General features: G+C 39.1%; 4 protein-coding genes across 12 annotated transcripts in view; 3 read left to right on the forward strand and 1 right to left on the reverse strand.

Annotated features, from left to right (window-relative positions):
• The first annotated feature begins 2,451 nt into the window (after positions 1–2,451).
• LOC131197514 (parathyroid hormone/parathyroid hormone-related peptide receptor-like) lies at positions 2,452–33,921 on the forward strand. Its single transcript, XM_058181669.1, has 13 exons — positions 2,452–2,796; positions 13,529–13,634; positions 14,689–14,799; positions 21,505–21,629; positions 25,842–25,936; positions 26,379–26,568; positions 28,043–28,196; positions 28,807–28,867; positions 29,348–29,414; positions 30,186–30,280; positions 31,387–31,528; positions 31,613–31,654; positions 33,121–33,921. The coding sequence occupies exons 1-13, from the start codon at positions 2,719–2,721 to the stop codon at positions 33,505–33,507; spliced, it is 1,653 nt and encodes a 550-aa protein (XP_058037652.1). The 5' UTR covers positions 2,452–2,718; the 3' UTR covers positions 33,508–33,921.
• A 946-nt stretch (positions 33,922–34,867) lies between these two features.
• Positions 34,868–71,187, reverse strand: DDX42 (DEAD-box helicase 42). Of its 2 annotated transcripts, XM_058180039.1 has the most exons (20): positions 71,082–71,187; positions 69,580–69,829; positions 69,361–69,407; positions 67,982–68,215; positions 67,488–67,638; positions 65,081–65,142; positions 64,607–64,643; positions 62,064–62,213; positions 61,398–61,502; positions 60,236–60,355; positions 59,065–59,241; positions 54,503–54,631; positions 53,658–53,757; positions 42,431–42,478; positions 41,146–41,243; positions 40,723–40,999; positions 39,833–40,059; positions 38,438–38,548; positions 38,245–38,343; positions 34,868–37,040 (listed from the first exon to the last, which is right to left on the reverse strand). In XM_058180039.1, exons 4-20 carry the CDS (start codon positions 68,197–68,199, stop codon positions 36,366–36,368), a joined length of 2,784 nt encoding a protein of 927 aa, XP_058036022.1. In that variant the 5' UTR covers positions 68,200–68,215; positions 69,361–69,407; positions 69,580–69,829; positions 71,082–71,187; the 3' UTR covers positions 34,868–36,365. The 2 variants fall into 2 exon arrangements, with proteins under 2 accessions (XP_058036022.1, XP_058036023.1); XM_058180040.1 differs by lacking the exons at positions 64,607–64,643; positions 67,982–68,215; positions 69,361–69,407; positions 69,580–69,829; positions 71,082–71,187 and having other exon boundaries at positions 67,488–67,564.
• Positions 71,188–71,296: 109 nt separating this feature from the next.
• CCDC47 (coiled-coil domain containing 47) lies at positions 71,297–105,322 on the forward strand. 4 transcript variants are annotated; one of them, XM_058180043.1, is made up of 13 exons: positions 71,297–71,340; positions 76,381–76,634; positions 80,063–80,170; positions 81,082–81,256; positions 83,793–83,914; positions 85,142–85,207; positions 86,332–86,433; positions 94,103–94,213; positions 95,613–95,698; positions 96,831–96,889; positions 97,549–97,658; positions 100,880–101,047; positions 103,226–105,322. In XM_058180043.1, the coding sequence occupies exons 2-13, from the start codon at positions 76,386–76,388 to the stop codon at positions 103,304–103,306; spliced, it is 1,437 nt and encodes a 478-aa protein (XP_058036026.1). In that variant the 5' UTR covers positions 71,297–71,340; positions 76,381–76,385; the 3' UTR covers positions 103,307–105,322. The 4 variants fall into 4 exon arrangements, with proteins under 4 accessions (XP_058036026.1, XP_058036025.1, XP_058036027.1 ...); XM_058180042.1 differs by having other exon boundaries at positions 71,322–71,440; XM_058180044.1 differs by lacking the exon at positions 71,297–71,340 and adding an exon at positions 71,932–72,049.
• Positions 105,323–114,932: 9,610 nt separating this feature from the next.
• Positions 114,933–144,179, forward strand: part of HDAC5 (histone deacetylase 5) — a 178,967-nt gene continuing 149,720 nt past the window's right edge. For 3 of the 5 annotated variants that reach the window (XM_058184075.1, XM_058184071.1, XM_058184074.1), the window contains exons 1-2: positions 114,933–115,214; positions 122,103–122,290. Coding sequence is in view for 3 of the 5 variants with exons in the window: in XM_058184071.1 (XP_058040054.1) it covers positions 122,269–122,290 (22 nt within the window). In the remaining 2 variants the exon portion in view is untranslated. Of the gene's footprint in view, positions 115,215–121,712; positions 121,781–122,102; positions 122,291–134,728; positions 134,769–144,179 lie in introns of those variants that run through there. The other 2 variants (XM_058184072.1, XM_058184079.1) reach the window with 2 other exon arrangements.

Consider the following 144,179-nt stretch of genomic DNA (forward strand, 5'->3'; position numbering starts at 1 on the left):
TCACCCATTCCTGTCCATTTTAATTCATTGATTCCTAAGATGTCGATGTTCAGTCTTATCATCTCTTGTTTGACCATGTCCAGCTTGCCTTGATTCAAGGATCTTACATTCTAGGTTCCTATGGAGGATAGATCTTTACAGCATCGGACTTCCCTTTCACCACCAGATACATCCACAGCTGAGTGTCCTTTTGGCTTTGGCCCAGTCACTTCACTCTTTCTGGCACTACTAATACTAGCCCTTTGCTCTTCCCCAATAGCATATTGGACACCCTCCGACCTGAGGGGCTCATCTTCCAGCATCGTATCTTTTTGCCTTTTGGTGCTGTCCATTGGGTTTTCATGGCAAAGATACTGGAGTGGATTGCCATTTCCTTCTCCAGTGGATCACGTTTTGTCAGAGCTCTCTGCTATGACCTGTCTGTCTTGGGTGGCCCTGCACAGCGTAGCTCATAGCTTCATTGGGCTATGCAAGCCCCTTCGCCATGACAAGGCACTAATCAATGAAGGGGGAAATCATTCTAGATATGATCAAGGGAACACATAAAACAAAAATGTAAAATATGAGATTAAAAGACTGCATATGTGTTTTTTTTTTGTGGTGTTGGATAAAGGAGTTTCTGCAGGAGGCACTTTTCAAATCTTTAAAATCAGGCAGGTTCATAACAGGATAAATGGATCCTTAGATGGACAAGGGCTAATCTGTTCATCACTAGTGATCCATAGGGAACACATTGAACATATTTACTGCTACTTTTCAACAGTAGCAGTAAAAAGGCAGAAAAGATGGGTGTTTTCCATTGTCCATTTTTCAAACCAGGAAGATTGGACTGAGTGACATCAAGAATGATAGAAAGAGATTAGACATTTCTGGGGTCAAGATAGTAGGTGTGACTGAGGTTGTATTCACACAACACACTGAAATATGACCAGATTTATTTCAGACTTAGCATACAATATGGTCCAACTAATTGTAACTTATTCAAACAATATTTATGAATATGCCCACAATAGGCATACAATATTAAACTGTTCAAAATAATATAACAGTTAAAGAAGAATGGTAAATGTTCTGGTAGAGTAGTAAAACATAATCTGAACAGAAAAAAATTGTATAAGATGCCCACCACACACACTAGCCAAGAGCCCATTTAAACAAGGTCAATGTACAGACTGCATTGATCTATGGGTCGATATTATTCTGGGGGAAGGCACTGCAAAAGAGAAGGTGCCATTCCTGTGTTCCTTCAGATGACTTCATTCAAACTGTATAGGATGGGTAGAAGTGATAGAAGGCAGCTGTCTATCAGATAGCCAGGCCCACACCATAACAAACTTTATAGCTAATAATCGGGATCCTGAATTGTATCTAGAAACCAGATGCTAACCAGTGGAGCTCAATGAAACAGAGGCATATTATGGCATGCCCATAATTGTGGTTTTGCAATAGTTCACATGTGTGAGTGACTGTCAGGACATGAATAACCAAAGGACCTCAGTTAACATTTAAACAGACCAGGGGTGAGTTCTATTTACCTCTACTATTGTTTCGCAATGGGAGTGCACCCCTTGATGACATTGGGTGGGTGGGCGGAGCCTCCCGCCATTTTACTACCGGTTCTGTAGAACTAGACAGAACCGGGAGCAACCTACCACTGAAACAAACCATAGCTTCATAATGCTAAAGTTATACTATATTTAACATTGCCTTTTCTAAACTTGAGCATTTATTGGACTACATCTATTATTGCTGTATTCTCTCTGGGACGCCTGGAGAGATAGATTTCTGGAATTTGGAAAGGGTGAAGTACACCCCAAAAGTACTTTTTCCAATAGCAATTGGACTTCCTTGGTTTTTTTCACTGAAAATATTTCACCTCTCATCCAAGAAGTTTCTTTGTTTTCTGGAGCTGAAGAAGCTTCTTGGATGAGAAGCAAAACATTTTCAAAGAAAAATCCAAGAAAGTCCAACTGCTTTTGAAAAAAGCTCTTTTGGGATAACCATGACCTGGATGATTGAGAATCCTCCAAAGACATTTTGGCTGAAGCACACCTCCATCGCATTTCACATATCAACAGAAAGAAACCTCTTCCTCTAATTCTAAACCAGGAAACCCCACATAGCAATTCATTTTTCTTCCCTCTCTGCTTATTTGGGGTGTATTTATGACTTCTCCTGTCAGCCACTCCTTTTCTGTATGAGAAAGAGACAGAGAGTAAGTAAAAAGCTTCATCGGATTGGAAAGGGAAAAGCTGGCTAGCCAGCCAAACACTTGCAAAGGCTAAGAAACAGAACCTAAGATTCAGCTTGCCTGGGTGGTTTTCTCTTTCCAAACTCTTTACCTACTCTCTGTCTCTTTCTCATACAGAAAAGGAGTGGCTGACAGGAGAAGTCATAAATACACCCCAAATAAGCAGAGAGGGCAGGCTAAATCACCAAGCAGAGGGAACACTGAACATAATTAAGCAGCAGCCTCAGTATCATCTATCAGTTAAATGAATGCTGGTGTCCCAGAAATTTGGAGATCAGACTGGGTTTTTTTGCTGAAGAAGTTTAATCTGCGGATGAAGAAATGAACTTGCATGCCAATATTGCTAGATCCACAGGACTTCAGTTTCGATTTACGTACTGAAAATACTTTCCCCTTCCTTCAAGAAAGTATCGGAAAATCAAAAATATCTTTTCCCCACTTTGGATGGCACCAGGATTCTGAGAAGGATGGAGGAATTGACCCAGTTAAGCAGCTTCCTAAGAGTTGCTTTTTGTTTCTCCTTTCTGAATGTGGTTTGCGCTTTGGTAAGCCCTTTTTCTCTCTTCCTTTCTTGTGTTGCAAGCAATAGGCACAGACAGATGATTGGGATGTTTAGCATATCAGGCAGAAACAATTCCACTGAAATGGGGTTTGGGCACAAGTCCTGTTATCTTGATTCAACTTTACTTTTGGATTATACTCCCATTTATTTCAGGGGAATTTATACGTTGCTAATTGATTTTGTCTCTTATCTTACTCTGGAGCAGAAGCAGGTTATTTGAATTAAATGCCTGAACACTTGGCTAATAAAGCATGTAAAATTTTCCCTTCTCTTGCTTGGACAAATTATTTTCTTTTGCCTTCCTCCAGAATTTTGACACAGATTTGGTGAAATGGGCATAGAAAACATGAATACATTTTTGGGGATAAAGCCAGTGGAGATTTTACTTTTGAGTTATCCTGCCTCAGTTATGAAAAGTTTCAGGGAATCTAGCTCAGCTTTACCCAACTTGGGGTTCTCCAACTATATGAGACATTAACTCCCATCACCCAGCTAGTAGGGTTTGTGTCTGGAAAATATGAACATTATATTACCAAGTCAGCTAAATGGTGCTCTTTTGAAGAGCCCAAATCATTGTTTTTCATATAGTAGCTCTTCTGTGTCTCCCTTCATCTTTTGCAATGTTTATTTTCTTACACCACTAAATCCATTATGGAGGGTTATAGAATATCTTTCCATGTATGTCATCCCAATCATGGTCATGATTATTTTAGTCCAGGCTGTCTGTGCTGTTTTATTGTTTTTATTATTTTTCAAAATGTTGCAGGCTACCTAGCATATGCTGGAAAGGACAGCCTTAGCAAACAAATGAAGAAATAACCACCATAAATCATAGTTATGTCTTACTATACACAAATCCATCCATTCTAGTCTGTTCAGTAAAGCACAGTTAAGTAAACTTATGTGGTATGACATAACTATGATATTTATCTAGCTACTGGCTGCTTTACAGTGTGGCTAAGCCATAACGTTCTTTGCTTACTGTGTTGTATAACCCAGGAATTGTACTTTGAAAACCAAATTTTAGGCTTCCTGTTTTGAGTGAACCAATAATGCAGGATGATTAACAAATTCTAGCTTATTCATATATAGACATCATCAGGAAACAAGCGACACTGTTTTAAATGAATAATTAAATAATAGAATCTATTCTTTTATCCCCCAAACAAGGCTCTAAAAATTAATCTGCAATTAATAATTTATGCTGGTATGGTTTGTATGGTCTTCAAAGTCTGCTGCATACATATTGTGCATATTTGGAAAATTTCAGAACTATTGTAAGAATTACTTCTATGCTGCCACAGTTTGCATTATCAGAAAGATTTTACTGTGATTTGAAAAAAATATTTTGTGTTCCCTGAGGCAAAAATATATGATTAGATATTAGATGAGGATTAGGAAGTTCCAAGTTTAAATCTTTGTTCTATCATATTCGGCGTTCAGATTCATAGATTTTGAACTTTTTAATCATGGTTTGTTCTATAAATTGCAAAAAATTATATGATACAATGGTCCCAAATTTTAAAAATCACATTGTTCATTAGAGTCACAATTGGCCAAAGTTGTTGAAAACTGGTGACATAGTTTGCTATCATTTTTGAGATACTCAGAAAGCCTAACAATGTTTTGTTTTTTTTAAAGAATACCTCCCAATGCCCCCCTAAATCCAGAAAATCCTAATCTTACCCCTCGTTGCCTCTATACTCAGCTGATCCCACTCTGGCCATTTAAAGGTGTCTACCTATGAATACTGTATGACACCAATCATCTGGTAAATGAATGAGTTTGATTCCATCATGATACCTCAGTATAACATAGCACACAAGATAGTTGTGTTGTGAGGAATCAGTTTGGAGGAAGAGGTACAATTTTAGGGAGGTGTCCCCTCACTTTTCAGGGTGTGGTGAAATTCTCCCTTATTTTTTGCACTCTGAATAATTTGGGGATTCTTATCAAAAAATAACCCACACAAATATGTCCCAATTAGTTGTGAAGTCTGTCTGTCTGTACATACTGATACAAGGAGTTTTCTATCAAGATTATTTTCCAAGGTGCATCTAGTCAATTTTTAGTTTTATAATCTTAATATTTGTTTTATATAGGAAAGTAGTTGAACCTGCCTAAAGAGCCAATAGCCCATCCAGTTCAGACCATAAACATGGAGAGGATACACTAATGCTTCTTGGAATTCTAGAGATCATAAACAACCATCAGAATAGCTGGGTGACAGCAAAATCAGATTTGGCATGTGGGTGGCTACTCAGAAAATTTCTGGACTTAAAGCTAGAATGAGAAAATGAAAAGATTCCTAAAAGAAGACAAACTTCAAGGGATATAACTTTGGAATTATCAGCTCGAATGCAAGGAGACCACAGTTTACTTTATTTACAATTATAAATTTGTATTATTGCCATACCACATTTACATAATGTTGTGAAGAAAACTATATGGCTATATCCATGAAATTATTTATCAGGAGTTAAGCCTGACTTGAAAGAGACATCAAGCAGTTACCGCTACTAGCTATTTATAACTTTCCTCCATAAATCTGCCCACTTTATTAATACAATGACCTAAATTGATGGCCATGATTTGGTTGGTTGGGCATATCTGATTGCACTGAATTCAGTAGTAGGTTTCAATTTCGATTGCTACTGGTTTGCTCGCGGGTGCATGCACAGAGACGTCCAGGTGGGTGGGCAGAGCCTCCCACCGCCACCACCGCCAGATCATTTGATCCGGGGCGAACCAGTAGCAACCTACCACTGACTGAATTCCAGTAAATAATGAAACAAAATCCATGTGCCCCATCCTTAGTTTCTTGAATAAATAAAATTATTGTAATAAATATGTTTTCTATACTTCTATATGTATGTTCATCCTGCTGCCCTGATCTCTGGAACAAGGTTTATTTATTTTTATTTTTATTTATTTATTTTGTCACAACAGTATATAAAAGAATAAGCATGAAAATAACTATATAATATATAAGCATATACAGTATATAAGCATAAGTATGTAATAACTATATTAATTGGATATAATGAAAGGAAACAATAGGACAGGAACGGTAGGCACGTTTGTGCTCTTATGCATGCCTCTTACAGACCTCTTAGGAATGGGGTGAGGTCAATGGTAGACAGTTTTTGGTTAAAACTTTGGGGATTTTGGGAAGAGACCACAGAATCAGGTAGTGTGTTCCAACTCTGTTACAAAAGTCATATTTTCTGCAATCAAGATTGAGAAGTTTGGCAGTAAATGTCAATTCCTCCAATCTTACATGTATCAAAATCAAATAAAACTAAACATTTTATTCAAGAATAAGGCCATACAATCTAAAAAATGTGAATATAAATACATATGTATGTCGATTTACAAGCAGTAAGTATGCATATACCATCATTTGACGGCCGTCTCCAGGAGGGCCTTCCACCAGGTTCGCCTGGTTCGGCAGTTGCGCCCCTTCCTTGATCGGGATGCCTTGTGCACAGTCACTCATGCGCTCGTTACCTCTCGCTTGGATTATTGTAATGCTCTCTACATGGGGCTCCCCTTGAGGTGCACTCGGAGGCTTCAGTTAGTCCAGAATGCAGCTGCGCGGGTGATAGAGGGAGCTTCGCGTAGCTCCCGCGTAACACCGCTCCTGCGCAGACTGCACTGGCTACCTGGGGCCTTTCGGGTGCACTTTAAGGTTTTGGTCACTACCTTTAAAGCGCTCCATGGCTTAGGGCCTGGGTACTTACGGGACCGCCTGCTGTTACCGCATGCCTCCCACCGACCCGTATGCTCTCACAGAGAGGGACTTCTCAGGGTGCCGTCCGCCAAGCAATGTTGGCTGGCGGCCCCCAGGGGAAGGTCCTTCTCTGTGGGGGCTCCCACACTCTGGAAAGAGCTTCCCCTGGGTTTACGCCAAATACCTGACCTTCGGACCTTCCGCCGCGAACTGAAGACACATCTTTTCATTCGCGCGGGGCTGGCTTAAATTTTATTGATTTTAAATTTTCTATTATTAATTTTAAGGGGTTTTAGTTTTATATATTTTAAAGTTTTTTAGGCCAATTATAAAATAAGTTTTTTAATTTGTATTTTAATTGTATATTGTATTATTTGTTTTTACTTTTGGCTGTACACCGCCCTGAGTCCTTCGGGAGAAGGGCGGTATAAAAATCGAATAAATAATAATAATAATAATAATAATAACAAAGGCACAAGAATGAAATATACAATATAAAAGTACAGGGATAGAAGTACAGTTGTAATATAACAAAATGATATAAAATGCAAGTAAGTAAATGAATCACTCTTCAACCACAAGTAAGGTGAATAGCATATAATGAAGCACAAAACTGGGGAACTTGGCTGGATACCTTTGGGTCCTTATCAGATAAGAGGAGTGACAAAATATTGTGGAAATTATGCTCTCTGCCTCAAAATGTCTATGGAAGGAGGTGGAGGAGAATCATTATTGGGTCCCTGTGAGGGGAACAACAGAAAAAAATATGGCTCTAAGACTCTATTTAGTCATTATCTGTGTCACAAAGGTTGCTAGGTTCAGATTTAGCTGAAATCTCTCAGAAAAATGACCCATTTTATGGATATAGATAGAAGAATCTTTATGCAAACGACAATAAGGCTCCAGTGGAAAGCTCATTTTCTTTCAAGACCACAAGGGGGCATTTCCTTTCTTAGATTCACAATAATTTAAAGTTGCTTCTTCTTTCCACTTCGCTCATGTTGCAATAAACTCTGCTGCTTGTTTGGTTGTTGACATAATTGACATCTCTGCCCTGAGAACTGTTACCATTTGGCTTGTCTCTCATTCACATAAATACTTCAGCGTTCTTATAAGCCACCACAGCAGTTGATCCTGGGATTTCCTAAATGCGAGGCATCTGTTATCTTTAAGTTTCCTGCTCCTTGAAAAAATTAAAATCCAATCCACATAAGTGATATCTACAAAAATGATAAACAGACAAGTATGTTGCAAGAATTTTATTTATTGATGTATTTGAAATTTGTGTTAATCCCACTTGGGTTTATTTACAGGCATTATTAGTTCCTGTTTACATTTGTCCCACAAGAAAAAGGGATTGAGAGGGGAAGGGGAGAAGAGAGGAAAGAACAAACAAAAGCCGTTCCAGTTGTTAAAGTTACAATTCTTGTGATGACTAACTAGGCTGATGGAATAGCTGTTGACTAAGGAATTAAAACAGCAAGGTCCTGTAAAGCACTATTTTTCAAATGTGGCAACTTTAAGATATGTGGAATTCAACTCCCAGAATTCCCCAGCCAACATTCTGGGAGTTGAAGCCTACACATCTTATGTAGCCAAGTTTGAAAAACCCTAGGACAAGGCAATAATCCTGGTACCTCTCCCTTCCTTGCGGATTTCCAGAGGATAAAGGAAAGGTATAATCATCCATTTCTGATTTCTGGTATAACACATACATTTTCAATCGCCTCAATTTCCCCTCTCTGTTTGTCTCTGGATTGCTTGTTAACTTTAGTATGGAGTTGTTAAAAGCTACACTGTACAAGAGGTGCCTTGTTCTCCATTGGCTCAGCCGCTATGCATCCCTGTGTGATCTGAGGGAGCAATTGGAGAATGACTGTGTGTTAAGAGGGTGAGAGGTGTAACATGGCAATGTAGGAATCGCAGAGTCTGCAGAAGAAGAATTTCAGAAGCTAGCTGTGAATCTTTGCTATCTTTGCCAACTGATGGAGGTCACCTTAAACCTTAAATTGCTATCCATCTATCCACCCAACCAATTGGACGTCACGATTGCAATAAATACAGAAATTTTAATATCATAATTACAGACAGTCCTTGATTTATGACCACAACTGAGCCCAAAGTTTCTGTTACTAAGCAAGACATTTGACAAGTGACTTTTGCCTCATTTTATGAATTTCTTTGTGACAGTTATTAAGTGAATCATTGCAGTTGTTAAGTTAGTAAAATGGTCATTAAAGTGAATCTGGCTTCCCCATTGACTTTGCTTGTCAGAAGATCGCAAAAGGTGGTCATATGACTCCAGGACACTGCTATTGTCATAAATATGGTTCATTTGGCAAGCTTCTGAATTTTGATCATATAGCCATAAGAACGCTGCAATGGTCATAACTATAAAAAATGGTCATAAATCACTTTTTTCACTGCTGTTATAACTTTGAACTGTCACTAACCGTTCAAAGTTACAACAAGCTGTTGTAAGTTGAAGACTATCTGTACTGTTGCTGCATTTTTATTTAATATATGCTTGTATTTTTATTTATTTGTATCTCATCTTTATTATTTTTGCAAATAACTCAACATATCTAGCACACTTCTCTTCTATTTTCCCTGCAACAACAACCCTGTGAGGTGAGTTGGCCTGAGAGAGAGGGACTGGCCCAAGATCACCCAGCTGGCTTTCATGGATAAAGCAGCACTTGAACTCATGGTCTCCTTCTTACTAGGCTAGTGCCTTAACCATTGTTGCTGATGGGCTTGAAGCAATAGCAACCGCAACAGCAATAGTGCTTAGACTTATATATCACTTCTACAGAGGAATTATTGAGTCTGTCATTTGCACCTCTATAACTGTCTGGTTCGGTTCTGCAACCCAACAAGAAAAACACAGACTTCAGAGGATAATTAGAACTGCAGAAAAAATAATTGCTACCAACTTGCCTTCCATTGAGGACTTGTATACTGCACGAATCAAGAAGAGGGCCGTGAAAATATTTGCAGATCCCTCGCATCCTGGACATAAACTGTTTCAACTCCTACCCTCAAAACGACGCTATAGAGCACTGCACACCAGAACAACTAGACACAAGAACAGTTTTTTCCCGAAGGCCATCACTCTGCTAAATAAATAATTCCCTCAACACTGTCAGACTATTTACTGAATCTGCACTACTATTAATCGTTTCATAGTTCCCATCACCAATCTCTTTCCACTTATGACTGTATGACTATAACTTGTTGCTGGCAATCCTTATGATTTATATTGATATATTGATCATCAATTGTGTTGTAAATGTTGTACCTTGATGAACGTATCTTTTCTTTTATGTACACTGAGAGCATATGCACCAAGACAAATTCCTTGTGTGTCCAATCACACTTGGCCAATAAAATTCTATTCTATTCTATTCTTCATAGTGCTTTTACAGCCCTTTCTAAGCGGTTTACAAAGCCAGCATATTGCCTCCAACAATCTGGGTCCTCAAGCAAGGTTCATCCATGGTCCAGTCTTCTCCAACTTGATGCCCTCCATAAGTGTTGGGTGTCAGCTGGCTGGAATGCTGGGAAATGAAGCATTTGTACATCTACAAGGTAGTTGATTGGGAAAGAGCGCACTAAGCTTTAATCATGTTTTGCTAAACTAATAACAATTAGATGGATGCACACAGCTGTAAACCTTATTTTACAGGTTGTAATGGAAGTAAATAATACACCAAGAAAACTAAATTAAAATGTAGCTTAGTAAGAATATGCAAAGCCAATGTATTTCAATAATTTATAATAATCAGAATGTTACCCCACACTCAACCAAAAAAACAAACAAACCCAAAACCCAGGCAATTATGGAACCCATAGATTTTATTATATTGCATGGATGATTTCCAAGATATGAACCTGCTAATACCTCCCCCTCTCTCTGTCTGCTTTTTATTTTATGACTCACATTTTGTTCATGTCCAATCTGAAAAGCTTGCCTTTTATTCCTAGTGGTAAACAGTTGGCAACATTGTCCCTGATGAATCTCCTCATTAGCAGCTGGGGCTTCATCAGGGCCCTACTGCAGCTTCCTCATACATATACACACACTCCAGCGGCTACCACAGACACAATGGAAATTTCATTAATGTGAAAGTCTTTATCAAGATTTGCAGATGAGCAACTTAATTACAACTGTCATCACTGGGGCCCACTTGAGTAATCTTTAGTGCTGCCTTGCTTTATCTTACTGAACTCTCCCATTTCCTGACAATTTTTCACAGGAAATGAGTCAGTCCTTGACAAACACAATACAATCTCAAAGTCATGGTCTGAACATAGCTTTTCATACATCTGATGCCACCAAAAAACTTGGCTTCCCTGGAGCATCTCCTACGGCTCATAATTAAGGGATCATTTTTCAGGAGCCATTCTCAGATTGCTTAAGCTGTTGTATATTTCTTTCAGTCCATCCCTGTCTATTTATCCATCCATCAATCGAATATCTAGACTAATCTCTCTTTCTCTAGCCTATATGCCCCCAAATTTGCTGGAGTTCAGGTTCCCCAAAGCCTCAGCCAGCATACTCCTCCAAACAAGTCAGAAAAATAATAGATAGATCAAATATAGCCTTACTGATATCCATATCAATACACAATGATTTGTATTATTCGCCACAGCCTTAGAGTGCAATCAAAATAATTAATAGAACACAATCATGATATGCCTTCAGAAGCAAAATTTTAATTTCTATACAGGTAGTCCTTGACTTACAACAATTTGTTTAGTGACTGATCAAAGTTACAACAGCATTGAAAAAAGTGACTTTTGATCATTTTTCACGCTTAAAACCATTGCAGCATCCCCATGGTCATATGATCAAAATTCAGGCACTTGGCAATTGGCATGTATTTATGACGGTTGCACTGCTCTGGCGTCATGTGATCACCATTTGTAATCTTCCCAGACAGCTTCCTATAAAATCAATGGGGGAAGTCAGATTCACTTAATGACCACATGATTCACTTAACAGCCGAAATGATTCTATTAACAACTGTGGCATAAAAGATCATAACCAAGTCCCACCAGGCCCAAGGTTGACTCAGCCTTCCATCCTTTATAAGGTAGGTAAAATGAGGACCCAGATTGTTGGGGGCAATAAAAGTTGACTTTGTATATAATATACAAATGGATGAAGACTATTGCTTAACATAGTGTAAGCCGCCCTGAGTCTTCAGAGAAGGGCGGGATATAAATTCAAATTTAAAAAAAAATAATGTAAGGTGCAGCTCATTTAACAATGGCGTCACTTAGCAACATAAATTTTGGGCTCAATTATGGTCATAAGTTGAGGACTACCTGTATTTGCTTTTAATCTTATCACAAACCTCCTAGAGTCTTGGAAGATTGATTGTACATGAATTAATGTAAACAATTCAATAAATGTGATATTTAAAAGGGGGGGGAGATGATGAGGAATAATGCTTGACTCCTGGTGACTTGATACATATCCTTGTAGTTTTGTGGGAAGCAAAACTATTGTTCTTCCAGAATATTTTTATATTTTCCCTGCTTAGCATTAAGTCTTAGTTTCCCCAAGGTCCCCCATCCAAGTACCAATCAGGCCTAGTACTGCTGAATAGAATAGAATAGAATAGAATAGAATAGAATAGAATAGAATAGAATAGAATAGAATAGAATAGAATAGAATTTATTGGCCAAGTGTCATTGGACACACAAGGAATTTATTTTGGTGCATATGTTCTCAGTGTACATAAAAGAAAAAGAAAAAAATACCTTCATCAAAGGTATTTCTGAAATTTCTGAAAAGTAATTTCTGAAAAGTAATTTCTGAAAGATCAGGAGAGAGGTGATAGGTTTAATCTGCTGAAGCTATTGGACACTACTTTACTCTCTTCTTCTTCTAACATGATTTTGTTATGATTTTAAGAAGCAGAGACTACAGGAATAACAAATGTAGCCCTAAATTATATAGGCATAGTCATGTTCAGCGTATCAGTGAATAAATGACTGGAAATTGTATGAATAGACTAAAGTAAATCTCAGAGTATCTTCTCAGGCAATTCCTAAATGTGTGAATAACAAAAACACAGGAACTAGATACACATCAAGGCCAGGAAAGAGACTGAAGCTGTATAAACTAGCAATAATTAGGCTATTGTGAAAAATTGGTGCTAAGTGAAAGCACAGCTTGTGAAGAGGTTTGTAAGGTTCCAAAAATGACTTGTTCCAGATATTATATTACATGTATAAGATCTGTCATGTATGTATCAGACTCTCAACAAGATCAACACCAGGTTTCAGAAAAACTGCTGCTCAAGTTTTGGAACCAATCATAAAATGTTCATGCACGCAGGGTGATTTTTCTTGCCAGTGAGCTAAAATACAATGACATTTTCTTAATTGCGTAAAAGAGTCTTAAATGTGTAAAAGAGTCACAGAACTTCAGTATTTGGGAACTAGCCAATGAGAAAAAACTCCTGGCAGCTGAATACTGTACAGCAGAAGTTCTCCCTTTTACTTTCCTTAGAAATATTATCTTCAGGTGATTCTATCTGCAATTTTCAGACTCCTTGAGTGCCAATCCATTTTCTCTATCCTATTTCACTTTTACTTTCGACTAGGCATCCAAAATGTGGTGATGAATCAGTGAATGAATGAAGACTCATCATTGATTAGGATTGAATTATATTTGTTTGTATACTTCTTTGTCTGACTAATTTATCTCCCCTCTCCTATAACAATTAAAGTACTATATTTGGTGTCAGTTTGATAGCTGATATGGCACAATATCCTCAGAAGGTCTTGCAGAATAGACTTGATCACCCTATTTTGTTTTGGAAATAAAATTCAAATAAAGTTGCATTTCTCTTTCCCAGTTTGGTGGATTGATATTTCATGAACCCAGTTTTGGGAAAGAAGGAGCCAGATGCAAATGGATGGAGCAGCCCCCTGTGTCTTACCTCTCTCTCCTTATGTTTGGCAGGTGGACACTGATGATGTTCTAACCAAAGAAGAACAAATTTATTTGCTGAATGAAGCAAAATCAACATGTCACAATCAGATAAATGGCCAGAAGGAGCAAATCCCAGGTACCAGTTTTGATTTTATATTGTTCTAAAAACATTGGCTATGTGTTCTAATGGAAATCCAAGATTTGCTGCCATTATGGGAAAACTATGGATGGGTGGCAGTTGTGCTTCAAATTAGATTCAGACCATTCTACCTTGTTGATAATTCTTAATTTACAACTATTTGAAGTTATGACCGATCTCCGTGGGACACCTAAAACCCAGTTCTGATAGCCGCTCCATCTCCAAGGTCATAAGACCGCATTTACTTTTGGATTTTGGCAAAACTGGATCACAGTGAACCATTGCTTTGCTTAACAATCATCACAAAAAAAGTCATAAAACTAGGCCTGATTCACTTAACAATCACATCACTTAGTAACAGAGGTTCTGGTCCCAATTGTGGACATAAGTCAAGGACTACCTGTAAACTCTTCAAGAACTCATAGAATTATGAGTTAAACTCATGTTTAACTCATAGAATATTGCAATGTCCTTCCTGTTAAAGACTACTTCAGCTTCAATCACAACAATACAAGAGCAAACAATAGATTTAAACTTAATGTTAACCGCATCAATCTTGATTGCAGAAAATATGACTTCAGTAACAGAGTTGTTAATGCTTGGAACACACTACCTGACTCTGTGGTCTCTTCCCAAAATCCCCAAAGCTTTAACCAAAAACTGTCTACTATTGACCTCACCCCATTCCTAAGAGGTCCGTAAGGGGCCTGCATAAGAGCACAAACGTGCCTACCGTTCCTGTCCTATTGTTTTCTTTCATTATATCCAATTAATATAGTTATTGCATGCTTATGCTTATATATATATGCTTATATATTATATAGTTACTTTTATGCTTATGCTTATATATACTGTTGTGACAAAATAAATAAATAAAATAAAAATAAACTATAATGCAAGCTATCCATTCAGTTTAAGCACAGCACTAAAATAAGAGGCATATTGGCTATTGTCTGCTAATTTTAAAATCTCTATTTACCCCTCTGTTCATGATTGTTTCTTTCTTTCCCACATCTCTTTCCCTTGACTTGTGAAACAATAACCTTATTAGATGGTCATTGTTTACCTGAATGGGATGGAATCATTTGTTGGCCAGCAAGTCTCCCAGGTAAAAAAGTAGTGGTTCTTTGTCCAGACTACATCTATGACTTCAATCATCATGGTAAGTTTGTTATCATAGTTTCCCTCGAAAGTATATAAGATCTTTTGGCTACTTGAGGATTATGATTGCATCTTTAAATTTATCACCCAAATTTTTTAAAAGTGGGTCTGACACTGAAATTATTGAAGGCAGGGAATAAGATTTTGAATATTTTTCTGTTTATGATCCTAAAGAAAATGGCATTTCCTGATAACGTTTTTGGAACAATTTTTTTTAATGCAAAGAGAATATTATACTATGGGTAAGGCGTTGGACTAGGGCTGGGGAAGCCCAGCTTCAGGTCCATCTTGGTTTGGTTTAGTTTGGGGTCAGCCCAACTCATACAGTTATTACTATAGAGAGAACGTAGCTAAATATAAATACATAATAAGCTTCTGGAATAAAGGCAGACTATAAAGATAATAAATTATTCCGGTTGGTTTCAGATACTGGAAGAAATTCAATCTACATAACGGAGTCAAAGGACACTCAAAAAGTTAAGATGGCATTAACATCATGTAATGAGTTTCCTGCCCCTTTTTATGTCTCTTATATCAGGGGTCTCCAATCCCTGGGCTGTGGGCCACTGCCAGGCCATGGCCTATTTGCAAATAGGCTGCGCAAACTGGCCTGGCGTGTTCATATGAACACCGCTCAACTTGTGCAAGTCAACCTGTGCTTCCATGCGCATGCATGCCAGCCTGCTACTTGCGTGGCCTGGTTTCCCCCCCCTCCACTGGGCCACCAAGCCACAAAGATTGAGGACCATTGTCTTATACGACACAGGTAAAAAGAATAGAATAGAATAGAATTTTTATTGGCCAAGCGTGATTGGACACACAAGGAATTTGTCTTGGTGCATATGCTCTCAGTGTACATAGTGTACATAAAAGAAAAGATACGTTCATCAAGGTACAACATTTACAACACAATTGATGGTCAATATATCAATATAAATCATAAGGATTGCCAGCAACAAGTTATAGTCATACAGTCACCATATATATATATATATATACATATATATGTTTTCTGAGGTTTTTTCTACATATATATATATATGTAGGTCTTTGGTTATTCGGGTTTTCTCCCGCGTAAAATTGGAAGTGTCTTGGCGACGTTTCGACAAAGTCTCATTTGTCATGTTCAGGCTTCAGCTTCGGGCTTCTGGAAGCAATGTGGGATTACAGCTGTTTCTTCCTTTTTAACTGCTAGTGGGGGTTTGAACTGATTGGGTGGGAGCTTGGCTGTGCTCTGATTGGATGGGGTTTTTTGTGCTCTGATTGGCTGGGGGTGTGTCCTGTTTGGGTGGGGGCTTGGTTGTGCTCAGATTAGTCTGAGTTGCAGGGGGATTTGAGCTGGTGAGCTGCATTGCTGTTGTTTGGCTTCGTGTTTGTGGTCGTGCTACATCTTCATAGTGGGTGTCTGTCTGCTGCCTGTATGGATTGGAGGGGTTTGAAATGGCTAATGTTGCAGCTGCGGTCTGGCTTCTGGTCCTTGGTCGTGCTTCATGATCAGTGTGGGTTTGGGCCTGCTTTCTGGGTGGATGTGTGGTGGTGACATCCTGTGTGGACCTCGTGAGTGTGGGTCTGGTGTCATTCCTCGTGTTAGGGACTCGTTTGTCAATAAGGGTGGGTTTCCAAATGGCTGGTAGGCAGGAGATATAATCTCATTTGTTCATGCTGTGTGGGCGTTTTTCTATTTCGATGGCTTCTCTGATTATTCTGTTGTTGAAGTGTTCAGTTTTGACGATAGTTCTGGTCTTTTTAAAGTCAATATCGTGTCCTTTGGCTTTAAGGTGTTGGACCAGGGAAAAAGTTGGTTCCTCTTTTTTGACTGAGTTCTTGTGTTCTTCAATGCGTGCACTTATTCTTCTGTTGGTTTGTCCAATGTATGTTGTGGGGCAGGCGGTGCATGGGATTTCATATACTCCTTGATTTTCTAACTCAATTTTGTCTTTGGGGTTTCTTAGGATGGTGGATATTTTTCTTAGGATGGTGGATATTGTGCAGAATGCTCAGAATGCTGTCTGAGCACAACCAAGCCCCCACCCAAACAGGACACACCCCCAGCCAATCAGAGCACAAAAAACCCCCATCCAATCAGAGCACAGCCAAGCTCCCACCCAATCCAGTTCAAACCCCCACTAGCAGTTAAAAAAGGAAGAAACAGCTGCAATCCCACATTGCTTCCAGAAGCACGAAGCTGAAGCCTGAAGAAAACAAATGAGACTTCGTCGAAACGTCAAGACACTTCCAATTTTACACGGAGAAAACCGAATAACCAAAGACCTACATACAAACACCCAAAACCTCAGAATATATATACATATATACATATACATATATACATATATATATATATATATATATATATATATATATATATATATATATATATATATATTTGTAGGTCTTTGGTTATTCGGGTTTTCTCCCGCGTAAAATTGGAAGTGTCTTGGCGACGTTTCGACAAAGTCTCATTCGTCATGTTCAGGCTTCAGCTTCGGGCTTCTGGAAGCAATGTGGGATTACAGCTGTTTCTTCCTTTTTAACTGCTAGTGGGGGTTTGAACTGATTGGGTGGGAGCTTGGCTGTGCTCTGGTTGGATGGGGTTTTTTTGTGCTCTGGGTGGCTGAGGGTGTGTCCTGTTGGGGGGGGGGCTTGGTTGTGCTCAGATTAGTCTGAGTTGCAGGGGGATTTGAGCTGGTGAGCTGCATTGCTGTTGTTTGGCTTCGTGTTTGTGGTCGTGCTACATCTTCATAGTGGGTGTCTGTCTGCTGCCTGTATGGATTGAAGGGGTTTGAAATGGCTAATGTTGCAGCTGCGGTCTGGCTTCTGGTCCTTGGTCGTGCTTCATGATCAGTGTGGGTTTGGGCCTGCTTTCTGGGTGGATGTGTGGTGGTGACATCCTGTGTGGACCTCGTGAGTGTGGGTCTGGTGTCATTCCTCGTGTTAGGGACTCGTTTGTCAATAAGGGCGGGTTTCCAAATGGCTGGTAGGCAGGAGATATAATCTCATTTGTTCATGCTGTGTGGGCGTTTTTCTATTTCGATGGCTTCTCTGATTATTCTGTTGTTGAAGTGTTCAGTTTTGACGATAGTTCTGGTCTTTTTAAAGTCAATATCGTGTCCTTTGGCTTTAAGGTGTTGGACCAGGGAAAAAGTTGGTTCCTCTTTTTTGACTGAGTTCTTGTGTTCTTCAATGCGTGCACTTATTCTTCTGTTGGTTTGTCCAATGTATGTGGTGGGGCAGGCGGTGCATGGGATTTCATATACTCCTTGATTTTCTAACTCAATTTTGTCTTTGGGGTTTCTTAGGATGGTGGATATTTTTCTTAGGATGGTGGATATTGTGCAGAATGCTCAGAATGCTGTCTGAGCACAACCAAGCCCCCACCCAAACAGGACACACCCCCAGCCAATCAGAGCACAAAAAAACCCCATCCAATCAGAGCACAGCCAAGCTCCCACCCAATCCAGTTCAAACCCCCACTAGCAGTTAAAAAGGAAGAAACAGCTGCAATCCCACATTGCTTCCAGAAGCACGAAGCTGAAGCCTGAAGAAAACGAATGAGACTTCGTCGAAACGTCGCCAAGACACTTCCAATTTTACGCGGGAGAAAACCCGAATAACCAAAGACCTACATACAAACACCCACGAAAACCTCAGAATATATATATATATATATATATATATATATATATATATATATATATATATATATATATATATATATATATATATATATATATATATATATATAGGTCTTTGGTTATTCGGGTTTTCTCCGTAAAATTGGAAGTGTCTTGGCGACGTTTCGACGAAGTCTCATTCGTCATCTGCATGCACTCTCACACCACCACCCAGCACAGATCAACTCCGTAGCCAAGACACTCATCTCTAGAACAAAATGCTTAGCTGACGAACAACACCTAAAAACCGAACTACACACTCTCACAAACCTACTAACATCCAATGGATTCCAGAGAAATAAGATTACCAAACTAATCCAAAAAGAACCCCCCACTAAAACCCAAGACAGAGAGCAAGAAAATGGCACAGCCCTCCTCCCATATATAAAAGGCACCACAGACAGAATCAGCAAGATCCTCCACAAACATAACATCAAGACAGCATTCTGCACAAACCAAAAAATATCCACCATCCTAAGAAACCCCAAAGACAAAATTGAGTTAGAAAATCAAGGAGTATATGAAATCCCATGCACCGCCTGCCCCACCACATACATTGGACAAACCAACAGAAGAATAAGTGCACGATTGAAGAACACAAGAACTCATTCAAAAAGAGGAACTAACTTCTTCCCTGGTCCAACACTTTAAAGTCACAGGACACGATATTGACTTTAAAAGACCAGAACTATCGCCAAAACTGAACACTTTAACAACAGAATAATCAGAGAAGCCATCGAGATAGAAAACGCCCACACAGCATGAACAAACGAGATGATACCTCCGCCTACCAGCCATTTGGAAACCTGCCCTTATTGACAAACGTGTCCCTAACACGAGGAATGACACCAGACCCACACTCACGAGGTCCACACAGGATGTCACCACCACATCCACCCAGAAAGCAGGCCCAAACCCACACTGATCAGGAAGCACGACCAAGGACCAGAAGCCAGACCGCAGCTGCAACATTAGCCATTTCAAACCCCTCCAATCCATACATGCAGCAGACTGACACCCACTATGAAGATGTAGCACGACCACGAACACGAAGCCAAACAGCAGCAGTGCAGCTCACCAGCTCAAATCCCCTGCAGCACAGATTAGACTGAGCACAACCAAGCCCCCACCAACACAGGACACACCCCAGCCAATCAGAGCACAGAAAACCCCATCCAATCAGAGCACAGCCAAGCTCCCACCCAATCAGTTCAAACCCCACTAGCAGTTAAAAGGAAGAAACAGCTGCGATCACACATTGCTCCCAGAAGCACGAAGCTGAAGCCTGAAGATGACGAATGAGACTTCAAACGTCGCCAAGACACTTCCAATTTTACACGGAGAAAACCCGAACAACCAAAGACCTATATACAAACACCCGTAAAAACCTCAGAAAACAAATATATATATATATATATATATATATATATATATATATATATATATATATATATATATATATATATATATATATATATATATATATATATGACTATAGTCATATAGTCAAGGGTCAGCTTCATTCATGCATTCATGCATCTTGACATATACACTCCTATGGTTGTTCTATATCAGTCCCTAAATGATGTAGCCCCAGATGATGAAATCAGATACCGTATATACTCGAGTATAAGCCGAGTTTTTCAGCACGTTTTTTGTGCTGAAAAACGTCCCCTCGGCTTATACTCGGGTCTATACGGCTTATACTCGAGTTTTGTTTTTTTTTAAGCCCTCGGCTTATACTCGGGTCTATACGGCTTATACCGAGTTTTGTTTTTCTTTTTCACATTTTACCGGACGGGGGAAGCCCTGCCGGTGCAGTGAGAGCGGGCGGGAGCCGCCAGCCTTCTCAGCTGAGGGAGGAGGGTTTCAACCGTAGGTGCCTCATTTCCACCCTTACATACTGAGTCCCCAGTTTACCCCAGTTTTTGGGGTAAAATTGGGGACCTCGGCTTATACTCGGATCGGCTTATATTCGAGTATATACGGTATGTCAGATTTAAACTCCCACCAATTCCTAGCTAACATGAGTTTGTGAGTCAAATGTATCTATAAGGCATCAGATTGAAGCAAGGAAAACATTCTTTGTTGTTGTTGTTGTTGTTTTGCTGAAGAAATGTGGCACTTTCTTTTTTGCTGCAGAGCAAAAGGAGTGTTAAGCATATCAAAGTAACTTAGACAAGATGTTGTGTTGTTTAAAGAGAAGAGCAAAATGGTGCTCTTCCTTTCCATACAAGAAATTGAACTGTGCCTCTGTGCTGGGAATCAGGCAGCTTTCCTCATTATTCCTTGACTCAGAATTGGGAACATTATTGGGTTTATCGTTCTTTAATGGTATCCTTGGTATCCTTAAGATTTATACTGACTGTTTCCCCATGGCTATAATTAAGTGTTGTACTTTATGATTCTTGATGAATGTATCTATTCTTTTATGTACACTGAGAGCATATGCATCGAGACAAATTCCTTGTGTCCAATCACACTTGGCCAATAAAGAATTCTATTCTATTCTATTCTCTATTCATATAATGCAGCTAAGGAGCAGCACTTTATCTAATGTCAACAGAACTAAGCAATGTTTGAATTTCTAGGAGTTGAATGACAGATCACTAGGAAATCTCAGAGCTGAAGACTAGATTTTTGAGATAAAGAAAGCAAGCACTGGCAAAACATTTTCTTTTGTTTTTAAGTAAGCTACACCAATGTAGCCACCAAATCCCAAACAATTAACACTTACCTTTTTATATTCATAAAAATGGACCATGGCAAGCCTTAATTGAATCTCCTACTTTGACTGCTTTGAAGGTTCTTTTGCAGGAGTGTTTTTAGAATATGGTAGAAAAAGTCAAAATGGCAATGCTGACAGGGCAGTAAAATTTTGCTTGGTTTTGGTTGTGTGTGTGTGTTGTGACAACATAGACGATAGAGGAGTTTTGCTCATACCTGCATAGCTACCATCTTGACTGTTTGTACTATCCTCTGCAGACAACTCTGTTTTTTTCATATCTCTTTCCTCTTGTTCTTTATTTCAGGTTATGCCTACAGACGTTGTGATGATGATGGAAACTGGCAATTGGTCCCTAATATGAACAAGACCTGGGCCAATTACACAGAATGTGTCCTCTTCTTTGCCCCAGAACGGCAGGACCAAGAAAAGGTGAAACTTTGCAATTCTTTGTTTGTAACGGGGGGGGGGAGGACCATGAAAGCAGGAGATTTTGGAGCTTTAGGAGACCAGGAGTATTTCTTTCTCCTTTTGGCCAGGCAAGATAAATCCAAGCAATTATTCAAGGAGGGAGGGAACTCTGCAGTGATCACATAAAGGTAAAGATAAAGATAAAGGTTCCCCTCGCACATATGTGCTAGTTGTTCCCGACTCTTAGGGGGCAGGTGCTCATCTCTGTTTCAAAGCCGAAGAGCCAGTGCTGTCCAAAGACGCCTCCGTGGTCATGTGGCCGGCATGACTCAATGCCAAAGGCACACGGAATGCTGTTACCTTCCCACCAAAGATGGTTCCCATTTTTCTACTAGCATTTTTTACATGCTTTCGAACTGCTAGGTTGGCAGAAGCTGGGACCGCTGAACTGCCGATCTTTCGATTTACAAGCTCAGCATCTTAGCCACTGAGTCCACTTAGCCCTTTGTGATCACATAACACACATTAAATTATATTTATTTATTTATTTATTTATTTATTATTCAAATTTATATACCGCCCTATCTCCCAAAGGACTCAGGGCGGTTCACAGGCATATAAAACATCAATATACAAATTAAAATAATCATTAAAAAACTTATTCTAATGCCCAATTATTAAAATGGAAATATAAATATTAAAACCAATTTAAAACCCCTATAAATTTAAAATCTAAGCCAGTCCTGCACAGATGAATAAATGTGTCTTGAGCTCGCGACGGAAGGTTCGGAGGTCCGGAAGTTGACGGAGTCCTGGGGGGAGTTCGTTCCAGAGGGCGGGAGCCCCCACAGAGAAGGCCCTTCCCCTGGGCATCGCCAGACGACACTGCCTAGCTGACGGCACCCTGAGGAGTCCCTCTCTGTGAGAGCGCACGGGTCGGTGAGAGGTATCTGGTCGCAGTAGGCGGTCCCGTAGATAACCCGGCCCTATGCCATGGAGCGCTTTGAAGGTGGTCACCAAAACCTTGAAGCGCACCCGGAAGGCCACAGGTAGCCAGTGCAGCCTCGCAGGATGGGTGTTATCACGGGAGCCACGAGGCTCCATCTATAACCCGCGCAGCCGCATTCTGGACTAACTGCAGCCTCCGGATGCCCTTCAAGGGGAGCCCCATGTAGAGAGCGTTGCAGTAATCCAGGCGAGACGTCACGAGAGCGTGAGTGACCATGCACAGGGCATCCCAGTCCAGAAAGGGGCGCAACTGGCGCACCAGGCGAACCTGGTAGAACGCTCTCCTGGAGACGGCCGTCAAATGATCTTCTAGAGACAGCCGTTCATCCAGGAGGACGCCTAAGTTGCGCACCCTCTCCATCGGGGCCAATGACTTGCCACCGATGGTCAGCCGCGGATTTAGCTGACTGTACCGGGATGCCGGCATCCACAGCCACTCTGTCTTGGAGGGATTGAGCTTGAGCCTGTTTCTCCCCATCCAGACCCGTACGGCCTCCAGACACCGGGACAGCACTTCGATAGCTTCATTGGGGTGGTTTGCTTATTAGCTTTGACAGTCATATTTGTGCGATCTACTAAGTCATTCAAGATGATTTAAAAGTAGCATGTCCAATCTTTACCCACTGGTGGGCGCTTTAAGAATTTTGGGAGTATGTTATGAAGACTTTCATGGAACAGCTTCTTGTATTCAGAATATTTATTTCTTCTGTCAGTTTTCTGGGCTGATGGGTACAAGTTGAACAGAGCATGGCATTGTAGTCTCTTATCATTTTTAAAAAAGTCTCCTGATCCTAATTTGGACCTAAAATCAATCTTGGAAATAAAGATTATGCTCCATTTTAATTTTTGAAATGAAAAATCAACATTATTTTATATCGGTCAGATCTGGAGTTTGGTTGACATCAAGATTGGTGCTGCCAGGCAGACTGGCACTCGTCACTACTATATTAGCGATTTGGAACTTATTATCCAGTATAAATGGATCTCGCCCCTTCTGTTCAACATCTATATGAAGCCGCTGGGTGAGATCATCAGTGGCTTCGGTGTGAGGTACCAGCTGTACGCTGATGATACTCAGCTGTACTTCTCTACACTGGGCCACCCCAACGAAGCTATCGAAGTGCTGTCCCGGTGCCTGGAAGCTGTACGGGTCTGGATGGGGAGAAACAGGCTCAAGCTCAATCCCTCCAAGACGGAGTGGCTGTGGATGCCGGCATCCCGGTACAGTCAGCTGCAGCCGCGGCTGACTGTTGGAGGCGAGTCATTGGCCCCAATGGAGAGGGTGCGCAACTTGGGCGTTCTCCTGGATGGATGGCTGTCCTTTGAAGACCATTTGACGGCCGTCTCCAGGAGAGCTTTTTACCAGTTCCACCTGGTTCGCCAGTTGCGCCCCTTTCTAGACCGGGATGCCCTATGCACGGTCACTCACGCTCTCATGACATCTCGTCTGGATTACTGCAATGCTCTCTACATGGGGCTCCCCTTGAGGAGCACCCGGAGGCTCCAGTTAGTTCAGAATGTGGCTGCGCGGGTGATAGAGGGAGCCCCTCGTGGCTCCCATGTGACACCTCTCCTGCGCAGACTGCACTGGCTACCTGTGGCCTTCCGGGTGCGCTTCAAGGTTCTGGTAACTATCTTCAAAGCGCTCCATGGCATAGGGCCGGGTTACTTACGGGACCGTCTGCTGCCACCGAATGCCTCTCACCGACCCGTGCGCTCTCACAGAGAGGGACTCTTCAGGGTGCCGTCGGCCACTTATTACCATATATGGTGGACTTGTAAAAAAGTTAAAGCATTTTGGATTAAAGTATGGTGGATCATGCAGAATATTTTGAAAAAGAAGATTAAGTTTTCTCCGCAGTTCTTTCTACTAGGAATAATTATGGATTGTACAGCTATAGAGACTAAATTGATTTTGAACTTAATAACAGCCGCAAGACTTTTGATTGCTCAATATTGGAAGAAAGAAGAATTACCTACAATTGAAGAATGGACACTTAAAGTATCAAATCTGGCAGAAATGGCAAAAATCTCTGCTTATTTGAAAGACTATACACAAGAAAAATATATTTTAGAATGGAAAATGTGGATTGATTATATTCAAAATAAGTATCAGATAAAAAAATATCAAATAGCATATGAGTAAATTTAGGAAATATTTTGTATTAGATATATTTCTGAAGGAGAGGGGAATTGAGAGTGTGATTAAGTGTGGAGTGACTAGAGATTATAATTTAGGAATTATTTTAGATTATGATTGTTAGTTTTGATACCCTGCATTTTGTTCTGGGAAGTCGGGGTGGGGGTGGGGGTAAGGGGAGGGAATTGGGGGTGGAGGATAGAGATGGAGTGATGGTTAATGTACAGGGATTATTGAAGATGTATAAATATAATTAATGTAGGGTCGGGTCTGCCCAGTTACCATTTTAGAACGGTGGGGAGGAGAAAAGAGAGTAGGAGGTAGGAAAGAGGAGAAGAGGAAGGAAGAGGGGTAGAAGAGGGAGAAGGAAGGTGTAGGGTGGAGGGAGGAGAGGATGTAGATAAGAGAAGGAGAGGAAGGTTTGGAAAGTAAAAGAAGGTAGAAGAGGGAAGAGTGTTAAAAAGGGGGGTGGTGACTGGGCAAGCCCGACTAATTGTATATAACTGTACATTGGATGAATTATTTGATATGATTGTAAAAATAAAACTTTTTTATAAAAAAAAACAGTATACACAAACATTGTCATAAATAAAACAACATATCATGAAGAATATATATATATATATAAGTAAAAAAAATATGCATCAGCTATATTAATTTGATATAATGAAGGGAACAATAGGACAGGAACAGTAGGCACTTTTGTGCTCTTATGCACGCAATGTTTATGTTTTGTTTAATGCCCATTTGTTTTAGAAAAAAAGCCTTTTTACTTGATCTGTTGACCAGTTAATTTACAGCACCTTGATCACTTTGTTAATTTGAAAAGTTAAGCACAAAGAGACCCAATTATTATTTTGGTGAAAATTCTTAAGGAACTTTCTTGGTAACTACACTAGGATTTTTTTTTAAATGCAGCAGGAGATGGCAGTAGTAATAAACTTCTTTATTATTGCCATACTACTTGTGTGAATATGTTACAGGATTCCCTGTAAGTGACCATAAACTGACTTTAGCATTTAGCATTGGCCTGATTTGTTGGACTTTCAATATTATTCAGGTACATTTCTCTTTTCTTTTTCTAGGAGGTGTTTGACCGCTTGCACGTCATCTATACAGTTGGCTATTCTATCTCCCTGGCCTCCCTTGTGGTTGCTATGTGTATCCTTTGCTTCTTCAAGTAAGGAGAGAGGCCTATTGCATATTCCTATCTCTGTTGTGTGGCTATAACATTGGCTTTTCCACTGTTGTAAACCAATTTAATCACTGAATTAGGACGAAAACTCAGATGGAAGCCCGCTTTGGGCTTTGAAATCTTGGGGAGATCTCAATTAAACTTGGGTTTCTCTCAATTAAATCTTGGGTCTCTCACAATTAAACTAAATGAGTGTTTTTCCGACTTGACAACTCAAAGATGTGTGAACTTTAACTCCCAGAATTCTCCAACCAACATGACTGGCTGAGGAATTCTGGGAATTGAAGTCCATACATCTCCACGGTTGAGAAACACTCAATATAGAAAGTAAAAAGAGAGAGAAGCTACATCACATATGTCTCCTTGGAAGAAAGACTAAATTAAAAATATAACTAATTAAACCTTTCCTGTATGTTGTGTATTAAAGGCGTCTTCACTGCAATCGGAACTATATCCATCTCCACCTTTTTGCCTCTTTCATCTGCCGAGCAGGGAGCATTTTTGTGAAAGATATAGTTTTATATTCTACCTTCCGACCAGAAGGACTGTTGAAAGGACAAGACCATGATTGGGATGCTGAAGAGCTGACCCTCACTTTGGGACCCAGAACCCAGTTGGTAAATTGCATGACAAAATAATTTCTTGGTCACCCCTTCCCCTCAATGATCTGACATTGCTTCAAGCAAATTTGTTTGGATCCTGTTGTTGAATAAACCACAGTAGTTGTGGGTCAAAGAAGCATGATCAGCTACACCCCCCCAAGCCCTGAGAGTGGGTTTGTTTCAATGAATGGTTCACTGGTAATTAATAGTTAAGTTACATTCCCCATAGTATGGGTTGAAAGGACAAGTCCTTATACTGTAGGTTCCTTTATTCATAAAGGCAGAAAAACAACAATAGAATCTTTCAAGCAATGTCCCCAGGTTGCACAATGAGTCCTACAAGTAGTTATTCCCAATGGGCAGTAAAAGTAAATTCGAAATAGCACAATTAATATAGTATACAAAATATGACAACTCATAGTATAGGTAATCCTCAACTTGTGATCGCAACTGAGTCCAAAATTTCTGTGGCTAAGTGAGACATTTGTTAAGTGAATTTTTCCCCATTTTACGACCTTTCTTAAAATAGTTACTAAGTGAATAACTGCAGTTGTTAAGTTAATAACACAGTTGTTAAGTGAATCTGGCTTCCCCATTGACTTTGCCTTTTAGAAAGTTGCAAAAAGTGATCACATGACCCTGGGACACTGCAAACATGCCAGTTGCCAAGCATCCAAATTTTGATCACAATACCATGGGGATACTGAAATGGTCGTAAGTGTGAAAACAGTCATGTTACTTTTTTCAGTGCCTTTGTAACTTTGAATGGTCACTAAGCAACATGTTGTAAGTCAAGGACTACCTGTATTTACCAGAACACCTTAACAGAAATTCTGCGTTCAGTACAGCAGTATCAGCAGTTGTGGTGATGCAGTGGTTAGAACGCAGTATTGCAGGCTAATTCTGCCAACTGCCAAGGGTTTGATCCTCACCAGCCCAAGATTGATTCAGCCTTCCATCCTTCCAAGGCTGATAAAATGAGGACATAGATTGTTGGGGGCAATAGGCTGACTCTGTGAACCATTTGGAGATGCTGTACAGCACTGTGAAGTATCAGTGTAAGGGCTATTGCTATCAAATGCTTGGAGTAAACTAGAAAAAGACATTAGACACTTTGCATGATCTTCTTGGCAGCTGCCTGACACTGAAGACAATATGTTAGAGGAAGCAGAGTTGAGTTTGATTCAATAAAACACTTTTAGAATTGAATAACTTGCACTGTATCTATAGGAACAGACAGGATTGCAAGAAACTGAAATATCAGAACCCAAAAGCAGCTACACACTCTTGGCTGTGCCAGTTTAGCTAAAAGGCATATGTGGTGTTAGATTGTGGGAGTGAAGAGACTGGAAACAGGTTTCAGACAACAGCTCTTTATTTGGCAACTATCTACAATCCAGCAGAGTATTCTTCCTGCTCAAACGACGGACCAGAGGGAAAACTATCAGGCTGTCAGTATCTAATGTGGCATGTTTCTCCATTCCTCCAGGCAGGTTGCAAAGTAGCAGTGACTGTCTTCCTTTATTTCCTGGCTACCAATCACTATTGGATCTTAGTGGAAGGCCTCTACCTCCACAGTTTAATCTTCATGGCTTTTCTGTCCAACAAAAGCTACTTGTGGGCCCTCACCCTCATTGGATGGGGTAAGAACAGTCCAGTTCACAAGTTATCCTCTGCTGTTATCCTTATCTTATCTATGATTCTGCAGATTGGATTAGTAGCTTAATGTAGAGACACTGAAGGATGCGGGTTTACTCCCCATCCTCAACATAAAAGGCTTTTAAACTCTTGTAATTTCAGCAGCAGCAAGGGAAATCCAAAAAGTCAAAGGGGCATCCCCCAACTGCGCAGTTAAAAGCACTGCTCCTTTTACATGTGTTACACGGGGTGAGGCTTTGATCACAAGGTCATGATTGTTGTTTTCTGAGCCCTCCCTCCAGAATGTCCCCGATTACTTCAGTTGAGCGCTTGGGCTACCAGAACCACCTCTGGTGCCTCTTACTAGTTTCTCTGCACTAACATTGTGAGCTCCCACCCACTCAGCATCAGATGAGGGATATCCTTTCCACTGCACTAGGTATTGTAGTCTCCCCTTAAGGAATCTCGAGTTCCCAACTTTTTACTATTTCTCTCACCCTTCAGGATGAAGGGATAGGTACGGTGTTATTTTGTTTTTCCCCTGGTGTCTTGTTAAGATATCACTGGAAACCCAGATCTCTTTCTGCTTGCTTTTCTTTTTCTTCTTCCTTTGAGGGTCACCTGCTGTCTTTGTATCCATCTGGGCTGGTGTAAGAGCATCTCTGGCAGATACACAGTACGTAGCTTCTACTTTGCTTACATCTTACCCTGAAAGATTGGAAGCAAACTACCCTTACCACAGTAGCAGGGAGGGAGTAAGGGTCTAGGGACTAGAGATTGAATCTCCAAATCTCAAATGGTACTCAAGGTGTGCATCCTGGGCATTTTCCTTAGAACCCACCAGGTTTTATGCCACTCCCATTTTTTTACACACATATAGACATGTGTAGATGGATGACATTTATATAATTGGCATCAATACAATAAAACAATGCACCAGCTTCCAGGATCATTTCTTTTAAATCCCTGAAGAAGGCTGTAAGCTTTCTTGGAAAGTAAACTCTTTTTCAAAAAGACTACCTGACCAGAAAAAGAGGAGGAAGAATGGTGGATACTAAAAAACATTTTCTGTGATTGTGGAAGAGTCGGGAGAGAGGGTAGGTCATATCCTCATTAAATAAACTTTTATGGCTGAATGCAAGTCTGTCTCTTTCAGATGCTGGGACCTAAGTGCTGGAAACATGAAATGGATCTACCAGGTCCCAATCTTAGCAGCGATCATGGTAAGAAGGGCAAAGAATGGCTGGGAGTTTTGTAATACATGTTTCCTGTGGCTGAATTACTAATCATATTTATAATAGTTTCAATTAGTTTTAAAATATCACGTGGCATCTTTCACAAATATCACTTCCTCTTAAGTTTTAAAGTGGTCCATTGGATCTGCATTGTTTACTAAGAATTAGGCCTTTCTGGAATTTTATTGATGCTCTTTGGGTTGTAAGTTGAAGCTGTATTTTTTAAAAATGTAGAGTTGTTCATTTCATAATTGTTTGAGATGGGAGTTAAATAGCCATCAAAATGTATTAATATACAGTATATAGGTAGTCTTCAACTTATGACCACAACTGAGTCCAGAATTTCCATTGCTAGACAAGGCAACTGTTAAGTTGTACCTGATCTTCTGACTTTTTTGCCACTATTGTTAAGTGCAGTTAACTACAGTTAAGCAAATCAGTCATTAAGCAAATCCAGTTTGCCCCATTAACTTGGCTTGTTGGAAGTCAGTCAGGAAGAGCCCAAATGGTGATCACATGACTCTGGAAGCTACCACCATTGTAAATACATGCCAGTGGTCAAACACCTGAATTTTGATGACTTGACTGTGGGGTTGCTGCAATAGTTGTAAGTACAAGGAAGAGTTGTAAAATCACTTTCTTTAGTGCCCTTGTAACTTTCAATGGTCAACAAACGAATGATTGTAAGTTAAGGATTATAAAGCAAGTAATTCCACTACTATATAAAACGTCGTCTCAATGTTTCTGTGTTGCTGGCAGGTGAACTTCTTTCTTTTCCTCAACATTGTGAGAGTACTGGCATCCAAATTATGGGAAACAAACACAGGGAAATTAGATCCACGACAACAGTACAGGTATGTATTTAGTCACAACAGAACTAGATTTTCTCTGTTAGTGCTGCAGTAAATTATTATTTCAGTTCTTTTAATTGAGAACGTTAATATCAATCTTGTTAACATTCTGGAATAAAATGGTCACTTCCATTTTCAACTATATTTTCATCAGTTTAGATTACTTAACAGCAAAAAAATTTTCAGATCCCACCTTCTGTGAAGTCAGAATGGTTTATCCTGCTGGCTCTCCACCAGTTCTTGCAACATCTTTATTTTTTTAAAAAGAAATCCCCTAAAATACCAAGAATTATTAAATAGACCCCAATTTATACTAACCACAATAGAATTGGATCTGGGGCAGGATTGGGTCATCTATGGACTGGATACTGATTCTCATTTCTAGCTCCCAAAGCAATGTAAAGCAGGCTGGGTGGGTTTGGGTGTGTATCTGTATATGTATGTGTATGTGTATGTGTATGTGTGTGTCTTGTAAGGGTTTTAAGTGGCAAAAAATGTACCTCTTAATAAAAACACAAACACCAGACCAAATTACCCCAGGGACAGTTTAAAGCATGCATCTCTCCCCTTTATCACTTCCCTGCAAGAGTGCAAATTCCAGTCTCATCCACTCAGGCAATCCTGTATAGAAGTGGGAACCAGTGACCGGTGTGAGAAATAAAACTTCCATATAAACCTCCATTTCTCTCACCGGTTCTGTGGAAAGAGCTTTTTCTATGGACCGGAAGGGGGCCTGGTGTTGCCTGCATCCCATGAATGGAGCCTTGCTTACTTGTGGGACCCGGTTTCTGGCATTCTGAGGGCTGGTGCCAGTTAACAGACCTGCTTTATAGATCAACATGAATGCTTTCCTGCAGTAGGATAACAAGTGCAGTCTTGGCTTCCTACTGTAATTGTTTCTTCAAGCTTCTAGTGCTTTTTAAGGATCAACCTTTCACTGGTCTTATTACCGTCAAGCATTCCATTTTGTTTATTTTAAACAAACTTCAGCTTCTGGGAGTTGAAGTCCACACATCTTAAAAGTTGCCAAGGTTGAAACACTTTTCTGGAGAACCAGGGGATGATATGATAGCAGAAATATACTCCCCCCTCCCTTCCGCTATTTTCAGAAAACTATTGAAGTCGACTCTAGTCCTGATGCCCCTCTTTGGTGTCCATTACATGGTGTTCATGGCTACGCCTTACACAGCTGTCTCCACCACACTTTGGCAGATACAGATGCATTATGAGATGCTCTTCAATTCTTTACAGGTGAGTTTTTGCTTATGAATCTTGCTTTTGAATCCTTCTGTCCCAACTAGTTCTGACTTTTGGTTTGTCTCTGTCTCTGGTTAGGGCTTCTTCGTGGCTCTAATTTACTGTTTTTGCAATGGTGAGGTAAGAACATGGATTTTGCAGCTATGTCTATGTAGGCACAAACATGAGCATGTGTATAAAATTGGCTTTTCTTTGCATGGATTTTCAAGTGCAGCCACCAATTTATTAACTCTATCACTTTATCTGACTTATATTTCTCTTCCAGAAAAATAATACCCCTTTGCATGAAATATTTACATTTCCCAAACGGAGCTTTGCCAAAAGCTCTGCTTTTTGGCCCGGGATCCTCTTTTCTGATTGACTAGTTGATTGCATATAATTTGTATTCCAACCCAACCATTAATCTTGAGCAGCTCACAATCCTAAAATGTAAAGTGTGAAAACCTTCACAAAGAAAACAATTTCAACATAACCCTAAAACTAACTACGGCCAGGGGGAAAAAAAACTCTATTCTCCAAAGTCTGCAGATTCTCAGTCATCCAGGTCATAGATGTACCAAAGGTGCTTTTTCAGGAGGCAATTGGACTTTCTTGTTTTTTCTTTGAAGATGTTTCACTTCTCATCCAAGAAGCTTCTTCAGCTCTAAACTTCCAAGTGCTTCAACGATCCTAAAATGATGCAAATGACCAGCTGTCTGCTAGGAATATAAATCCTTCCATTCTCCACTATCCTGTCAGAGCTGAAAAAGCTTCTTCGCTGAGAAGCAAAATGTCTTCAAAGAAAAAACAATAAAGTCCAGTTGCCTCCTGAAAAAGCACCTTTGGGACTATTATCCAAAGGCTGGGTAGGATATAAACTCCTTTTCTGAAGAATAACAGAAAGGGAACCATTCTGACCGGTGGGGGGGGGGAAGGGGAAGCTGATGTCTCACTCTGATCCAATAGATGACCTTTCTCAACAGTATTGTTAATCAACATGGAGAACAATACTGTATATGAGTCCTGTGGCATCCCACATAGGAGTAGCCAAGGATTTGACTTCCTACCTCCCCTCCCACGCTGACTAGACCTAGGTAATCATGGAGTAGAACTAATGTAACACAATGCCTCCAATCTTCACAGGCAGTCAAGAAATTTCAAGCCATGACATTTGATGTTGGGTCTTGCTTAATATTATGTACGAGTACAATAAATCATGCTTAATAAGCAATAAAACATAATTTAGTTTGCATGAGCTGAATCAAAAATGGCAATTGCATGTATCAGGCCTATACAAATCATGCTTATTTTTTAAAATACACACTAATCTTCACCTTTGACTTTTTTGAAAAACAAACCTTAAATATAACTTGGGGTAACATTCCATCCTAAGACTGTGATGGATTATCAAATTTGAAATTTAGGGCTAACTTTCCAAATTGGAAAAATAAATACATGTGGAGTTTTAAGAAAAAAGTGAAGAATTGTGGGTACCTGATAATTTGGGCCAAAGCTGCTTCTACCATATACCGTATTCAGAATTGAAAACAAGACACATGTTGAATTAGCCAAGCTACATTCCTTTGATGACCTGTCTCTATCTCTAGGTACAAGCTGAAATTAAAAAAGCTTGGTTCCGGAGAAATTTGCTACTGGATATAAAGCAGAAGACCCGTGTCACCAGCACAGGAGGAAGCTGTTATTATGGTGGCCTAGCATCCCATGCTACCAATAGCATCAGTCTAAGTATGGCCAGCTGGGGCACAGCCTCTGCAACAGCCATAGCTATACCTTTGGTTGCCAGAAATTGGCTTATGCAGTTAGCCAGCAGTGGTGCTACACTGGAATACTTTCCTGCTTCTTCCACTCTATATAACTGCTTGAGTCAAGAGATGATGCAGGAAGCTCCTGAGGAGATAATTAAGGCTTTGGTGGATTCTCCAGGTCTAGAAAAGAGTTCCTGCTTGAAAAAAGATATTGAGACCATGCTATAGAGATTAAAAACATGTCTATCCATAGTTAGCAAGTTGCTAAGATTGAATCCTGAGCTACTCATCATTGTAATGACTAGGGTTTATTATTGATATGAAAAGATTATTTATTAGCCATTTCTGACTGGTATTGTGTGCCTATAATTTTATCATGGCCCTAGAGGACTGCTCAGGGAGATAGGTAATGGCTAGCAAAATTGCACTATTTATTTCCAAACATTCTGATCGGCAAGACAGATCTGCCTTCGTACCCTTCATTTGCCACTTCAACCTCAGTAACAATGCTTATCTATATATTCTACCAGTGAAAAGCATTTGATTCTCTCACTTGTAATATTGCAGTACTCTTATTTTTCGTTTTAGGGCTCCAAGATTAAATAGGCAAAATTGTTAGCTAACATTTCGGCTAATTATAAGTAGAGAGTACTTTTTCATTCAACCAGTATGGAGTGAGAGAGAAGTAAATTTGTTCTTGATGTTCCACTGTATTCTTGTGTTGTAGTATAGTGAGAAATAAATGACAATGTTTCCTTCTAACATTGATTTGTTATTTAATTATCAATTCTACATCAGTGATATACAATGGATTTTTAAAAAACATACTATATGGAAGTTTGTTCCATTTTTCAACAAATCATTCCTCCCAACATGACAGTAACTATTCTTGAAGACAACTGATTATTCTGCCAAACTACTGTGGATTGTACAATGAATGAAACAAGCATTGATCCAACAGCGTATTCAATATACTTTTAGCAAGTACACCTTACTAGTCTACTTGTATTTGGAAATGCAGTCTTCAAGGTGATCTAAAAGAAAAACAGCTGGTAGGAAAACGTATGGTTAAACCTTCTGTATGAGGCACAGAACTTCAGTTAATGTGACAAGGAGTATATTACAAAAGCCAGCCAGTATCTCTTAAGGATCCCAGTTTGATTTCATAATATCAATTAGAACAATCAAGTATTTTGCACCTTCAAAACTCATTTGGGATAAAAGAATAGCTAAACTAAAGACCATCCAAAACAATTATACTAGTAATAAAACATTTATTAGAAGAAAACATGGAAAGTAAAGGACATGGCATGTCACAGAATCTTAACACAGTTTCAGATATATCTTCATAAAAATGCAAAGCAAGAACATATTTCAACAAACAAGATATTTTTTCCTATTCCTCTGGGAAAAGAAGTTTAAGAACATGCAATTAAAAATACCAAGCAAAACATTTCGCATTAACTTTCCAGAGGTGTATGACAGTCATTTAGAAAAAAAGTTTTGCACAGGTCCTCATGTCTGCTTCTTCAAAAAATCATTCCCAAATGTACAAGGTTTAAGCTTCCCACCCACCCACCCACCCACCCCCAATCGCAGAAACTTGATACATGAAAGGTGCCTCTCCACCACACTCGTGAATCTAATCTTGGGGGTATAAGGAAGAACAACTTTGCAAACACCCACAAAGTAGCAAACAAAAGATCCTAAATGAATATTGCTGAGAACAAAATTAATCCTACTTGCTTCCTATGTTTTCATAGCTGCATGCATGGTCTGTCTTTTCTATTCAAGGTTAATGTAGCTTCAAGAATCTATGCTTGTTAACAAGCCGATATAAGTAAACCTGAATCATTCCTAGATAAAGAGAGGCTTCAGCCTAAGTAAACGTCTGCTACAATTACCAGTTTTATTGTGCACTTTAATCTCTGCTTCTGCAAGGAAGCTTTTGAAATATAAATGATAGGATGTTGCATAGATTAACATGGAGATTTCCATTTGTCCCAGGAAATGTGTTTTATTCTACACACTATTGTAATTGCACTAAATCAAAGGAGTCAAATTCCAGCCGAAGACATTGTCTTATCTAGTTTACATACAAAGGGGAAAGTGGCATTATTGCCTAAATATCTGCTGTGTAGTCTTTCCACATCTAAGAAACAATTCTAATTCTTTCTTCTTTAGCTACAATCATGCAGATACTATTAAGTGAATATAAAAGATTGAGGAAGTAATCTGCATCTGTTGCCTTAACTGCTGAAACTACTGACAACTGACAAAACAAACATACAAACATACATACATACATACAAACAAAAGGAAATCAAACCTGATATTCAGTAATTCAAAATGGAAGGGATTTAAATTAATCAGTGCTATTTCATCAGATGAAAAGTAGAGAGAGCAGCTGAAAGACTAATACAAGCCATAAGGAAGCAGCAGGCTTTCCATGCATGATCCAAGATGGTGGTGTAAAAGAGCTAATTCCATTCTCTTCCATCCTCGATTTCTGCCAAAAGGATCATCACACCTTTACAATGTCTGCTGGTTTATCAGTTTGATTTACTTTCAAACAGTCCGTGAACTGTGCCTACGCGTGAAATTAAAAAAAACGGAACTAAGGATCCATGCCTGGGCACCGACAGCCACTATAGCCAGAAGAAAAATGTGTAAAGCATTCTTCTTGTACAAATTAAAAGGGTGGATGGGTAGGTACACCACCTAAACAAGTCACTTTCTATCAAGTCTATAATGAGGAAATTAAAATATACCCTACCCCATTTATTCCTATGTTTAGAAATATTTAGTTTTTTTAAAAAATCACAAATTCTTCCAAAGAATAAAACCACTCTGGATGGACGGATTTTTCAAAGGCAGAGCATGAAGAAATTACATTTAAAAAGGAAATTTCTTTTGACCAAAGCATAAAATCGATGTGGTGTTAAGGGAAGTTGGTTAATATTGGATGTACTGAGTCAGGCTTCATTGGGAAATGCTATTGTCCATTCTTATCCTTCCAAATAGCCACTTCTGGTACTGAGACCTTTCTTAGAAACACTTTGCCATTTGAGGGGAAGCACAGATGCTTAACTATCCCACCGACTTTTCTTGCGCTTGGGGGGTTCAGGAACTGCAAAACCATCTGTCTTGCTGTTGTCTCGATTGCTGCTTTCTTTCTTGCTCTCATTATTCCTATTTTCAATATTTCTGTTTTCACTGTTGTTCCGGTCATTGTTGTTCCGGCTGTCTCCGTTATTTCTGGGGTCTCCATGGCGACTATTGCTGCTGCTCCCACCTCCAGAATGTCGGCCTTCACTGTGTCTATGGCTATCCCCATGGCGGTTTTCTCCATGGCGGTAGCCTTCCCCATGGCGCTGGCCGTCACTATGGCGACTGCTATCTCCATGGCGCTGGCTGTCACTATGACGACTGCTACCCCGATTGTCATTGTATCTTTCCCTGCCTCCACTGTTGCTTTCTCTGTTGTTGTTGATGGCATTTGCACTATTGTAACCCTGAATGCCTGCACCTGGAAAGCTAGAGATGCTGTTTAAATTTCCAGAACTTGTGAAACCTGGGATACCTTTTGCTAAACCTGACACTGCTATGGGACTGTCAGGTTTTGCTGAGTTCTGCTGGGCTGAATTTGTTGGCACAGAGTTTAAGCTGCCTGCACTGGTCCAACCACTGGCACCTGCTGAAGAACTTCCCGTCTTCTGGTTGCTAAAGCTGGCAGCAACAAAATGGCTCTTATACTGGGACTACAAGAGAAAAAAACATTATAGTAAATATAATATTCATAAAATTTCTCAAAGCAACATGGGCCTCTTCTTTAAACACCAATTAAAACTGGAGACTGAGAGTTGAATGGGATGAGCTTCTGCTCAGTAGTCAGAAATCACTGACTTGCACTTCTTTCTTGACTTAGAATAAGAGACTTTTCCAAGACCTTGGAGGTCTTCTAGTCCAACCCCCGGCTCAGGCAAGAAACCCTCTACCATTTCAGACAAATGGTTGTCCAATCTCTTCTTAACAACTTCCAGTGTTGGAGCACTCACAACTTCTGGAGGCAAGTTGTTCCACTAATTAATTGTTCTAACTGTCAGGAAATTTCTCTCATTGATTATTTTTCATCCATTGCTTCTTGTCCCACTCTAGGTGCTTTGAAGAATAGCTTGACTTTCTCTCCTTTGTGGCAACCCCTGAGATATTGGAACACTGCTATGATGTCACCCCAGCCCTTCTTTTCATTAAACTAGACATACCCGATTCCAGTAACCGTTCTTTTTGTTTTAGTATCCAGTCCCCTAATCATCTTTGTTGCTCTTCTCTCACTCTTTCTAGAGTTTCAACATCTTTTTTACATCGTGGCGACCAAAACTGGATGCAGTATTCCAAGTGTGGTCTTACCAAGGCATTATAAATTGGTATTTACACTTCATGTGATCTTGATTCTACCCATTAATTGGCTTTTTTTGGCAACTGCAGCACACTGCTGGCTCATATTTAAGTGACTGTCCATTAGGACTCTAAGATCCCTCTCACAGTTACTACTATTGAACCAGGTGCCAACAATACTATACCTGCACATTTTGTTTTTCTTGCCTAAATGTAAACTCTTACTTTTTTCACTACTGAATTTCATTTTGTTAGATAGCACGCTATGTTCAAGTCTGTCAAGATCCTTCTGTATCTTAAGCCTATCTTCTGGAGTGTTGACTAAGGAACCTGTTTTGATTTGTGGGGTGGGGTGGGGTGGGGAATTTTTAGGTGGCGCTTAGTCCCCCTTGCAGCCCTTAAGTTTTCATGCAATAATTTGAATTAGCAGGATTTGCTTCTTCATAGATAACCTGGTACAAATAGGAGGCACTGAGTTTCAAAGACTAAAAGGCCATCTTGGAGTGAAAATCCTGATGGTAGAATGAGGGCAATGAGATTTTAATATGGGGTCCCTTTCATACTAACCTGAAATGCTGCTTTCATTGCAGATAACCTGTCCCCCATTGCTCCTGAGGATGGCTTATATGCTTCATAGTTGACCATTACACTGTTGTTTCCCCGATCCTATGACACAAAGTTGCATTGTTGAACTGAGGCAGAAGTCTTGGGCATGCGTAGTAGCAATAAATATGTTTGTTATATAGGCATCAATGCTTACCACATTCTCTGATCCTAAGCCAGGCCGCTCACGGTATCCCAGGCCACCACCACCAATATTTAGCTTCTTGCCTTTCCCTCCCTTGAAACGCGATTTCCTGAACCAAGCATTCTGGGAAAGAAAATTGTGACAATAAAAAATGTTGGTTTTCCAATATGTCAGCACATTATTGTGTTTTATATATTCCGGCTACTCTGGCAAGTAAGAAAGTGAAAGCAAAACTGCAGATGCTCTTTGCATTCTCTAAGTTCCGACTTCAATAAACCCAGTTTTATATAAACATTTCAATATAATACATCTAATATTTTTGTTATACACTTCCATAGCTCTATTCTTAGGACCCTGCTTTAGAATAGCTTCAATTTTCCATCTCTGCAGTAGTTCTTTCTATAATCTGCTTTCCCTTCTGCTGACCCAACACTACATGGCTATCAATAACAAATCAGTGAGTCAAATTTACAATTCCTTCTCACCCCTTCACTTTTCTTTAATGTTGCTCACTGGCTTATGATAAGAAAAATGACAAATGCACCTCTGTGAAGGGTCTCATGTGAGAATATGCTGGCTTCCTTTTTTATAGTTTTTTTCCTCTCTTCTACCTGTTCCTGTTTATGCATATAGGTGAGCTATAGAGCAAGAACCAGTTAATTACGAATGCTGTAATGGCTATCTAGCCTCCTCCTTCCTCATTAATCCCCAAAATACCATTGGTAATTACTGAATATATGTTGGCTTGGGGGATACTGGGTTTAATTCTGACTTATGCAAATATCAAATTAATCAATGCTTTCCGTAACAGAACAGTTATGCAAGTTGAAGAGTGCCTATAATTAAATTAAATGCACCTCCCATATAGTCAATTAAAATATAATTATTATTATTACATCATAAATATAATCATAACACATGTAGATAAATCCTTTCCATTTGAACTCATCAAAACTTTTAATGTGGCAAGTTTTCAAGTGGACATGCTGTCCAATAACTTTGTCCAATATTTTTAGATTATGCATCACCATTTCTACAACTGTGTCAGTTAATACAGTCAATGTTGATCAATGTTCAAACTCAGGGGTCCCCAACCCCCAGTCCATGGACCATTGTGGATGGGCCATGCAAATGGTGGATGACCGCGTTCAAACTCCATTTGTGCAAGTGGTGGGTATGCATGCAAAATCATCCCCTCTCCCCCATTGCTGCTGGTCCACAGAGCTGGAAAAGTTGAGGACTGCTATTCTACCTTTCCCCTAAGTTTTTTTTGGAACAGACAAAATATATAGTAAAATTTCAAGTAAATTTACTCCATCTTACTTTAAATTTATAACCTACACTTCTTATAGTTACTGTATTCACAACTATGTGCTTCAAAAAAGAAAAAGAAAGCACAGATTTTACCTGCATAGCTAAATCCAAAAGTTCTTTTGAAACGTGCTGATTGGCTCCTTCCAAATTCCGAACAAGATCTCCAGCAAAGTTGCTATCTTTCTGAGTCAACAAGGTGTAGGCCACACCCTTTTCCCCTGCTCTACCAGTACGACCAATTCGGTGAGTATGAGTATCAATATCGCGAGCCACGTCATAATTGATCACAGTCTTAATGGAAGGAATATCCAGACCACGAGCTAGATAAAAACATTTCAGTTATAAGATTGGAAGTCAAGAATGCAATTCTCAAATGCTTGTCTTTAAAAAAAACTATTTCATTTCACCACTTTCAATTTTAGAAATGATTCTCAGCTATGCTTTTCTATGCAAATCACTACTGATATATGCTTTAATGTTAAAGCAATACTTAAGAGAAAAAAGGGGAACATATCTATTTTTATATCCCTCTTTTTAAATATGTCTTACTCTTTTTTTCAGACTTTCACATCTCTAATTACAGATCTAAAGTTATTTTTCCTAAGCTTGGAATAATGAGACTGAACTGAAATTCAAATTCTGCTAATAAAGGGAAGGAAAGGGAGGGAAGAAACATTCACTATAGATTTAATTCTGTGTATCCCGCTACCCCATAACCCAAAATACCATCAAAATGGAAAAACAGCATTTTTGAATCCTTGCTATCATTTCAATAGTAACACGAATATGTTAATTTCAAACAATGTATTTAATGAGTGCCCCCCTTTCAATCTCTTTCACAGAAATACATTTTCTAATGTCTTTATGAATGCATATAAATATAAATTATATAAAGCAAAGAAGCCATACTGATTGTGGGGAGGGATAAAAGGATTCTTTAAGAAACAATTTCTATATCTTTTAAATCCGGCTTGCAATTTTACCAGCCACATCTGTAGCAACCAGAACTGGAAAGGTCCCTTTCTTGAAATCTGAAATGACTTTGTTCCTTTCACTCTGGTCCATATCACCATGCAGGAGCCCTAGACTGTGCCCCTCCTGTTTAAGATTGTTGGCCAATTCTTCTGCATTTGCCTTCTTGGTGACAAAAAGGAGGACACTCCCTGAAGAAGTGAATTCCACTAGACGACCAGTCAGCCAGTTCCATTTATTTGGACCAGAGCTGAGGATCTCCACAATTTGAGTGATATCTTCATTTGCCTGTTTGGGGGAGCAAGGTGAATAGAGGACATTAGAATATAAAGCAAATATTTGCAAGCAAGACTAAGCAGGGGAATATGCAACCTTAAGACTTACCTTTTTATTAATGGTTTCATACAAAGAATTATTTTAGAAGGGGAATTTACCTCTCCAATATCTCCCTGCACCACTCGAATTGGATCAATCAGAATATCCCTGGCCAGTTTCTCAATCTTCTTCCGAAAAGTTGCACTGAACAGAAGAGCTGTTAAGTCAGAAATGTAATGATTATATCATATACCCAAAGAGATACCGGAACACAAGCTCTCCATTAAAGCAAGTCCCTTGGAATATAGACACAATAGCTGGATTCACAGACTACATCAAGAATACAGTGTGTTATAGGAATTGTGGTTTACAAATCAAACAGCAAGTTTAACTCGTTTCTAAACAAAACCCAAATGAATCACATTGTGTAGTACAATGTGTGAACCAATGGCCACACAATGATGCAGGTAATTCTGCACATATTCAGAGACATAAAACAACATTCTTCGCTCACACCCATTAGCAGTCATAACAAAATTTATCATACGTAATATACTAACTTCTGAAACACTACAGCACTGTTTACCAATAAGTCCTCATTCAATGTTGGTGGTTTCTTACTGAATTAAATGAGTAACCAAATTAAGATATTAAGTAGAATTTAGCTTCAAACACAAGAATAGACAGTTTGTGATATTTAAAAGTTTCTTCTGCTAAAATCAGTAGCAGTTTTGTATCATTTTGATGCAAGAAACACAGAAATGTATACTAGGTAACAGTCTTAATGTAGCTTGAAAAGAGAAATGAAAAGAAAAAGAAAAAGAAAAAAGAGAACTTCCCTAAAAGTCAAAGGGACAATGAAAACTACAACCACATTGACTTCTGTGGAATGGCTTTATATATTGTGTATCATTATACTATGTGTTGCTGCCTTCACCTCTTCCCCAAAACAATGAACACAGCAGGCCCAAGGACCACCAAAAGTTTGCTGTTCTGGCTGTAAAACTCTGAAACAGAGAAACCTATTTATGATCTATTTTACCTAGAACAATTCCTAATCTTTGCTGTTCAAGATGGTTGCTAGTTCCCTACTTTCCATGCTTACATATATGTGTGAAGAGGGAGAAATAGATTTCCTTGTCTGAAGCCCATTCAGACAAAACTTTAGACAATAGGGAAAAAAATGAAATCAGAGAAAGATGGGGAAATCAGATGTAAGAAAATATGGGGGTGGTGGTGAGTGTTTTCTCTTGCTTAAAAGTTGTGTGTAATGCATTTGATATCTAGCCCATTCTATTTGTAAATCTAGGTATGGTTTGATGACTTGAATTAATATTAACAGAGAAGTCTAACTCCCCTGAATTATTTTTTCAGAAATCTTGCATTAAAAAAGCCCATACTCACTCTGTCTTTCAGGGCGGACATGACTGGCAATTGATCGGACCTGATACTCTGAAGAAAAAAGAACAAAATCCAGTGAAAAGCATCACCCTCTGAACCATACCCAATATAGTCTCAATAAATTAATATATATACATACATACATACAGATATATTGATATAGACAGAATGTGCAAAATTCCAGAAAACCTTTTTATATTTTTATTGAAATCTTAGATATTATAAGAGAAAACAAATTTTGGTAAGCCTGTAAAATAAAAGTGTGTTGGAGAGGATATACCTAGACAGGTAGTTCTCTATTTACAACAGTTCATTTAGTGACCATTTAAAGTTACAACAGCACTGAAAAAATGACTTATGACCATTTTGCACCTATTCAGCATCCCAGTCAGATAATCAAAATTTGGGTGCTTGGCAAGTGACTCTTATTTATAACAGTTGCAGTGTCCCAGTGTCATGCAATCAACTTTTGCAACCTTCTTACGAGCAAAGTCAATGGGGAAGCCAGATTCACTAACAACAGTGTTACTAACTTAACAACTGCAGTGATTCACTTAACAACTGTAACAAGAAAGGTTGTAAAATGGAACAAAATTCACTTAACAAATGTTTCGCTAAGCAACAGAAATTTTGGGCTCAATTGTGGTCGTAAATCGAGGACTACCTGTATATCTGTATTTCCATCGTTAAGTCACGATGGTCATAGGTTAAGGCATTTACGTGGCCAAGCTTAATTTTATGACTTTTTTGCAATGTTCATTAAGTAAATTCCCTGGTCATTAAACAAATAGAAACTGCAGAATGCTACGACCAGCCATAAAAGTGAGTTGATTGCCAAGTGCCAAAAATGAAGTCATGTGACCCTGGAGTATGTATGCAGTTATTAAAACTCTGGAATTGAGTCATAAGTAGCTTTTCAGGGAGCAGGGGTTCTTCATAACTTCAAATGGTCATTAAGCAACCATTTGTTAAGCAAGAGTTAGTTTAGTTTAGTTTAGTTTATTTAGACTTTTATACAGCCCTTCTCCCGAAGCATTCAGGGCGGTTCACAGCCAAAGTAAAAACAACACAATATATACAATAAAAACAGTGATAAAAATCTCATTAGACATCAGGCCAGATTAAAAACTATTAAGACATAAAAACCCCAAATTAAATCAAAATCTTAAAACTGCTAAAAATTTATTTTTAAAATTTCTATGCCAATCCTGCGCGAACGAATAGGTAGGTCTTCAACTCACGGCGAAAGGTCCGAAGGTCAGGTAGTTGTCGTAGTCCTGGGGGAAGTTCATTCCAGAGGGTGGAAGCCCCCACAGAGAAGGCCCTTCCCCTGGGGGCTGCCAGCCGACATTGTTTAGCGGACGGCACCCTGAGGAGTCCCTCTCTGTGAGAGCGCACGGGTCGGTGGGAGGTAATCGGTAGCAGTAGGCGGTCCCGTAAATAACCCGGTCCTAAGCCATGGAGCGCTTTGAAGGTAGTAACCAAAACTTTGAAGTGCACTGAAAGACCACAGGTAGCCAATGCAGTCTGCGCAGGAGCGGTGTTACATGGGAGCCACGACCGGCTCCCTCTATCACCCGCGCAGCTGCATTCTGAACCAACTGAAGTCTCCGGGTGCTCTTCAAGGGGAGCCCCATCTAGAGAGCATTGCAGTAATCCAAGCGAGAGGTAACCAGAGCATGAGTGACTGTGCATGGGGCATCCCGGTCTAGGAAGGGGCGCAACTGGCGAATCAGGCGGACCTGATAAAATGCCCTCCTGGAGACGGTCGTCAAATGATCTTCAAAAGACAACCGCCCATCCAGGAGAATGCCCAAGTTGCGCACCCTTTCCATCGGGGGGAGTAATCCAGAGTAAACCTCCAGACCAAAGAACCTTTACAAAGAATGGAAAGCAATATCATTATGATTGCTAAACGTCCAGCTGAATGAATAAACGTATTACACAAGGCCTGAATGAATGATTTAGATCTCAGAATTCTACGTTAATTTTTCTGTTTTTAAAACATAGAACAGCTCAGTAAACTCTGTCTTGAACGGATGCTGATATATTTGAGTAAATAAACTATGGACATTTTAATGCCAATTAACTAGTGTTAATTAATTTCTGAGCCTTTATGTTTTTTTAATTTTTAAATCATAAAGGTAACGTTTTCTCTGAGCAATCACAAGGCTCAACTTCTGACACTGCCATCTTTAACAGGAATTCTACAAAAATAAAACAGAAAAACTGTAGCGTAAGGAAAACAAAATCCCTGAAATCCATAGCTAACCATGTATGTGTTGAAAGATACACCTGGCGGGGCGTGGCCATGACCGTGGTGGGGTAAGGACCTTTCCTTCACTTCACAGGGCTTAATAATGAAGATTTATGAGGATTAATGCTGTTTGGAATGCACCGTTATGGATGAAAGTTAATAAATCATGAAGTGGAAGTGTTAATAGCCCAGCAGACTGAATTTAAAACTGGTAGGTCATTTGAAACTGCTTGAATTAAGGAGTTTTTACTGCGTGGAATGACCGAACTGGCAGACACGATGAGTTTGGAATAAACTGCTGTCTTTTGCTTTCCTTATTATAATTATCGTGTTCTGTGTTAAATGCTGAGGCTAAGGAATATCAAAGACTGAATTTGCTAATGAGAAGAATTTTAATTGAAGAGATCGATCTTTTGTGCTGGACTGACTAGCTGAAGAAGATTTTATTAGGTGGATAATTTTTTTTTATTATTATTTTTCTTTTGAGAGGAAATTAATAGCTTGTTTATATTATAGAAAACAAAAAAAGGACTTTGTTTTGAAGTTCAAGCTGGTTTTTTCTTCTTCTCTGCCGACGTGGAGAAAAAATGGCGCTGATTAAGCTGTGAGGTAATTGTGTTTCTTTGTGGAGTGAATATGACTCATAAGTTACTGATAAGCTACTAACGAGTGCAAATAAGCCGTTTCGCTTCAATTAAAAGATTGTCGTCCTTGATCTTCATCAAGACCCTCTGTAAAATTGGTTTGACTGCTGTCCTTTGATCTTCACTAAGACTCTTTGAAAATTGGAATCCCAGTTTGAGAAATTTTTGTTTTTGTTTTTCAAAATGACTTAACAACTTTCAGAAACGCAGCAAATTGCTGCAGCTTTAAATAAAATTGGGGAAAAAATAGCAGGACTATCAGAGCGTATAGATAATTTGACATTTAAACTGACATCTGAAGTGCAAAATTTAAAGCAAGAGATGAATGATAACTTTGCTAAACAAAAAGAGGAAATGATAATGATTAAAGATGAAATGGAGCAGCTGCATGTGCATGAGGCAAAAGTAGATCGGCAAATTGGCAAAATATTTTATAAAATGAGCAGCAAGATAAGAGAATTTGTCTTTTGGAAGAAGAGATGAGGAAATATAATTTTGTTATTAGAGGAATCTCGGAAGAAAGGGAGGATAAATTGAAACAGCGGGTTTTGAAATGGATTAATGATTTGGATACGCAACTTACGTTCACATTAGCAGACCTGGCAAGTGTTTTTAGAATTGGATATAGAAGGCAAAATGGTTCTAACAGGAATGTGCTTGTCAGGTTCGCAAATCTTGGTGATAAGTTGGAAGTTATGGCCAAGTTAAGAGAGCTGGGAGATGCTTTGAAGTTTGAAGGGAAGACTATTCAAGTCTTCCCGGATATATCAAGAGAAGAAAGGGCATGGAGATTTTTTTTAAAACCAATTACAAAAGTTTTGAGAGATAATGGAATTAAATACAATTGGAGGCCACCACAACAATTGAAATTTTTTTATAAAGGAAGGATGCGTACAATCACCCCAGATATAGATGCATTATTATATTTACGGAGCTTGGACTGATTGAGATGGAGGATTTAATGGAGATAAAAGATCAAATGCTTCAGATGGGTGGAACATACGTGGAAACATCAATCTCAGAAGAAGAAAAAGGGGCTATTGGAGGCAAGACTCTAAAGGGTTAAAGAGGAAAGAAATATCACCTGTGTTGGTTGAACAGAAGAAGAGTCGTGAGGATACAGTAGGAGAAGAAGCAGATAAGAGTCTTGGAAAATATGAAGCTGAATGCGGGTCATCGCTATCTTTTTTTGAGTGATGAATTTAAATAGACAGCCCGAAAGAAGTGCCCGGCATTGGCACGTCCCTCTCCCCATTCTCTTTATAGAGGCGAAACCGATGAGGATGTGGGGAAGAAGATTGTTTGTACTTTATTGTTTGTTTGTTTTTGTTTTTTTTTTTTTGCTTATTGTTGTTTATATGGTAGTTTAATGTCGGGTGGTGGGGGCACAGAAAGGAAGATGCGGGATAGGATTAAAAATTTATATTTTAAATGGGAGTTATAAAAATAATGTCATGGAATGTGAAGGGTACAGGAATCAGATTAAAAGAAGAAGATTGGAGTTTAAGATTAAAAGGATTTACCAGACATTTTATTTTTACAAGAAACCCATCAGAAATCTGAAGATTCAAATAGAATGTATATAAAAGGTATGCAAATATATGAAAAGCATTTGGAACTTCAAAAGCTAGAGGAGTTGCAACACTGATATCAGATAGGGTGTACTTTGAAAACATAAGGTAATTTTGGATGAAGATGGAAGATATGTAATAATTGTTGGAAATCTTAATGAGGAAAAAGTGACACTTGTTAATTTATATTTACGAATGAAAAACAAAGAGAATTTCTTGAAAAATAACAAAATTTTGGAGAATGAAAGTGTAGGAAAGTAATTGTGGCTGGGGATTTTAATTTAATCAGAGATAAAATAGACAGTACTAATCCCACCCGCTGTGGAGGAGCAAATAAAATGGGGATTTTAAATATGTGGATGCTTCGAAATGGCGTGGTTGATGTGTGGAGAGAGGTTAAAGGAATTGAGAGAGTATACACTTTTTTCTCTAAGATATACAATACATATTCTAGAATTGATTATATTTTTCTTTCTAAAGATTTGTTGAACAATGTGGATAAGGTAGATGTGGGAATTTTTAAAGATTCTGATCATGCAGAAGTTATGGTGGACTTAGATTTTAATTTTGAGAAAAAAAGAAGCTATTGGAGATATGACGAGAAATTGTATAAAAATGAAAAGGATAAAAAATGGATACTTAAAAAATTGGAGGAAAGTTGGAGATTAAATGATAACGGGGAGGTTAAATTTGAAATTGTTTGGGATGCGATGAAAGCGGTGTTTAGAGGGGAGAGTATTAAATTATCAAGTAGGAAATATAAAAATTATAAAATTAAAATGGAAAGAGATAAAATCAGATTAAAGAATTGGAAAATCAATTTTGCTTACTAAAGAAAAAAATTCTTCAGGAGCTTAATATGTTAAGAAATAAAATGATAGAAGAAGATACAGAGTTAGTAAAAGAAATTTGAGATTTTTAAATAGGAATTTTTGAATTTAGTAATAGAAATTCTAAATTATTGGCAAAGATGGCGAAAGATAAAAGAGAGAAGAGAGAAATTGGAGTTTTGATAGATGATAGAGGTATAAGATGTTATAAAAAATTAGAGAAATGTGAAGTGGTTAGAAACTTTTTTCAGAATCTATATTCAAAGAAACCAATTAATCGGGGAAAATTGCAAAGCTATTTAGAAAAGTATGTGGTGAAAATTGATCAAACATATAAGGAATTGATGGAAGAAGATATAACACAAGATGAGATTAATGGAATAATACAAAAATTAAAATTAGGGAAAGCTCCAGGTGAGGATGGATTACCTGTTGAGTTTTATAAAGAATTTAAAGAATTAATAATACCAAGACTGCAAAAATTATTCAATGGAATATTACATGGTGGGAAGTACCTTCGTCATGGAATAGAACGGTGATATCCTAATTCCTAAACCAGATAAAGATTTAGAAAGGATTGAGTCCTATCGGCCCATTTCTTTAATTAATCAGGATGCAAAGATATTTACTGCTATTATAAGTAATAGATTAAATAGATTTATAGATAGATATATAAGTTATAATCAAGTAGGTTTTGTGAAGGGTAGATACATGAGTGATATTGTTAGAAGAGTATTAAATATTATAGATGTAGCTGAATATAATGGTGATAAAATTGGTATAGTATCATTGGATATTTTTAAAGCTTTTGATTCTGTACAATGGGAAACTATTAAAGTAATTGTGGAGGCTTTAGGCTTTGGTAATAAGTTTATACATGTTATTTCAAAATTGTACCAAAAGAGCAGTGCAAGAGTGAAGGTGAATGGAATATTAACTGAAGAGATAAAATTAGAAGCTGGTACGAGACAAGGATGTCCCTGTCCCCAACATTATTTTTATTGGCTATGGAAATATTGACAAAATGATAGAAAAGATGAAGAATTAGAAGGATATAAGGGTATAAGATAAATTTGTATGGATGATACTTTAATTATTTTGAAAAATGTAGAAAGATCTGAAAAGATATATAAGCATTTGATAGAATTTGAGGAAATGACAGGATTGAAAGTAAATTGGTCAAAGTCAGAATTATTGATGGATAGTAATGGTAATGAGTCTGAGAATATGCAAGAGCAATTTGGGATAAGGATTAAAAACACATTGAAATATTTGGGTATAGTGCTTTCACTTAAGGTTAAAGAATTGAAAAAACTTAATTATGATGTGGTGATTAACGAAATTGAGAAGAAGATAGATAAATATAAAATTTTAAAGTTGTCTTGGTTTGGTAGAATTGCAATGTGTAAGATGATGTTGCTGCCCAAGTTCAACTTTTTATTCGAGATGCTACCACTAAATTTGACAGAGAAAGATATTGAAGGATATCAGAAAAAACTGGATAAATTTTGTAACGGTGGCAAAAGACCTAGATTAGTGAAGAAAATGTGGTATCAAAATCAAAAGGAAGGTGGATTAGGAATCCCCAAATTATTTAATTATTACTGTGCGTATGGTATCCGGATAGTGGTAAAAATATTAAAAGGTGAAGATAACTATTGGAGAGACTTAGAGTTAAGGATAGAGAAATTTGGATCAAGGTGGTTTTTAGATAAAGCAAATTTAAAATGTGTAAGTAGAAGTTATTGGTTAAAGGGATTAAGTAAAATGTGGAATAAATTTGTTAAAATTTTAATTCCGGATATAATCTTTTTGGGGGAGACAATTGGAATTTGGCCGATTAAAAATAATATAAAACGTAATGAAGTGATTAAAGAGGAAAATATAGAAATTATTAGAGATTGGATAAAAGTTATGGAAAATGAAAGGAGGAATAAAGAAATTATTGAAAAATTAGGGTTAAGTTGGTTTGAAAAAATACAGATAGAAAAATGGACAAAAAAACTAAGGGAAAATTATTCGATAAATAGATGTGAAACTGAATTTGAATATTTAGTATCTCGGATTATGAAAGATGAAATTGGGCTAAAGGGACTCGTTAGTAGGGTTTATAAGATTATAAATTCTGATGAAAAATTACAAAGAGTGATGAGGACAAATTGGGAAAAAGATCTTAATATTGAAATACCAGAGTCAGATTGGAATGTGAATTGGAAGAGTAGAATTATGAGAACTTTATCTATAAGGATTAAAGAGCACAATTATAAAGTTGTTTGGAAATGGTATTTGACTCCAGTAAGATTGTCACAAATGGATAAAAAAATTAGTAAAAAATGTTGGAGATGTGAGATGGAATTGGGGACTTATGAACATATGTGGTATAATTGTGATAAGGTTAAAAAGTTTTGGCAACAATTGGAGAAAATGATATTTGAAATGATGGGGAAAGTAATAACATTGAGAGTGGAAACTATATTATTGTTGGTAATTAAGGAAATAGAATTAACAAAATATGAAAAAGAATTGATTAGAATTATGATTATAATAGGTAGAATTATAATAGCTAGATATTGGAAACTAGATGTGATTTTTAGAATAGAAGAGTGGAATTCTGAAATGTGGAAATTAGCTTTAAATGATAAAATGACATGTGATATTAAAATTAGAAGTGGTGTGTATAAAGAAGATATTTTTTGGAAGACTTGGAAACCATTTGTGGACTTTGCGCTTGGAACATTGGACGCTTCAGTACCTGTACCTCGAGAACGTGGATTTTGGCAATCATGAGGATATATCCGAAGACCCAAATCTTCCTTTTATGTATAGCACAAGGGTGTAATAATGTATTTTCTTTTTGTTTGTTTGTTGCAAAAAAAGTAATAAAAAAAAAAAATTAGAAAGATACACCTGGCTAAGCCTCCCATATACTAAATCCAGTGAAACTTAAAATAATTCAATATAAACTATAACTGCATTGCAGTTCCTTTCAGTTGAGCTAATAGCAAATAGAAATATATTGTTTAATTAGCTTGTTTATTTAATTGACAGTGCCTAGTTTGGACTTAAAATTATATGCTATTTTATTTCTTTTCTTGAACACAAAAAAGAGAAAGGGAATATCCAAGATTACTTCTGCTAATGCAGGTAGTGCTAAAATCATGGCTTCATTATACTGTACATAGAAGCATGATTGTTAGGCTCATTTTGAAGCAATCTTGATATGCAAGATTTTTAAAAATTCTGAGAAAAGGAAAAATGGAAATTGTCTTTCCTTCAAAGTCACATAAAAGTTTTGAAGGATCCTTTATTGAAGATTGGGAAATAAAATAAATATTTAAATAAATTATTGATGCCAGCTATTAATTTAGTAAAAAAAAAAAATCAGTCCATTTTAGCTTTCACATAACCGTTTTGTCTACTTATAGTATATACAAGCTGTTCTAGTCTTTGCCTAGTCTTAATACAGACAAATAATGGTGAGGACAACTTCTCCAGAAGAGACCTAGTTTCCTATGACACTTTTGCATGCTTCCTACCTGCATGACATGGCTATAGAGCCAGCTGTTCCATGCCACCTTCAAAGCTACTGCCATCAAGAAAAGAATGGAAGATAAACAATTCTCTTTTTTTCTAGTGATAACATTCTTAACTTAATAGAAAGGAATTTTTAAATTTCTGTCAGAAGCTTCCATAAATTTCTAAAGGAGGAAAGCTTCCATGCCTGTCAGAGATCACTAAAATCTATCTTCATAAATATACTTTTATTATATCCTCTGTCATGCAAAGACAGTACCAGGGGTGGGTTCTATTTTTTTTTTAACTACTGGTTTGGTGGGCGTGGCTTATTTGGTGGGCATGGCTTGGTGGGCATGTGACTGGGTGGGTGTGGCCAACTTGATGTCACTCAGGTCAAAGGTTAAGGTTAGGGTGCCTGGCCTCTCCTCGCCTTAAAGGTCTCAACGAGATACAATTTCCAGGTCTATTTATTTACTACTACTTATCAGTCAAAATATACTATTTAATCCTCTGTATATATGCCATATGTGTACATACATATTACATAGTATAGTGTGAATAGGCACACAAAAAAATACATTATCTGTATATATACTGTATACATACACCCACACATACCTCTTCTAAAACTATACACATTCAACCTCACTACATTTGGAAAAACACACCCATAGTGCACTTTCTGCCACACATTTAACTATAACTTCTGTACATTTAGAACATTACTTACACCTTCAGATGTTCTTCCCTAACTTGCACATGACTGTTAGAGCCAAGAGATATCATGGACTGAGTAAAATGTGGTGAAACTCATTTAACAACGCTCTTGCATAGCAACCAAACCTTTGGACTCAATTCTGATCATAAGTCAAGGACTATTTCTGCCTTCCTCTGCATGGCAGCCTTGTCCTAGTAAACTCCTTCTGCTTTCTGGCAATATTCCTCTCTGTTAGAGGCACCAAAATAATCCAGATGATGTAAGGTTTCCTGCTGGAGCAGGGGGTTGGACTAGATGGCCTCTAAGGTCCCTTCCAGCTCTAGATTGCTGTCCTGTTTCAAAATGTCTTCTGAAGCCACGTCTAGTGCCAGGGTTTGTGGTCCTTCCTTCCTCTTCTCTCTCTCTCTCCTTCCTTCCTCTTTCTTTCTTTCTCTTTCTTTCTTTCTCTTCTTTCTCTCTCTCTCTCTCTTTCTTTCTTTCTTTCTCTCTCTCTCCCTTCATTTCTTTTCTTTCTTTCTTTCTTTTTCTTTGTTTCTCTATCTTTTCTCTCTCTCTCCTTTCCTTCTTTGTCTCTTTATCTCTTTTTCTATTTCTATTTCTCTCCCTCCCTCCCTCCCCTTCCTCCTGAAATGCCAGCAAAACCCACCCCTTTGCTCCTAAAGTGGTCTATGTCAGGGGTCTACAACAGGGGTGAGATGTAAAATTTGTTACTAACAGTTCTGTGGGCGTGGCATGGTGGTGGTGGGGTTAATGTGACTGGGTGGGCGCGGCCAATTTTTTTTTTTTTACTTTTAAAAGCATTTTTTCTACAACCTCTTTGGCTGAAGAGAATGTAAAAAAAATGCCTTTAAAGGGTTCTGGCGATCCCTGCTGGGTTGCCTGGTCGCCGGAACTCTTTAAAAGCACTTTTTTCCCCCCAGCCTCTTCAGCCAAAGAGGCTGTAGAAAAAAATGCTTTTAAAGGGTTCAAACGATCCCAGCTGAGCTGTGCGATTATCAGAGGCTTTTTTTTTTACTTTCAAAAGCATTTTTTCGGCCGAAGAAAAAATGCCTTTAAAAATAATAAAAAAAAAACCTCTGATGATTGTGCGGCTCAGTTGGACATGCAGAAGATCTACACAGTGTAAGTGGGTGGAGGGGGTGGAGGGGTGAGCGAGTCTGGCAGCTGGGGTGAGTGAGTGTAACCGGTTTGGGGGCATGGGAAGCCAGCAATTACTAAAGGTTCTCCGAACTAGCCGAAATTACCGCTACCAGTCCTCCTGAACCGGTGCGAACTGGAAGCAACCCACCACTGGACACTACTGAGAAATACTCTCAATTAACCATAGAGATTATGATAGAACATATAACGTAGCTTGATATTAGTATTCACATTCATAAAATGTATGTTTTGTTCTTTATTTCTCATATTTGTGTGGTATTCTTCATCGTTTTCTCTATGCTTATTGAATTCCCACATGCAAAAAACCCTTCACTTTGCACCAATTATTTCACCTATTACATAAGTATCTATTTTTTTTTGTAAAACTGAAGCTGGTTAGCTAGCCTATTAGAGAAATAATTAAACAAAGAATTGGTCTTTACAATAATTTTGCAAGTGGTTATCACACAAAACACTTTTAGAGGACAACAGGTAACAACAACAAGGGCACTGTTTATTAACTATGCTTATAAGCACTATTACTGATTACGTACCAAAACCCATATCAAACATCCTGTCAGCCTCATCAAACACAAGGTAAGTCACTCTCTGAAGGTTTGTGGCTTTCTTCTTTACATGATCAATCAAACGGCCCTGTGCGGAAACATTTAACATATACTTTAAGCCTGAAAGCAAAATGTGATGTGATTCAAATTACGGAAATATTTGAAATAGGCATCACTGTTCCAAGCCTCCCTATCCCTTATTGTTTGGAAGTCTCCAAGTCTCTGTAGTCCTGTCCCTTTTCGTTTGGAATTTTTCTGAATCCTGCTAGTGCAGTGATGGCTAACCTTTTTGCCATTGCTTGCCAAAAGCGGGGGAAGCACGGAGGAGTCGCACGCGCACGTGCCCACACCCATAATTCAATGCGCCCTGCCCACCCACACATGTGCACATGACTCCCCCCGCGTGACCCTCATTTTGGCACGCAAAGGCCCAGTGAGCCCGGTAGGTCCGTTTTTCGCCCTCCCTAGGCTCCAGAGCCTTTCTAGGAGCCTGAGGAGGGCGAAAACAGCATTCCCCACCCCTCTGGAGGCCCTCCAGAGGCTGGAAACAACCTGTTTCCCGACTTCTGGTGGGTCCGCAAGGCCCAAATATCAGCCGGCTGGCGTGCACATGTGCACCGGAGCTGAGCTAGGGCAATCCTCGCGTGCCCACCGATATGGCTCCACGTGCCACCTGTGGCACCCGTGCCATAGGTTCGCCATCATGGTGCTAGTGAGTTGGGATTAAGCAAATCAGAAATCAAACAATTTCAGAAAATTATTTGTTCAAAGGAAGAAAAAGTAAGAATATTTTGTTCTTCCCTGCAACACAACCATACTAGTGAAATACTCACCGGAGTACAGACAACAATTTCTGCCCCTTCCTGAAGTGCCTTGGCCTGTTCCCACATGCTTCCTCCACCATATACAGCTACAGATCGCAGATTATAGGCTTTTCCAAAACGCTTGCATTCAGCATGGATCTAAAACCATATAGGTTCACATTATGTTAAGAATGAAGTAATGAAAAACTGAGAAAAAAGTTCTAATTATTTTTTTAAATTGACTTTAAAAACTCTTCCTATTTGTTTGCACAGTGGTAGGCATTTGTTTGGTAGAAAGGGCTCTTTTTAACATTTTTGTGGCGTCAAAGTACATGGAGCTATAAATATGAAATGTAGCTTTGGCACTTCCTTATTTAATTATTATCTATTTTATGAATAAAGCTTTCATTTGGTTCCCACCTAAAATGATGCAAAACTTTGCATCCAATTTTCAGCACAGACTATTTCAAGGACAGTTAAGTTACATGATGCATTAGATCTATATACTCTCCACATGAGAGTTAATTATTTAGAAAATGTGCATGTCTGTCTATATTAAGTAAACAACTCTGGAGAGCTGAACAAAATTAATATATAACAAAATAGAAAATACAATGAAAAGCAAACACAATAAATACAAGAGCCAAGACATCTCAAAAAATATTCATAACCCCAAGTGGGCATGTAGCATCATTACAACTTTCCCTAACACCTGAAAGAAAAGACAGATTTTTCTGAAGGGCCAACAGATTTGACGCCATCTGGATCATAGGAGACTGTTCCACAGTACATACTGTTTACATCTGGATCATAGATGTCATAGGGGAAGACTTTTGCAACAGACTAAGTACATTCCAAGATTCTAGTTTTACTGAGATGACTGAAAACTTGCCTAACCAGTCAGATCCTGTGGTTTGATAGAATCCAGACTCTATTCTATGGAACCTCATCCCTCAAGAGATAAAAATGGCTTCGTTTTGACACTCTTTTTCAAGGCCCTGGAGACATGGTTTTGCCAATGGGTATAGGAATCTCAGAGTGATATGAAGCCTTTCAAGTGGCTAATCTGATTATTTTGTGTGTGTGTGTGTGTTTACAGGTTATCCTCAATTTACGACCACAATTGAGCACAAAATTTCTGTTGTTAAATGAAACATTTAAGTGAGCTTTGCCCCATTTTATGACTTTCTTGCCACAGTTCTTAAGTGAATCACTCCAGTTAATAAGTTACAATTGTTAAGTGAAACTGATTTCCCCATTGACTTTGTCAAAATATCAAATTGTGATATCATGACTCCTGGGTACTCCAACCATAATTAAATATGAGTCAATTGCCAAGTATCTGAATTTTGATCCTGTGACCATGGGAATTCACATTTATTGTCATAAGTGTGAAAAAAAATTGTCACTTTTTTCAGTAATATTGCAACTTTGTCACTAAATGAAGTAATGTAAGTTGAGGACCACCTGTATTGGCTTTTATAATGGGATTTTATTTTTGTAAGCTGCACAAAATCACTAAGAGTGAGTTGGGGGGGGCAGATAAATTTTCTTAATAAATAAAGACACATGCTGTAAAGATGACAACCAGAACTTTCTTAATGCTCTTTAAAGATGGCCCATTTTTGAGCATGCTGCAGTATCCCAAGCTGAAAGTGGCTAAGGAGTAAGTGACCATGAGGAATGCTGGCCAGGTGATGCATCTGGCTCACAAGATGAATTATGCAAAGGCCCTTGAGCAGGAACAGTGAATTTATGAAGACCCCCTCCCCCCAGATTGTGTACCAATTCACTCTGTGAGAATGCTATCCCATACAAAGTTATGGGTGAAACAATTCCAGAATCACTTGGGAGAAGGAAGGCAAAACCCTAGAGATCTCAATTTTGTAAAGCATTGATTTGCCAGCTGCTTATCTCCAGTTAGACTCTCACAGCCTGTAGGCATTGGGAAAGCATCTTAATAGTATCATATACAGTGTGGATAAACATTTTTCTTCAGTAACTTAATTTTTCTCTGGTACTTCTATTCCCATCCACCTAGCACCAACTGTTCATACCTGAATTATTTATTTATTTATTTATTTATTTATTTTATTCAATTTTTATACCGCCCTTCTCCCGAAGGACTCAGGGCGGTGTACAGCCAAGTAAAAAATCACAATATCAATATTAAAAGAAATTAAAACAAGCATATTATAAAATGGCCAGATTTAAAACGAATTAAAATATTAAAATATAAATAACCCAATAAAATTTTAACCCAATAAAATTTTAAGCCAGTCCCGCTTGAATAAATAAGTGCGTTTTCAGCTCACGGCGAAAGGTCCGAAGATCAGGTACTTGACGTAAACCAGGGGGAAGCTCATTCCAGAGCGTGGGAGCTCCCACAGAGAAGGCCCTGCCCCTGGGGGCCGCCAGCCGACATTGTTTGGCGGACGGCACTCTGAGAAGGCCCTCTCTGTGAGAGCATACGGGTCGGTGGGAGGCGAACGGTAACAGCAGACGGTCTCGTAAGTACCCGGGTCCTAAGCCATGGAGCGCTTTAAAGGTGGTGACCAAAATCTTAAAGCGCACCCGGAAGACCACAGGAAGCCAGTGCAGACTGCGCAGGAGTGGTGTTACATGGGAGCAACGAGTTGCTCCCACTATTACCCGCGCAGCTGCATTCTGGACTAACTGCAGCCTCCGGGTGCACTTCAAGGGCAGCCCCATGTAGAGAGCATTGCAATAATCCAGGCGGGAAGTTACGAGGGCATGAGTGACCGTGCATAAGGCATCCCGGTCAAGGAAGGGGCGCAACTGGCGCACCAAGTGAACAAGGTGGAAGGCCCTCTTGGAGGCGGCCGCCAAATGATCGTCAACGACAGCCGCCCATCAAGAGGACACCCAAGTTGCGCACCCTCTCCGTTGGGGCCAATAACCGCCCCACAGCCAGCTGCAGCTGCAGCTGACTGAACCGGGGTGCCGGCATCCACAGCCACTCCGTCTTGGAGGGATTGAGCTTGAGTCTGTTTCTCCCCATCCAGACCCGTACGGCTTCCAAACACCGGGACAGCACTTCGACAGCTTCGTTGGGGTGGTCCGGGGTGGAAAAGTACAGCTGCGTATCGTCAGCGTACAGATGATAACTCACCCCAAAACCACTGATGACCTCGCCCAGCGGCTTCATGTAGATGTTGAACAGGAGGGGCGATAGAATCGACCCCTGAGGCACCCCACAAGTGAGGCGCCTCGCGGTCGACCTCTGCCCCCCTGTCAACACCGTCTGCGACCGGTCGGAGAGATAGGAAGAGAACCACCGATAAACGGTGCCTCCCACTCCCAATCCCTCCAACCGGCGCAGCAGGATACCATGATCGATGGTATCGAAAGCCGCTGAGAGATCTAGTAGGACCAAGGCAGAGGAACACCCCTGTCCCTGGCCCTCCAGAGGTCATCCACCAACGCGACCAAAGCTGTCTCCGTGCTGTGACCGGACCGGAAGCCGGACTGGAACGGGTCTAGATAGACGGCTTCATCCAGGTACTGGGGATGAAGCCGTCACAAAGCGAAGGTTGGAGACTGGACGATAGTTACCCAAAATAGCTGGGTCCAGGGAAGGCTTCTTGAGGAGGGGTCTCACCACCGCCTCTTTCAAGGCTGCTTTATACAGGCTGCTTTCTATAGTCTCTTGTTCTGTTTCGTCTTTTCATTTTTCCCATTGCACAGAAAGCAGAATTTTATTTTTTGATTAAATATTCAGGACAAAACTCCATGATTATGCCACAGCATCCAATTGGAAAAGTATTGTAAATGAATTTAGGAACACATTCTCGCAGATACTAATATCATTTTTGTAATTACTCTTTCAAAAGTAATAGAAAAAGCAGGTAGTATTGTGACGTTCATACATGAAGAATTATATGCACAGCTATATCTTATCAATTTTTTATCAATCTTTATCAATCACACCAGTACAATAAGCTAGAAAACCACACTCAGAAACCAAACTCAGAAAAGTTCTTTGCATTTGCAGTACAAATTTGTTTCTCTAGAAATTTTGTAATTTTTAGAAGCAGCTTATTGTATTAATAAATGAGCTGGCTTTTTCATAAAAGTAATTTTTCTCTGCTTAATTATCACAATCTCATACTGAATAGGATTTTTAAATAAATAAACTAGTAGGAAAAGCTAAGAAGTGGAGGCTACAAACTATAATCTTAAGAGCTTTCAAAATTATTTTTGTTGTATTACTTTTTCAGACAATGCAACTTCCTATATTTCTAAATACCAATGATCAAAAGAAAGATGTACTTCAATTTTTGCAGGGCTTTGCAATAATAAATTGAATTGTTACTAATGAATAGTAAATTAACATATTAAAACCACTAAATGATTTTTCTGAGTTGGTAGTTTTGATCAAAATGAATAACTAAGACAGGATTGTTGCTAGAGGTAGCAATAGATATCTGATTATAACTCCTTCAGCATAATCTTCAAAGGTAAAATGAATACTATCTACTGTAATTTTAGAAAATTACAATATATTATTCTCCCTTCCATAAATATTTGTTTTCCCACATTTGTTCCCATAAAGGTTCACATTTACTTACCTGTTGGCACAATTCTCTAGTGGGACACACAATTACTGCAATGGGACCATCACCTGGCTCCAGCTCTTTCTGATCCATAATGTGGATTAACATGGGCCAAATGAACGCTGCAGTTTTTCCACTGCCGGTTTTTGCAATGCCAATCATGTCTCTACCACTGAGTGCCACTGGAATACCCTACAAAGAAAGAGGAACAACACTTTTATTTAAAACTGAACAATACTTCAAAATACAGCAGACACTTCAGAACTTAATAAATTAGTTTGAAAAGATGTCTACTGAAACAAGGATGAGGGAATTTCATGCCTTCAGATTTCGCTGAACTATAACTTGAACTGCAGACTATATAGTCAATAAGGGATAGGAGAAACCACGTCAGCAATAAATGGATGGTTACAGGTTCCTTATTATTTCATCACGGAAAACCACATTTAAGCATAATATACCCAACCACACTGTACACTGCCTGAGATGTTTCTGGTACTCAAGCCTGGTCTAGAAACCAGGAAACTGAATTCTAATCCTGCCTGAGGCATGAAAGCCAGATGGATGACTTTGGGCCAGTCCTCACCTCAGTGCTATCCCACCTTACAAGGCTATTGTTGTGAGGAAAACAGGAAGAAAGAATATATATTTGCCATCTTATAAAAATAAAGGAGGATAAAAGTCTAATCAATCAATCAAAAGAAATTTGAATATACAGGAAATTATAGTCCTGTATCAAATTCTAAGTTGTACCATGTATTTAACAAAATAAATTATCTTCTAGTTATGTTCTGCAGATTTGTGAGCTCTAGAGAAATCAGACAGACTAGCTAACTTTTTAAACTGTTCTAAATCAGAGGTCCCCACCCCTGACATGGTACCAGTCTGCAATCTGTTGGGAATGGGGCCATACAAGAGGTGGGTGAGTGTGTAAAGCTCCATTTGCACAGGATTTGGTTGCATGCAAATCCCCCTGCTGCCACTCCCCAGAAGGGTTGGGACCACTGTTCTAAATGATTTCTAATTTTGTAGGAATGTTTATTTTTGTAGGAAACCATTATTTTTTATTTTAAAGAGGAAGATTGGTTTTCAGGGTCTATATCTCCAAGTCCGTTACATTTGGTAACTAAGTTAGAACTGATGTCTCTCCCTACTCTCTCAAAAACTATGAAAAAATGATACTCACCTGACACTGGATAGGAGTGGGCTGCGTGTATTCTGATTTTCTGATTTGGTGCATAAGTTGCTCATCAAAACCAAAATGAGCAAAACTACTTCCTGGCCTTGGAGGAGCAGCACCAGAAACCTAGGAAAAAGAGGAGTTAATTAGACATGCCAAAGTTTAAATGCTTATATTATTCATTTAAGAAAATTGTTTAATATATCTGTTGGTGTGGAGCAGAAATGGGCTACTTACTTACCCAAGTTGGGGGTTATTGGAAGGGATAGGGTGAAACAGTTTGAACAACTTGTTCCCCAACACATAATTCTGAAGAGGGTTTCCAGTATTTGCTGATGTTACTGGAAGGGGCAAGATTAAATTTTTTACACTTTTTTTTCCTGGGACTCTGGGAGAAAAACTGTTCTCTTTCCCATCTTAAATTTCCTAATCACATTTCAAATGAGCTAAAAATTGCATTATTAATTTCATCCATTTTGTTTCTGAATTTCAGGAGCATCATTTGGGGATGCTTTAACAATATGTATGAGAGTGGCTTGCTTCAGAGGCTTCCTGCTCCAATATGATTCTTGGTCTTGGAGAAAAAAAGAGGATCAATATTGTATCATTGACATCGTTTCCAAATATTGATGATATCACCAGGACACTAAGGGAGGGATGCTGTGGGTCACATGTGATTTATAAAATGTTATACAGGAAGGAAATCAGTTATCCTCAAACCCCTATGTCTTTCACTTGATACACCATAAGAAAAAGTAAACAGCTAGAAGAGTTAAAAAAAACTCACTAAAAATGGACCAGAAACTGAGAAGCCCAGGAAACATTTCAGAGAGTCTGAGAAGCCCAGGAAACATTTCAGAGAGTTTCCAACTCTAATACAAAAAATAGTGCTACATGAGCTAAAAAAGTACTGAACAGGAAATAAGTGACAAATTGTCAAAATCAAAACATTTACTTATCAGTTCTCCAGAGCCCCAAAATTTTCTTTTTTTAAAATATTATGTCTCTCATTTCTTTCATGTCATATTTTTTATCCAAACCCTTTCCTTTTGGAAAGCATTCTCTGGTCTGCTGCAATATTGCTGTAAGATCCAGCATCTGTTAAGCACACAATAAAATGTATGAACAAGAAAAGAGCCCACAAACAAGGATTCTTGTTTTCACCTACCCGGAGATTTAACTTATGGCGCAACTCTACTACTTGTTGTGGAGTGAGACTGGTGATTTCTTCATGCTCGTCATAGAAGTTTTTCTCAAATGGCGGGTATTCAATCTGCAAGCCAATTAGTCTTTATTAGTGCGGAATGCCACCCGAACAGGTAAAAGCTAACCATTGCTAGCTGCTGTGATATTATGATCTTTCAATCACCAGAGAATGCTAGCAGAACATTTAAAACATAGGAACATCAAAGTGACAGTCAAGGTAAGGAAACCAAGAAATGCAACAAATCTTTTGTCAAAATAAAACCCTTTACCTAACCATTTCAGCTATTATCTAATCTTTCAGAAACACTTTGGTACAATATAAAAGAAACTGAACGCATATACTAATGGTTCCCAATCCCCTGATCATGGACCAGTACTGGTCCGTGACCTGTTAAGAAACAGGCTGCACAATTGGAGATGAGTGGCAGGCAAACGAGCGACTAAAACCATACCCACCACCCACCGACAGAAAAATTGTCTTCCATGAAAATGGTTCCTGGTACCAAAAAGGTTGGGGGCTGCTGCATTAGTGGGTGTGTTTTCTTCCTAGTTTGCTTTCTTAAATATTATTGACTTAAAATTTAGCTTAACAGTGATACACTTTTATGAAAAGAATAAATTTCATCACCTCTGAATGATCAATAGGTGGCAGAGGATCAATAATTTTTTTAGATGGTGCTATTGGATTGCCATCACTATCATACTCCAAGTTATCTTCTTCCTCTTCTGGAACCACACCAGCAGTGGGGTTTTCAGCCATGTAACGGAAATAAGCTTCCTGCAGTAAAACAGAAAAGTGTGACTGCATACAGATGAGAAGGAAGAAATGCAGTTTACTGCTAACCACATTAAGGTAATAGTTTACTTCAATGTGTGCAAGAGCAGTAAGAGTCTATTTGAATTGCATTTTCAGCACAGAAATTATCTAATGAAACTACAATGACTGACAAATATGAACAATATTTTTATAATGTACAGAATCCAGAAGAACCTAGTAGATCTCTACAAAAATTCAGCTAAAACCACAAAGGACATTGTTCCAAATGACTTTAATATGTGTTTTCTTAAGAACATACTTATGCATTATACTAATCACATTCCAAACTCTTTTCTGGATCTCTGATGCATGTGAGAGGATTGACTGCGATTATAGGTAGTCCTCACTTAACAATGGAAGTTTGGGCTGGCAACAGTCCCAGTTGTTGTCACTATGTAAATCTTGTGCAGTTGAAGCAGTCTCATAACCACTAATTGTGACGTCCTGCTGGCTTCCCTACTGACTTTACTTGGCAGAAAATGGCAGTAAAAATTGCAAATGGTGATATGTGACCCTGTGACATTGTGATTGCAAGCCAATTGCCAAACACTCCAACTGCATGACTATGGGGATGTTAAACCATCTGCAATTATGAGGACCCATGGTAACAAGTACATGAATTATGGGACAAGATAAATTTCCGAAAGACTTTCTTTGGAATCTATTCATAATTTCAATTTTAAAGATAAAATAAAAAGGAATTAAGTAAGATCTTCTCTTCTTTCAAAAGGAAATATTAATTTACACTGAACCATATATTTATATTCTTAAAAAACCTGAATTAAGTTTTTCATATGTACATTTAACTGACTGCTTTAACTATTTCTAGAACTGTATCAATGCTCCAGTGTTATTTCCTGTCTTTAAACAACTGGGAGAGATAAACATAAGTATTCTCTACATATTGTAAGTACCTTATTAGATTCACTGTCATAAATGAACTAAATAAGAAGAGATGGGAGGACATTATGACACATCTCTATTTATAAATTAAATTTTTGTTTGTAGAAGATTTATTTCTGCATTCTAAACATGTGTAAGCTATATCAACTCAGTGATATACAGGCAGTTATTACACATCCTTGATGTTTAATCATCAAAGTTACAAAAGATCAAAAAAGCTACTTTTGATCTGTCTTCAAGTAAGACAGAAGACCTTGATCTGTCTTCAAGGTTACCACTGCTGCGCCCATCATATTGCATTTTGGGAGCTTGGCAACAAACAATTGCAGCATTCTGCAGTCTGTGATGACAATTTGCAACATTTTTAATGCTGTATTTGCTTAACCATGTGGTTAATGACCACGGGTAACCAGCTTTACAATCATTGTAAAAACAACTGTAAAGCAAGTCTGGTCCTGTAGTGCTTCAACTACAGATTGAGTTTGCACTTTGGTAATGGTAATCACGTTGCGAGTCCCTTGGACTGCAAGGTGACCAAACTGGTCAGTCCTAGAAGAGATCAATCCTGACTGCTCTTTAGAAGGCCAGATCCTGAAGATGAAACTGAAATACTTTGGCCACCTAATGAGAAGGAAGGACTCACTGGAGAAGAGCCTAGTGCTGGGAAAGATTGAGGGCAAAAGAAGAACGCGACAATAAAGAACGAGTTGGCTAGATGGAGTCACTGAAGCAGTAGGCATGAGCTTAAATGGACTCCAGAGGATGGTAGAGGACAGGAAAGCCTGGAGGAATGTTGTCCATGGGGTCGTGATGGGTTGGACACAACTTCGCAACTAACAACAAAATGGAATGGTCTTCCTTTGTCACTCAAACATGCTAGAATTGTGTTTTCTAAGGGTCTCTGCTAAACATTTTTTTTCTTAATCTCAAACTGTGCCTTAGACTTGCTGTCATAACTTACTTTTAAAGTATCCATAATGAATTGAGTATGCTCCTGACTGAAAATACCTCCTACAGACAGGTCATGAGTGGGCTTCACTGGAATGGATAATTACACTATACTTGCCATTGTGATATGGTGATGCTTGTCCACTCATTACAGAAGCAACAAGATAAAGGAAGTACTGTACAAATGTAGAAAGTAGATACTTTGGGTATCAAAGACATACTAACTTGTTACCAGCACACATGAAGCTCCTCTGTAATATGCTAACAAGTTGCAGTACAGTCTAAAAATATTAGATGTTCTAGTGTGAAAATTAAAAGAATCACAGAGGTTTCTATTAAAATTGTGTTATATTATATCTCTAATGGCTTCTACTTACACATTCTCAGCTGTGATTTATATGGTCAAAAGCATCCTTTTATACTAAGACAGATTTTAACACTAATTTGTTCAAGCGATCCGATTTCATTTTTACATAGATAGAAAGATTTTGTAGAAAACTCACTTGATCATCTTCTTCTTCAATATCATCGCGTATACCCCTGGAAAAATAAGCAGAGAAACAAAACTTCCCTGCAAATGTTCCACATACCCAGCTCCATATATTCAGCCTGATGAGTGCCAAAATAACTCAATATAGATACATTCAGCTGCAATAAAAACACATTTCTTATAACAACTCCAACCCCCACCCTCGAACTTGCCAAATTCTGACGAGTTGACTGGAATTTCCAATTTATGAAATATGAAAGTGCTCACAGAATTTTACACCTGAAAAGGACTAAAAAGTCAAGTTTTGCTTGTCATAAGTAAGAATTAATCATATACTAGCCCCATACATTTTAACCCTTAAAATCCAAATCATAGCCTCTAGAGAACTATCTTGGCATGAAAATAAAATATCCAGCTAGAAATAATGCTTAAACACTGCTGATAAACTTTTGTTTATTTCAATAGGAATATGATATATGAAACTTACTTTGAATTCTTTCTTTCCTTATCTTTATCTTCTAATCTTTTCATGTCTCTAGCAGCTTGATCCTAATCAATCACAAAATATGATTTTAAAAAGTAGCATATTTAATATCAACTCCCATAAAAATCCCTGTTACTTATAAGTTCATAGAGCTGTAAGCAAATAAATACAGATAGTCCTCAGCTTAAGTCAATTCATTTGGCAACTGTTCAAACTTACCATGGTGCTGAATACATGAACCTAGGTCACACTTAAGGATTGCACTGCTTACCAATGGCAATCTCAGTTGCAACTGTCAACATAATCAGGTCATAACCATAACCTGAACGTTATTTGATAAACCAAGTACAGATTTTTTTTACTACTACTACTACTACTACTAATATTTTAATTTGTATACCGTCCTTCTCCCGAAGGACTCAGGGCAGTGAACAGCCAAAATAAAATACAAAAGAAACAATACATACAATACTAAAAAACAACCCTTAAAAAACTTATTCAAATGGCCAAATTTAAAATGTAATAACACCCTATAAAATTGACAGAAATTTCAAACTCATAAAATCAAATTAAAAATTTTTAAAATCAAGCCAGTCCAGCAAGGCGGAATAGGTTTTAAGTTCGCGGCGAAAGGTCCTAAGGTCAGATAGTTGTCGAAGTCCAGGGGGAAGTTCGTTCCACAGGGTAGGAGCCCCCACAGAGAAGGCCCTCCCCCTGGGGGCCGCCAGTCCACATTGTTTGGCTGATGGCACCCTGAGGAGTCTCTCTCTGTGAGAACGCACCGGTCATTGGGAGATAGAGGATGGCAGTAGACGGTCCCGTATCCCGGTCCTAAGCCATGGAGCGCTTTAAAGGTAGTAACCAATACCTTGAAGCGCACCTGGAAGACAACAGGTAGCCAGTGCAGTCTGCGCAGGATAGGTATTACATGGGAGCTTCGAACTGCTCCCTCAATAACCCGCGCATCCGCATTCTGGACTAACTGGAGTCTCCGGGTACTCTTCAAGGGGAGCCCCATGTAGAGAGCATTGCAATAGTCCAAGCGAGAAGTAACGAGAGCATGAGTGACCGTGCATAGGGCATCCCGGTCCAGGAAGGACGTAACTGGTGGATCAGGCAAACCTGATAAAAAGCTCTCCTGGAGACGGTCGTCAAATGGTCTTCAAAGGACAACCGTCCATCCAGGAGCACGCCCAAGTTGCGCACCCTTTCCATCGGGGCCAATGACTCGCCCCCAACAGACAGCCGCATCTGCAGCTGACTGTACCGGGGTGCCGGCATCCACAGCCACTCCGTCTTGGAGGGATTAAGCTTGAGCCTGTTTCTCCCCATCCAGACCCGTACGGCTTCCAAACACCGGGACAGTACTTCGATAGCTTCGTTGGGGTGGCCTGGGGTGGAAAAGTACAGCTGCGTGTCATCAGCATACAGTTGGTACCTCACCCCAAAACCACTGATGATCTCACCCAGCGGCTTCATATAGATGTTGAACAGGAGGGGCGAGAGAATCAATCCCTGCGGCACCCCACACATGAGGCACCTCGGGGTCGATCTCTGCTCCCCTGTCAACACCGTCTGCATCCGGTCAGAGAGGTAGGAGGAGAACCACCGATAAACGGTGCCCCCCACTCCCAAACCCTCCAACTGGCACAGCAGGATACCATGGTCGATGGTATCGAAAGCCGCTGAGAGGTCTAATAGGACCAGGGCAGAGGAGTAACCCTTATCGCTGGCCCTCCAGAGATCATCCACCAACGCGACCAAAGCCATCTCAGTACTGTATCCGAGCCGGAAGCCGGACTGGAACGGGTCTAGATAGACAGTTTCATCCAGGTACTGGGGTAATTGACGTGCCACCGCACTCTCTACAACCTTTGCCGTAAAACGAAGGTTGGAGACTGGACGGTAATTTCCTAAAACAGCTGGGTCCAGGGAAGGCTTCTTGAGAAGAGGTCTCACCATCGCCTCTTTCAAGGCAGCGGGAAAGACCCCCTCCCACAAAGAAGTTGAAAAGCTTATTTCAATGGTAGTAAAAACTGAACAGTGCCTTCTTTCAAACCTGATGTGACAGATTGACAAGACTTGACAAAAACAAGCATCAGATTTAAACAGAAGCTCATGAAAGCATAGTCTTTCCTGTGATAGCAATCCAAAATATTTTTATAGCTAAAAAGATTGCAATTCCTTTATTCTCTTATTTGTTTTTTCTTTCATTTCTGTAATTTCAGCTGGGCAATCGGTTGAAAAGTAAGTACATTCTGAATAAATTAAAAAGTGCTCAAATGAGTAAGATTAATAATATTTTTATTTCTTGCTTTCAAAGATCAGACTTAAAGGATAAGTTGTTTTTCTAAACAGCAAATTTTGATGTCAGGCAATCTTTGTAAAATTAAAGGAAATAGTAACTTACTTCTACTTCAGCCATGAATGCCTCCAATGGGTCATCCTCACTATCTGAGTCAGTTGTTTTGGAATGGAATTGCTGACGAGTAGGAGAGTTTTCAGCAGGAATGTATGGCAAGTCAACATTATTGGAATCTTCCTCCTCATCTTCAAAGTATCTAATCATTAGAGGAAAAAAGGAATCCCGTAATAAAGAATCCAGTTATCAAAAAGCCAGTAGCACAAGACAGAAACTGTATCTTAAAATAAGTTATATGACTACAAGTTAAGTACTTCATCATAACTATTCATTAGTTGGGTACAGTTCAAGGTGCATTCAAGACTTATATGCCATAGTACAGCTTAAAAATAATAAAAATAAAGCAAGTTAATTAGGTCATACTGATTTTACTGGCTGCAATAAAAAACCTACATCCCTCATTGGTGCTTTTTTTGACATATTGTTAAGTAATGCAACCATCAATTTTTGGATTAGATATATATGCAAAAATAAGAGCTTACGCATTCTCTTCATCAAAATTTGCTCGTTTAGATCCAATCTTGTAAAAGGATGGCAGCTGAGGTGGTGGTGTCTTCCCAAACCCAGAAGAACCAGGGGCTCCAAAAGCACTATGGGATTGTTGTGGCAGCTTGGGCTCCTCCTTCTTTCCAGAGGATATTGAAAAGCCACCAAAACCAAAGCCTCTCTTAGTGCCAGGTCCACCCTTGTTCCAATTCATACTGTTGGTAATATATCTAATGAAAGATAAAATTAAATTTAAAACACGCATCCATTTAAAGTTTACATAATATGGATTAAGTAGAAAAGACTGATAGACAAATAAATTATTACTTTTAACAATTATCACCATACTTTAGGAAAGTCCTTCAAAACAAGTAGCATTATATTTACCCTGTTTCCCCCCAAATAAGGCATCCCCTGATAATAAGCCCAATCTGGCTTTTGAGCGCATGACAACAAGGCCAAGCACTTATTTCATGGTTCAAAAAAATATGAGTCTTATTTTTGGGGAAACACTGTATTAGAGGACATCAACTTAAAAATTCCAAATGGGCAAATTAAAGCTTAATTTAGTGGAAATATTTTGTTTACTAAGACAAGGATTCTACTTTTGTTAAGGATTTACATTGTTGCTTTTTATCGGTTATTGGAACTAAAATCAGACGCTGGAGCAACAATCTCTTTGTGAGAGATGGGGGAGAGATGTTCTACTAAAATGGAAGTGAGATCATTTTTTTCTCAGTACATTCTTTTTCAATTGATTCTGTATATAGTAAAGGAAAATAATTTTGCCACTCTTTTATTCATTCAGGTGAATGAGGTGCTGGAATCATTGCAAGCCTAGATTTCCCCTTGAGCTACTTGCTTCTTTCCATACACTGACAAACTGCAACAGAGTAGTGTAGTGACTATTCTAAACATTTTTCCATCATGATTTTTTTTTTACTATTCAGTGGTCCCTCCTCTGCTCATCTTCTAAATATCTAATCATTGTAAAAAAAAGAGAGAAAAGGAATTTCCTCCTACTCTCCATTCCAATCAAGCTTTCCCACTCAATCTTAAATAATTGATATTTATCATATAATAAATTATGCCCTGCTTATTAAAAACTAGTCTAATACAGAAAAAATCAGCACTGTTATTTTGTCTACTAATAAACAAACAAACATAACATAACATAACATCATGGACTAAGCAACTCACTATACTATTTAGCATAAGACTAAGAATCGCCCATCACTTGTTTTCAGGAATAAGTGCTTTAAGAATACCAAAATGAAGTTAAAATCATTTATTTGAAGAGTCGAACATTCATGATCTATATTAGCATCTCAAATCTACTCTCTTCCAAACTGATTTTATCTGATCTCTTACTCACCTCGAGGCGGGCCAGAGGCCGGGCCGAAGACACAAAAAGGAGGTTACCTGATGGAAGAAAAAGTGAAAACTATGAGGTTCAAATGTTTACGTGCCCCGACTAGGCCTCAGCCCCGCCCCCTCCTTTTCCTCCTTTACCAACCGCCAAACCCAGGACGATCTAGGCTCTCCTCAGGCGCTTTGCTCTGCCTCTTCTCTGCTCCTGTTCCGTTTAACCTACCGTTTATTGCTCGTGTATTTGGGGAACTGTCTTCCCTCCTTTCTTTTGCTCGATTGCTGTAATGTACAAATGAGGAGGTAGCCTGCTGAACTGACCGTGACGTACAGACGTCACGCATATAATAGACCGACACTCTGCTCCTGAAGGGCCCTTGTACATAAACCTCGTCCTCAAACCGCGGGCCTTTACTCTGCCCTGCGCTCCATGATGACGTCTGATACCAGCCATAAACTCCGAGAGGAACGTAGATCTAAAAATTAGAGTAGAATATCGCATATTGCATGCCTTTATTTCTCCAACTGTATAGAAATACAATTTTGCCTTTTTTTTCACCCTTGAACTCTATATATTGTAGATTCTTTTTGAACCGAGATCATTTCTTGAAGAAATGTGAAAGGGCAGTGTGGGAAAAAAAATGCAACCCAAGAAATATATACCCTCTTAAATATATGAAGAGCCGCACATACTGCTGATAAACCTTTCAATTGTTTTGAATACTGGAATGCTTCAGATCATAAAATGGAAAATCAGTGATAGCACAATCCAAGTGTGCATGTTTAATTGCATGCAGGGTATGCTATAAATAAAACAGAGATAATTCACTTTCACTATCTTTTAGTCAGTGTTTAGTGACACTGTTTCACTATCTTTTAATCACGGTCCAACCTTGGCAACTTTAAGCCTGGTAGACTTCAACTCCCAGAATTCCCCAGCCAACAAAGCTGGGGAAAAGCAAAGCAAAGCTGGCTAAGGAATTCTGGGAGTTGAAGTCCACCAGGCTTAAAGTTGCCAAGGTTGGAGACCCCTGGTTTAGGGGAAGTGCTAATAGGATGAGCACTGATACCATATGTTGGACCTCAACTTATAATGCAGTTTAATGGAGATAATTTTCCTCAAAGGGTCTATAATTAGTTGTGTTTACTCTCAGGTATAAGCATCTACTAGACCAGGAGTCACCAACCTTTCGGACCTCAGGGACCATTAAATTCATAATTTTAAATCCTGTGGACCACTAGTACGAATTTTTTAAAAAGATAAGTAATATTTAGTGCAATATAAAAATGCAAATAATTTTTCTATGGACCACCCAAATTTTCTCATGGACCACCAGTGGTCCACGGACCACTGTACTAGAGACTGCAGCCTAACAAACATAGTTATCCTTCAGTTGACATGAGCACTTATGCTGAAAGATTATGCTAGAATGATTGTATACGGTGCCACAAAACAGTTCCAATTTTTTACCAAAAATATCTCTGCGTTAGGAAAGGTCAACAAATACCAGTTGATAGGCTAAAATGTCATGGTACGGGAGAATTAATCTCCGTTTCTAAATACAAATGGGACGGGGAGAGATAGATTTATCTAAACTTGACTTTTAGAATCCAATATAAAAAGTCAAGCTAAACTTGACTTTTACAGTCCAATATAAAAAGCGTCACACACAACATTGCTTTCACCCTAAGTCGCTGCCTTACGCCCGCAGAAAATATGATGCATACTTTTCCAGAACAAGGGAAACATCAGTCCTTCTTCTTTCTCTCTCTCTCTCATCTAATCGCCTAATAAATCATCCAAACGCGAAGAAGCCCGCCAAGAACTGGAGGCAGGCAGGTATCCTTTTAAGGAACGCCGCCTCCCTCTCTTCCAACCTCCCTCCCTTCCGAGGAGCCACTTCCCCTTTCTGGCCTTTCGACTTCAAGGCGCATGCGCTGACTTACGCAAGTGACGTAATTTACGGGGAAGAACGGCAGGGCGGAGGTAAAAAAAAAAAAAAAAAGCCACCGTGTTGGGATCATTCAACCTAGCGGAGGAGCGAGTTGGTCTTGGGGACGTTGAGAGGCTAAAACCCTGGTCCGAGGTATCGAGCAGGAGGGGGTTGAGCACTAAGAGATACGGGGTGGCGGGGAGAGGAGGGGAGGGAGCTCTCTCTCGTAAGGCTAGATAGTAAGGTATATTATATATTGTTGTTCCTCAACCAGGAAAGGCGTGGACCATGGCCCGTCCTGGGAGAGGGAAAATAGCCCCAAATTGGCTGTACACGAGGGTTGTTGCTCCTCACAGGTGTGTGCCTGGGCCTGGCGTTGGCACCGGAGCTAGCCTTCCCCACCTCGTTCCCTCCAGGTGACCCGAACTGCACTCTTAGCAATCCCGGCGGCCGACTTGAATGGCTGAAGGTGATTTATTCTGGTTGGAACAGGCTCCGTTGGCTTGGCTCTGCTAATCATTTCCACCGCCTTTTTTTTTTTTTTAGGTAGCCCCCCCCCCCGCTTTTTTTTTTTTTTTTGGTATCTAGGCCAGTCCTGCGAACGCCTTTCGCACATACCTTGCTAAACTGAAATAATAAAAAATTGAAACTCTTAGAAAACTGGTTAGTAGGAAATTGGGTGTATAAAGCTAAAAAAAAAAAAAAAGCCCAGCAGATTCCTGCTTTTCTAGTGCAATAATAATTACATTCTACTCTACAAAGGTGGGTATTTTTTTTTTATAGTCCTCAGTGATAATAATGTTAGAAACATCGAGATGTCAGATCCATCAATGCACTTAGAAATTTAATGCTGCCTTTTTGAAATCTTAACATTGGTAATTTTTGGGTGTGTCAAATTACACTTTTCACAAATCCATTAACTATATTGAGGTTAGGCAGGTTAGACAGCTTGATGCCTTCCCCAGCAGTTACAGACTTCAAATCCCAGTGTCCTTTGTTAACATTGGCAGTAGTAAAGAATTGTGGGAGTTGTATTTCAGCATCTAGAAAGTAATCAATACTATCATTAAGCCTTTAATCACAGAAAGAATTATGAAAATTGCAACCAACATGCTATGAAGATAGAATGATTTAAATAATACATTATCTATTTAAGTCAAGCATATGCTGGTGTCAGGAGTACTGGGAAACTACAGCATGGTTTTTTTTAAAAAAAATAGAATCTAGTGGCCCATTAATCATAGTTAAAACAGTGGCCATTGGATAAGTATAACACTCTGCAATAGCTTACAGGTATGTGCAAATTATTGCGCCAATAGAGTGATTTGATTCTCAGCTCAAATCCCAGTTCAGAATACAACTTATTTTATTTATTTATTTATTACATTTGTATTCCGCCCTTCTCCCGAAGGACTCAGGGCGGTTCACAGCCAATAAAAACCGAAATACATATAATACAGATTAAAAAACAGTATAAAAAACTAATTCGATATATGGCCTAAAAATTTTAATACGATTAAAAACCCCATTTAAAAACCCCAATTTAAAAACCCCAATTTAAAACTACGTTTAAGCTAGTCCTGCACGTCGAAACAACAACGTCTTCAGCTCGCGGCGGAAGGTCTGGAGGTCGGCTAGTTGACAAAGCCCCGGAACTTGGTTACAAAGGGTTGGACTGATTTTTTTTCTACTTCTCCATTTTCTTATTATTTTTTATACTATCATTATGTTATATTGGTCAGTGGTTCAAGAAATAGGTTTTATACTTTTCAAGAATTTTAAAACAAGGATTTGTGAATTACTTTTTCAGTGACAAAGCTAGGACATATGCAAATTTTTAAAAAGATAATTTAATTGTATATCAACTGACTTAACTATTTTTTTTTCAATTTCACATTTTTCCATATTATAATGACAAATGGGCATATAATACAATCACGGTTTGGGTTGAGGAAAAGGTTGATACCCAATTGTATACAGTCCTCAGCTAAAACTGGTTATTTAAAAACCATTCAAAGTTACAAAATACCCATTGGGGAAAACAGATTTGCGTAAAGATCATGGTATTCACTTAATGACTGCTGTAAAAAACAGTGATAAATTCAAATCCAGTCACATGGTACCTTGGCTTATTACTGTAATTTGGGGTCAATTATGGTTGTAAGTCAAGGAGTACCTGTATCAACTGCAGAGGTTTTTTTTCTGTCTCAGTGTCTAGAGGTGTGGGGGGGGGCGGGGAGGAGCCTGGATAGAAAGAACCAGTCTGAGGTTTAACTCTAGCAAGACCAAGTGGCTTTAGGAATCATTTAAATCTGGAGATTTTTCCTTTTTATTTCTGAATAGAGTTGTAAGATATAGCTAGGAAGACAGTTGCATAAATCCATGTTGTGCCAAATGACCCTATTACTTGATGAGGAGACCCTGTTCATAGTCACTCATACTTTAGTGACTTTGCATTTAGAGTATTGCAATGCACCTTATATGAGGCTTTATTTGGAGACTACTCAGAATTCCATCTAATCCAGAATGCAGTGGTGTGGGGGTACACATGGATATGCTTATTGTTGCATGAACTGCACTGATTGCCAGTGAGATTCCAATGTCATTCAAGATTTTTTGTAGCCACTTGAAAAATCCTTAATAGCACAAGATCTGAATATTTGCATGATCATTTGTATCCAATTATTCCTTCTGTTCCAACAAAATTCAAAGGGTTGGCATGTTCCAGGTCTCATCAATTAAACAATATCATCTCATGGGATTAGAGGACATGCATTCTTAGTTGCCAGGGATTCTCTGTTACCATGCCTTCCCTATTGTACAACATTCCTCTTGAAATTTGGATGGTCTAAGCCCTGCTGGCCTTGAAGAAAAATCCTTGAAGGCACTGGCTAGGATATTATACAAGCCAATAACGTTTTGAATGTGAATTGCATTCAGTGTGTTATTTAATGATTTCCTTTGTATTCTTTAATTTAAAAAAAGCTGTTAATTGTCCAGAGTTGCATGATAAGCAGCCATGCAAACTGAAATAAATAAATTATGTTTTTGAAATTTAGGCAGAATAGGTTTGCATTATTTACATTCAATATGAGACAAGTAGTTTGGGTTTGGCATGGATATACTTATTAATGTATTTAGATGTATTTATTTAATGCTGGTAGATATGTATAGTAAGCATCTCTACATCAGATATGAAGCATCTTCCTTGCCTCAGGGCATATCAGACTAATATAACACACTTCAGGAATTCCAACAGTCAGATTCAGGGTAGGAATCCTTTTGTTGTTAAAGCATGAGAAATTTAAAAAGTGTGGAGTCACTGCTAATCTATTCCCCATAGCTACATTATACTAGTAGATTCTGAACTACCTTCTGCCTACTCCCTATTCACATGTTACCATACTATCAAAACTTGGGTGCTGATTTCTGATAAATTCAATCCCAAACTTGAGAAACTAGACATGAGATGGCAATTAAAAGAAATTTTTAAAAACTTCCATTAAATACATATGGTTACTGGTTGTCTGAGTCTATTCCATCTTAAATTGTTCATATACAGAAGGCTTAGATGTAGTAGAATTCTAACTCCTTCATTGCTCAAATGAAGAATTGCTTCTCCAAAGCACCTGAGGGTAGAACAAGAAGCAATGGGTGGAAACTGATCAAAGAAAGAAGCAACTTAGAACTAAGGAGAAATTTCCTGACAGTTAGAACAATTAATAAGTGGAACGACTTGCCTGCAGAATTTGTGAATGCTCCAACACTGGAAATTTTTAAGAAAATGTTGGATAACCATCTGACTAAGATGGTGTAGGGTTCCTGCCTGGGCAGGGGGTTGGACTAGAAGGCCTCCAAGGTCCCTTCCAACTCTGATGTTATGTTATGTTATGTTAAAAGGTAACTATGATAGTGTTTTATTACTACAATTTAATAGGGGCGGGAGATTGTGTGCTTGTACTATGCTTTAAGGCAGGTTAAATGTAAAGGTAAAGGTTCCCCTCGTGCATATGTGCTAGTCATTTTTGACTCTAGGGGGCAGTGCTTATCTCCGTTTCAAAGCCGAAGAGCCAGTGCTGTCCAAAGACATTCTCCATGGTCATGTGACCGGCATGACTAAATGCCAAAGGCTCACGGAACGCTGTTACCTTCCCACCAAGGTGGTCCCTATTTTTCTACTTGCATTTTTTATGTGCATTCAAACTGCTAGGTCGGCAGAAGCTGGGACAAGTAACGGGAGCTCACACTATTATGCGTCTCTAGGGATTTGAACCACTGAACTGCCGACCTTTCTATCAACAAGTTCAGCGTCTTAGCCACTGAGCCACCTCTTTAAGACAGGTTAAAGGTAGATAAATAAATAACAAGTATCATTAAACTCCAGATAAATCACACATTTCTTTCAGTGATCCATAGGACAAGTTGATCCTTCTGCTTATCTTTTTTCATAAGGCAATTGTAAAGAAAATAGGGAATCTGGGAAAAGAACTGTATTATTTTATTCGTAGCACATCTGTTTTTTCTGTACTAATACTACTAATATGAGTATTATCCAGTTTGATCTAGTAGTTAAGCTCCAGCCTAAAAACTCCTGAATGTAAGTTCTAGTCGCACCTTAAGCATGAAAGCCAGCTGGGTAGTTGTTATTGTGGGAAAGGATATGTTCACCATCTTGAGTTATGTACAAAAATAATAAAGACAGGATTTTAAAGAATCTTAATTAAAAAATCTAAATCTAAACAAATTTCTCAAAATATCATTATCCAGTATGGGAAAGATGCCCAGAACTATAATTCAACATTTGGAAAGTCTCATCTTGCCCTTCTTATTACAGAAATATTGCGGGCTTTTCATATAATGCTAGATTAAATTCAGGATACAATAAGATATTTATTCTGTGAAATGCACTATTGCCGTAATTATTGGGGTTTAGTTCCATAACTTGTTACAATTCCTGTTAATCTTATTTAATCTAAATTGCTTTAGAAAAAAAGTATTTGTGAAAAAGATCTCCATGCAATGGTGGCTTATTTTGAACTTGAAAGATTTTGGACCTTTGCTATTTTTTATTTATTGAGCATTTTCTTCCCCAGCAACAATGAGAAGTTGGTGGTTTTTGGTGACTACGTTCTTTATGCTGTGGGGTCTTTCTTTGGCCAAATTCGAGGAGTTTGATGACGATGACTTAGTGGAATATGATGATAATGATTTTGCTGAGTTTGAAGATGTGATTGAAGCCACAGAATCTCCCCAGCGGATTGTTACAGCAGAAGAGGAGGAGGAAGAAGCCACAGTAGAACTTGAAGGACAAGATGAAGGCCTTGATTTTGAGGATGCTGATGGACAGGTGATGTGAGAGGAAGGTCTTGACTTGTCTTTTTGGTGCAAAGAGATAAAAATTGTAAGACCGTCTATTAAGAAATCCAATTATACTGTATATTTTCCTTAGGTTGTGTCTATCTGTGATATATATTTTCTTATATAAATTATATTTTTAAAATTTAAGTCATTGTATAAAGCTTGACATAGTATCAGTGTTAATTGGCCAGTTTCTTTGGCAAAATGAGGTTTTGATTTCAAAAAAATCAGCAAGGAAACTTGTGTTGAAGGGTATCCTAGAATGCTGGAGTGAATCTATAATTTGTGTAGTCTCATCTGATATATACACAATTATTGTAATCTAACGAATTCTGGAACATCAGATATCCAAATGTCTATAAATCAGGAGTGGAAAAAATGCTTGTAGACAGAAGCTGCACTTTAAAAAAAATATTTTTGGTGCTCCAAGGCTGCAGAAAGAGCAGCAGGGATGTAAGCAAAGGAATGGGATCAATTTTTGTCTCTTTAACGGAGTTGTAGATTTTAAAAAAAAAGTTCAGTGTAGATATTTTAGGTTTACTAGAGATTTAAGATAACTGTTGTACAGTTTATTTAATGTAAGAAAGGACAGTCAAAAAACAAATCTCTGCTGAATTCTAAATGTACAATCTTGAAGGCTGGAGACCATATTTAAGTTGTGGATTAATATATATCATGTAGTTAAATATAGTATCAATAAAGTAAAGTGTAATGCCTATAATTAAAATCTGTTTACCTCTTGCATGCAATTTGGAAAGTATTCCATATTGCTGTTATAGTCCTTGCTATAGACTTTCCCATGATTACAGAACAATCCTATATATATATATATATGTATATGTATATGTATATATATATATATATGATCAATTTATAAACTGCAGATTTGTATTTCCTTTTGTATTGAAGTTGAATTTACGAGGCCAGAGCATCATGTATATCATATTCAAACAGTTGAGCAGGTAGTGAACTACGTACAACTTTTCAACATGTAATTTGTGATCTTCTAATAGCCTGTGATTATACTACTGAAATTCAGAAGCAAAATAGCTAATTTTGACTGTGCAACTTTTCACTCTTGGGACTTTTTGTTTGTTTGGTTTCAAAAATGAGGGGGGATATACAAGACGTTTCAGGGAGCTGAGCTGATCCTATTTTCATTCTTAATACCCTCCAGCTCCACATCTGAAATGGCAAAGATTCATCATTTTGTTGCCAAATTTTTTAAGTACAATTTAGTGATAATTAGTGATAGGAAGCACATAAGGATGGAAATGAGAGTGATTTATCTTCCATTTCTACTGTTCCAATGTAAGCGGAGAGCCAAGAAACATTTGGCCAGGCCTCTTTTAATATGATCTCACAGAACTGAGTTTCGGCATTCAATTACCGAGTTACTGCCCATGCTTAAGTAGAAGATTGTAATTAGCAATCCAGTTTTCTTGAATAGAATAGAATAGAATAGAATTTTTATTGGCCAAGTGTGATTGGACACACAAGGAATTTGTCTTGGTGCATATGCTCTCAGTGTACATAAAAGAAAAGATACGTTCATCAAGGTACAACATTTACAACACAATTGATGATCAATATATCAATGTAAATCATAAGGATTGCCAGCAACAAGTTATAGTCATACAGTCATAAGTGGAAAGAGATTGGTGATGGGAACTATGAAACAATTAATAGTAGTGGTATTGATATAGGCATTTGTATTGATGTGCTTCATATTCTGTTGCATTTGTAGCCTACTTTTATGCATGGTACTTTTTGATTAGTTGAACCCATGTGATTGAATCCTAAAAGTGCTTTTTCCATAAGGCAACTGGACTTTCTTGGGTTTTTTCTTTGCAAATGTTTTGTTTATCCAAGAAGCTTCTTCAGTTCTAACTGACTGGAGGGGAATGGAGGATTTACACTCTCTGCAGTCACCTGTCATTAACACTCTAAGGGTCAATTGTTAGTGTTAACTCTCTGAGAGTCATAGAAGTCTCTTGGGGGTTTATCTATATCCTAAGAATAATCTGAATCAGAGTGTAAATGGGTATGAAAGCTTCTTGAGACTGCTGAAGGTACATTGTAAATAGATAAGTGGTGTATCTCTCTTCCTCTGTTGAGGGTGTGTGTGTTTAATTTTAACATGTATAACCTCTTTGATCCATCTTTCAAACAAGTGGTCCCGTCTATCCACAATGTGAACACATCAATATTGTGGACAGAAACATTAAGTTCATGTGGGATGATATTAAAGAAAATAGTCTCCTTCCTGGACTATGCAATATACGTTAAGGAGACAAAAGCCTGAACATTGAAGTTTACAGAAAACCTACACACACAGATAAGTATTTATATTTTCATAGTTACCATCCAGTGGAGCACAAATTGGGAGTGAGCAGAACCTTATACCACTGGACTGAAGATGTGCCTACCAGCAAAGAAGGAACAGAGAAGGAACAAAAACACATCAAGGAAGCTCTCTGAACTTGTGACTCTCCTAAATGGGTCTTCATCAAATCCATAAAAAGATCCAATAGGTGCTCCTTCATAAGAAAGAAGAGAACAACCAATGAAGCAATGTTGTCATTCCCTATGTTGCACACTTTAAACTCAGGAATATATTAAGGCAGAAGCTTGTCCAGCCCAAGGACAAAACACCCGCACACAAACAATGTGGTATATACATTGCATTGCAGCGAGATATGTGCAGAACTGTACATTGGAAAAACAAAACAACCACTTTATAAATGCATGGCACAACACAGGAGAACAAATTCATCAGGACAAGATTTATCAGTCAATCTGCATTTGAAAGGTTCACTCTTCTGAACACAGCAAAGTTCATATTCTACACAGAGAGGACCACTGGTTTGAAAGAGGGTTCAAAGAGACCATCTAGGTTAAAATCCTTTTCTCAACAGAGGGGGAGGGGTACGACACCAACTATCTCTGTTTACAATTCAGCGCTTTCAGCAGTCCCAAGAAAGTTCCACACCCATTTACACTCTGATTCAGGTTACCCTTGGGGAAATAGATAAACCCCCAGGAAAGACCCCAATGACTCTCAGACAGCTAACACTAATGACTGACCCTCAGAAGCTAACAACCAGATGATTGCAAAGAATATAAATCCTTCCATTCCCCTTCAGTCAATTAGAACTGGAGAAGTTTCTTGGATGAGAAGTAAAACATTTTCAGAGAAAAACTCAAGAAAGTCCAATTGCCTTTTGGAAAAGTACCTTTGACCTGGATAATTGAGAATCTCCGTAGACATGTGATTGAAGCAGTCATTAATTAGTAAAGACGTATATGTTGTCTTTAAAATAGAAAAAGCAGAAGTTATGTTTAAAAGTCAGTCATTTACTATCTCATTTTTCTGAAATAATGGATATTTCTGTACATTTTGCCTTCTTTTTGCAGGAAAGTGATACAGAAAGTGAGCCATATGATGATGAGGAATTTGAAGGTTATGAAGAAAAACCTGATGCATCTCTTGGCAAAAATAAGGATCCTATTACTATTGTTGATGTAAGTGAACATTATGAAAAGTTACATGTAATCTATAATTAATGTCTCGTATTAGGTTTTCTCCTGAACTATTATAATTAAGGCTGCAATCGTAAGTGTCTTGGATTAATCTCTTAGAATGAAATAGGGATAGACTCTCTCTGAGTGTATGTGTATGTGGTGTACTTACTTCTTTCTCTCTCCCTCCCCTGCAAATATGCGTGTGTAGTTTATGCTAATTTTTGTTTTTCCTCTGTCTGAACTCTTCAAAAGGACCAGAACTTTTCTTGGTTGACTTTAATTGGTTGATAAATGGAGGTGCCAGAGGGAAGTGGCTTATTGCAAAGATAATTATAAACCCTGGTATATACTGATATTCATAGTATTACTCTGTATTTGGACCTTGTAGCTAAATAGCAAAGTCTAGATGCTTAAAGCGTTGCTGAATTATAGTAAATCATAGATATGATCCAAATGGCATAGTGAAATCAGATAATTTTTAAAGAAAATAATTCTCAATTGCAATAGTAAGGAATCCTTGGTGCTCTCTGAGCTTGATTGTTTTCTTGCAAACATTTCATTACCCAAACTAGGTAACATCATCTGCGCTTTTGGGTAATGAAATATCTGCAAGAAAACAACCAAGCTCAGAGAGTACCAAAGACCCTTCATTTCAACTCTGAACTATACATATTCTCATCTATTGGTATTTCAGCAGTATTCAACAGTATTTCAGAGGATTAAGATAAATTTATGAGAAGAATAGATTATGTTGATTTAGTATTTTTCTCTGTGCCTGGAGTTAGAATTGCTGATTGCTAAATTAATAAAATCTTAATGCTGATTATAATGAAGAGTCAAGATTTGGGTTGGAAATGGGGTTTTTTCCCCCCTTAAATGGAATAGCTTTTAATAAAGTTCAAACTCATCAGGTGCCTGCACATCTTCAAAATAGTTGGGAGAGTTACTACATGGAAATTTTAATGGTGACAGGACTCCTTGCTTATATCATGAACTATATCATTGGAAAGAATAAGAACAATCGTCTGGCCCAGGCCTGGTTCAGTAGTCATCGAGAGCTGCTTGAAAGTAACTTTGCATTAGTTGGTGAGTTGGTTTATGATTTATCCTTACCTTCTTCTTCCTTTTTCCTATGAAAACAAAATTACAGACAAAATTCAGGGATTCTTAGACTTAGTGCAGTTCAGGGTATATGTGATAATGTAGTTTTTTTTCAGAAAGAGGGCTTAGAAAACAAGGAACATTAATTGGTGTGTAGAATTAATCGGGTTTTAAATCTCCTTCAGAGCCTTTCTGTTGCTTGACTTGAAGTATCAAATGTATGATTTAGCATGAAAGAACTAGTTTAGGAGGATAATGAGGGGAGGAACTGAGGCACTGAATAGTGAATGATAAATGGCAAAATTGAAATGGTATTCCTTAAACTTTATGGATTGAAGATTATAGAAAGAATAAGAGACACACAGAGAGAATCGGTTATTATAGAGGATAGCCGTAGTCAAAATTATTAGATCACAAAGGAATGAGAAAACACAATGTGCAGTATTTTATGGGAGCTATCATAGCATTGTATAAAATGGTGAATTGGGATCAGTCTAAATCAGATTAACTCTGAGAGAAGTTGTGGTAAAAGAAATTCTTTATCTACCGTATTTTTCAGCATATAAGACACACTGGAGTATATGACACATCTTAATTTTTTGGGGGGTAAACAAGAAAAAAAGAATTTTGCTCTGCTTATTAGCATCAGGATCAGAGGGTCGGAGCACAGCCTGAGGAACAGACCTCTTCAGGATGGGGGTGGGTGAGAATCTGCCCAGCAGCTTTGGTGAAGAAGGCAGACTAGTCTACTAATTTAGTCACTTTGTTAAAGAATGAAATAAGATTGGCTTGGCATGATCTGTTTTTAACAAACCTGTAGTGGCTTCACAATTCACAAGGCAGAGCAGAAAATGTTGTATTATTAAGCACCAAGTTGAGTTTTAGGCATATTGGGGGGGGGGGGAAGGTAACATTTCCAGATCTTTATGATAAGATTCCCTTGATTATGTAAAGATCCATTATGATAAAATGTATTTTGGGAATTGTTAGGTTGACTGGATCTTGGATATAAAGTTTAAAATAGTATTTCTCAACTTTAGTAACTTGAAGATGGACTTCAACTCCCAGAGTTCCCCAGCCAATTCTGGGAGTTGAAATCCACACATCTTCAAATGGTCAGGGTTGAAAATCACTGGATTAGAGAGGCAGGATTACAGGGAGTTTTGAACTCTAAATTTTTCCATTTTTCTAATCTGGACATTGTGATGTGGACAGTGAAACTCAAACAAAGGTTTCATTCCAAGTTGCCTTAGCTGTTTTAGCATGGTGTGATTAAAGTTAGGACTATTCCCACCTGATATGCAAAAGCCGGTTGGGTGACTTTGGGTCGGTCCCTGTCTCTCTCAGCCCAACCTACCTCACAGGGTTGTCGTTCTGGGGAAAATAGGAGGAGGAAAGAGTCTTGGTATGTTCGCCACCTTGAGTTGTTTACAACCCCCAGCCTTGGCCTTCTGAAATGCCGAATGTAGCCTTGTCCACCCGCCAGCCTCCACCCTTTGAACATTTTCCGGCAGTTCCAGGCGGTGGGGATCTGGGCCGGGGCACAGCCTGTCCTGAAGAGGAACAAACCTCTTCGGGACACTTTGCGGGGGGGGGGAAATCTGCTTGGCGGCTTTGGTGAAGAAGGCAGGCCCCAGGGTTCGCAGCCGGTCACCCCTCTGGCTGCCCAGCGGACAGGTCAGGCCAGGAAATGGTTGCGATGACTTCACTCCCCATCAATGTGAGGAGCCACTGCTGCCGCCACCTCTCAATGCCCTCTCAATGCCTAGGAGCCGAGCCGAGCGGGAGCCGTGAAACGTCCCTCCTTTCCATCCACTGCTGCCCATTGGCCTGATTCCCCAAGGGAAATTTCAGAGCCGTGTTTCAGGTGGCAGCCTGCCCCTGAAATGGGCAGCGGGGAACCGAGAACCCTTTTGGATTTGAGAAGGGGATCGCAGCACTGCCGCCTGAAAGTGCTCCTTGGGAATTAGGTGAGTCTGCTGAGAAGGAGGACGAGGATGTGCGGCTCTGCAATGTTGCAGTATAGCTCCAACCATTGCCTGGCCTGAGCTGCCCACTGGGCGGCCAGAGGGGTGACTGGCCGCGAACCGTGGGACCTGCCTTCTTCACTAAAGCTGCCAGACAGATTCCCCCCAAAAGTGTCCCGAAGAGGTTTGTTCCTCTTCAGGACAGGCTGTGCCCCAGCCCAGATCTCCGCTGCCTGGAACTGCTGGAAAATATTCAAAGAGTGGGGGCTGGCGGGTGGGCGGGGCTACATTCGACATATAAGACGCACCCAGATTTTTACCATCTTTTTGGGGGTAAAAAGGTGCGTCTTATATGCCAAAAAATACAGTAGGTGATACAAATGATTTAAAGCTTCCAAGGTTCTTGCTGGCACTTAGAAGAGGCTGAAAAACAACAACAAAGCAGCAATACTTGCATAATATGTTGCAGTAATTTGTTCTCACTGGGAACATCATCAATAGCAGCTCAGTATAAATAATAAATGCCCTTTAATTGGTTTATTCTTTCTTTCAAGGTGATGATGGCACAAACAAAGAAGCCATAAGTACAGGCAAACTGAACCAAGAGAATGAACATATCTATAATTTGTGGTGTTCCGGTAGAGTGTGTTGTGAAGGCATGCTTATCCAACTCAAGGTATAAGAAATTCCAATTCTAGCAGTGGATTATTTTGTAGTAAAGCAACATAGTTCCTGGAATACCAATTGTTTAGAAATAGCAACAATATTACTTTTCTCTGTATTAAAAAAGAAAAACTGATGAAAAGAAAAATTGTGTACTAAAAAAGAAAAACAATGCAAGCATTCAGCAATGAATGCTTGCACTGCAAGAATGTTAAAATGTTAGAAATTTTTGAAACCTTGGAGCCAGAAGAAGTTATTATTCTGACATTGAGAAAATGTCAGACATAGAAAATTTATGTCTGACATTATCTGACATAGATGACAGACAAGGCTCTCAGAGGTCAAGATTTTGAAAACAGGTTTTATCTTCCAGGATCTGTGTTGAGAATTTCAGACTGCAGACACATAAAATGAGCTGGCACATATAGCATTAATTTTGAAGGTTCAGCAGCAAATAAATTTAATAATTAAATACCCTGCAAAAAACTTCAATAATCAAGGCTGAACTTTATGTTAGAAAAAGAGGAAGCAAGTTCAGTTGGCAAGAACTGATATTATATAACTGGTCATAGTTAACAACAGTATTCTGAATTTGCAGTATCTGAACTGTGTTTAGAGTACTCCTACATTTGCTGTACCACTAAAGCCCGTTTTGTTGATGGTAATCTTAAATGGGATTAATGCTGGGCACAATTACTAGGTGCAGGTAGTTTAGTTGTAAAGCAAACCAAAGAACGGACTGTTTAGTGCATGTCTTCTACTCCACCCACTTTCTCATGAAGAATATGGAAGCGAGTAAATAAAACTTTTATCCCCTAAAATGGGTCATTCCTTCCTTGAGTGACTTAGCAAGATAGGAGTTCCTCATTTCCCATTTTCCCATGGGAAAGACACCATGATGCCAGAGTCCTAAGACAAAATCTGATCCTCTAATTTTGTTTACTTGAAATTTCTCCTAGTTATGGATGTTATGGATAGACCCAGTATATCGTCTGGAAGTACATCTGAGCATATCTCGTCTTGCCTGATATCGGGACTGGAGAAGTTGATTTTAACTATCTGGGTCCTTAATGTGTATCAGCTGCCTTGGGAGAAAAGCAGCATAAAAATATATTAAAATAAACTCCAGAATGAATCTTTTATACAGATTGATATATTTACAGCAGAAAAGCTTGTAATGTTCATTGGACTAGGGGTCTCAGTGGAGGGATGAGAAATTCTTACACTTTTCACTTTTCAGTTTCTTAAGAGACAAGACTTGCTGAATGTTCTTGCACGCATGATGAGGCCAGCCTGTGACCAAGTGGTATGTGTTAATTTTATAATCAAAAATAGCTTGAGTGAATTATATTCATAACACTTGTTTGATTAGCTTATTAAAATTATAGGTCTATATGTGTGATACTTCTACTCTCACAGTGAGAGTTACTGCGCTCTGTTTTTTTCCTAATAAAAGTCCACAAATTGTAGCCCATATGGCTGCAAAAATAAGTTTTTAATTTTTTGACGTTTTCTTTTAAATCCCAGAAGCAACATGTGTCTTAGTATAAATTCAGAGTCAAAGCATGTGGGTTTGATCATTGTGTCAGTTGGCACCAAAATAAGTATATTATATGCACATTTTATAATCAGATTGGAGACTATTTTTTTTCCTGGGAAACGACCAGTATTATTACGATGGTATGCTGCATATAAAAGTAGGCAGCAGTACAGATCCCTAATAATACTACAGATAGTCCTTGTTTAATATCCACTTGTTCAGGGATTGAAGTTATAACATCACTGAACAAAAGATACTTATGACAGATTCTAATTGCAGCCATTACAATGTCCCCTAAATCTTGTGATCATTTAGGCACATGGCGACTGGCTTGAAATTATGACATCACAGCATCTTCCAGTCATGTGACTGCCATTTGTAACCTTCTCTGCTAGTTTCAAACAAGCAGACTCAATGGGGAAACTCGCAGGAGGTCCCAACCACTTGATCATGGGATACTGAACACACAGAATGTGCCTAATGACAGCATTTGGGATTATTTGTTGCATAAATTTATGCAGTCACATGACAACAGTCTTACTACTGTAATGTTTAGCATTGGAATTCCTGTCCCAATTCCTGTCGGTAAATGATCACTAACTGTATTCTATAATATTATATAAAAATGCATTAGATGAGAAACTGTCTGCCTTTTTTGCCATTTTAAGAAGTTCTGCAATTATTATTCTTTTACTGAGAAAATACTATTGTGTATTTTAGAGGTTCTCAGAATAATCTTGGGGCTCTCCTTAAGCACGACCTGATGATGGCAAGTAGACATTTGCTATTCAGGTCGTTTTATGCTTTTTCCATATGATGAAATTATTGTACTAGTGAACCTTCCTATGCAAAATAACCTATGTGTGCCTATTATTACATGTGTTATCCAGCAAATAAAAGTTACTATGAATGATGATGATATGGATACCTACGTGTTCGCCGTTGGGACAAGAAAAGCCTTGGTACGGCTTCAGAAGGAAATGCAGGACCTGGTATGTATTGGAGCTGTGGGAAGGACTTAAAAAAAAATTGGGAATTAAAGAAGAAAGATGACGGAATTTTAAAACACATATGAAGCCTTACAAATGGTCTAGGACTGTCTTAACTACATGCTATGTTAATGGATTGCCTTCTCATAATTAATTGGATGCAGTCTCTGAATTTACTCAATGTGTTTCAACATGGGGCCATTTCAAATGTACATGGTAGTCCTTGGGTTACGACGGCAATTGCAACCGGAATTGTCATCACTAAGTGACACTGTCATAAAGTGCAATGTCATGTAACTGTGCAGTTAACAACAGCAGTTCTGGCAGACCGAAAAACTATCATTAAGCAAGAGTTTTATATGACTGTGACTTCTGACTTTCTGCCAGCTTCTATATTGACTTTGCCTGTGGAAAATCAGCAGAGAACATTGGAAATTGTGTTCATGTGACTGCACCTGACGGCAGTGTCACAATCGCAAGCCAGGTGCTTGGATCACATATTATGGAGAAGGTGTGATGGCCAAAACTCTTGAGGAGCAGTCATAATTCCCCCTCATTCAGTGCTGTTGTAATTTTAAATAGTCACTGAACAAATGGGTGTAACCAAAGATTATCTGTACTTATATACCAAAGTTTGTTGGTACAGTAGCTCTATTGGCAGATTTCTCTGACTCATGTGTCTTTTTTCTCTCTCATGCTCTTGTATGCCATCATTCTCTAGTTTGTGACAAGCCTGATTTGCAATGTCGGACTAGTTAACTAGCTTTATAGCTAAATTGGGCAGGAAACCATTGTGTAGCTTGGGAAGACATTTTAAAAAATTGTTACAATTTTTGGGGACAGATCCTATGATGGAAGGGATTTTTATGTTTTATTTATAAATATCATCAATTTATATGTATCTTTTTTTATTTTAACAAACAGGAATTTAACACCTATTGTAACCCTTTTTTAAACATGAAAAATTAAGCTGGAATGTGAGATACTTAATTCCAGATTTAGAACATCTCACAATCCTTAAAGGCACCATAATTCTTCTTGTATAATCAGAAGCTATTATTCTTTCAGGGGGGAAGGGGTGGGGCTGCTGCTGCTGCCGGAGCATGTTTGCAGCAGCTCCTCTTGGTTTTATTTTATTTTATCAATTTTTTGTATATCCATTGGAGCCTTTTTATTTAAATAATATTTTTCGGAGATGATAACAGAGTAAACCACAACATAGATAAAAGTTTTGGCTGCTGAGGACTAATAAGGCATTGGGAAAAGAAAGAAGCGCCATGGCACCAGCCCAGGATCTCTCCCACTAATGAAGAATGCAAAACAATCAAAAATCGACAAGCACTTTGCTGATAAGAGATTTGTAATTAAAAATATCCCCCCCTCCATTTCGGACCTGCAATCTGGAGAGGTTAGAACGGACCTGCAAAGAGATTTGACAAAACAGCAGATATAGACTTACCCGACCTGGGGGGGAGGGGAGCAAAATGATAGCCAGCTGTTTTCACAAACAACGAGTCCAGCTACAGTCTGTATGGAGACCAAGATAAAGTCTAATAATAACAAACTAATTCAGTTTAATAACAAACTAATTCAGAGTGTGGAGAGCTTGCCGTGGGAGAATACAACAGAGTTTATGGCAAAGCAATGCCTTCTTAGCACAAACGGTTGCTTCAATATTTGAGCAACTAATAACCATCCAACATGATGTAGAGATACTGAAAAAAGATATAGCTGTTTTTCTGCAAGCACCCCCACTAAAGTTCGTACAGCAGACTTGGGTAAATCCCATACTCAGGATAAGGAAGAGGAAAAAGAGCAAACAATTAAAGAGCCTGCCAAAAGTTTCATTGGAAGACAGTAAAGCATCTACCCTACAATTACAGCAATCACATTGCTCACTACAAACATATCAGGTTGCTCTGAGAATCCATATAATCAGAATTAATCATGGACGCTGGATTACCAAGAGTGTTATACTAAATTCCATAAACCAGCTTCTTCACTGTCACTGGGGGCAGATTGATCTCCGTGCTGCGGAGTAGCTTCCTGAGGCCCCAGATTGGAAGCGGGATACTTCTGTCCTTCAAGCAGCTGACCATACCACTGATGCTATTTAAGATGAAGGCACATCTAGCCTCCTTTCAAATCTTTCCCGTCAGAGTTTTCTGCGAGGAAAGGGTTAAGCCCTTAATTGTTAACATGCGAGCTCCTAAAGTTGCTGTCTCTTCCACATTCTCAACCTTGGGAAAGGGAGTGGAAAAAAGTGGGAGTAAGGCAGCCTTGTCCAGCAAAGATGTACTTAACAGCACAGAAACCAGTCTTATTAAAGCTTTTGGCGCTCTCCCAAAGAAAGAACAAGATAACATACTATTCAAGTTAGAAAATTTAAAGAAATCCTTATTGGACATAATTGACACAGCTGAACCACACCTCAAGCCATTGCAACAACCATACAGCTTCCCTTTGTATAAATCAAATTTCCTGATAATCTGCAAAAGAGGATCCCTCTCCATCATAACCTGGAATATAGCAGATTGGACTGTTCCATCAAAAGACCAACATTTTTTTGACTATATATCACAATTTGACATTTATTTATTTATTTATTTATCAAATTTTTATACCGCCCTTCTCCCGAAGGACTCAGGACGGTGTACAGCCAAAGATAAAACACAGAATATGTACAATTAAAACCAAATTAAAAAATAGCAAATTACAAAAAAAGGCTGATAATCAAAATTTAAATTTAAATTTTTAAAAAAAAATATTAATAAAACCCCAATTTAAAATCAACTATTATGCCAGTCCCGCTTGAATAAATAAGTATGTTTTTAGCTCACGACGGAAGGTCCGAAGATCAGGCACTTGACGTAGGCCAGGGGGGAGTTCATTCAGAGCGTTGATGCTCCACAGAGAAGGCCCTACTCCTGGGGGCCGCCAGCCGACACTGTTTGGCGGACGGCACCCTGAGGAAACCCTCTCTATGAGAGCGTACGGGTCGGTGGGAGGCATAGGGTAACAGCAGGCGGTCTCGTAAGTACCCGGGTCCTAAGCCATGGAGCGCTTTAAAGGTGGTAACCAAAATCTTGAAGCGCACCCGAAAGACCACAGGAAGCCAGTGCAGACTACGGAGCAGTGGTGTTACGTGAGAGCCACAAGTGGCTCCCATTACTACTCGCGCAGCCGCTTTCTGGACTAACTGCAGCCTCCGGGTGCACCTCAAGGGCAGCCCCATGTAGAGAGCATTGCAGTAATCCAACCGAGACGTAACCAGAGCATGAGTGACTGTGCATAAGGCATCCCGTTCAAGGAAGGGACGCAACTGGCGCACTGCTTAACTTGGTAAAAGGCCCTCCTGGAGACGGCCGCCAGATGTTCATCAAAGGACAGCCTACCATCCAGGAGGACGCCCAAGTTGCGAACCACCTCTTTTGGGGCCACTAACTCGCCCCCAACAGTCAGCTGTGGATGCAGCTGACTGTACCGGGGTGCCGGCATCCACAGCCACTCCGTCTTGGAGGGATTGAGCTTGAGTCTGTTTCTCCCCATCCAGACCCGTACAGCTTCCAGGCACCGGGACAGCACTTCGACCGCTTCGTTGGGATGGTCCGGGGTGGAAAAATACAGCTGAGTATCATCAGCGTATAGATGATAACTCACCCCGAAACCACTGATGACCTCACCCAACGACTTCATATAGATGTTGAACAGGGTAGGCGAGAGAATCGACCCCTGAGGCACCCCACAAGTGAGGCGCCTCGCGGACGACCTCTGCCCCCCTGTCATTCTCTTCTTACAGGAAACCTGGGCCTTCTGACATTCTCTTCTTACAGGAAACCTGGGCCTCCGCAGAGATACAGTTAGATGGTTATTGGGTTAACTCTATCCCAGCTGTCCCAAGTAAGGTGGGTGGGAGAGCTAAAGGGGGTATTGTGACATTAAGGAATACATCCTTGATATTTAAATGTGTATCATTGCTTCCTTTGCAGTCATGGGTTGTGACTACCTTACTCTTATTTAAATGTTGAGATTTTGCTTTTTAATATCTACATCCCTCCCACTCAGTAAGAATAATTTGATCAATAAGATTTGGGACGACATAGAAGATTTTATCCTGGGCTGCTTAGATAAATACCCTACAGCAGCAATAATTATTGGGGGGGACTTAAATACTAGGATGGGCCCAAACGATCAAGCATTATTTAATCAATTTAAGATCCATTTTGATGAGAATGTATCAGGAGAACCCCTGCATTCCAGACAATTTAAAGATACTAAGGCAAATCAGGTCTGCATGTAAAACAGATGACTGTATGCTTGGACCTTTATATCCTGAACAGTTCCACTTGGGGGTGACTACCCAACAGACTATACTTACTGGGGAGCAGGAAGAAAATCCACAGTTGATTACTGAATAATATCATATGACCTCCTGAAGTTTTTGCAGAAGATGGAGGTAGACTCGCATATGGAAAGCAATCACGATTCACTCATTCTTACTCTTACATTACACCAGAAATTACGAAGGGCTGGCTCAATCTACCTACCCAGGTTAGAGAGCCAAAATACCCAGGTAAAAATTAAATGGACCAAGGAAAATGCAAAGGAAATTACTAAATGGATGCTAGTTCCAGAAACCATAGAATTACATACATCTCTACTAAGAAATAAGTTAGAAGGACCATACTTAGAAGAGTGTGAAACTTTAATTTCAAATTTGAAATTGGTTCTTACTAACAGAATACTAGCTCACTCCAAAAAGCCGGTTTTAAAGAACAAAAAATGGTTTGATAGAGAGTGTGTGCAATTAAAAAGGATATATAATAAGGAGTATGGAAAAAGCAAAAATGACTCTTCTGAGTATCATACTCACCTCTTAAAACAGTTGAAGGCACAATATAAGACCCTCCGAAAAGAAAAGAAAAGAAAAAAGAAAAGAAAAGTGCTGCTTTGAAGGAGTCTTGGCAGAGATTAATTACATCAGTCAGGACAAAAAATGCATCCCTTTTTTGGTACATCACCAGAGGAAATCCCCCCTACCCCCAACTAATCATGTACCGATTCAGGCCTGGGAAGAAAGTTATATACAGACCCTGACTAGGTAACTAAGGAGAGCCTAATTAGTTTGGACCAAACTGCTTATTGGCCCCCTGTTACACCAGAAAAGATATCCCGGTTGATCGGAGCCCTCAAGGCTAATAAGGCACCTGGTGCTGATAATGTCCTCCCAGAAATAATAAAAAAGAACACCAGTCGGTGGGCACCACTTTTAGCATCTCTATTTACAGGTATAGATAAAATGGACCATATGCCAAGAGATTGGGGATTAGCAATTATTATACCAATCTATAAAAAGATAGATCCAGGCATAGATCTATAATAGAAATGATCCAGGCAATTATAGACCCATTAGTCTTCTGAGTTTTATTAGTAAATTGTATGCCAAACACCTAAACTATACATTTCAGGATTGGCTAATTTCAGAGGGATAATCAAGGATGAACAAGTCAGTTTTAGAGAAGGAATATCTACAGTGGATCATATCCTGATATTTCACCATCTGGTGCAAAAATATATGTACAAAAAAAAAATCCTCTTTCTATGTGGCCTTCCTTGATTTTAAACAGGCCTTTGATTCAATACACAGAAACACCCTATGGGAAAATTTAAAATGCACTACAATCAATAAACTCCTCCTTTTCCTCATAAAAAAATTGTATGCCAGTTCCACATTGAAAGTGAGGTATAATCCTCAAAGAACTTTAACCGGGCCAGTAAGGATTCAAAAAGGGGTAGGGTAGGGCTGCATTCTGTCCCTCTCCCTTTTTTTTTTTTTTAACATTTATATCCCGCCCTTCTCCGAAGACTCAGGGCGGCTTACAGTGTGTAAGGCAATAGTCTCATTCTATTTGTGTATTTACAAAGTCAACTTATTGCCCCCCCAACAATCTGGGTCCTCATTTTACCTACCTTTATAAAGGATGGAAGGCTGAGTCAACCTTGGGCCGGGCTTGAACCTGCAGTAATTGCAGGCTACTGTGTTCTAATAACAGGCTCCTTACAGCCTGAGCTATTTTTAACTTCTATATTAGCCCCACGATCGATCTCTTACAGAACACTGATCTACATCCTCCTAACATAACACAACGCAAAATCCCAATTCTCCTATATGCCAACAATGCTGCTATTATTTCAGAAACTCCCATAGGATTGAAGAGAGCAATTAGGACAACACTTGGCTTTTGTAGACAGAACAAGTTGGTCCTTAACTTTGATAAATCAAAAAAATTAGTTTTTGCTAAAAGACCCAGACAATACTCCTGGAAAATTGAAGGACACAATTAGAACAGGTTAGGACATTTAGATACCTTGGGGTGATATTCCACTTGCAAGGGACATGGAAGGCAAACATTGCAAGCAGCCAATAGGTCCTCAAATGCAATTAAACATTTCTTTTATGCAGGCAGAGGTCAATTAGTACCTGCTGCCTCAAAACTTTTTGAGGCCAGAACATTGGTGCAAATTCTTTATGGGGCACAAACAGGAATCCTTACAAAGAAAAACTTGCTAGAAACCATACAAAACAAATTCCTGTGAACCATCTTAGCTGCACCCAAAGGAATTCCAAATGCCCAGCTAAGAATTGAGACACATATGCCTCAAATTCAGGTAAGAGCCTGGAAGATGATGATAATTTATTGGCTAAAAATTCATTTCTTTCCAGAGGGACTGTCCCCGCTAGTACTGACTGACAACTTCCCCTCCCCCTGGAAACAGCAATAGATCACAAGCTGGGCTCTCATTGGTATTCTTAATGTCCCTAGGCTTTGACAAAGCAAAGCAAGTAATAATTGATAGAATGAAGGACATGGAGTTCCAAGAAGAACTAAATAGGTTGCCTCTCCACAGTAGGGACAGAATCAAACAGGGTGTGTGGGAATCAACAAGGTATCTAAATGATCTGATCTTCCCAAAACAAAGAATAGCTTTCTTCAGAGCCAGATTTAATATTCTCCCTTCAGCACTTTTCCAGGGTAGATATAAGAGAACACCAATAGCAGAACAGGTATGTATATGTGGTAAAGAAGAAGTCGAAGATAGCTCACATGTTTTATTGTACTGTGAGTTATACAGAGTATGTAGGTCAATGTATATTCTCCCCTTACTAGAGAGATTGCCAGGGAGGACAGATGACTTATGTAGGCTTTCTCCTTCAAGACTCAAACTTGGCTACTACGCGTGCAGTGGCAAAATTCTGTGTTGCTGCAATGTCCACAAGAAAAAAATTGGTTACAGAATTATAAATGTCAACTTGTGCCAATTTTTTGGAGATATCTATAACAATTTTTGGAAAAATACATTTACTCACATACTTATTGGCTCTCCACTGATGTAAATTAGGGAGTGACTCTAACGATTTGAGACCATGTATTTTCATAACAGGGATGTTGTTATTCGCAATTGATGCCAGTATTATTTTTAATTTATTGTATGTCTATTGCTGGTCGATGACCATAATAAAGTTTATATTCTATTCTTCTAGTTGAGCAGGGTCTTATTCTAGCTGTTAAGTTCCTAAATCACTTTCAAAGTTTAGATTAGGTTGATCGGATATTTAACTGTGCAAGGAATAACAGATATTTGTTATAACATGGCAATTCCTTTTTTGCAGAGTGAGTTCTGCAGTGATAAACCCAAAACTGGGGCAAAGTATGGGCTCCCAGAAGCACTGGCTATCTTGTCAGAAATGGGTGAGGTCACAGAAGGAATGATGGATACAAAGGTAATGTAAAATAAATACTTAAAATATTCAAGTTGCGATAATGTTCAATTCTCATGAGAACATCAAGAGTATAAGTTTGCATATTTCTGTGCATTGGAACATCCTTATTTGTTTTGTTTTATTTGTTTTAAAATAAAGTATTTTCTGTCTTGACCAGTTCTGAAACACTGAGCAATCAGTTTTGGAAATAAGCATATGGCTGGCAGAATAATTGGTAAATGAGTGTTGTATGTGTTGTCATGTGGTTAAATCTGAGGCAAAGGTTACCTGAAATTGTGCTGTCCTATGAAGGTACTGATTAATTCTGGGCAAACGTATACTTAGTCCATTTGCCTCACAGGTTAGTTATAAATAATGATTGTACACAGCATTTTCATAGACCCAAAGTCTGACTAGTTCAACTTGATTCCTTTTGGTGGAATCAAATCAAACATTCCTAGAGAATTTCTCTAGCATGATATGAATTACATATGATGTCAATGGATGCTTTGGTTTTTTTTTTACTGTTGATGAGTCATACCAGGGGTGAAATGCTCCCGGTTTGGACTGGATTGGCTGATCTGGTAGTGATGGCGGCGGATGGTTCGGAGAACCAGTAGCAAAAATTGCTTTCCCCCACCCTATGCTCACCCAATTGCCCGCTTGCCTGCTTGCCGGTTCTTTTAAAAAGTGCTTTTAAAAGGTAAAAAGAGGCTTTGACGATCACAGCTGAGCCGCACGATCATCAGAGCCTTTTTTAAAAACTTCTAAAAGCATTTTTTTAACAACCTATTCAGCTGAATAGGTTGTAAAAATGCTTTTAAAAGTAAAAAAAAAGTTTGCATGCCATAGCTGATACCACCCCCCCCCCATGCTGTTCTACTTATCTCATGCCTCCTTTTGGCATGCACTGTGCGCGCCCGCATACCTTGCATTTGCCTCCTTCACACACCCTTCTTGAATATTACCACACCCTTGCATCCTGATGTATCCACTCACACTCTATCCCACCCAGCAGTAGCCATTTTCTTGCTTCTGACTTGCTTGCAAGCTGCCTGGGACTTGTAACTTTTGTGCTGGTTTCCCTACTGACCTAGCTATGTGAAGTTGGCAGGAAGTTTGTTGCCTAACAACTGGGATTCAGTTAATGACAGCAGTTAGGACTGCAAAGGTTGCCATATTTAAGCTATATACAGTAATTGCGTTTTATGACTGCATCACAGCTCCCAACTGCCTTCATAAATCGACAACTACCTGTATTTTGCATACACAGTGAAGGCAGGGAAATAGTTGCTAGACTTTCCCAATGGTGTATGTGTGTGTGTGTTTATGGTGTATATATATGTGTGTGTGCGTGTGTATAAAAATATAAAAAATATGCTCCTATGTTTAATATTTTAAATCTCTTTTATTTTGGTAGATGATCCATTTCCTCACACATTATGCTGATAAGATTGAGTCAATTCATTTTTCAGACCAGTTTTCCGGTCCAAAACTTATGCAAGAGTGAGTAAGGCACAAAATATGCTTTTGTATTTCCAAATGAATATTGCACTAAAATTTGCAAAAGGGAAATTAGAGGAGAAATTTAGCTTAAGAACCATAGTCCGACCTCTATTGTATTGTATATTTCTGGTAACAATAGTCATGAGTTTGGAATGACTATCCCTTCAGCAATAGAGCATGTTTTACAGTATGTTGAACAAAGTATTAGATATGTTTGAACAAAGGCATTAAATAAAAGCTCAATGTGATACTACTATCCCAACTGTTAATACCTATTCTAGCTATTGGAAAGATGAGCATTTGGAATGGATTCTCTCCCAATAATTGTCCAGATGCCATTATAGGGTACATAATGCTGTATGTTTACAGCACGGATATCAAACTCACAGTGTCACTTTGCCGTCATGTGACGTTTTGCTATTTTTTTTCCTTCACGGAGCTGGGGTGGCCATGGTCTGCATGTGACACATCCAGCCAATGGCCACCACTTTGACACTCCTGGTTTATAGCATTTAACTACCACAAATGTTTATTACTTTTAATTGTGGCAGGGTGCAGGCAAGGATCTGTTACAGCTTATTTCCTGTGCAATAGATAGGATAAATCACTACGACAGATTCTCTGCTGCTACTGAAGGAGATCCTGCATTCCTTTATGCTATTCTTTCTGCAGGGAAGGGGTCGCTAGAGTGGTGTCTCCTGGATGACTTAATCTTTTGAGATAATGACCAAAGAAGCTGTTGCCAGATTTCTCCTCCTGGTTTTCCAATGGGCTTTATGGTGGGAAGTTCTCCCAAGGCTCATAAGCGTTTTTGTTAAGCCCTAGAGGAGGCTGAAAGACAATAACAAAACAGCATGAATAATGGTTTCTAAAATATTATTTTATTGACCTTTTTAATAAAATATATTAGTTACAAGTGATGCTACCAAACTCCTGGCTTTTTGTTGCCATAGATTAATGATTCTCCTTGCAAGAAATTTTACGATTTATAATATTGTAGAATAACCTTTGCTGTCATGTTTGTGCAGCTTCACCAAATATAGGAGCCTACTATGGAGTAACTTCTACTGGTAGATACTGCTGATATATTTTTAAAATCCTTTTACTAGTGCTTCTTTTTGTTCTCACCCAGGGAAGGCCAGCCTTTGAAACTGCCTGAAACTAAAAAGACACTGCTATTTACTTTTAATGGTAAGAATAGGCTCCTGTTTTGAATAGCTTTCCTTAGGAAACATAGAATGTTACTCCTGAGAGCATATTTCAAAATCAGAATATAATGTATAATCTGTCCTGATTAACAGGTCTATTTCTAACATTTGTTTGGCTCCAATTATAATTTGGCAGAAGGATGGGGTTAAAATGTAGTTAAAGAAAGGAAGTTAAAGAAAAGTTTATGGGAATCTTAACAGAGACGTGGCTATTGTTGACTATTTAAAAATACCATAAATTGCCTTGGCTGCCTAAAATTTAATATCTTTTAATTAAATATATTTAAAAGAAAAGAATGTATTAAAAACTTAAAAGTTTGCCTTCCTGGAGTTGTCCATTGTATCTATCCTACATAGTTGTAGAGTCTCTTGTTTTGCTCTTGCCTAGTTCTTAGAGTGAAGCTTATCAGTGTATGATGCAATGAGGTGTTTTTTTTCAGCCAGCTTGTCAAAGAGTCTGATGATGATTCAGGACTGAAAGCAAGTGACTGGGCCAAGGTCACCCAAGGCCATCCCCTAAGGAATGACTAAATCTGGTCTTCCCAGTCCTTGTCCAGAACCTTTGCCATGGTGACTCTTTGTAACCCCTATAAATTTTAATTCACAAGTAAGACTGAACACAAATGTCCTTCTTATTTATAGTACCAGGTTCAGGCAACACTTCCCCCAAAGACATGGAAGCTCTGCTGCCTCTGATGAACATGGTTATTTATTCTATTGATAAAGCAAAAAAGTTCCGTCTGAATAGAGAAGTAAGTTTTATGTTAACCCAGTCTATTGTTATGCTAATTGTATATGCTTGACTCATATAATGAAAATGTTTAAAACTCCATGCAATCCATGTCCCAGATATGTTTGTATTCCTTTCTGCTCTAGCACCATTTCATTCCAAACAGCCAAACTGACCCTGCATCGATGTCCAGGGGACTGTTGGATACATTCAGAAATGTTACAAAATGAATAGGAAGTTGAAAGTCCTCTCCTCATTTTGGTCTTTAGCAGTGGGCGCTCAAAGCATGCCTTTTATATTCTAGGAGTAAATTAATATCCCTTGTAAAGTGAAGTAACTGCTGATATTTCAATCTTTCATGAATTTGTCCAGTTTCCTTTAAAACCATTTGAATTGGTGGCAGATATAATGTCAGAAAATGCTATAGTTAAATATGCATTCTCTAAATAACTTTATTGGTGTCACTCTCATTACATTAATATTAAAGAATGCCCTGAGTTACGACAGTGTGAGAGGAAAATGTGTCTGTATTATATACTTCTATTTATATTTCCCCTTACTTGTCTTCACCTCAAGATGAAGAATCCCAAATGCAGTAGTTCTTCCTTGTGAAGCAATTGCCTTTCTCCTAATCATTTGATTTGATATTATTTCCATCTTACTGTTGAAATGATTTTGTTTTCAGTTCCGCTTCTTTCCATTTCTATAAAACTATTTTTTCTGGTGTCATGATCCAAACTATTTAGTTTCGTAGTCTATCGTCATCACAAATTTATCTAATGGCATTAATATGTTGGCTATCTTGTTTTTATTTTGCATCCCCTTTTCAATTATTCTAATCTGAATTTTTTTTTTACATTTTCATTGAACATTTCACAATGATTCTAAGATTTTTTTAATCTGCCAACCACAGCTAATTAACTTATTTCTGAAGCTTGGATTTTTTTCTCATATACCTCATTTGCACGTCCTACCTTGAACTTATTTAGCAGTTTTTGCAAACATGTTTTTATTTTATGGCTGAGCAGCTTATTGCTATCATTAAACATCATCACAATGCTATACCCTCACTCATTTATAAACAAATTACTAAATTCTACTATGAATGTTTTTCAATTGCAAAATTATATTTTAATTCCTATTCTTTGTGTTGGTTCTTAGTTATTTTGCGATCAATAAATGTGCAGTATGTGTTCTCTTATGGCATCTTATGCCTCTTATCTTGTTTGAGAGTCATTGACAATGGGATATATGTTTTTTGAAAGTCCAGATATACAATGTTTGCTGGGACATTTTGCATAGAGAGGAGAAGTTGTTATTGATAGAAATTTCAAAAAATAGTCTTGTGGAACCTTAAAGACAGACACATTTAGCAAAATACAATTTCATGAATTCTAGGCCTTTATATCAAATGGATAAAGTAAAGTATTATGAGAGATTGGATATAAGTGTGTACATATTGGTGGAAAAATGGTACAGATAGTTGATGAATAGGTCTTAAAATCAGGTAGGTATGGAAACCAAAAGACTGTTAGGCTATCACTTGTTCTTCAACATTTGCGTTTGATTGAGAAAAGCTGGGGAACGACTATTGAAATTAAACAAGTAGTTAGATTTTGCTTGGAAAGATTGATGTATTGGGATGTATTGGGATCACTAACATTGGAAGTAGTCCTTGACTTACTTCATCATTAACACTGGAAGTTGTCCTTGACTTACTACCATTTGTTTAGCAATAGTTCGAACTGAAAAAGTTTATTTATTTATTTATTTATTGAATTTATATTGCCATCTGTTTGCCCATGGCGACTCAAGGCAGCTTACAGAAAATATAAAACCCCATTTAAAATAATAATAATAATTTAAAAAATCCAATAAATTAATATAGTACAATATAACAAAATCACCTCCCACCCACCCCGCTCCGGCGACAGCAGATCACACAAGCCATTTAATGGGCTCCATTCTGCTCTAGGTTCCCCAGGCCTGCTGACAGAACCAGGTCTTCAACGTCTTCCGGAAGAATATTAGAGTGGGGGCCATTCTAATTCTGGGGGGATGATGTTCCAGAGAGAGGGAGCCATCCCAGAGAAGGCTTTTCTTCTGTGTCCTGCCAGGTGTATTTCCCTTGGGGATGGGACCCGCAACATTTGCTGCCTCCCTGCTCTGATGGGTCAGGTAGATGTGACCAGCAAGAGATGGTCCCTCAGATAACCTGGTTCCAAGCCATAAAGGGCTTTAAAGGTGACAACCAGCACCTTGATTGATCCTTGTCCCTATAATGTTGTATCATCCCCATAGCCATGATCAGAATTCAAGCATTTGGCAACTGGCATGTATCTATGAAAGTCATGAGATCACCATTTGTGACCTTTCCAGCCAGCTTCCAACAAGCAAAACTATGGAGGAAACCACTTCACTTAACAATCATATGATTCACTTAACAGCTTTGAGAAAAAAAGTTGCAAAATCAAGATGACTCATTTAATGGCAGACTTTCTTATAATGGAAAGCCTGGTCCAAATTGTGGTTGTACCTTGAGGACTACCTATACTACAGAGGACCGCAATGGGATTTTGGTCCATTTTTCCACAATATGAATGGGTTGGGGGCTTCTTTCTTTTTAAGGTAAAAATCAGCCATATCTTGGATTGGTTGCAAGTTCTAAGGCTGCCAGGAAGGGTTGGGAGCTTAAACATGAGCTGATCTTCCCTCTGCATGGAACTCCTGTCTTGGGACTCCAGAACAAGCTGTCAGCAAATGATAAGATAATAAATGATAAAAAGTCAATTGTCTCTCACAAACATTTTATTAGACCAATGCGTTATGGGAGCCTTAAAGCAATTCGAGTTCAGATTTTAATAAACACATTTCTTAACATTTTATCTTTGCAAATATTTTGTTATGATATTCCCTGATGTATTATGTCAACTATTGGCAAACTTTTGTTCATGACTTCACTAGATGGCACTAATTCACTTCCAAAAAAATGTTTAAAATATAACATGTTATAATAATGGTTGAAATCTTGCAAAATAACTAAATCTTACATGAGTTTTATGTTCTTACATGAAATATCAAAATAGTCGGGACGTTAATAAATAATGTTTTAGGTTTTTGGTGCCCATACTGTTAGGGGGAATCTCTATAGTTCCTACCAACTAAAAAAGTTGCTGATTTCTGTATTATGTGTTTATGTATATTGACTAAGTTGTTTGCATTTCCTTTTGCTTGGGGACAAAGGGAAAACAGAAAGCAGATAAAAATAGAGCACGTGTAGAAGAGAATTTCCTGAAACTGACTCATGTTCAAAGACAAGAGGCTGCCCAGTCCCGCCGGGAAGAGAAAAAACGAGCAGAGAAGGAGAGAATCATGAATGAGGAAGATCCAGAAAAGCAACGACGTCTAGAGGTATTTTATTCAATAAGCTTACTATATTATAAGAAGCATGTTCAGCCTATAGGAGCCATTCTAAATTAGGGAAGTTACTATTTATTTTATTATTGATTGATTGATTAGCCTATAGGACATATCAATGTACAGGGTTCAAACCAATAAAATCCTATACAAACAATTTAAAATAAGAGTAGGGTAAAATACAATAGTTATAGGATAAAATACAATAATTTGATACTTAAATATGTAAAATAGAATAAAATGACATAAAATTGTATTTCTGTATCACCCCTGCAATCTACCCCAATCAGGCCCACATATGCCGATCTCAGTCAGACCATTTTAGTCAGAAATTGTGCTGTATTAAATGTCATTTTCAAATTCTGGTCACACATGAGGTATGTTGTTTTTAATATGGGCCTTCCACTGGGCCATACGTTTAATATGTGGATCAAGATACTTATCTCTCGCCCCTTTATACAAAAAGCAATCGAATAATATATGAGTCAGATCTTCTACCTCTTCAACTCCACAAATACATGTACATTCATTATATGGGATAGAAAGTAATCTCCCAAATCTAATCATTGTATCAAGTTGTTTGAGGGAAGTTACTAAGATCATTACCACAAAATGATTGACATGAGGTTAGCAACTTGCATGAGAAATTTTGTTCTGAGTTTCAAACTATAAATCTGCTCCTTCCAAGTATCTTATTTACACTATAAAATTATATCATCACCACCCCTGACAACCATAAATATATATAAGCAAAAACAATGTAATGATATCTGCACTTATGTGCTACAAACAATATGCTACCGAAATATATATAATCCCTTATTGCTATAGAAATATGTGTAATCCCTCTGCAGAAAAATATTCCAGTGTCACCCACTATTTGCAGTGCTTTACAGGTAGTCCCCAACTTTGGGACCAGAGTTTGTTGCTAAGCAAGGCAGTTGTTAAATGAGTTGCGGCCAATATGATAGTTTTTGCCACAGTGCAGTTGTTAAATGGGGAGTCATTAAGTGAACCTGGCTTCTCCCATTGACTTTGCTTTTCAGAAACTGGCTGGGAAGCAAATGGTGATCCTATGACCTGGCATGCTGCAAGTGTTATAAATACATGCCAGTTGCCAAGTGCCTAAATTTTGTTTATATGACCCGGGGATGCCATGACAGCCATAAGTTGGAGGACCAGTCATGAATCACTTTTTTCAGTGCTGTTGTAACTTTGAACAGTCACTAAATGAATGGTTATACGTCAAGAACTACCTCTAATACATTTAAGGAGCTAACAAGACTTCTAACTTTCACAAGATTTTCTAAGAAGAATCCTTTGTCTTAATCAAAGTTGTTTTGGGCAAGTTCTTTGTAGAAGCCTGTAGTAGCTGAGTATTAAGTCTTCCTGAGAAGGGTAGCAACATACATAGTCACCTCAGCTTATCTCTGGAGAGGGAAAAAGGAGTTGTTTCATGGTTTGTTTGGTGGATACTATAGTAATTCCTTTTCAGGCTTAAAGAGGATGAATGTTTTGCTTGTATTTTTGTTGTAAAATGCATGGCTTGTAATCCTGCTTTATATGGATAAATTCTCTAGCTAGGTTCATATGTTAACTAAGCTACAGTCTTCAATAAGCTGTAATCACCTTGTTCACTGAGTTAAATGACAAATCATGGCTCAGAAAACATTGTGTTTTGCTTACATTGTCACATTAAGCCAAAACCCAGCAAATCCCATTATTGTTAGCTCTGTGTAAGACCAGCATTTCTGTGTAGCAGAATTCTATTAGTAGCAGCAAAGCCCTGTTTTATAGCTTTCAATCAACCGGGACCAGTTTCGGCTCCTTAGGGCCAGTTTTGGCTCCTTAGGAAGTTATAAATTAATCTTGCCAAGGCCTGAGGAAATGGTATCCCAATTCAGTGCTTGAATACTTCTGTATTTACAAGAAGAGATCCATTTGGAAGCAGATCCATTTTTTATTGCACTGAAAGCATTAATTGAAAGAGAGATATTTTGATCACCCACGTAGTTTCAGTGTAGTAGCTGCAGATTTTTGCGTGGAAGACTAATTAGTATTTATCTCATAACAGTAAACAATCTGCTACATTTCCTTGGTGTCTTTGACTTTGCTCTGCAATCAGACAAAGAATCCAATAATTACACAAAACTAATAATTTCTTTCCTATAGGAGGCTGCCTTGCGTCGTGAACAGAAAAAACTTGAAAAGAAGCAAATGAAAATGAAACAAATCAAGGTGAAAGCTATGTGAAAAACTTATTAGGAAGAAATATCTTTTTGGTGCCAACCATAGAATTGCAAATTGCTGCCTACAAAGAGCTGATTATATTCCTGACCTTAATCATTGACCACTTAAGAACCACTTTTGATGATAACTCTTGTCACTCATGGGATTATGAATGAAAGTTTTCTCCCTCCATGTATATTTGGCAAAGTTGTTCTTAACTCCATTGGTAACACAACTTTTAAAAATGTGTTTATGTACTGAATTGCTTCAACCAATGACCCCCAAAACAGCAAAAATATACTTAGTTACCAATAAAATAAATGTACCTTAATCCACATTTGGATTGCAATTCTGAACCTAGTTCAATCTCTTTAATGACTAGGACTGCTAATAATAAATATTTTAATGGTGCAGCCCATTTTGATTTTATATAACATGCAGATGTGTAAATAGAAAGCTTTGCAGTTGTCTTCCATATTGTTAAGATTTTTTCCTATTTACTTTGGATGGGGTTCTAGGAATTTGCAACATTCTTTCAGATGCTTTGATTTTATGCATGATGTATGTGTATGTGTGTACACACAGTTAGACCCACACACACACATAAAATGTATGCACATAATACTCTCACACACAAATGTTTGCACACAGGTACATAAACACACACACACACACACACAAATTCTTAGAATGTATCAACAGTGCATAAGCACTTTGATTATATTTAGAAAAGTGGACAAAATGGAGAGAAAAACTAATAACGAATACTTCATATTAAGAAAAAAAATTGGTTCTTTCACAATTGGTGCAACTAGCACTATTGACATCTAATATAATTATACATGAAATATATGTAAATTTCATGCTTCTTTGTAATGGTAAAGTGCTAAACCAGTATTACTTACAGTTTTTCAAGCTATTATGCTGAGAATTCTAGAAAAACTGCTGAATATGTGTTTGAGATAAGCAGAAATAAATCTACAAGATAGTAATTTCAGTGATAAATGTGCATGCAGATAAGCATCTCTTTTATATCTGCTGTCAATATATGAGCAACTGAGGAATGGTGTGTATTTGCCTGGGGTTGATTATTATTAATATAATTAATTTAAAACAATGTAAACGCTATCTATTAAGTTGACTTGACACAGAATTTGGGGCATACCTGTGTGTCTTTCTGAAAATTCCAGCATGGCAAATGAAGATCTTTGTGGGATCAGTCACAAGATTCCTCATACGTTATCTAGTTGCTGAAAATTATTTGTTATCTTCCACATAGCTGACTTCATTGGACTCATTTTCTCTATATAGGTTTATTGTATTTTCTGTTTCTACATATAAATCATGCTTGCTGATTTGGAATAGGGTGTATGCACTAATTTTTTTCTCTTTGTAGACAGATGTCTAGATGTTTTAGCAGCTTTCTTTATATTTTAATGTGCTTTTCTGATTGTATCATATTCCTCCAATATTTCTCTGTGTCTCTGTAGCAGCTAACTATGTAAAGTTGAAAGGAACCAGGGTCTAAATAACTGCAATTCACTCCCAGGTAGAAGCCTCTTAAGAGGATTATTTCTCTTAAACATTATTTACTAATTGTGTATGCTGAGAAAATTAGAATCTGGAGCTTCTCCCATTTCATAGTCTTATGGAATTGCTGCATTTTATAAATGCTCAAGATGGCATTTGATTGTTTCTGTATAATGGATTCTTTTTGCAGTGAATTTACTGAGAAGAAACTTGAGGGTTAAGTTTCCTTTATTTTCTTGATTATTTTCTTGATTATGCTTTAATCACTGATGCAATAACATTAAGCTGCTTTTTAAAACAGCATGTGCAAAAAGGCACTTGTCAGAGCATGAACATGCATAGGTTCCTTTTGAATGCAATCTACAATCCAAAATATATTTTAATTTGTGATTTTATATAACTATCATTTATGATCTTTTACATCAAAAATGGCAATCCTATGTGGGATATATTTTAAACTATTTTGTCAATAGATATTATACCAATTGAATAAAGTTTTGTTTCACAGAGGTCCTTTTGTAATGGAAATATTTAAAAGCTTGTTATGTAGTTTAAGTAATGCTAGTAAGAGAGGGGAAGACAATATTACTGAGCTCTCAAAAAGGAGGTTTCAAGTCTGGTAAACTTCGTAAAACAATCATACTCATGTTTTTTTCTATAGTTTTATTACTAGGGTCTTTCTTTTGGCTCATTTCTTAATTTATTAATTAATCTTCCTCTGCAGAGAAGAACCTTATGCATGTAGAAAAAAAATCAGTGCCAAACAGGAGTGAAGCACATTAGCCTTTTGTCCCTTCTGATAAGTTAAAGTAGTTCTGCAAATTACCAGAGGTATTTGGTATTGAATATTTGTGTTTTCACATCTCTGCCTAATAGTGCAACTTCTTCTAAAGAATTTGCCATTTTAAAGAAAGTGATGAAAGCAAAACAATATGAAAAGACTGGAATATTGGTTAGGCAATGCAGTATCTTTATCAATGACCTTAGATAAGTTGATACTTCCGAAATACTCTGTCCTACCTGAATTATTAATTTATTTTAATAAACAATAATAGGTGGCAAGTTAGCATACTACAAGAAAAAAAAATACCATCACTTCTATTTTGCACCATTCTTCTGAACCCCCCAAAATTCCATAGGCTTTTTTTTAAAAAAAGAATAAAGGTGAGTAGCTGCAACCATGTGCTTTGTTTACAAGTATACCACCCATTTGGAAAAATATGGGAATGGTGGGGAAACTTTCTGGCAAACCCGAAGAAATACAGGAGAAAGAAGTCTCATCATGTCACATTTCAGAAGTATGGGTGGCTGTGTCCACCTTGGCAGTCAATATTCTCAAATTTCCACAATTGTCCACCCATCCTGAAAAATGGTTTATGCCTGGGTTACAACCTCTCTTCCTATAAAGGCAAAGCATTGGTTTTCCAGTGTGATTTCTACTTCATTGAATCTCAGACTTTGATTAATTAAAAGATAGTAGCTGGGTTCAAAAATTATACAAAAGCCAAACCAAATAAGTCACATTATTGCTTAATACAATATATGAATGAAGTTGGAATATAGAAAAAGCTGTGATATTTGATGATGAAAAATAACCTCTAAGTGCCAAGTGTGCTCTTTAATCCTAAATTGTAACTTTGATGCATCAGTGACTTTTAAAAGAAAAATCGATACCCAAGGATGGAAACATTTTGAAATTTTGTTTAATACCACATCACACTGCTCCAGCAACTATTTTACCTTTGGCAGCTGGCAAATTTCAAATGCATTTCTGTGATCACCCTTTCTACAAATCTTTCCTTTTGTCCCTTGCTTGTAGCAGATTATGCGGCTTCCTCATTTTTTATTTGCTACTATTGAATCTACAATAGGAAAGTCGGTTTCAGACAAGAGAGAGAGAAAATAAGTCTTAGTTCACAAATCAAAGTCAAAGTCATACAAACCACATATTATGCTTAGTATTGGGTTTAGATAATCAAATGTTTGTTCAGAATAGTGATTAAAATGCGATAACATTTTAGGAACTCTGAGCTGACTAGTTAACTAGACAATCTGTGCTCATAGGTCATCGTTCCAGAGATACTTTCATATCTAAACAGGGAAACAGAATTACCAGGGATGGGCAAAAAAGCACTGGGCAGCAGGAGCAACTTCCAGTTTTCTGCTGGCTTCCCCATAGACTTTCCTTATAGGAATCTTATGGGGAAGGAAAGTCAGTTGGAAGTTATGATCACATGACTGGCTGACTGGGTAGTGTGGCAGCACTGAAGCAATCACAACTTTGCCGAATTTCAGTCCCATTGGAGTTCTGGTTTTGTATCCTATACATTTGAACTACCATTTGAAGTACTTTGATTCGAAAAATTTGTTGCCTTACTATTGTGTATTGGGTTCGAGGAATTACTGAGGCGACTACGAGCGTAGTAAACAAGCAACCTTTAATGAAAGCCAACTTCAAAACAATAATGGCTGGCACCCTGCGTTTGACAGCTCTTATATAAACCTGCTGTCAAACAGGAGAGCCAATCAACACACTAAGAATTCCCGCCCATTGGGTTGCCATGCGTCTTAACCAATAGGATACCGTCTCTCATTTAACATGGCGGCTCGCCGAACACAACACTCCTTCCCCCCCGGATCGCGCATGCGTAGTCCTGTAAGTATGCCGGGGGCCGACGCGGTCTGGTGGATCGCCGTAACTCAGGAACGGACGGCGGCTGGACACGAATGGAAGGAGGTTGGACCTGCAGCGCTGCAGAGGCCCCAGAAGGTGGAGCCACAACGATGGGAGAAGTTCCACCCCCTGGTAGGTCGGGCGGTCGGTTGTCGCTGACGGCATCATGTGGAGGGCTGGAACCCGGAACAGAATTAGAGGGAACGACACCAGGCGGGCATCGGGTGTTCCCTCTCGCCACGTGGGGAATGGCTAACGGTCGCCCTCGTAGTTGGTCCACGTGGCGCCGCCACGTCCGGCCGTCTTCGAGGCGGACCCTATAAACAGGGACCAGTTATGCCGAAATAATGCCAGGTAGCCAACGCGGTTCACCCCCAAAATTTTGCACATAGACGGGGTCCCCCTCTGCGTAGGACCGGGCGGCGGAGCAGGTCAGGGGTGGTCTGGGTGAATAACCGGGTGGAGTCGGTCCAACGTGGTCCTTAGGCGGCCCATTAATAACTCAGAGGGCTTCTGTTAGTACTGGGGCAGGGTGTCGTGTGCTGGGCCAACAGATAGGCCGATACCCTCTCATACCAGTGTCCCGTGTCCAACCTGGCCAGGGCTTCCTTGGCCGATCGCACGCCCTTTCAGCAAGGCCATTACTAGCCGGGTGATATGGCGCAATTGGGGCGTGACGGATGCCCTGGGATGCCAGGTAGGACAAGAAGGTGGCAGAAGCTAGTTGCGGTCCATTGTCTGTTACTAGAACATCAGGGAGCCCATGGGTGGCAAACAACTTGGACAAGACCTGTATCACTGCCTCTGAAGTGGTGGATGCCATGAGTGCTATCTCAACCCACTTCGAATAGGCATCCACCACAATTAGGAAGGTGCGACCCTTGAATGGGCCCGCAAATCCAAATGAATCCGCGACCACGGGGCCCTGGGGTTTTCCCACTCTCTCGGGCAGCGACTGGAGCCGCCGCCTGGACATCTGGCATGCTTGGCATTGGGAAACCCAGTTAGCTATGTCCTTATCTAATGACGGCCACCAGACATAGCTCGGCTAACCCCTTCATCCGACGATGCCGGATGACTTTCATGCAACCGGAAAGCACGGGAACTTGAAGTGCGGGGAACAACGACCCTATGTCCCCACAGCAAGCAGCCTCGCTGAGATGACAACTCGTGCTGTCTGGCGAGGAACGGCCTGAATGTCGCGGCCGCAGTGGCGCGGGGTTCAACGGCCAACCCCTGCCCACCCAGTCCAGCACCTGCGAAAAATGGGATCGGCAGCAGAGGCAGCCGCAATGTCAACGGCCGTTACGGGGACTCCCAGTCCTCAATGAGGAGAACCGGAGAACCGGTGCCGGATCGTGGACTTGTCCAGGCACGGGCAACGACTGAGCACATCAGCGTGTGCGATCAGCTTGCCGGGCCGGTATGTCAGGAGTAGTTATAAGCGGCCAGAAATACCGTCCACGGGACAAACGGGCGACAGAATAATTGGTGTCTGCCGGTCTCCGGATAAAAGCCCTAATAGCGGCTTGTGATCTGTGACAAGCTCGAACCGCGGCCATACACATAGTCGTGGAACCTCTTAACTGAGGCCACCAAGGCCAAGGCCTCTCGATCCAGCTGGCTATAATTACGTTCAGCTGGAGAGAGTCCTCGAGTAAAATGTGAGAGGGCCTCCCAGCCGCAGGGAAAACGGTGGCTTAACACAGCCCCAATACCGAAGGGAAGCATCTGCCGTTAAAACAAGTGGCAGGTCAGCATTGTATTGGACCAATACGGCCAAGAAGTGAGCAACTCCTTGACAGCTTGAAAGGCAGAAGTCTCCAGGGGCTCCAGGACCACGGTGTGTTCTTGTCCAACAGGCGGTGGAGAGGTTCAGCCACCAAGCCTTGTGAGGCAAGAACACACTGTAAAATTAAGGAGGCCAAGAATGCCTGCAGTTCCGTCCTTGAGGTCGGAATAGGGGCAGATTTAATGGCGGCCACCTTAGCCGGGGCAGGGTGGATGCCTTTAGCATCCACGAGATACCCCAAGAACTCTACTTGAGGGACCCCTATGACACATTTGGAGCGTTTCAACTTGAGACCAGCCTGCTTGAAGCGGGATAACACAGCCCTCACCCTCTCGACGAGTTCGGCCTGACCACCAGCGGAGACTAGGACGTCGTCGAAATAGGGGACGACCCCAGGCAATCCCTGAAGTAACCGCTCCATCAAATTTTGGAATAGACCCGGAGCAATGCTGATGCCAAACTGCAGGCGCCGGCATTTGAAAGCTCCCCGGTGGGTGACAATGGTCTGTGCTTCTGCAGATGCATCATCCACCGGAAGCTGCTGGTATGCCTGAGCCAAATCTAGTTTGGCAAAAACGGTGCCAGGGCCCAAGGAATGAAGTAAATGTTGGACCACTGGGACAGGGTAAGGATGAGCCTGTAAAGCAGTGGTTCCCAACCTTTTCTTGTTTGAGGCACAACCTTTTCTTGTTTGAGGCACCCTTGGAAAGCCTTTCAAAAGTTCCCGGCACCCTTATAAGGAAATAGATATTTAAAATCTCCGTAGCTCAAAAGTTCCCGGCACCCTCAAAAGATCTCACGGCACCCCTTAGTGCCGCGGCACACTGGTTGGGAACCACTGCTGTAAAGCCTTATTCAGCATGCATTTGAAGTCAGCACATATGCGAATAGAGCCATCAGGCTTTATGGGAACTACTATGGGTGTCTCCCAACTAGAATGATCCGTGGGCTCCAACACCCCTTGCCGAATTAGTTTATCTAGCTCTGCTTCAACTTTGGGACGGAGGGCCAGTGGAACTCTCCGGGGCTTCAATCGAATGGGAGCGACCTGTGGATCCAAATTCAATGAAATTGGGGACCCCGTATACCTCCCCAAGGAACCGTCAAAAACAGAGCTGAACTCCGTAAAAAGGAAGTCATAACTATCCCCAGAGACAGAATGGATGCCCGAGATACCCATGCCCAGAGCACTAAACCAGTCCAACCCCAATAGTGTTGGGAGGGAGCCCTTAACAACAATTAGGGGAAGGGACCCTTTGAAGTTTTTTGTCTCCACATGGAAACGACCTTGGCCCATGACAGGAATTGTCTTGCCCTGATAGTCCCGGCGGACGGGCAGGGTTGCAACCGGCATGAGAGAAAAGAAGGAACTACCCGCTTGAGGATAGCCCAAGAAATAATGGACCGTGAAGAGCCCGTGTCTATTTCCATGGGACATGCCACCCCCTCCAGTTTTACAGTCAATGACAGTTTCTTAGAATCAGCTGAACTATGCTGATGGAATACGACCTCTGTGGGGCCATGCCCTGGGCAACATCACAACGGTTCTCACCCATAGGGGCTTCCTGGGCGCGATACTTTAACTCATCTGGCGGCTGCCCAGCAGAATGGCAAACTTTGGCAATATGCCCGACTTGCCACAGCGGCGGCAAATAGCGGAACGGAAACGGCAGGATGCACGAGGATGAAACTCCCCACAGCTGAGGCAGGCAGCTACTTTCTTCTTTTGCAGCCTTTTCTTTCCGGGCGGTGAGGTCTTCAGGCGGTCCACTTCTGTCTCCTCATCCGAGGTGTCAGCAGGATCGTCGTCTTCGTGATGCACCCCCGTGGACTGACTGGTAGAATTTTGGGAGCGCCGGATGTCAGCGGTAGACCTTTCCGACATCTCGGCAGCTCGTGCTTCGTCTAATGCCATCGGGAGAGTTAAATCTTTCATCGCTAACAGACGCCGCTGCAGTCGAAGATCCCTCACGCCACAGACTAACTGCTCCAACAGGGCGTCATCTAGGTCCTGGAATTCGCATTCCAGGGCAGCGGTTCGGAGGGAGGCTATATATAGATTCAGGGGCTCCCCTTCTTCTTGTAAGCGATGCCGGAATTTAAACCGTCGAGCAATTCGGGACGGGGTTGGCGCGTAATGTGCCTTTAACTTCTCCCTCAAGGTATCCCATGGAACATCATGAATGGACAGAGGGGCCACCAGAGCCCGGGCAGTGGCAAACACTTCAGGACCGCACGCGTTTAAGAAATGCGCCCGCTTACGGTTGCTGGACAAACCGGTGTAATCGTGGGCTTCCAAGTAGCATTCAAAACGATCTTCGTATGCTTCCCACGTCTCCGCGCTGACAAGGAACGGGGCAAACACAGGCGGAGCCATCGAACGGCCGGTTCGAATCGGAAGAGGGAAATTCTGGACGGTCCGAACGCTAATCACCTCAGAATCCCACCTTCGTCGCCAGTATTGTGTATTGGGTTCGAGGAATTACTGAGGCGACTACGAGCGTAGTAAACAAGCAACCTTTAATGAAAGCCAACTTCAAAACAATAATGGCTGGCACCCTGCGTTTGACAGCTCTTATATAAACCTGCTGTCAAACAGGAGAGCCAATCAACACACTAAGAATTCCCGCCCATTGGGTTGCCATGCGTCTTAACCAATAGGATACCGTCTCTCATTTAACATGGCGGCTCGCCGAACACAACACTTACGATATACCATTTCACTGAAGTGAAGCAGACATGAAACTTTTAGTAGTATATAGATGCCTTTCAGTTTCTTCAGAAAACAACAAGATAATGAAGGGGTATAAATGAGGGAGCCTTAAAACGTTGGTTTAAAGTGAATATACAGCACTTGATTTGGTCCAAACTTGCTGTCGTAATGATGTCGTAATGGCAAATACTTTTTAAAATATTTACCATGTTTCTGAATCTTAAGTGCTAACCTAGAAATAGACATGGATGGCCCTGCATATATGAATTCATGTATGCTGGTTTGGTCATTCTTATCATTATTTAAATTTGCATACTGCCCAATTCCCAACAGCTTTAAGGTATATTGCAATAAATTTGCAATATTTATTTTCTTTGAGATAATAAGCAAATTTCTATTTGACCTTTTCATTCATTAGAGGAAATTTTGGACCTCAAAATATTATGGGCAACTCCTTAACTCTAAGCAGAAAAGACTTGCTTATAGGTAATACCTCTATCAACATCTATCTCTATCCTTTTTCTTAGGCTATTACTTCCCTCCTTGAGCGGAAAAGATAAAAACAATTTTCTCTGAAAAGATTTTAGTGGAACTTTCCATAATTTTCAATTGACAGCTTTCTAAAGGAACGTAGTGATTTGTATCTTAAATATAAATTGCTCATAATTTGGGAAGAATTTGGCTGTTGGCACAACTCACCAAACTGCAAACTAAGCACATTTTAAACCTGAAAAACTAAGCCATCATTGAATTCTATTCATGCAGCACATTAATATATAGTTTCTATAGCCATTGTTTATTGAATAATTTCACACAAACCAGAGTATAAAAATCACATATATTATACATCACAGACCATGGCCACATACCCCCAAGACTTAAGATTTAAATCATAACATTTCTTCAAGCCTTCACAGACCATCTGTGATGACATTGCAGCCCCTCAGGGATCCTCAGACCATAGGTTAAGAACCAATGTTCTAATACATAAAATTATATATAATGCAAGAAACAAGCAAATAATATTTTGAAGTAGCATGTAAAGACTAAAATGACTTAAAATTTACAAATGGTATTAGCAAAGACTGGCCAAAAGCTGATGTCCGATCATACACAGTCCATGTTTATATAGCAGAACAGTATTTTTGAATTTTATTACTTGCATCCCTAAATTCTGAAGAAATAGGTAATAGGAAAAATAGGAATTTGATTGGCACTAAGGAATATTAACATTGTCTAAAACTTAATAAAAAATCTAGCTTGTGATTAAGCACGTTGTGCAATCCAGCTGTTGTAATTAATTTATACTTTAATGTGTTCATTAAATCACAGGAGTTCATTAAGAATGCATTGGCTGTATAGTAAATTGCTTCTAAAAGAATTAGTTTGAATACGCCTATAAGCAGTATATACTGATAATAAAACCTTGCATAAATATGCTTTCTAACATATTAGTCAATTTTTGCTTTAGTAAACAATATAACTAGATACTAGTTATAACAATATAACTAGTATCTCAGGTGTCTCAAAACTTTGTTTTTTACACATGCACATAAATGTAAGTATGTATTAGTGTGTAACATTGTACTTGTTTTAACTTTTCCTTGACCCTATTTTTTAATCTGTGCTTCTATTGATGTTTATGTCATGTTAATATAAACTGGCACTTAGATGGGATTTTAATAGTTAAAATAAATATCTGGCCCTAAGAAATAACCAAGAAATATATCTCCTATATAATAATGTTGCTTTAGGATTCAGTAGTCCTCGACTTACAACCACAGCCAATTTTTTGGTAAGCAAAAAAATTGTGAATTGGGTCCCATTTTATGATGTTTCTTGCCACAGTTGTTAAGTGAATCACTGCAGTTGTTAGTAACATAGTTGTTACGTGAATCTGACTTCCCCATTTGTTTTGCTTATTGGCGGGTCGCAAAAAGGTGATCACACAAGGGACGTGATGGCTTAGTGGGTAAGCCGCTGAACTTGTTGATCGAAAGGTCAGCAGTTTGAATCCCTAGTGCCGCATAACGGGGTGAGCTCCCGTTACTTCTCAGCTTCTGCCAACCTAGCAGTTTGAAAGCACGTAAAAAATGCAAGTAGAAAAATAGGGACCACCTTTGGTAGGAAGGTAACAGCGTTCCGTGCGTCTTTGGCATTGAGTCATGCCAGCCACATGACCATGGAGACATCTTTGAACAGCGCTGGCTCTTCGACTTTGAAATAAGAGATGAGCACCGCCCCCTAGAGTCAGGAATGACTAGCATGTATTTGCGAGGGGACCTTTACTTTAAAAGGTGATCACATGACCCTGGGATACTGCAACCATCATAAATACATGCCAGTTGCAAAGTGCCTGAATTTTGATCATGTGTCCAAGGGCATGCTGCCACACAATCGTATTAAAAGCATTATTAAGTAATTTTTTCAGTGCTAATGTAACTTCGAATGGTTTTAAGTTGAGAATTAGCTGTGCTCCAATGGGCACATTGGAGAACATTGAAACCTTTACCTCAGTTTTGTAACTTTAAATGGCAAGATTGACCCCAACAGACTAAGCAAAAGGGAAACAAAAACCCCATTAAAGGTTTAATCTGATGTTAATGGTGCACAATTCAGTTCTGCTGCCTGAAGCAACTGCTTCTCTTTTATATGGTCAGATCAACCCTGGTTATTTCTGCTATGAAAAGCAGGGATAATCAGACCGTCCTAGTTTTTATTTGAGATCAATCAAATAATATGCTTGGAGGCAACCCTTTTGGGGGATAAAAAGGATGAGGAAACCCACTATTTAGAGAACTACTTCTCAGCGGACCCTTTAACTGCAGGGAGACAAGCAGGTACAGATACCGCCCCTCCCTAAAGCTCGCTCCTTCACGGAGTAAGCTGCGAGGCTATTTATAGAGCAATGGGCGATCACGTGATCTCGAATGACGTCACTAAATGTTGTTGTTAGTGTTTGGCGGCGGTAGCGGCGGGCGAGCAAAGCCAGCTGCAAAGATGGAGGAGAAGAGGAAAAGGAGGAGGTGGTTGTGGTTATGAAGGGTTGCCGCGGCAGGACAGCCGGTTATAGTTTTCTTGTTGGAGAGGGGAGGTCAGGAAGAAATCGATCTAGGGTAGGCCGGGCCCAGTAATTGCAGCTTCCCATCCTGCACGCACATCTGCAAGGAAAGCAGCCGCAGCAGCAGCAGGAACGCGCCATTTTTCCCCGATCTTCTTCCAGGTAAAGAAAGAGAGCGGGATGGCTGAAGCGTGTCGGCGGAAAGCTTTGGGTTGGTGCTCCCCATTGCACGATCTAGCTTGCTTGCTTGCTGTTGTTGCTGCTGCTGCTGCTGCTGCTGCCGCTGCCGCCCCGGCCCGCCGGTGGCTTGAATGCTGGAGGTTCCGCAGCTGCTCGCCAAAGAAAGGATCTGAAACTGCAGAGCGGCACACGGGTGGTGGTGGGGGGAGGGGAGGTGGTGGCGGGATCCGCGCCGGGCTGGGGGTCTCCGGTGGGCCTGAGGTTTTTTGCCTAAAGACGTGGCTGTCCGATCCAAGTGGAAAGAGGGTGAAAATGGAGAGGCTGAAGCGCGCCCGTCGGAAAACTAACGGGCCGCTTGCGGGGCGATCGTGTTGCCCAACGCGTAGAGCACCCGGTCCAGGGTGGAGTTGGGGTGTTGCTTCACAAGGATACTCCGCCTTCCGCCCTGTCATTGAAGACGGTGGCTCGATTCTCTTTGATGGGGCAGCCCAAAAGGGACCTTTTCTCCCCCACTAGTGCCGTTGATAAACTCCTGGACTACAACTTCCACCATTATTTTTGGAAGAAGAATCTAGCGAAGACTGACTGAGAATGTTGGGCTTTGTAGTTTGGCACATCAAGTAAGAATCCCAGGGTCGGAGAAGAGTAGGGAAAGCCTCGGATGTGGGGGCTGCGCCTATAACAATGGAAGACTTCTCAAGGCTCTAGTGCCAGAAATGAGTGCTAGTTACAAGACAGACAAAAAGATTGGCTTTGAGCCTTTTTCAAAACACAGAAACTGTCCCTGTTACTTGCTGTGTTCAGTTCAGTGTTATTCTTCTGAAGAGGTGGATGTTTTTTACTCTGATCTCTTCCCATCGTTTTTGTGCATTCTTCGACTAGCTCTCTCTCTCAGTGGTTTTTATTTCCGTATTTCAACATTCTTAACTTGGTTCTGGGAATTCTTTTCCAAATCTGTCTTCTGCAGTTTGTGTGAGATTGCTAAAGCAAGCTATAAGCAAGAATTAAAAAAAAGACTTTAAGCGTCACCATTGTTTAAAATCTTGTGGCAAAGTTACTCTATACCCCTTTCCATTCTTTGTTTGGGGTTTCCTTGTGCAATTTTTCTGACCTTTGAGGCAGTAATAAGGACATACAATTCAAAGGTTGATTGGGCAAAGAATAATGTTCCTGCTGATGCAGACACCATATTATATGTTTATATCATGTAGAAAAAACAAAGGAAAGGTAAGACAGGAAAATAAATTTGGGCAAAAGAACCTTTAAGGTTCCCCCCCAACCTTTTATTTCCATTTTTTTTTACTTCTTTGTACCTTGACAAAGCTTTTCTGATATCTGGGAACTGTTCTTTCCTATAGCATGCCTTGGAATGTAAATGAGTAAGACTTAATGAATACCATGTTGATAAATTGTGGGAGTATGATTCTGCTGCAGGCAAAAGCAGGAGTTTTGTGGTATTTTAAAACTAAGATATATCATGACATAAATTTGGATGACTTAACAGTCATTTGATTAGATACAATATCAAGTAAGTAGAAACAAAATGGAACAAAGGGCAAAACCAAAAAAGGTAAAAAAATACAAAATGTTTACAATGTTAATTAGTAATGTTGAGACATGATTAGACCTAGAATGTGATGCAAATAGCTTACTGTACATCTATTCCACTTGGAATAGAATATTGCAACGTTTTATTTGGGCAGTTCAGCTGAGGTTTTTTTTCTGATGAAATTATGAATACTTTCTCATTGGATAGATGCATATCACCTTTATGACCGCTACATTTTTTTAATTTGTAGGCAAAAACCAAATGCATGGTTCACAGAAAATTTGTTTTTCTCTTGAAAAAAATATATATCAGCTTCTTGTTCTCTCATGCTATGTTCAGAAGAAATAGAAAAGACAGCAATACAAGAGTAATCAATTATATGGACTGCTGAGTTTGCAGGTCTTTATATTAGCCTTAAGAACATTTTTCTAGTCATCTTAAGAACTGAAAGAAGTCAAATATCCTTGCTCTGCCCGTTTTCCTTATAACTGGAAAACAACTTAAAATGGTTCTGAAGTATTAATATGCATAATTGCCTGTAAAAGCAGCCACACTACCTCTAATCTTCCAAAAATAATATTTGTAAGCTTAATCACCTGATTTTTGAGATCCATGTGATTAAAAGTTCTCAAATCCTTTTTGGGTTATTTTTTGTTGTAGCTATTTATCATTGTGCCTTGTTAGCACAATTGTTTCATATTCTTCTTTATTCTTACCACCTTGCAAGGCAATGTGTGCACATGTATGGTTACATGAAAGAGTTTATATGAGAAATAAGCAGAGTTTAATTGCTGAGGCTGAATTTGTATTTGTGTTTCATTTCTTGGGAGGGGAAAACCAGGGAATTTATTTCCTTCCCTTTCGAGATCTTCATCCCCAGTGGGAAGAATGATAACAAAAAGCAACAGTAAATGGTACAATAGTTGCACTGGTTTTTTTTAAATCAAAATTTAACTATAACTGTTCTTTTAACCCATTTCTAAAGCAACTAATCGGAGCTACACATTGCTGAACAACGTGATTTCATAATTAATGAAAACAGAGGGGTTATTTAAAATGAGCAACCAAAAGTTGTCTTGTAGCTTCTGGATTCCAGAAAGTTCTCTGTTGAAAAAGGTAACAAGAGAAGTAGCAGACCAAAAAAGCCACAACAACACTAAACAACCTATGACCTTTTGGGTCAATCCTTTCAGAGATATTTACTTAAAGAGAAAAACAGAATGAACACAGGCAGGCAAAAAGCAATGGAGTAGAAGCAGCTTCTGACTTCCTGCTGCCTTCTCCATTGATATGGTTTGTTGGAAGCTGGTAGAGAATGCCAGAAGTCATTCCTCCTTCTTAGCTGACCCATGAAAATACTTGCTACTTTGCTGGGGGAGGTGGAACAAAGGAGCCATTGACCACCTTCGCTCCCCATCCCAGGGTATCTCCAATGGGATGGTGGCTGAGGTGCAGCATAGGTCAGGAAGAGTGCACGGGTGTGCACAAGAGATGCTGCGAGATCAGGAAGGGTCTATGGAGCTATGCAAGTGGCCAGCACAATGGAAATGCAGAGGGACTGGGAAGGGCTATGGAAGTGATTGAGTTTACACTTCCTACTGGCTTATCCATCGACTTGTGGGAAGCTGGCAAGAACATTGTAATAACAACCACATAACTCTGGTTGATCACAGCTTCACAGTGGTGCTGAAGGACCCTCAGCTTTCCTAAATTTAATTCCCAAGAAGTAATAAGTCTCAGCATTCTGAAAGTTAGCCCCTTTAAGGTGTAGTGGTTCAGTAATTATTGCCCTCTGATGCAGTTGAAGGTTATAAACATGCTAGTAAATGTGAGCATTTTAGTGGTATATAGATAGAATGGATAATTTCTTAACACACTTATATGGACACCCACAAATGCCTTTTGTGTTTCATACAGAGCTTCTTTTTGTTTCCTGTTTTATAACCTAAAAGTGTTGGACACTGACCTCACTTGTTTTCATCAATTTGTCACAGAATACTTTTAACAATTTAGAGGACATTTTGGGGACAAATATAATTGTTTGCTTGGCAGTTTTTGATCATAGAAGCTATGTCCTGACTTTTGGTACTTTTAAACATTAGTCATATTTTGATTTTCTCATAGTCTCTGGCATATCATTGTTTTAGTCCACCCTAGCATGATGTTACACTTCTATTTAGCTGTGCTTTCCAGTGGACTGTATGTACTTCGTTACTCTAAGTATTCATTCAGTAGGTTGTTACGGTTATTAGGCATCCTGATTACTAGAATGGGTAATTTGCTAGCCAAGCCTGCAAATGGATTATATTTCACTCAAACATGGATTCAGTACAGTTTTGGTTTGGAATGGACTGGCAGGCATTAGTTGCCTACAGAATATAATAGAGAATGTGTAAAAATTGCCTCTGAACTACCTCCTGGAATCTGATTTTGGTAGTTTTCATATATCTACCCTGTCAAGATATAAAGAAATTTCATCTAGGTAAACTGAGTGATAAATCCTTGAGGGTAGCGGGTCTTTTTGTGTTTTTTGCAAAAAGACCCGCTACCCTCTGTAACTATCAGAAGCACCTGCCGAGAAGGTGACTTTGATCAGCACACTTGTACTCTACTGCCCATATGGCATGACTGTTATGTTTCTGATTGACATATGTAACTTGCCATGCTTTGGGTACCTCACGGGGCATTTAAGAATATGACTTGTTGGACAGGAAATACCTGGTTCACAATGATGGTCTTTGCTGTATGACCATAGGCAAATCTCTGTTACTTTAACCTCTCCCATCCTCCATTGCCATGTGTAATGCAAAGAAAACAATGTTGACTGTTACAAAGCTGCTGAACAGGATTACCAGAAATATCATGTTCTGGAATCGCGAACATATCACGTGCGAAGAACTTTGAGTTTTCAACTAGATGACCTTAGTTTTTTTCCTAACACCACTTAGAATTTCGTCCCCAAATTTCTACTTTGACTCCTTTCTTCTTCCAGTAAGAAAGAAAAAGGTCTGTTCCTTAGAGCAGAGGTCACTGGAATTTGCTTTGATACTTATATTGCCTTACACAATGTAAGCCGCACTGAGTCTTCAGAGAAGGGCGGGATATAAATTCAAATAAAATAAAAAAATAAAAAAAAATACTATAAATCAAACTTCCCCCAATAACTACTAGAGGGAGTGAAGTACAGTACTGCCATCTGTAGCCTTACTTTTTTTCCCAAACATTCTTAGAAATGGGTAGGACAATTATGTTTAAATTCCTGTTGCTAAGCAACACAATTGTTAAGTGAGTTTTGCACCATTTTACAACCTTTCTTGCAGTTGTGGGTTCTAACCGGTGTTACCACCAGTTCACTTTGCGCATACGCTTTGACGTGATTGGCACGTGCATTCTCACTTTGCTCACACGCAACCCAAACCTGGGCTTTGCGCAAGTGCATTGACTGCCTCACTGGTTTATATTTTGATTTTTTTACTCAGGAGTAAACTCATCTTAAGAGATGCAGTGGCTCAGCGGCTAAGACGTTGAGCTTGCCAATCAAAAGATCGGCAGTTCAGCGGTTCGAATCCCATGTGCTCTATAATGGGGTGAGCTTGCATTACTTGTCCCAGCTTCTGCCAACCTAGCAGTTCGAAAGCACGTAAAAATGCAAGTAGAAAAATAGGTACCACCTTTGGTGGGAAAGTAACAGTTTCCATGCGTCTTTGGCGTTTAGTCATGCTGGCCACATGACCACAGAGACGTCTTCGGACAGCGCTGGCTCTTCGACTTTAAAACGAAAATGAGCACCGTCCCCTAGAGTTGGGAATGATTAGCACATATGTGCGAGGGGAACCTTTACCTTTTTAACCTCATCTTACAACTATTTGTTTAGTGACTGTTCAAAGTTACAGTGGCACTAAAAAAAGTGATTTATGATCATTTTTCACACTTATGACCATTACAGCATCCCCGTGATGTGTTCAAAATTCGGACACTTGGCATGTGTTTATGATGGTTTTAGTGCCCAGCATCAGGTACTTAACTTTTGTGTCCTTCTGACAAGCAAAATCAATGGGGAAGCCAGATTGACTTTAACAATAGTGTTACTAACTAAATGATTGCAGCGATTTACTTAACAGTATGGCACGAAAGGTCATAAATTGGGGGCAAAACTCACTTAACAACTGTCTTAGCAACAGAAAGTTGGGCTTAATTGTGGTTCTAAGTTGAGGACTACCTATAGTCTACAATTTGAATATGAAGCCTGAATATGACATTTGACACTTTCACTGAGCCATCTCCATGCCTTTATGTATTAATGTTATATATTACAAACAAATTGAATGCTTAACTGAAAAGGCTTTGATTTTTCACTTTCCTTGCCACCAGTCATGAAAGTGCTGCTGTGCTGCCTGAGAGCCCGAAAGGATGATGATTTGATACAGTTGTGAACTGCACAGAAGAGCACGTAGTTTATTGTAAATAAGCTTAATCGCCAAAACCTTGAGTAATAACATTGGCACGCAGCAATTAAAGCTCTGTGGTTTAGCCTATCAGGGTAACAGTAGCCTTGATCGTGCCTGCTGCACATGCTGTGCTGTGGGTATCAGTTCATTCATAACTTGAGTTATTTATTGTGTACTCCTTGTGTTTATGTATGAGTGAGTAAAACAGTTTTATCAGTTATTTTGTTTCTGTGGCACGTGTGGGTTTGTGTTTGCAGGCAGTGTTTAAAATAAACTTGTAGGAGAAGAGATTCATACTAGGTTTTTTCCCTTAGGTATCTGATCCCTATTGTGCTGTGTGGTCGTGAAATGGGTAAACGTTCTCTGTGTATTTAATCCATAGAGTCTACAGTCTATATATATTAGCTATAATCTGATTTGGGCTCATTGTCTTGAGCTGTCTGCTCTACATTTAATAAAAGCAGTTTTTCTCTTTTGCCTTAGATTCTCTGATTTTATCAAGGACTGTTTTCAGCCGGTCAGTGAATCCATGAGAGAAAATTCAAACTGAGGTAAAATAGTCAGATACATAAACAACATCCGTAAAGAATGAAGAGACTTGTGGCTACTTAGCCAAATATGCTGTGATAGAAAGGTGCTGACTGGCAATGTTGTGTTCATGTTGAAAGGAACATGTGATAACATGCTATCACTGTTTCTCTGCAAATGTGATGGCGAGCAAGATTAAATAAACTATTTTGAAATGGGCTCATTCTATATTGTCTTTGTTAACTTCTTTTGCAGTACAGGTTGATCCTGGCCGGTTGGTCTTTTTCTGTTAGGCTAAGAAACAGGATATTAATATTTCCTTTCCTTTTTTTTTTCCCCTCCAAGGGCTCCAAGAAGGATTTCCTTTTCTCTTCAAGGGATGTCCCTACAGAATTGGCTAAACAGCATTTGACCTTTCTGACTACCAATCCCCATCCGTAAGTGAAGGCTACCATAGGTCCAGCTCTGAAAACCAAAGCCTTCTGTCATCGATCTTACTAAGAAGAAAAACATGAGTTCCAAGAATGAATCAGGTAAGTTAAAAAATCAGGCAAAAATGGCTGAAAAAGTGGGTAGTTTTCTTGGGTTTTGTCAGGTTGGAACAAAGAGATGTATGGTTTTGGGCTGGTGAAGATGTGGCTATTTCTGATTTTATTAATGAAGTTAAGAGTTTCACTTGGGAATTTGCATCTCTTTATACTTTGCAGTAATTTAATTAATAATGTATTTCAAACTACCTATGATTGCTACACTTGCTACAATCTAATCTAACTACCCCAATCTGTCCTTGGCTTGTAATTACTAAGGGAGGTTGAAAGTTTCTATTTTTCCAGTGCCATGCTAAACAGGCTTTTTCCTTACACACACACTCTCCCTCTCTTCCTCTCCCTCTCTCCCTCCCTCTCTCTTTCTCTCTCTCTCCCCCCCCCCACCTCTCTGACAAGCATTCCAGAAAAATAAATACATGCATCAATGATGATTTGTTTCAGAATAATTCAAAGCAATCTCTTGTGGTTAAGTATGAATGATACATATGTGCTAGAAATACATACATTAGTGGTGAATGAGTGATAAAGTGTTGATGCGGAAACAGCCTCAATGATACTGGAGTACAGGCAGTCCTTGACTTATGACTACAATTGGCATCAGATATTCTGTACTGCTAAACAATATAGTTAAGTAAGTCACTCCTGACTTTATGAGCATTTTTGTCATGTTGTTAAGCAAACCACTATAGTTAAGTGAATTACATGGTCTTTAAATGAATCTGGTTTCCCCCAATGCATGTGCATTTCTCATTTCCTTATTGCTTTTCAGTTTTAGACAAAACTGTCCTTTCCCGTACACATTCTTTATAATTTGCTATCACTAATTGTGGTAGAGAATTGGGTCTGATGATTGATGAATCTCTCAAGCTTACAACACTTGTGCATTTTTTTGAAATTGTTGGGATGTAGAGTAAAGCCTCTTCTTCGGAATTGTGGGGATGGACAGATTGATATGGAATAAGTTGCTCATTAGGCATCCCATCCTCAGACTGTTTTTCTCTTACCAGTACTTTGAACTTAATCTGAAAAAAATATTAGTAACCTCCTATCCTGTACAAATATGTACGGTACTTGCTCATTTGGACATCTGTCTTAATCTCATGTTCTGGGTTTTCCAACTATGAAATTACAATTTTCTACTTTTATATTGGTTTTTAAATTGGTTTTGCCTTGCATGCAAATGATTTGAATACTTTCGGAGTGACATGGACATATAAAACATTTGATTGACTTATAACTTGCTGAATCTTTCCTGAGAAGATTAAAGTAAGTACCTACCTACCTTCCTTCCTTCCTTCCTTCCTTCCTTCCTTCCTTCCTTCCTTCCTTCCTTCCTTCCTTCCTTCCTTCCTTTCTTTCCTTTTCCCTACCTTTATTATTTTTATAAATAATTCAAGGTGACAAATACACCTAGTATTCCTCCCTCCTGCTATTTTTCCCATCACAACAACCATGTGAAGTGAGTTGGGCTGACAAAGAGTGACTGGCCCAAAGTTATTCAGCTGACTTTTATGCCTAAAGTTGAATTTGAACTCACAAACTTTTCTAGTCTATTGCCTTAACTACTGAGATAGTCTATTCTTTCATGCTTTCTTAGCTCAGTGTGCTCCATTCCAGGTATCCTCTGGAAGTGACAGAGGATAACTTCATAGGACAGGCTAATATTATCTAGCTGTTGATTGCTTTTCTAATTGCAGAACTCTATAACAATACATAACAAAGCTTGCTATTTGTTTTTAGCTTCTAGTTCTTGATCAAACATGAATTGCAAGTAATGCCTGTTTATGAAGAATAAGGAATACTTTTGGACATCACTTGGAAAGAATTTTGTAGGTTGAGGAATATAGAATATACATAAATTTCATACATTATTCACAAGTAATTAATATAATTTTCCTGTAGAAAGAGAACAAAAAGGAAGAAGTGTTCTCTCAAAAATTTTATTCAGAAGAGAAGAAAATAGTGCTATTCCTAAAGAATGTATTGTGTTCAAAATCCATTGTGTGAGAATAAAGGAATGCAGCTTTGCTAATAAAATACTTTTCTTTAATATTTTTTTTATGTTCATGCATAATTTTAAATATCCACAAGATTGTTTCCAAATTCATGAAGCAAGACCAAAAGGTGAGTTTAGAATTCTGCATGCTTTATTTTGAAAAATACATACAAGTAAAGATAGTCTGTCTCTTTGATGGAGTACCTGGGTTGAATTCTGTATAAATGAAATACCATATTTTTCGGAGTAGAAGACGCACTGGAGTATAAGACGCACCTTAGTTTTTGGGGAGAAAAATAAGAAAAAAGCTGATTGACAGGTGAATTGGCCTCCTGGAATATATCCAATCAGCTGTTCCCAGAAGTGAATTTTAGCAACAGGTTCCTTGGTTGTGAGCTCTGTGCCTTGCTTTTTTTTGCTTTTTTTCCCTGCCACTGAAACTGTTTCAGAAAAGAACTTTTTTCTGCCTCTGAAAGCCTCCAAAACAGAACTTCAGAAAAAAATCCTCTGAAGCTCTATGTGGGGACTTCTTTTCTGAAGCTCTATTTGTGGGCTTTTTTTCTGAAGCTCTGTCTGGAGCTTCTTTTCTGAAGCTCTGTCTGGGAGCTTCTTTTCCCCTGAAGTTTCTTTCAGCCTCTGAAGCCTCCATTTGAGAAGCTGCTGCATGTGCTACATTCAGAGTATAAGAGGCACTGAGATTTTCACTCTCTTTTGGGGGAAAAAGTGTGTCTCATACTCCAAAAAATACAGAGGTAAGTCATTTAAATTTTATTGACTTTCAGGCAAATTGATCTCTCCAGTTATTTCTGATTTCAAAATGTCAATGACTATGCTAGTTAGAGATTACTGGAATCAAAACACATCTGAAGAAATTTGAGAAAGCCATTCTAGGCTGAAACTGCTCATCTATTGTCAATCTTATAAGAGGTTTTTTTTTTTTTAATTTGGCAAAATTGCAGAGCAGTTCCTGATCCTAGATCCTAAAAGTTTTAAAATATAGTGCATGTTATAAAAATGGCAGCCATAATGGTGTGACCAGAGCTTTGCAATATACATAAAATAGGTGACGCTTCAATGACACCCTCATGATGGACATCTTGATTTATTTGACCATACCCTGCAGTCACCTTTGATAGAGACTAATATATTAAGCTTTCTTTTGAAAGACGGGATGCAGATATTTGTGTAGGGGGCTGGACAGCTAAACATAAGAAATGCAACATAGGAAATGAAGAAAATAAATGAATTCTAGCTGATTACAGAATTAGCTAGCACCAAAATACCTGCTTCATACATTTGAGGGGTAAGGGCTAGGGCTAAGAAAATGCTTTGTCTGGGCAAAAAGAATATGAAATTAAAACGTGTTAAAAAGCCTGCTCTCAATTCCCTGATCACTTTTCTTTGCTACAGTTTTTCTTTTTTACTATTACTGACTTAATTAATAAAATGTTCCATATAGTTTGCATATTTACTATTTATTACATATATCTGTTTTATTACAGAAGTTTGGACCTCTTTAGAGGCAACTCCTGAAAACTCATTATTGAGTGTAGTCTCACTAATGTCTGGGGATAGTTTTAGCTTATTACCGCATTCCAAAATTCAGTTCAAAAGGTCCACATTTGGACCATGTGATTTTTCAGCTAATAAGACAAGGAGGTTAATGGTGGAATAGGAGCAGTTTCCTAAGAGTTTTCACTTCCATTTCCACTCTTATTTCTTAGGAGGAGAGAGGGAGTGTAATGCCAAAAATTGACCATTGCTGCTGATTTTCAGCAGTTTGATCTTAATTGCTGGTAACCTGCAAGTGATTGCCAGTCCTTGCCTTAAATAACAGATTTTTTTTGCTGGAAACTGTATAGAATGCTTTCTGGATTATTTCGGCCTTAGTCACAGATTGCCATGGACTCCAGACTGTTTTCAGCCCACTTGTAGATGCTCCAGTTAATTTTACTGTTGATTTCCACATTAATTGCAGAAGACAGTACGATATCCATGATCTGTATTATGCAAAAGTATATTTTCAAATATTTATTTTTTATAATAATTTTTATTAAAAAATTAATAGTATAAAGATAATGAATTAGTACAAACTAAAAAGTAGGGAAAAAGGGAAAAAAACATAAAAAAGAGAAAAAAATTAAAAGAAATGACTTTCCCCTTCAAGATACATACAATTTCAAAAATTTATTATTTTCTCTGACATTTAAATCCAGGATCTGTTCTTCCCATATCTCATCTCTTATCTATAAAGGAATTATAAAACCTCATTATTCAGTCCTAATCTGTAAAAATCCATTAAGAGTTACCAGTAACAATATATAGTTTAACTTCATCAACTTGATCAATTTCCTATTTCTTTATTTTACTTTTAGCACAGTAATATATTTCTCTCCAAATACAAAATAATCTCTATTCTCAAATCTTACCTATAAACAAATCTTTAGAGATTCATTTCTTGTACCTAGTTAAAAAACATTAAAAACTATCAGAAACAACAACATATTAAGAATCTTCATGTTTAAATAAATCTTCATGTTTAAATAAATCTTCATGTTTAATCCCTTCAAATGGTGTCCCACAAATTATTTCTTATCGTTTTCTTTTTTTCTCTCCCCCCAAAAATCCCTTCACATGTTTAATACATACCAGAAATAGCAACATCTATATTTGGTGGTGGCATAGTGGTTAGAATGCAATATTGCAGGCTAACTCAGCCCACAGCCAGGAGTTCGATCCTGACCAGTTCAAGGTTGATTCATCCTTCCATCCTTCCGAGGTTTATTTTATTTATTTATTTATTTATTTAGATTTTTATACTGCCCTTCTCCTGAAGGACTCAGGGCGGCTCACAGCCAACATAAAACAATTTTTATAAATAGAATTTAAAAAATCTTAAAAATCTTATTCAATTTGGCCAACCCCATTTAAAACTATAATAAGAAATGATAAAAACCCAATTAAAAATCGTAGTGTATTAGGCTAGCCCTGCGTGGTGAAACAGAAAAGTCTTGAGTTCACGGCGAAAGTTCTGGAGGTCGGGGAGTAATCGTAACCCCAGAGGAAGCTCATTCCAGAGGGTAGGTGCTCCCACAGAGAAGGCTCTCCCCCTGGGGGTCGCCAGCCGACTTTGTTTGGCTGACGGCACCCTGAGGAGACCCTCCCTGTGTGAGCGCACAGGTCGGTGGGAGGCTATCGGTGGCAGCAGGCGGTCCCGTAAATAGCCCAGTCCTATGCCATGGAGCGCTTTAAAGGTGGTAACCAACACCTTGAATTGCATCCGGAAGGCCACCAGCAACCAGTGCAGCTTGCGCAGGAGAGGTGTTATATGGGAGCCACGAGTAGCTCCCTCTATCATCCGCGCAGCCGCATTCTGGACCAGTTGGAGCCTCCGGGTGCTCTTCAAGGGGAGCCCCATGTAGAGAACGTTACAGTAGTCCAGGCGGGAAGTGACGAGGGCATGAGTGACCGTGCATAGGGAATCCCGGTCTATGAAGGGGCGCAAATGGCGTATCAGGCACACCTGATAAAAAGCTCCCCTGGCGACGGCCATCATATGTTCTTCTAACGTCAGCCAAACGGCCAGGAGAATGCCCAAGTTGCGAACCCTCTCCATAGGGGCCAATGACTCGGCTCCAACAGTCAGCGATGGAACTAGCTGGCTGTACCGGGATGCCGGCATCCATAGCCACTCAGTCTTGGAGGGATTGAGTTGAAGCCTGTTCCTCCCCATCCAGACCCGCAGGGCCTCCAGACACCGGGACATCACTTCAACGGCCTTGTTGGGGTGGTCAGGGGTGGAAATGTACAGCTGAGTGTCATCAGCGTACAGATGATACTGCACCCCAAAACCACGGATGATCTCACCCAGCGGCTTCATATAGTTGTTGAACAGGAGAGGCGAGAGAACCGACCCCTGCGGCACCCCACATGTGAGGCGCCTCGCGGCCGATCTCTGCCCCCCTGCCAACATCGTCTGCGTCCGGTCAGAGAGGTAGGAGGAGAACCACCGAAAAACGGTGCTCCCCACTCCCAATCCCTCCAGCCGTCACAGCAGGATACCATGGTCGATGGTATCAAAAGCCGCTGAAAGATCTAATAGGACCAGGACAGAGGAACAACCCCTATCCCGAGCCCTCCAGAGATCATCCACCAACGCGACCAAGGCCGTCTCCATGCTGTACCCAGGTCGGAAACTGGACTGGAATGGGTCTAGATAGACAGATTCATCCAGGTACCGGGGAAGCTGTCGTGCCACCACACTCTCAACAACCTTTGCCACAAAATGAAGGTTGGAGACAGGACGATAGTTTGATAAAATAGCTGGATCCAGGGAAGGCTTCCTGAGAAAGGGCCTCATCACCGCCTCTTTCAAGGCGGACGGGAAGACACCCTCCATCAAAGAAGCGTTAACAGAACAACTAGACACAAGAACAGTTTTTTCCCGAAGGCTATCACTCTGCTAAACAAATAATTCCATCAACACTGTCAGACTATTTACTGAATCTGCACTACTATTAATCGTTTCATAGTTCCCATCACCAATCTCTTTCCACTTATGGCTGTATGACTATAACTTGTTGCTGGCAATCCTTATGATTTATATTGATATATTGACCATCAATTGTGTTGTAAATGTTGTACCTTGATGAACGTATCTTTTCTTTTATGTACACTGAGAGCATATGCACCAAGACAAATTCCTTGTGTGTCCAATCACACTTGGCCAATAAAAATTCTATTCTATTCTATTCTAAAACAATTCCCTGTAGCCAGCCTCGTGTAACCTCCTGTGTGGCCAGTACCAACCAGGAGGGACATGGGTCCAGCAAACATGTGGTCGCATTCAGTCTCCCCAGTATCCTGTCCATGTCCTCGGGAGCCACAGAACCAAACTCATCCCAGATAACCTCACCAAGACCAGCCTCCGCCATCCCACCTGAATCTACCCAATCGGAGTCCAGCCCATCCCGAATCTGAGTGATTTTATCGTGCAGATATTGTCCAAAATCCTCAGCACGACCCTGCAGGTTGGTAAAATGAGGAACCAGATTGTTGGGGGCAACATGTTGGCATTTACACTTTGAGAATGCTGTAAAATACAATTGAGTAGTGAATAAATGCTATTGCTATTTATATTTAAACTTTAATAAAGTAAATGTACTTTATTTTTAATACCGTAGCCCCATGATGGTGAACCTATGGTACGTGTGCTCGAGGTGGCACACAGCCATCTTTCTGGGCACGCGAGTTACTGCCCAACTCACCTGCAGCTGCACAGGTGCATGCGCCCCAACTGGTGTGCATTATTACAATTCAGGGGAGCCAGCTGGTCTTCGGAGCTCTCCTGTACATACGTGTGTGTTTGTGCATGCACGCAAGAGTATTTGTGTGCACATGCGTAGATGGCATTTGCATTGCACAGGTGAAAACCATGCCCATGTGCAGATTGTGTGATTGAGTGTGCAGTGCATAGAGCTGTGCAAAACCTGCACACGTGCAGATAGTGCAATTGTGTGCAGTGCATGGGAGAGCCATGCAAAAGCCGCACACATGCACAGATGGAGTGGTTGCGTGTGCAGTGCATGAGGGGTGCACACAAAAGTCGTGTCCATGTGCAGATGGTGTGGTTGCACGTGCAGTTCACAGGGGAGGAGCCTCGCGAAGCGCGTATCTGTTCAGCACTCGGTGAGTAAAAGGTTTGCCACCACTGCCATAGCTTATCACTTCCCTCTGAAAATAAAATAAAAAATCTATTTCATCAATTGCTCAGTTACCTTTTGTAGATCTCCAGAATTCACACTGGGGAAGAAGAACAGACTACTTGACCCCTTGGCATCCCTGCAGGCCATGTAGGAATGATCCCAGAAGTGGATCCCATTTTTAAAGTAGCCACAGTTCATTGCAGCTTCTTCAAAAATGGAACCTGCTACTAGGATATTGCCATGGAGCCTAGAGAAGCCAAAGGGTAGAGTGGTCTCTTCTTCCTAAACGTGAGCTCTGGAGAGCTACAAAGATAGCTTTGTGGGGACCCAGCAGTTGTGTCCCCTCCCCCTCATTTCCAAAGCTTGGAGGGAGCCAGTGGGAATAGTGGATGTGGGAATGCAGCGGCATCCCTACAATCAATCATACAGGTGAATGCACCTAAATTTTGTGCATATAACACCGTGGAAGCTGCAGCAGCTATAATTTTGAAACCAGACCATAAATAGCTTTGGGGGGAGGGAAGGTCTGTCATAACTTCAGTAGTTGTTAAATGTGCTACAAATAGTCCTCGACTTACAACCATTCATTTAGTGACCATTTGAAGTTACAATAGCATTGACAAAAATGACTTATGACTGTTTTTCACATGACCATTGCAGCATTCCATGGTCACGCGATCCAAAATTTGGATGTTTGGCAACCGGTTTATATTTATGACAGTTGTGATGTCCTGGTATTGTGATGTCCATGTGATCACTTTCTGATAAGCAAAATCAATCAAGTGAAGCTAGAACCACTTAACAACAGATTTTACTCACTTAAGAATTGCAATAATTCACTTAACAACTGTGGCAAGAATTCACTTAACAACTGTCTTACTTAGCAACAGAACTTTTGGACTCAGTTATGGTCATAAGTCAAGGATTACCTGTATCAGACTTGCAGATTCAGTTAATGAAGTTTTGTCATAAAGCAGAATTGGCTCATTTGGTTTTGTTTCCTATCTAATCTATCTGGGAAGGCTGACATTGGCTGTGCTGAAAGAGAATCTATTTTCAGCCCACCATTGCTTCTCTGGAAGTCCATTTTCAAATAAAATCTTAATTTAAACAATGCATTTATGTTTTCATAAATTGGTGGATGATTTAATTTAGTTTGTTGACGAAAGCTCTGCGTAGCTTTTTATGTTAAGGACTAACAGATCTTTGTGGGGACTTCTTTAAAGCTGAACATCTTGATGAGTTATGCTTCAAAAGATTTCTTGGAAGCCATGCCTACTCCAAAATGTGAGGAAATTGATTGTGGTTTCACCAACAGCATATGGTTGTGAAAATGCCTGATTAGAAGATGAGATCCAAGTCACAGCGCTTCACATTCCTGTCCAACCACAAGCTCGCTGATTGATCGTGTGCCAGTCCCTTCCCGCCCCCCCTCAGTTAATTTCACAAGATTATTGTATAGCTAAAACTGGCAAGGGCTAGATGCTTGACCCTTTCTTTACATTGTAAATATGAATTTATAGAACAAAAGCACTTTGCACATGTTCAGAAGCTTTCTTTTGGTTCTGGTTGTTCTGAAGGCAACCTTTCTGGTTAGTTTAAATTTTCAGGCTTCAACCTAAGATGAACTCATTCAGATAATTATTTTTCCCTGTTAATTTTGTATGTAGGAAAGATGGTATATGCTGGTTTTCTCTTTGAATCAGTTCTTGATACCCACATTAAAAACCTATCAACAAATACCAAGAAGTGCAAGATGGCAGTTGAATGGTTTCCATAGCAACACCACATTTCTGTCTAGTCCAGTCACAAGCAAGCCCTTTTCCCTCTTTACGAAAGCTAGATCAACTGGAATACAGCCTCTTTTGTTGCCGCTGAGCCCTGTGGATTTAACTGGCATGTCTAGATATGTTCAGGTGAAGTGAGGACTTTATGTCTGCCTGTTTGGTCTCCCCCCCCCCCACCTTTTAGTCCTTCTCCCTACTACAGTTTTGTATTACACTTGGTGGGAGAAAAAAGCTTCCTATTTTCCTGAGGCTTTTTTCTGCAAACTCCTGTTTGGAATGTTTTGCATAAGCTTACATTGACACTTGCAATAATGCAAAATGGAATCTATTGTTGTTATTATTTGTCTGCATTAGAAAAAGGCTTAAGGAAAGAGGGGGATGAGCCTTATGCTGTGTTGAGTAATTCTACCTAAATCACACATTTTTTCTTAAATACTAAAGTGTATCAGAAAGCTCCAGAGTATGCCGACAGTACATGTTTCTCATCACTAGGTTGGGAGCTGTTTGGTGACAGTACACAGACTTTGCGTACAAGAAGTCTGAAGTCTACCCCATGGGGTTTTCAGATAAAAGGGTCATGGAAAAAGGAATTGAAAAGACTGTGTTTACAATTGTCGAAGTTGATGGTAAAGTGAACAAAATAATGTAATTTTGTAAGAGTATTGCTATAGGTACTCCTTAGGCAAGAATATTTTAGAATTACTGAACTACAACTTGTAGCATCATTCACTAAAGCTTCTGGGAGTTGCAGTGCAAGATACCTGGAATACCTTAAGTTACTCCGCTGGAAAGCATAGCTCAAGGCCACAGAATTGTGCCTAGGGAGAAGAGCTTGCAAAGAACCTTCCAGTGTGCATATATATGGAATTTAATTTTTATCACTTTTTTCAGCAGTCCAACTTGTTCCTTTTATTAATGAGTATTGCATTAATGAATATAGGTGGGAGAGGTATAAGATATACAGCATTGTGAAGTATCATTTGATAACTACATTTCAACTTTTTCATGGTCAAAGACCTTTTGCTATGAATTGTTTTCAGTGCTTATGTAGGTGGATGGAAAAGTACCATTAGCATGAATTAAATCAGTACGTTTCTCCCATCATGGAATAATAAAATTGCTTGTTAAATGTTTTACATTTTTATTTGGTTTCATTTTGCAAAGCAAAATTCCTACATATCTTGCCAAAAGCAACATAAGAAATTTATTCTGTACTCAGCATGCCACATATTGTGGATTGGAGTAAGGGAGGGAAAACTGTAGTCCAACAATTAGAGACCTAATCTTTGGAACATTGCCTTTTATACTAAAATTCAGCAGTAGACTTTGTAAGCCAGAGCTTAAGTCTTCAGTACACTTAAAATGTTGACATTTTCCTGTGTAAATAAATTAACAAGACAGCACTAAATTCTCCCCACTCAATTTGATCCAGAGTTGAAATTCACTTAGAGGGGTAGAACATACCAGTTAAGACATATATGGGCAGTTTGTGCTTCTTAGCAAATCTCAGCATAGTTTAGCACCTTTAGGAGCCACTTTTTCCTTGTGGCATAACTGATCATTTGGGAGAAAAAGAAATGGTTCTCTGAAGCAGAAAAACAATTTATTTCAGAATTGCTGGTCAAAAGATGAAATCCCTCCACCTCCATTACCAAAACATCTGGACATGGTAAAATATTTGAGGATGGAAGCAGTGGGACTCTGGTAACTATGTCTGTTGTGTAATTTTTTAATCAATCTTCAGGCTAAATTATAGCATTTTTCCTTTCCTTCCTTCAGTAGCATCTCTGTACAGTACAGTGAGAAACACTTTTCTCAACTCCAAATTTATTGGAGCATTCAAGCAGAAGCCTGAAAAAAAAACCCATCCTTATTCTGTTCCCCCATGTTGGCTACAAAGATACTCTGCAATATTTAAAAATGATGTTCATGAGAAAGAGAATTCCCATCAAACTCCATTGTCATTCACAGTGTTTTTTTAAGGACTATTTTGTCATTTTGTTTGTTCTAGATAAAAATACTCTACTTCATATTTGAATATCGAAATTCCTTATCAGGCAAAAATAGAAACATTTGCATTTTATTTTGGCAATCTGAATTTGTTTCATATGATTATGTGAGGAATCAGTGGTCCTGAAGGAGGTGGGCTACAATTAAGTTGGACTCCTGGGGAATGACAAAAAATAAGTCAATAGAAATTCTTCCCCAAAGTCCAAGAACAAAGTAATATTAAGCTTCCTTAACAGAACTGTGTATAATTTTCAAAAAAAGCACTTCACAGCATTAGGGGGTATAAACAAGGCATGTTTTTTGTATTGTTAAGGTAACCACATTGCTAGCAAGGCTACTTTATAAGCTTTCCTCGTTGTTTCTATGTATGAGTGTGTGTGTATATGTACAACCAGTTCATAAAGTGGTTGCTTTAATGATAAAAAAAGAGGCACTTCATATGTGCTCCCCTGCCTACAAAGCACTTCTTGCATTGATTATGCACAGCCTTCCTTACTAACTTGTAAGGGAAGAAATGGGAAAAAATATTAATATTTTATGAGGCTGGTTACTTAATGGGAAGTGCAACTTTGTAGGCAGCTGCAAACACCACTAGGTGGTGCTGCTCAAATCTGGATGGCAAGGGCAAGTTACTAGGTGGTGTTTGGGGAGATTTCTCCATAGTTTTTTTGCCCTTCGTTTCCCCAGATTTTTTCATTATTCACCTATTTTCTTACTGCTTTCTATACATGCGAGTACAGTGTGAGGCAAAAAAAAAAAAATCTAGTGAAAGGGAGAGCAATAAGCAGGCTCTTCTATGCTCAAATCATGTCTTTTACTGTGTACTGCAGATCTTGTGTTACATAAGAAAGTGAGCGCTGCTGGAGGAGACCAGAACACCCATCTCTTATACCATTCTGTTGGATGTATTGTCCAAAGAGATGCTGCTTTGAAGCCTATAAGCAGGACTTTATCATTATTCATAGGTAATAATAGGTCTAATGCAGTGTTTCTCAGCCTGGCTGGGGAATTCTTTCAACTGACACACATCTTAAGGTTGCTGATGTGTTTTCTGCACAGAAAGGTGGTAAGTGTAATATAGTTCTCTAGCACTGCCCCCTTTTAATCTTAATCTTTTGTCCCTTCTTATTTGTGGTATACCTGTTTGGGCGAATTATTCAAGCTTAAAATTTCCCTTTAAGATTATTTACATGCCTCTAAACTTAGTATGAGGCTATGCTAGAGTTATGAATACTGTAACCAAAAAAAAGCTTTACGCATCCACATCATGGAATCTTATCAGACTAAAAGAAAGGCAACCTACCATTGGTCTCAAGAGTTCTCAGAGTTTCTCAGCCTAAGAAAAAATAACAATCAAAACATTTTTTCTAAAGGTTTTCGGCAATAGATACTGCAAATTGTTTGAAGGAGAAGTAAGAATCCGATACTTATTCATGTTATTTTTTTAGGGATCTTTTCCCTTTCCCTTTTCTCCTCTCCCCATCCCCCCATTGTAAACAATGATATAGCAGTGTCTTTATTACTAAGCTCAAAAATTCATTTCATTTTTTCCTTCATTATATTATGAACAGTATAATTACACTTTACTTGGTGACTTCTATTAATGCTGTATTGATCATTAACTGTATAGCTGCAGTTACTATTGTCCATCTATAAAAATAATTTGTGGAAAATACAGGTAGTTCTCCACTTATAGCCATAATGGAACTTGCCCAAGATGGCCTTGCTTTATGACCTTCACCCTCTGCTCTTCCTAATATGGTAGTTAAACGACTGTGCGGGTCATTAGGTGGAACTCAGGGATGGGGGAGGCTCTGGGAGTCCTAGCATAGCCCCAGGCCTACCTGCCCTGGACCTCCCAAGGCCTCCTCATCTTCTGAAACACCTCATGTTCTGCTTCCTGCTTCTTAGGGCCCCCAGTTCTTGGGCCTATTCCCTACCCATCAAGTCCCTGCAGGCCTTTCACCCCCCTCCCCTCTCCCGGTCCTCACAGGGCTTGGGCCTCCTCTCCACCCTCTATCACAATTGCACACTTACTTCCGGGGAAGGAAGGGGAACAGGCTGTTCTTTTGCTAGGCCATATGGTGCAATTCCAGAATCCATCATTTTCTAAGCAGCCGGATTGAAAAGTGGAGCAAAGCATTGCTCCATTGTTGGGCTTCACTGTGGTGCATTCTTGAATCACCACCATTTTCCTAGCTGCCGCATTTCATTGCAGCTGCTCGAAAAATGGTGTCTGCTTCTGGGATTGGACCATGTGGCCCAGCAACAGAGTGGCCTGTCTTCCTTCTCAAGCCTGACTCCTGAGCTTTGGGAGTCTATGAAAAGTAAGTGAAGAGGAGGATGTAGTGGCCTGTAGGAGGGGAAGCAGGCCTGAGACCTGTGGGGACTCAGTGAGGGGGGTGGAGGTGGGAGATAGATAGGGTCTGCAGAGTCCTTGTAGTAGGTTGTAAGCATGAATGACATCAGGGTTGTTGCAGTGGCCATTAACTTTGGACTGGTTATGGACTTTCAGGGGTGAAATGTAAATTTTGTTACTACCGGTTCTGTGGGCGTGGCTTGTGGGGGTGGGGTAATGTGACTGGATGGGCGTGGCCTTTTTTTTCTTTTAAAAGCATTTTTTCTACAACCTCTTCGGCTGTAAAAATGCTTTTAAAAGGTTCTGGCAATCAGGCAACTCAGCTGGGATCGTCAGAGCCTTTTAAGAGCATTTTTTACAGCCTCTTTGGCTGAAGAGGTTGTAGGAAAAATGCTTTGAAAGGGTTCTAACGATCCCAGCTGAGCCGTGTGATCATCAGAGACTTTTTTTTAACTTTTATTTTCGGTGGAAGAAAAAATGCTTTTAAAAGTAAAAAAACCAAAAACCTCTGATCGCACGGCTCAGTTGGGCAAGGAGGGGGGCCTGGGATTTTTGCTACTGGTTCTCTGAACCACACACCGCCATCACTACTGGATCGGGTGATCCAGTCCAAACCGGGAGCATTTCACCCCTGTAGCTTTTGGGGGAGGGGGTCGCTTACTGATCTGTCATAAGTTGAGGACTACCTGTAAATGTACAGTTTGCAGCTGTATTTTTTTACAGCTTGAAAAAAGAGAAAAGTAGCAATCAAACTTATAACAATACTGCTTGCACAGATAAACAGATATAAGAAGGCACAGCCAGTTGAAACTATGCACTTAACATCTCACCCCTTTGCTAAACTTGGGAGATGGCTAAGTCCTTCTCCCCAGAATACAATAATTGAATGGTAGCTAATCATCCCTCTTACTCATCAGCCAGTCGAAATGAAAATAGAAACTCCCTTATACAACCTTATACCAGATGGACAATATACTGATTGGCATAGTTGTCTAGGACAAAGGTTGGCAGTCTTTTTCTAAAGGTCAGTTTTCCTACAGGGGTTGTGAGTATTGTAAGTTGCATGCCAATAATGACAGTGAATGAAGCAAGGAATGAGCTCTAGCACAGCTTTCTCCCCCCACTTATTTATTTTATGTCCCTTTCCTATTTTCTTCATAATAACAAAGTTGTTTGTTTCTTTGGAAGGAAGGAAGGAAGGAACAGCTTACTAGAGAGAGAAAGCTATTCTAAGGATCTGTATTTTCCAGAAATCAATGGATGGCTGGTAGATGTCAATTTCTACCTAAGTGTTTCATGTAGGACTCTTTCAGAGTCCTTTGTAGAAGTATAAGTATAGTTTCTGAATGCCAAACCTCTGTGTAAAACAGCTGCTTTACACTAAGTTCCATTCCCTTCCCGTGAAGAAGACCTGTATCCTCAACTGTACCAAATTTCTTGCCAGTCGTTCTAGAACATGCAAATATGCCATCAGTTGGCTGAATTCCATGGGGAGTTGTCCTTTTTGGAGAGGTACAGCCAAAAAATATTGCAATTGAATAGAAGCCCCTATGAAAATGCATAAGATTTCCCTATTGCTGCCATCTCTAACAGATTAATTTACAATTTTGAAATGTACAGAGAATATTAGCAAAAGTATAATTAACTTCCCCAGCCCAGGTACCCTAGGTTTATTGTTCTAGAATTTCCCAGGCAAATTATGATTCAGAATTCTGGAAGTTTGTCCATGTGTTTAGAGAGCACTTAGATTGTAACTGACATACTAAGTAGAAAAAGTATAATTGGAAGTTTAGAGAAAAGTTGAAAAATGTATGTCTTTGGAGGGACGCTAATCAACCAACTCATTCTTATCTTTTTTCTCAGAAATATTCAGATTTAATCTGTACATTTAATTATCTTAGTGGGAAAAGATGAGTGAAAATTCCTAACTTAGTAGAACAGGCAGTATCACTTTAGACTCCTGGTGAAGAAATAATATTTCTGAATGGTCCTTTGTTCACTTTTTGTAAATAGAAACTTAGCATACCAGAGAGAGGGAAATTCCTTTCTGAATCTTTAGAATGTGTGTTGGCTTTATGGGTAGTTTCTAATGCAGTTAAATATTATTAAATATAATCCCTATTGCCATATAGTGTGGTAGTCAGGTCCATTCTAGCATCTTATTTTGCTACATGTGTAAATTATGCTGTATAATTTTTCAGGTTGCAGAGTTCTTCTCTACATTTATCTCTTTGGTAATCCATGCACTTACAATAAGATTGTAACTATTTCCTTATGATTTGGCCACCATTTATTCAAGATTGGATAAAAATCTTACTGTCCGGATTGCTTTCTTCCTAGAGTGATATACTAAGGAATACTCGGTTCTCCTTCTCTTTGGCCCAGAATTGCTGAATACAGGAGCTTACTCATGAGTTTATGGTGAGAAACTGAATGATTTCATGGATGCAGTATCAATGCCCACAATTAGCCCTAGCAAAGAAGCCTAACATCATCACCATCTCAACCTGCAGCTGCTCCTTTTTGTTTCCATAAGCTTGATTACCTTTTAGTGATTCAGATTGAAAAATCAGAGCAAACCCTGATGAAATTTTGTGACTCTAGCAGCTTATTTTCAGCTCTGCCCAGCAGCATTGGAAAAAATAGATTCCCAATAGACATTTTGCCCAACAACCCTGGCAAAACCTTGGCTCTGTTAGAGTTTGGTTATATGTTACAGGGTGTTGCTCATTAATATAGTAGTCATGGGATAAAACTCTGGACCATAGAAGTAACATCCATGCTAGTGCACTTAACATCCATTAGTTAAATGAAGTGTTGCTGAGTTAAGCAAAGTTAAGTATGTCATGGGAATAATCCATTATGTTTACTACACTGCAAAGGGAAGAATAGCCATGCTTGGCAATAAATAGATATAAAAAAAGAATATCCAGTTGCCATGCAAAGTTATCTATACATATGTTGAATTGATTCTTTTTTCCCAGGATAGAGCTAAAAGTAATGTGAACCAGCATTCTGGGATTTGTATGAACTCCAGATTTCTTGTAGGCCATGAAATGTTTTGTCTCTTTCCTTTGGGATCACGTGGCCACATGTTTACCTCTATCAGGACAACTGCCTTGATTTTTTTAAACTTAATACGCTTCACTAGTTTATTAACAAACATCAAGAAGTGAAAACAATATTTTTTCAGGAAAGTGCAGCACAATCCAAAGTGTCTGGTTTTTATTGTAAGGCTCCTAGCTGCTTGATTTCTGTAGTAGGATCTCGCCTCTGAATCCTGTTAGTCTTACATAGGTAGTGATTGAGCTCTTTTCCATTTATCATCATGCTAAAAGATGGATAGGTGGGTGGGATATTGTACAATGAATGGAAGCGTAGGTGTTCTGAAAAAAAAAACAGAATTGCAAATGGATTTATGAAAGAATGTGCTATTTTTGAACTTGAACCTGATATGCAACAAACACATTGAAATTGCTAGTTATGGGGATTATTATAACTCAAATAATTTGGGACATGAATTTATTTATCAGATCAGATTTCAGGTTTTAATTGCGCTTTGCTAAGTGATGGGTTAGGGCATGATTGCTCATAGTTGCTGTTCGTTCTTTTTGCTGACTTCCCCTATTTCAGGGGAAAGTAGTGGGTTAAGCAACAAAGCATGACCTAATACGTTCTTTGTGTATATATTATAAAGAAAGTTATTCATCGTAAATCTTTCTATTATGTCCTTTTAGAATTATTGCTTCATGTTATTAATGGAATTATATCTCTCCCCCCCCCCCCCAAATATTATAATGGCCAACTAACTTACAATACTGACTTCAGTGAGTACTATTAATTACAGTTGCTAAATGGAGCTTCATTTTCCAGGGATAATATTCGTTTAGTTACTACAAAACTATTACTAAACTATTTGCTTAGTTCTTATGAAGCATTTTTACCTTGTTGTGAATTTCCCTGGTCTTTCTGGTTGGCTAATTTTAGAATACCAGACTAATCAGATATTTGGTATAATTTGGTTTCTTAAATCTTATAATGTGAGGTAACTGGGTTTTTGTTATCAGTACAATTAATGATCCTCTTGTTGGATTCTCAGATTAGACCACACAATTCTGTGGAATGATGCCATACCAGAATGCATGACAAGGTAGCTAAGAGTTTAATTAGGTATTTATAACAGCAACTCTAGACAGCCCAGCTTAGCTTTATAAATATAAACCAGTGGCAGATAATGTTACAAAGCAACCACTGGTCCATCTAGACAAAATAAGAAATAACATCACCAAATACGCAGCTGTTTGGAAAAACGATGTCAGCTAAATTTCTGAATTTTTTGAAGAATGTAAAAACCATAGCACTTTATAGTTTGCATAGGGAGAATAAAATTTCAGCCACAAATCTTTGAATATGCAGTGATTTTACATTTATTTTTCCATCTATTCTTTCATTTTTCTTTGTAAATTTTGTAAATTTACAGTATAGGTTATGTGGAAGAGAAATGACCCCTTTATTCCTGAGTCTAACAGAGAACATCACCAAATACTGTACCTTCTAAAGAACAAGGTTCATCCTATGCACTGAGAAGCAGAAGTGAAGAATTATACAAAACAGTGAAGTGGAAAATGAAAATTCTACCCTGAGAAAGTTATTTGTTAGGTGATTGCATTCGGTCTTACTTGCTGGCTTCCTAGGGACTTCTGGCTTGGCACCGAAAGAAAAAAAGGATTAAAAAATGATCACAATAATATGTATTCATCATAGGGAAAATGTTGCTTGTGCTGGGACAGCTATTCTCTTACATCACTCTGTTTTTCTTCTTTTATAAACAATGGGAAGAAATTCTCTATTTTTCTTACATAAGGTGTTAAAGGGAGGGGTGATCTCTGCTGGTGATAAAAACATGCAGACCTACACACGAGTAAGGAAGGAGAACAAATAGTCCTAGGATAAAAAAATAGGACGAAAACATCAGAAAAAGGTTTAGAATGGTGCTACAGTTGATAAAGACAAACAACCCATATTTAAGTTGTACCACACTTTTTTATATTGAGTATTTTAAACTTTTTTTCTGCATATCTGTTTCATTCTTTTGTTTGCTATATTTGGGGACTTTTTGTTTTTCCTTATTTTTGCAATACTTTTTTGAGTGCTATTGGCATCCAAGCAATTGTTTACTGCATGACAGTTGCAATACATTCATTAGGGAACAGCATTGCATGCTTCAGTTAGATTTTTAAAAATATATATACAATTGATGTGTAGGAAAATGTAATATTGCACTAACAAATCTATGTGTGTTTGTGTTACTGATTTCCGGTTCCCCAAGATAGATGAATAACAACTAAGACCTATATGCCTGTTTGGTGGTCTGTCTGTCTGTCTTCCTCAAATACTTGTTTAGATTTTGAAAATAAAGTGCTTAATGAAGTTCTGCACACATAGTTTTATTTTATTGCATTATCCATGGCTGGCAGGGATTGGCTTGGTAAAAGGTGAAAAGCTTTGTGGTGTGTGACTGTCCATCTAAAACTAAAACCAAGGCCTCAGAGTGGGATGAGAGGGATATATAGTATCTGCTTTCCTTGTATTGTGACACTCTCCTTTGACTTGATCCCAAAGGCGAGATGTGCAAGGAGAAGTGTGTGGATGGATGAAAGGGCTCCAATGGTTTCCCATCCACTCATGTCTACATAAATAACTTCTCTGACGTTGTCTAAAAGGACATGAGGTGGAGTGTAGACAGAGGGACCGAGTAGGCTTAAAGTCTATAAATAACACAGGGCTATTTTAAAACTCTGGCTTTGAAATAACATACTGGTAAATACAGGCCTTGCTCTTGACCTGCCTAGAAATATCCAAATGGCTGCAGGGATAAGCATGCTCTGATCTATTCCTGTAATACGTGGGATAGGGGGAACAAGGAAAGTAATCTTGGGTACATAGAGAGAAGTTATAAACAGATAGTCCTCGACTTAAAATTGTTCATTTAGCAACCATTCGAAGTTACAACAGAAACACTAAAAAATGTGACTTACAATTAACATTCATACTACGACTATCCCCAAAGTCACGTGATCAAAATACGAGTGCTTGGCATACATGTATTTATGATGGTTGCAGCATCCCAAGCTCATGTTATCACCATTTGTGATCTTTCCAGCTGTCTTCTAAGAAGTCAATGGGGGGAATAAGTGGGGGAAGCTGGATTCACTTAACAACTGCATGAGTCACTTAACAATCAGATAAAACAGATTGTAAAATCAGCCTCCTTGCTTAGCAACATAAATTGTGGTCATAAATTGAGAACTACCTATACCAAATCAGACTATTAATAATACAGGTAGTTTTTGATTTATGACCACATTTGAGCCCCAAATGTTACTAAACAAGATAGTTGTTAAGTGAATGTTGCCCCATTTTACAGCCTTTCTTGCCACAATTATTAAGTGAATTACTGCAGTTGTTAAGTTGTTGCACAGTTGTTAAGTGAATCTGGCTTTATTGAGTTTGCTTGTCAGTAGTTAACAAAAGGTAATCACATGAACTTGGAACATTGCAGCTGTTATAAATACATGCCAGTTGCCAAGCATCCAAATTTTTGACCATGGGGATTTTACAATGATTTTGTGAAAAATAGTCATACATTTGAGTGCCTTTGTACTTTTGAACAGTCACTAAACAAATGGTTATATGTTGAGGACTTCCTGTACTTAGCACAGTGTTGGTTATAATGGGTTGGGCAACCTATGGTCTATGGACCGTATATGCATCCTTTTGCCCATTTATTTAATATAGCCCATTAATAGTTCTCCAGTATTTTATAAGGACTTCCTAGGCCTATCCTTGTGATATAGGGAATTAAATTTAGATCTTTAAGCACCAAAAGTTATGGTTTGCCACTGAATTGCCATATGTGTCTAGCTTTCTGGGTCAGATTGGTGATACTGGGACCAAGAGAAGTTAGAACTTTCTCTGTCTTGAATTATGCTGTCTTCCCTCTTTTTAATTCTCCATCTGGAAAATGGAATTGTAGTGACCTATTTTGCAAAGCCACTTTGCATCTGAAAATGATCCAACAATCCTCTACTGCACATTTAGGCAGTTCTAGTCTTCTGCTCTAATGATGGTATGGAGGAACTTAATATAAAATCTTGTGCATAAGCAGGGGGAGATTCCTGCAGATTACTGTAGCCTGATATTTTGCAGTGAGGGAACCAAAGAAGGAGAAAAAAAATCTCTGACTACAATAAATACAGGTAGCTCAGTATATTTAATTGTATTCATAATGGGTGACAGGAGAGTTTGTTTGTTTGTCTTTTTGTTTAGCTGCCCATAAGTGACTCTGGGCAGCGTACAAAGATTAAGACAAAACCACAACATATAGTCCCTGGCACCAAAGGAAAAAAAATAAACTCCACTCCCAAAAACACATGTTAACCTCCTGTAGCAGAGCTAATCTACCCTCCTGTCATGCCCCTTAAGTAAACCAGACCAGAAAATCAATTCCATAGGAAGACCTGGAATTACTTTTATTGAAATTAGCTATAATAACAGCATCTTACAATTCTGATTGTGCTGTAGCTTCTTCCCAGTCTTATATTTCAGTGCATCAGGGGTGGTATCTGCCTGAGCAGCTTCTGAATATTGTAATGTTGCAAGTGGCTTAAAAATGTTTCTGGGCTCTTTGCCTAAGTAGCAATTCTTGCATATTTCTATCAAGATAATTTTCCTTATTCTGATCCAAATGTCTGGGAAAACAACCAGGTCTCAGTGCCTTGCAAAAGATTAATGAGGTTAGAAGTCATTTGAATCTCAGGCAGGAGGATGTTGTTTCATGAGCAAGCACTGCCACTTAGAAGGCCCAACTCTGAGGTACAATAAGAGGACATTGTTTGATAAATGGGCTGCGTAGGAAATCCTTTTTTCTAGATCTGGTGGGGCAAGCAGACAATGGAAGAAAGGCAGTTTTGCAAATAGACTGGCCCTATGCCATGTAGGCTTTATAGGTTTAAAT

Source organism: Ahaetulla prasina, chromosome 4 (genome assembly GCF_028640845.1).
Source record: "Ahaetulla prasina isolate Xishuangbanna chromosome 4, ASM2864084v1, whole genome shotgun sequence".
Lineage (NCBI taxonomy): Eukaryota > Metazoa > Chordata > Lepidosauria > Squamata > Colubridae > Ahaetulla > Ahaetulla prasina.

Coding starts and splice junctions, on each gene's coding strand:
- LOC131197514 (XM_058181669.1), top strand. CDS start 2,719: ATGGAGGAATTGACCCAGTTAAGCAGCTTCCTAAGAGTTGCTTTTTGT. Junction 14,800..21,504: donor CTATGACTTCAATCATCATG/GTAAGTTTGTTA, acceptor TCTTTATTTCAG/GTTATGCCTACAGACGTTGT. Junction 25,937..26,378: donor TGTATCCTTTGCTTCTTCAA/GTAAGGAGAGAG, acceptor TGTGTATTAAAG/GCGTCTTCACTGCAATCGGA.
- DDX42 (XM_058180039.1), bottom strand. CDS start 68,199: ATGAATTGGAACAAGGGTGGACCTGGCACTAAGAGAGGCTTTGGTTTT. Junction 42,479..53,657: donor GATGTTTGATATGGGTTTTG/GTACGTAATCAG, acceptor TTTTTTCTTCAG/AGTATCAGGTCCGATCAATT. Junction 38,344..38,437: donor GCTTAGGATCAGAGAATGTG/GTAAGCATTGAT, acceptor TTTGTGTCATAG/GATCGGGGAAACAACAGTGT.
- CCDC47 (XM_058180041.1), top strand. CDS start 75,163: ATGTTATGTTATGTTATGTTAAAAG. Junction 86,434..94,102: donor AGAAGGAAATGCAGGACCTG/GTATGTATTGGA, acceptor CCTTTTTTGCAG/AGTGAGTTCTGCAGTGATAA. Junction 94,214..95,612: donor AAGGAATGATGGATACAAAG/GTAATGTAAAAT, acceptor TTATTTTGGTAG/ATGATCCATTTCCTCACACA.